This window comes from Bos indicus x Bos taurus, chromosome 2 (genome assembly GCF_003369695.1).
Source record: "Bos indicus x Bos taurus breed Angus x Brahman F1 hybrid chromosome 2, Bos_hybrid_MaternalHap_v2.0, whole genome shotgun sequence".
NCBI lineage: Eukaryota > Metazoa > Chordata > Mammalia > Artiodactyla > Bovidae > Bos > Bos indicus x Bos taurus.
Genome location: NC_040077.1, coordinates 79,291,686 through 79,404,353, shown reverse-complemented (window position 1 = coordinate 79,404,353; position 112,668 = coordinate 79,291,686). Strand labels below are relative to the sequence as shown.

Sequence of the window (112,668 nt, the reverse complement as noted above, 5' to 3'; positions counted from 1 at the left end):
GTTCTCTGAAGTGGCAGTAAATAGTATTAAATGATGGAAGTCTATTTGTTGTCTGTAAGCTGAAATGGAATATTAGGTCTTAATTGAACAAAGCACTCCTTTCACATCTGACTATCCCAAGAAAAAACCAGAAATGGTTTTGAAAGCTCTGGTACTTTAAGATGCTGTGCCCAGAGTAAGGGGTGTTTACTTAAGTGGCTTCTGCTTAGTAAGATTCATTTATTAGTTCACCAGATATATGTTGAGCACCTGCCATGGCCTAGGCACTATTCTAGATGTTTGGGAAACTAAATTGGCAAAGTAAACCAGACAAAGATCTCTGGTTTTGTGGAACTTATGATGGTCTGAGATACTGGATCGTGTATCTAGTACAAACATCTTACCTATTAAAACTTAAGAAAGCTTTTGTGAAGCAAACATAGCCAAAAGTTATGAATAATTTAAAGGTTATACAAAAATATACATAATTTCAAAGTAATGGCATTCATCCAAGAAAGGGTGAGTAGAGATTTTGGGTGTCTCTTCTAGTTGTAAAATATCCCTTATATAGACAAACTGTTTGACTGTTATAGCAAGCAAAGCAGATTACTTTGTGACAAACAACTTTGATTGTTGAAAATGGACAGCCATGGCATTTGTGCTGTTTATGTACCTTCTCTGTGGTTAGAAGACCATGTGACCCTGAACCAGGGTTTTCTGGCTCTGGGAGTGAATGCCATTCCATACATGGATGGACCAGGTAGACCCCAGTGTGGCAGCACTGAGTTCAGTTCCCCCAATACACATTAAGACATTTGTGAAAATACCCTCTCTTTTCATTAAAAGAGGTTCAAACCCTCCTAGTGAAAGATTTCAATGTAGCAAATATTTACTGAGCACCTCCTGTGAAAGGATAGTGTTAGCTTCTAAGAGGACTAGAAACATGCCTGTGGGTCTTCTCACCTTCAGGGATGAAGTGCTTACAGAATTTTCATCCTAATCGTTGCAGTAACCCTACTGCAGTAGTTTCTGCAGTAACTACTACTGGCATAGTACCTGGGTCCATAGGAGGCATGAAAAATGCCTATATGTAGTTCCTATGTTCAGTGGAGTTTCCAACCCAGTGATGTAAGAGAAAACCTTTTTTTTAAAAGAATCATTTTTGGTTTTTTGATACATGTATTTATTAAGCTGTAAAAAGCAACACTACCTGATTTCAATTAAAATAAATATTTTTCAATTTCAGAATACTTACAACTTACAGTTTTAAGATTAGATTCACTTTGGGAGGTTCTGGAAGCAAATACATTCATAGCTGTACAATCCCCAGAAAGAATCTAAATCCAGCATTAGGTCATTCAGTTCCTGCCAGGCAGATAACAGCATCAAATGGTCAATAGCTGATCCAGTTCTGCAGCTAAAGGGCAGGATGGGCAGCAGTGGGGTACAGCACATGACACTCAGATATGAGATCATTAGAATGGAGACCAGCAAAAACAACAGTGTATACAAAGCTTTAAAGAAACATCACCATATAGAGCTCTGTGGTACCGAAAAAGCACATATGATCCTAAAGCCAGAATAAAAAGATCTTTGGAGCATAGTGATGGCAGCAGTTAACAGCACAGTTAAAAGTATTTAAGTCAAATGTGTTCATTATTATTACCAGCCAATAGCAAATAGCCAGAGCAAGACCCAGCCTACAGTCATAAATAACATCGTGTGTAAATAAGGGCACATTTAACTAAACAACAAAGATTGCACAGAATAGTTTTGATCTGAGAAAAGATGAAAATGCTTTGTTCCCAAGTAACAGAACAAAAATGCTCAAAATCATTGGCAGTCTTCGTCACATAACTATCTTAATGTTTCATTTAAATCACACAGAGCAGGCTGCTGTTGGAGCAATTATTTCAAATCATTTCAATTACAGAGTGTCTACCCCATGATATCTTTGGGAATAATGCTGTTCCTCTGCAGCATTTTACAAATACTACCTATCTACATGTCTGATAGACCCATGGGGTAGGAACGCCCACCCACCATACTCCACACAGAAGCACAGACTTGAGAATGGCTTCGTGCCTGATGCAGCTCCGTTAAGGAACACCCACCATGTTCCACCTACCGAGGTGCTGCCTAGGCAATAAGGGACAATGGCAGAAGTTACTGATTTAGACTGGGAGCAGTAATTGAAACACCTGGAGGCCGCTTCAGTGGGAATAGGAGCCACTGGGCATGATAAAGCCTGGAAGCAGCAGTGTGTGCTGACAGAAGGGGGAAGAAAAAGGAATTTATTATATTAACATAACAGCCAGCATTCATGTAGCTGAGGACTCTGCTCATTTCACTAAATACAGCTTCAGAGAAGTCCATTTGTGTGTGTGTTTAATTTCAGAAATCCTCATTAACATACCCTTTTATACCTCTGAGGTATGACAGGATAATGTATATGTGCAGTTCCTCCCCAAGACAAATGATGGATTTTGATTTAAAATGAAATAGCCTTTTCTTATTATTATACTGTAAAGTCCACCAAAAATATACAGTAGAAAATCAGGAGAAAATGGGAACGATCTAGTGATCCCCTAAACAGAATAGATACCTTGATGCAGACTTTTAATGACAGGTTTTAAAACAAATGTTATTTGTAGCAGTTCCCATACCTTCATAATAACTTTGGTAGCTTAGAGCATGTCTGAATTTATCCTGAAAGCTGAAAAATATCTTCTTAAAGAGCTGTCGGAGCACATCCCTTCCTTTTATTGGCTGACGAATTGGAATAATTTGTATTTAGCTTAGTAATCTGTCTCTGGTTCAACTCCTGTAGACAAATGGCATAGTTACAGCTCGGATGCCAAATACAGGAGGCATTTTCTGTTTTATTGTGGAAAACATGAAAACTGCATAGTATGCCAGCACCCACTTTCCCAGCTAAAGGAAAGAGGCAAAGAGCTAAATGTCTGGGAAAAGAAGCTGGTCTAAGGGGATGTAGAAAAAGGAAATTCTTTCCAAAATATTTTAACTACATTCACACATAACGTTTTGGTCACCAAACATACCTTAAACAGATTCCCTGATAAAGTCTAATTAGAATTGGTCTATCCTACTAACAGTTGTTAACTATTATAATTTTTAGAGTCACATCATGAAGCTAGGGTGATGGGAGACATTTTAAACACATAACCATAAGTGCATATAGTTGTTCACTCAAACTAAATCTGTATTTGAAGTCATGAAAATTACACTGTCTAAAGGTAGCCTTGACCCATTTGGACAGACTGTACAATAGAGTTTAATTTATAAATGCATATCAGCAGATCATCACCATAAACTGTAAAATTCACAAAATACACAAAAATCATGAAGACCACATAGTAAAGCTAGCATTGATAAATGTATCTTTTACATCAAATTATACAATGCACGAGGTAAATATTGCTCACATTATGGAGGGAGATTGTTTTATTTCTATTTTTTCCCAAAGAGATCAGATTTGTCCTGTGTGCACAATGAAGAAACTCCAGTAACACTGAAATGACCAATGTAAAATATACATCACTACCAGATAGGAATACACACGTTCTTCATAATCATTTTCCACAATTACATAGGTAAGTGATTTAAATCTTGGGCTTAAGACTATTATAACAGTCCATCGAGATTCTTATGGACCGTTTGATTCTCCTTTCCGTTGTCGGAATCTCCTTGAGGCGTGTACTGGACTTGGTATTCCTGCAGGATTTTAAATACGTCGTGGTGCCCAAAGTGCAGCGCTTCGTCCATGGGAGTGTTATTCCACCTAAACAAGTAGCACGGCACAGACAGGGTCATTAGGGAATTTCTGTACAAAGATGATAATCTTAGATTTTAAATGCAGGTTAAAGGGCCATTCAAATTTAGCTATTTACACAGTATTACAAGTAATATTGAAAAAAATGCAGAAAGAGATTTATAATCCAAAAAGTGATCTCCAAGCAAGTTGGGATATGGGGAGGAAGAGAAAAACCATCTTCTGCAAAATGGTCTTGTTCATACTAAGTGTTTATGGAGGGGAAATTCTAGTGTTGACAGGTAAGAGAGATTCCTCTACTATTCCTGAATTTTACCTTCATGAAAAGCCTAAGGGATCACTCTTTAAATACAATGTTCAAAGAAAACTCAGCTGTGTAACATCCATCACCCTAGCCTTTGACAGAAAATTTGTGTTCCTGTCAATGTAAAATCACAGTGAATCTCCACAAAGTCTGGAAATAACCATGGTCTTATTAGAGCTCAAATATACATTGGAGGAACAAGACTGGCCTCAGAGGAACTGACATTTCATCATCTGTGGTAAGGATGGGACTTTAGGGACTCAATTGGACCCACTCTACAACCAGAAGAGCTACTCTTTCCACAGGAAGTGTGCTTCTCTGGGCTGTGCTCTTTCGAGTCCTATAGATGAAGACTACTGAAGATGAGAAACGAAGAGCTGCCAGCAGTGGTTCATCAGCTAATTAGCCTTTTGGAAGAGGAGTCAACACTGTATAACTGTGACAACCCAAGTAAATGACAGAGCATGATAATTACCTCCCTAGTTCCTCACAAACTATTAAGTTTCTCTTCCATCCTCTCCCTACTATTATGTCACTTAACTTCTCCGTGGCTGGTAGGCTCTCTGATTCGATTTTTTCTCACAAGCTTCTGCTTTTCCTTCTTTCTTTGTTCTTAACCTTTTACCTTCTCAGTGGGGTCCCAATGTGGAACTAAAAGTTTTTTAAGTAATCTCATTTAAAAATATTTTTGAATAGTTTGGGAGCCTGTTCTTCATTTTTAAAATCAGGTAAGTAACCTTTTATATGTAAGTAACATTTAACACAAACGTGCTTCTCAAAAAAACTGCTGAATTAAGTTGCCTTTTACTTCTACGTTAGCCCTCATTAAGTTAGGGAGTCAGTGACCTCAAACAGGGTGATGGGTAACTTTTCAATCATTTACAGCATATAATTACCTGTCTTTCTGGGAAAACTATTATCTCTCTCTCTTTTTTTAACTGACTCTTGTTTTCCATGAAGTAATGCAAAATATCAATTCTATACACTAAATTTGCTCAAGCCTGTTTTACCAATTTGAGGTGATACTGATTCTATGAAATAGAGAAACAAAGATGTGTTCATCTAGCTTACATTCTCAAAACGTTGAATAACCAGTTACCACGTTCATTACTGAGCTAACTTTTGCCTCTCAGATGGATGCTTCTGCTTTCACATTCTTAGAGGTTGATTTAGGGCAAAAACCAACATTTTGATTCTTAAATATGCAAAGCATAGTAAATATTTCCAGCCTGTGTTAAACGGTGTTTTACTTGGGATTATAAATACAGGGGGCAAGGAGAAAACACCCTCTTCAGTTCCTTGCTCTGAAGAAAGAGCTGGTGTGGACATTACATTTGGGGATAAATGAGGAACTGTCTCCCGAACATGAGGTTTTAGAATACTACCAATAAAGATCATGATTTTGGGTAATCAGAGCATTACCAAGTTGCTAACAGTTCTCAGACACTGATGTCATAACTTGCCTGCATTTCCTGCAAGCTGAACTAATAAAACCCAAACCACTGATTTGAAAAATAGTAAAACCTTACTGAAACAGAAAGATCTAATAGCTAGAAAATAATCAACTTGCTCCACAAAGTTACTTTATATAGTCCTCAAAGATCTAATCCAAACTCCTAATCACATGTATCAAACCTCTCCCACCAAATATTTTTTTTCCATTCTTCTAAGCCTTTATTCTCCTTACTCACTGACTCACCCAGTTATGTAACTCCAGTTATATAACATGCCAGTGTATTAGTGCAGGATTTACTTCAAGCGTGTGTATACCTAAGCTGCATTCTTAACCCTCTCCTGACCATCCACCTTGTGAACAGGATTTACTGCAGGATGAATGTCAAGTTGCCATGTGGACCAGGAAGAAGAGGAGAGGAGCAGAACATATCCCAGGCTGATCCCTCCACTCTAGATAGACTGCCCCTCTCTTCCTTCTGTGCCCTCAAATCTCATCTCTTCCCCAAAGCACTGGTTAAAATTCAACTTCCGTGAAGCTTTCTAAAACTGACTACAAGCAAATCCAGGAATTTCAACAAACTCCAATAGAGTTCTGGAACAGTAATCTCCTTACACATTTTAATATACCCCTGCAATGTTTCTCTTGTCTGCCTGGGGTAGTCAAAAGCCCCACGAGGACAAAACTCCTATTTTATCTTAACAAACACCAAAACTTGTTTTCTCACACAATATACTCACTGACAGACTAACCAAGATAATTCTGAGAGAACTCCCTTAGGTAAACAAGAGGATCTAGGAGAAAGAATGATCTACTGAATAGAAACAAGGTTTTGTTTGTTGCCTTTATAAGGCTTCAAAGCAAGTTCATCTCCAACATACACAATGTGGATTTAAATACACCCATCATTTAACTTTTATAGCCCTGTATGATAAAAAGCCTGGCCTGCCAATGTTAGAAAGTAACACGAGGGCTCACCTGTCCTTGGGGAAAGGATTTACTTTGCAGGCTTCCAGCAGAAATTTAACAACTTCAACATGACCTACAGCCAAAGTAAAACAAGCAGGTTTTAGTGTTAAGTAGAAATTAAGTTTGAAAAAAAAAAAAAAATGAGTGGTTCATATATTACCCTCTGCAGCAGCTACGTGGAGTGCCGTTCTAGAATCGTAGTCTCGCTGTTCCATGTCCATGGCTGACAAAGCAAACCTGAAAATTTGTAAGCATAGCTGTTATATTAATTCGCCTCTAACATTTCCTCCATCAGTTCAACTGAAGGTCCTGTGAGAAAGGTGTCATCCTTCACTAGGCTCACTAATGGACACCCTGTTCAACTAGAACATGATGCCTTAGGTAAATGCCACTTCCCTGCTCTTCTTTAGCTTTTGCTCTTTTTGAGTAAGAAGAAACATTCACCATCTCAAGTTTACAGTCCTCTGTGACCTTTCCAGAATGGGGATCTGCAGATCAAGTGTTCCTATTTGCCCACCTCCCTCACTTCCAAAGATGGAGAGTGTGGATAGATGGGGATTGAGAAGGCATTGTCCAATTCCAGTAAAACACTAATATCAATTGGCCAGATTTGTTGAACAGTTACCACTTGGGAAAACAGAGGACTGGGCTTTTCTAGGAAGTAGAAAAAGAAAGACTACAGCAAGACTAAGGCACTGGAAGGGGAAACTTAATATAACTTTGGATTATTTTTATTAGAGGGAAATGTAAGTGAAACTTTAGCTTTAAAATGGCCCTCTCCCCAGAATCAATTTCATAAACATCTGTACACCATATGCTACCCTGTTGACATACCTTCGAAGTGCAGACACATCTCCAGTATATGCAGCAAACAAAAGGTTTATCACTGACTTTACCTGTGAAAAAAAGAGAGTTCAGGCATCCAGAGGAAAATCAATACGTAGAATGCACACCTGTCACCAGTAAGTGATTTCCATGTGCTTTGAACACTTCAGTGGGGTCACACACACAAATTTATCACAAGGATACTGCTGTAAGCAAAAAGAAGCCATGTGTGTTATTTTTCTTCTTTCATAGAGGATTATGAGGGGAAATCCAACATTAAAGATACATGAGGGAAAGAATGGAATGCTATCATTGGCACAAAAGAATGGAAACTTGTGACCTGGAAAACACACAGTTGGGACAACTGAAAACTGGAACCTTTTTCATTTAGTATGTCTCAGTGCTGGGAGCTGACTTGTATACTCATAAAATTCCTATCACATCACTGTTAAAAACTCAGTCATGCTATATAAATGTCTAATTCCTGCCAACAATCCCTGTCCTCACCAATCACTGGTTTCTTTGGAAATCTTCAGAGACAACATTTGGTATTAATCATCTCAAACTGTAAGAACAGGACTTCCCTGGAAAAGCAGTATTCCGTTCAACGCCCAGGGAGTACAAATGGGGGCAGGGTGACATTCCCAAAGCCTGTGACTCTGTCTCAGCCCAAAGGTGGATAAATTCCCAAAATACTAAGTCACTGACATGGAGTGCTCGTAGACATCAAAGTGTATCTTTTAATATTATCCACTTTCTTGTCGTTAATTAAGGGAAAGGCTAGTTACCCTAAAAGGCCATTGGATTTTGGTCTCTTTCATAAAGACTTTATCCAACACTGTTTTTGAGAAACCTAACTACTGAATGTACACTGTTTGTAAATAGTTCATAAATCCCCACTTTTGTCTTAAACTTACAACTTCAACATTCATACAGATGATCCAACTGACACTGGACTCAATGGTAGAAAACAGTTGACCTGTTGGAATGGTAAGTAACCCAGCGATCCCATACCCTGGGAGCTGTGTTTTCTAGATTTTAACCTGGACAGGCCACCTTTCCACTACAGCTTCCCTTTCCCACAACCTGTGAACTCTTAAACTGGAACGAATTATTGCAGGACTTCTCTAATTCAGCATTTTCAAAATGTTTTCTAGTAGAAACTAGTCCAAAGGTACCATGAAAAAAGGGTTCCATGGTTAGCTATTTTCTTAAAATACTAAATTCCTTCTTAGAGATTCATGTGCATATGAAAAGCTCTGTAAAGTTCTGCAACAGGAACTTAACCAGCTGAGCATACACCCCACCTATAAATTTTACTAGTAGTTACTAAGATCACTCCAGAAAACCTTACTCTTAACTCTTTCAGTCTATTTGCTTCCCTTCCAGCTACTCTTTACTACTCTTACCCAGCTTGCACTATGTCAGCCTACTAACATCAAGTCCAGAACAGTTTTCAAATGTGTGTGTGTGAGGTAGGGTGGAGAGAGGATAGTTTAAGATAATCACCCAGAAGGTTTTAAAAGTATATGTAAGCTTGTCTCTTCCTATTGCAATCATCCTATTCCCACACCTCAATTTGATATAATTTGAAAAAAGTTTCCAGGTCATTCTGATATGCACTCCTACAGGTTATGAACCACTGTTCCAGGTGCCCTTCTGTCTTAATTGGACAATTTGTAATTCTCAATTCCCTCGTGCTCTTGGGCCCACAGAAAAACATGATGGGACTATTACAAATGATTCTCCATCATTTCTAACCAGTCTTTCATCGCTGCTTGACCATTTTTTCCCCCTTATTGGTTCTTTCATACTTTCTTCAGATCTTTAATTCCAACGGTGACCCCATAACAGATGACCCTAACCACAACTTTATTAAAGATGATAAATTTTCACCTCTCCTTCCTCTGTTGTGCAAAATACTGGCTTAGAGTATCTATGCTCTCTTCTGTCCCTCCACTGGTTCCCTTATCTTTGCCTTAATCAGACACGACCATCCTATTTTGAAAAACCAATACACAACCCCACTGTTACCTCCTTTCAGTGCATATTTTCTGAAAGTATATTTTTAATTCCCTGCAAATTACCTTCACACCTACTATTCCCTCTCAGTAGTACTCTCAAACTTTAGCAGCCTCCCTCGGCCTGGATTCTTTCTGATCTCTCCAACACGCCCCGCCCTCACTTCTTGTCTTCCATCAGGCTGATTACCAGGTTCTTCCCCACGTTGGCCGCTCTGCAGTCATTTCCCACTTTTCACTGCCTGGTAACACTCCAAAAGTGGTCTCCACCTTCTTGCTTTTCACTGTAATTTCCCTCAAATGTGTTTCATATATCCCTCTGGGCAGAATGACTTCCCAGTCTGCATCTGGGAAGTAATCTAAATCTTTGTTCTCAAACCTGAATTCTAGAGCTCCACTTGCTTGTCATGCTGTCACTTCAAACTCAAAAACAGCAAACCTGTCTGCATCCCTGATGACTCCTTACCTGGCCTCCACAAGTCCATATCCATCTGTCTACTTGACATTGCCTCTAGGATGTTTAATATGCATCTCAGACTTCAGCTCAAGATGGAACTTGATTTCCACCACCTTCCCTCACCTCAAGTCAGCTTCTCTTCCCAAGTCCCTCAGATGACACTACAGTTCACCCAGTTGCTCAGGCCAAAGATAGTTATGATTCAGGGCTGCTGCACTGGATAGCATGCACTGAGCCCCCCACAAGTATGCCTGGCCAAGCAGGGGTACTCAGCCTGTGCTCTTCTCCCCCAGCTGTGGGACCCAGCACCCAGGTATGTCTATGGGAGGAAGGGAGCCCTCCTTAAACAAACATGCTGAGGGTCTGCACAAGAGGCAGAACTAGCTTTCTCTAACTTCCACAAACCAACCACATAAACTCTGTGGGTATTCCTAGATTCTACTTCACATAACCCACACCTAGCTCAAATAATTTTGCTCCACCTCCAAACTATATCTGGACTTCCACCACCTCCATTACTATCACCTTAGGCTCTGAGTCACCACCTTCTCTCACCTGGAGGACTACCTCCTAACTGTTTCCACGTGTTCAACTTGGCTGCCACAGGGATCTTTTGAAATCACGCATGGCACTTCCCGGAGAAGGCAATGGCACCCCACTCCAGTACTCTTGCCTGGAAAATCCCATGGATTGAGGAGCCTGGAAGGCTGCAGTCCGTGAGGTCGCTGAGGGTCGGACACGACTGAGCGACTTCACTTTTCACTTTCATGCACTGGAGAAGGAAATGGCAACCCACTCCAGTGTTCATGCCTGGAGAATCCCAGGGATGTGGAAACCTGGTGGGCTGCCATCTATGGGGTCGCACAGAGTTGGACACGACTGAAGTGACTTAGCAATAGCAATAGCAAAACGGCACTCCCAGTGACTTTCCATCAAACTGAGAATAAAATCCAAACTCTCTGGCATGGCTTTCAGGACACTACATGCCCTACTCCCTGGATACACTGTGCATCTTGTTCCCTACATTGCTGCCCCTTGCAGCTGTCTCCAGCCAGGTGGTGGTCTTGCTGGTCCTAGTGGTGCTCAGGCCTACATGTGCAGTGGTGCTGCCGGGGACACTCTTTCCCCAGGTGGTGAGAAGGCTCCACTCCTCACTTCACTCAGGTCTCTACTCAAATGTTATCTCACCCACCCTAAAACACTGCCTATCCCTTACCTTACTTCTCTCTTCAGAAGACTTATTCTCTCTCTCACACACATAGAGGTTTCTTGTCTCCCTCACTAAACAAAAGGTCCACCTGGGCAGAGACCCTGTATTTTCCCTTCCTCGTTGTAGCCCAGTGCCTATTACATGTAAGTACTCATTTGACTCAACACACTGTGCGAGTTAAACTTACCCAATGCTATATATCAATTGTATTTCAATTAAAAAAGTGTTGACCAACTAAATTAATATTCTCTCCCAAGGCAAATACTCAAATTGCTACCCCCATTTTGATTTAATTGTAATCATTATTGATTCTTCTACCTCCTTGACTTCTACTTCTTAAATATCAGTGCCTCTGCTTCTAGTCCTTTCGCCCTCCAAAACTTTCACACACATGTCTAATCATCTTCTCAAAACTTTGCTGTGATCACTAAATGTTTCTCAGCAAGGGAGTATTAAAAGAAGTTCCCAAATCATTCCTGATAATTTAAATTCATTAGCTTTGCATTTAAGATTCTTCAGTGTAGCTGGCTGTCTCTTTCAAACTCAACAGAGTAAAACTGGTCTGTTTTACTATCTTTGTTTCTATCTTATGCCTGTGCCCCTTTCATTGGAACATAGAGATTTCTAATAAAATCCTTCCCTTTCTTCAAGGGCAAGCTTGAAAGCCCCAACCCCAAGCATCCCATCTAGCATCTACTACCCATGTAGCTTGTTGCTGGTTACCCACACAGGGCTTTGTGACAGCATGTGCCAAGGAGTAATTGTAATCAGTTAGATACCTCTGCTCCTACTAAACTACAGTATTGCTATACATACTAATTTCCTGAAAGCATCTTTTCTCCACCCATTTCTCACTGTGGTGTTATTCTTAACGCCTTCTCTGTAAGACCAATTTCTTAATTGTAATTAATTGTAATGCCAATTTCTTAAATCAGAAGTCATCTCTTTCCATTATATCTGCCTCACCATGGCACTATCACATTTAGTGTATGTGTTTCTCATCTCCCCCACTACTCAAGAGTAATCCAGAATTCCAATGAGCATACCAGTGATATGCTAACTACCCACTGTTCTTATTCTTTAACATTTATTATCCTAAGCAATAAACCCTTGATGTATTTCAGTGGCTGTCTGTATGAACCACATCCTTTTAAAATTCTGAATTTAGACCAAGCAAGTCTGAAGATATTTTATTTATGTAATAGGTACCACTTATTCACTTATTTAATATTTCCAAAGTGCTAAAAGAAAATTTATTTTGTTTTTAAATCTGGCTGTGCTGTATGGCTTGCAGGATCTTAGTTTTCTGACCAGGGATTGAACCCTTGTCCTCTGCAGTGGAAATGCAGAGTCCTAACCACTGGACCACCAGGGAATTCCTGAAAATTCCTCATTAATAAGGCCCAAGAAAGGCTGATTTTAGAGTATAATCAATTTCTTGAGGGTATGCTACTAAGACTTTATTCACAAGCGTGTTTCAGCTCAGAGGGAAATATAAAACAAGTGTCATTCACGCCGAGAGAAAAACACTAGGAGGCACAATGGACACCAATTAAAACTGGAAGTACAAACACTTCTTTAGCAAATAACCACCTATATTTTTAAGGTTTGCATAAATGAGGTATGAGTAGAATGCCAAGAAAGAAAATGCAACAGCTTTACTGTATTGAGACAGCAGATGGAGTATTATTTCCCTTAGGGACATGCTTCGTGGTCTGTTAAAAGCATTCCATGAATTCTCCTCAAACGGACATACTCTAGAAAGGCTACTATGACAAACCAAACTAGAGGAGGAGGACATCCTATAAGATGACTCATCCAACTCTAAGCCAACTGCTGTGAAGGATGCAGGTGTACTAACCATTGATCAAGCCTCATTCTAATTTCACAATGGATACCTGAGTTATGTAAATTTTAAAATACCTGTCAAGAAGGCCAGGGTTCAGAAAACAGTGAATTAAATAACAGTTAACTGCCAGAGGCATGGAACCTGTTCTTCGACGAATCATTCTTCAGTACAAAGAAACACAGCTTATATAGCAGAACAGTGGTCCATATAAATCAAGGACTGTTTCATGTATGCCTCCCCCTAGTAAAAAGAAACTTCACTTGGGCAGGCAGCCACTAAAAATTTAGAAATTAAATGCTAAGTTCTCCTTTCATATTGCAGACTTTCCAGCACTACTACATTTTCCTTATCAAATATCTTTTCTCAGAACCTGCCAGAATCAGACAACCTTCTTAGTTTATTTGTACAAAGTTATGACAAGAGTGGAACAAAAATGTTACAGTTCACATGAGTTCATTTAACACAGGCATGCTTGGCATATCAAAATCATACATTTTCCCAAAAAACCTAGAAGCAGTTATAGATTCTATCAATTTTACAAGCCTAAAACATGACATTCCTCTCTTCAGTCCTATCATTCTATTTATTTTGAGCCTATTTAAAAGCTGAATTGTCTGACTTTTGTGTCTTCCAAATACCCTGATTCTGGTCAAGTAGCAATTATGAGAATTACATAAGCATATTACTTTGTATTTATATAGTGCATGACTTTGAAAAAGTAAATATTAAAAAAATTATAATTGTTTTCAAACATCTCTGATGGGCTGTACTATATTTGTAAAATATTATTTGTAGATTTGTAAAATATTTGTAAATATATTTTTACATTTGTAAAATATTGTTTGTAAAATATTATTATAGATAAACTGGTATTTATTACTACCACTGAGGTTAAAGGCCTTGGCTCAAGGCCATATAGCAGATGAATTAGTAATGTAGCTGGGATACATTCCTAACTGTGTACAAGTAGACCATGATAATGTGAATCCTTACACACAGACTGTTATCCAAAGGATACAAGTCAACTAAGAGACTAATCAGCAACCCAGTTTTAACCCCAAAAGATTCTTTGCTAAATACTGGAAAGAAGGGAGGAAACATGGAAGAGTAGGAGCAGAGACGGGAAAGGAGATGATGAGGGAGGGAGGGAAGACTGATATCACTAGCATGACACTTTACTCCAAGTATTTTATTTCCAATTCTATTACCAAACACAAAAACTGTGGTTTAGCCTTTTTTTTTTTTTTTTTTAACTCTGTCTTCATACAGAGAACAAATTCACCCTTCTGGAAAGGCTTTAATGGAAAAAGCAGGTAACTGAAAATCCATCCTTCTGTTGCTACCACGTTTGGTTTGATGTAAGCTGCTCTCTTGTTTCTAGCTCACTACAGTATCTGTTGCTGTGGAACAGATACTCTTCTCCATCTGTTAAATAAACCATCATCACTCCACCTCCAATTTTGTTTTAAAAGTTTACTTCCAACTTGGCCTTTTATAGCCTCTAAATGAAAATAAATTTTCAGCCTTCTTTCATAAATATTTTTAAGGTCAGGTTAAAAAATACAAGCCTGCTATATAGTGTAGCTGAGGAAAAACTTTAAGTTTCCAGCAAATGTAAATTAATCACTTGCTGACGAGGGTAGAAATATAAACCATTACAACATGTATGTGATCAAAGATATTCTCTTTCCCTTACTGCTGAGTTTATTTAACATTCATATGCACGTGTAAAATAAAATTATAGGCTGAGTATGAGGCCATATGTTCCTAAGCTTTCCAATGACTTATTCAGACACATTTATTAATATATAGTTGGCCTTCCATATCCATGGGTTCCACATATGTGGATACAGAGGGCTGACTATCTGCAGTGGGACAAGGAGGAATCCTGGAAACAATCTCTGAGGACACCAAGAGACAACTGTTACTATATACAGAGACAGAACTAATCCAACTGACAGGATCAGAGGATCAGAGAAAATCCTTCATGTAACAGCTCTGTAATTTCCTGACCATATTTCCAAATTTCTACACAAATGCAGGAGATTCTCATACCATAATTTTAGTAGAGAAGAATAAACAACAAATTTTACTCTAAAAAAAAAAAAAGATTATAGAAATTTCACTTACAAAATATAACCTCAAAATGGCAGCTCCAAACACTGCATTTTTGCTCTTGATCAGTCAAGTGATAAACTCTCTTAACATATTATTTTCAAAATTTCTCAATGAGAATAATTTGAAGTAATTTTACTTACCCTTAAACTAAGAAGTCACAATTATATCAAAGAAATCTAATGACCCATGAAGACAAAATAATTAGGATTATGTTATTTATAGCAAAATAGCTAATACATAGCACCTACTCTCCTTCGACTGAAGTAAGTGCTTTAAAGTGTTATTGTCCTAGTATTATTCAAAGGAACTTGAGCAAGGGAATAGTGTTGGCAAGTGGCAGAATGAGGGCTCAGGCCCAGACTGCCTGACGCCAGGGTCAGTGTTCTTTCAACCTCTACTCAGTATTCACTGGGCCAAGAGATTTCCTGACAACACCTGAGATGAGATTTCCTCACCAATATGGAACCAAGACTAAAATATGTTGTGATAGAAAATCAGAAAATAGCAACTAAGGAGCAATTTATAGAGAAATCAGAGATACTAATTTTCTGTTGAGGTACTTTTTTTTTTTTTTTTCAACTGAAGACAAAATAAGGGAACAAGACAAATCATTCAATTCAGTATATCAATGCCAAAAAAGAAAAAAACAACAAGGTATCCTCATTCTTCAAGTCTCTAAAAATGAAATATGAGTTTTGGGTTAATGTGAATAGAGCAAGTATGACTGCTACAGACAGCACTGGCAGCAAAAAACTTCTTATCTCAGTGGCTCATATTATTCTGGTAAATGCCAATGAATGGTCTAAAATGATATCGTTGGGCTCACAAGCAACCCTCCTTTTATATCCAAGTATAAAAGTAACTCACAACATATCTTTGTGTGGGCTGACAAAGAACACTCTAATTAAGAAGCAAGCAGCAAATATGAGAAAAACAGAAATAAGCAGGGCAAAGACAGCTATGCCTTTGAAGAACAAAGTACATTTTCCATGTGGCAGACCTAAGAATATTTGCACTGCATTGAAAACTATCGAAATTTCATTTATATTCACGATCTTCCTGTGTCTCTTCCTCCCTTATACAAATGAATATTTATAACACCCCACAAAGATTAGTTAGCATTTGTTAGTGTTCAGATAGAGAACAAGGTGCCACACTTGTGGCATGATCAAGTGTCATGCTTATTTACTATTATTATTAACTAAAAAGACAAGTATGTAAAACCCCAAAGAATCAAAGAAACCAGAAACAGAGAATAAGAATAAAAGGGAAATAAACTGTTCACCAAATGTTTGTATATATTACTTTTTAAAAAATCAGGATCAGGGCCAATGGAATTGTAAGATACTACATTGGTATAAATTAAAAATAAGGAAATACAAACAAGTTCCCAGATAGTGTTCTCTTTCTGATGAGAATTGAAACAAAGTTTTGGCAGCAATAGACAGAATTATTTCAATTTAGAATTAAAGGACCTGTCATTCCTTTGCATGCCTTGACTACTACCACCACAACCAATGTACACATACATGACTATTCTACAGTTATTCCAACCACAATACATTTACTGATTGCTATTAGAGAAAAAAAAAATCTGTCATTTTCATCAGTCTCCAGAGAGTCATATTTAATTCTCTATATTCTTTAATGTTCATTTCACACTTTTATTGTGAAAAGTCCAACATGTGTGTTTATAGACAACGGAGAACAGGTACATTAACAATATCTGTTTCTCTAGTGCTTTGAATTTTTCAAAATGCTTTCACAGATGTTTTGACTACTATTCAAGTTATGAGACAATGTTCCTCCAGCATACAATGTAAGTAGTTCCTGGAGAATAGGATTTTTTTTTAAGATCCTCAAAAGTAAGTAACATTAGATATACACATAATTAGACCTTATCATAAGACTGCTTACACTTAACTATATTAAAACATTTATAATTCTTATTAGTAATACTTTATTCTGTGAAGCAAAGAGGATGGACATGACAAAATTATACCCAGAATTCACTTGTTAGTGTAATCTATATTAGTTGAAAATTCTGTAAATGAACCAAATTAAAAAAAAAAAAAAAAAAAGACCTTTTAGGTCTAAAAGACCCTAAAAGCTTGCCTTCTATGTAGGCGGGGTTTAAAGTAGATTTCAAACCCTGTTGTTAAAATGTTTCTGGTAATTGCTCTAAAAATCCTGCCTGATCTTCTGCAAACCCAAATTTGGGATGCAGCCATAGGATGCAGGGTGTGGTGGGAGGCCGAATGGAACAGATTGTCATCACTATAAATCCACAGCTACCAACCTCAATAGTATTCTGACGTCACCATGGTTCCCTCAGCTCTCACTCCCACTCTCCAAGAACAAACATTTCCTATCTTCTTCATGCTCTGAAATCTCATGGCCTCACGCCAAGCCCACAACTCACTCTTAGCAGAAAGCCTTCTTTCATATGCCTGAAGATGGAAACCAACAGACAGAAAATCTCTCGACCTCCTCCAACCATGACTATAAACCTACCTACTTGCCGCTCAATGACCTGCTTTTTTGGAGAAGATGCTCCTCCTTCCACAAGCCTAATCTACCACCTGCACTGACAGCTCCATCTCTTTCCAGGGATCTCACTTTATTGTCCTTTTCCACTCTCCTGTATCTACTTCAAACTTTCCTTCTTTACTGGATCTTTTCTATCAGTTGCCAAACATGCTCTACTCCAAATAGTTCTCTGACTTTTAAATCTCAAAGCCAATAAAATATTCTTAAAAGGTGAAAAGGAAGTCACCAGTATGGGCTACCAACAGTTTATTGTCCCTGAGTGCAAACAATAAAACAATCCAACCATCTACTATTATCATTTACTAAATAAAAAGACATTTTAACACCAAAAGAATGAAAATTAGAAAGGAAGTGATGTAAATGGACACCGCTTATCTTAACACTCTTTTGGCTTTGATAGAGATGATGGTTAAGAACTTATTGAAATACTCCCCTCCTTTGACTTCTGAAACTATACTATGCTGGATTTTCTCTTTTCTGGCCACTTTTCAGCTATTTCAAATCCTAAAAGATGATGCTATGAAAGTGCTGCACTCAATATGCCATCAAATTTGGAAAACTCAGCAGTGGCCACAAGATTGGGAAAGGTCAGTTTTCATTCCAATCTCAAAATGACAAAGAATGTTCAAACTACCACACAATTGCATTCACCTCACACGCTAGCAAAGTAATGCCCCAAATTCTCCAAGCCAGGCTTCAACAGTACATGAACTATGAACTTCCAGACTTTCAAGCTAGATTTAGAAAAGCCAGAGGAACCAGGGATCAAACTGCCAACATCTGCTTGATCATCAAAAAAGCGAGAGAGTTCCAGAAAAACATCTGTTTTGCTTTATTGACTATGCCAAAGCCTTTGACTGTGTGGATCACAACAAAATGTGGAAAATTCTTACAGAGATGGGAATACCAGATCACCTGACCTGTCTCCTGAGAAATCTGTATGCAGGTCAGGAAACAACAGTTAGAATTGGACATGGAAAAAAAGACTGGTTCCAAGTCACGAAAAGAGTACGTCAAAGCTGTATATTGTCACCCTGCTTATTTAACTTATATGCAGAGTGCATCATGAGAAATGCTGGGCTGGACGAAGCACAAGCTGGAATCAAGATTGCTGGGAGAAATATCAATAACCTCAGATATGCAGATGACACCACCCTTATGGTAGAAAGTGAAGAACTAAAGAGCCTCTTGATAAAAGTGAAAGAGGAGAGTGAAAAAGTTGGCTTAAAGCTCAACATTCAGAAAACTAAGATCATGGCATCTGGTCCCATCACTTCCTGGCAAATAGATGGGGAGACAATGGCTATTTTGGGGGGCTCCAAAATCACTGCAGATGGTGACTGCAGCCATGAAATTAAAAGATGCTTACTCCTTGGAAGGAAAGTTATGACCAACCTAGACAGCATATTAAAAAGCAGAGACATTACTTTGTCAACAAAGGTCCGTCTATTCAAGGCTATGGTTTTTCCAGTAGTCATATATGGATGTGAGAGTTGGACTATAAAGAAAGCTGAACACCGAAGAATTCATGCTTTTTAACTGTGGTGTTGGAGAAGACTCTTGAAAGTCCCTTGGACTACAAGGAGATCAAGCCAGTCAATCCTAAAGGAAATCAGTGCTGAATGTTCATTGGAAGGAGTGATGCTGAAACTCCAATACTTTGGCCACTTGATGCAAAGAACTGACTCATTGGAAAAGACCCTGATGCTGGAAAAAGACTGAAGGCGGCGGAGAAGGGGACGACAGATGAGATGGTTGGATGGCATCACCAATGTGATGGACATGAGTTTGAGTAGGCTTCGGGAGCTGGTGATGGACAGGGAAGCCTGGCATGCTGCAGTCCATGGGGTCACAAAGAGTCGGACAGAACTGAGTGAGTGAAATGAACTGAACTACTCTATCCTACTTTTAAAATGGGAGTTTCTTACGGTTCGTTCTCATTTCACTGTCCCCTGGAGCAATCTCACATACCTCCCCACAGCTTTGAATCTTTCAGACTGATCCCTCATGAAATTCTATCTCTAGCTTAGACCACTCTTCTAAATTCCAGACCTGTATCTGATACTTACTCAATATCATTACTTGGACATCTCATAAATACAGACATGCCAAAAAGATGTTACCTTTCACACACTGCTAACTGCCTACCCGTTATCCATTTCCTACCCTATCAGTATGCACTAATAGAATCTCTTATTTGTTAGGGATAGTAATGAGTCTTAATTAAAAACTCATCCCCTAGATTCCCTTATATCTAGTCTGGCCAGTGAGTATATGGGTTTCTGGGAAATTTCTTTCACATGGTTTAGGTGTCACTCTTTCCTTTATTCTTCTACTTTGACCATACAAGAGAGACCAAGAATGAAACACCTATCTGGCAACTATAAGGTCGCAGGCATGAGGTCTAACATGCAGACAATAAGGATGGTCGCAGCAGAGCATACCTTTCTGATGGCACTAGTACTGGACTGTCTACCCCCAGACTTGTTATATGAGAAAAATAATCCCATTTGTCTAAACCACTGTTAATCAACCTCCTGACTTCTAGAGTCAAACAGATCCTTAACTGTCAAAACCAAAATGAATTTCTTTCTGTACTCACAAAGTTCACTTCTCCATCACAGTAAAGCAGGAGCATCCTCCCTATTGTTTCTACTAAAAACCTGGTGGTCAATTTGATATCTCATCTTTTTATCCATCAAATACTTGCTTGACAAGCAAATACTTAACAAGCATCCAACACATGCTTGTCAATTTCACCTCTAAAACCTGTTATCTACCTTTTTCACTTCTAATGCCCTATTCTAAACCACTACCACATCTCATTTTGGGCTCAGAACTTCAACTCTTGCCTTCCTCTAATTTGTTCTCCGTAGAGCAGTGTCATGTCATGTCTCTTCTAAAGAGTCAAGTTTCCAACTGCACTATGAATAGTCAGTCCAATATGGATACAAAACCCTACATATAAATGGCATATAAAACCCTACATAGATTTTTGCCCAACTGTGTTCAGAGGACTAACTGCAGCAGAAACACCTAGGGTGCTTAATAAAAATGCAGATTTCAAAAGCAATCGTCGGTGTTGGACTTTAGGAATCTCCACTTTTTAATTAGGACACTTAACAATTCGGATGCAGGGTAACCCTTTACATAATGTGATCTTCTAAGACACATCTAGGGCCTATCTCCACTTACCTTGCCTCACCACATTTGCTTACTTTCACTTTCTTAAATGTGCTAATAAACTCCTTTCTGTCCTGGGGCCTTTCTAAAACCAGACTATCCTATTAATCCTACTCTACCCTTTCTCTTGGGTTTCCCTGATAGCTTAGCAGTAAAGAATCCACTTGCCAATGCAGGAGATGGGGGTTTGGTCCCTAGGTCATGAAGATGCTCTGCAGAAAGAAACGACAACCCATTACAGGATTCTTGCCTGGGAAATCCCATGGACTGAGGAGTCTGATGGGATACAGTCCATGGTGTGGCATAAGAGTCAGACTTGACTTAGCGACCAAACAACAACCCTTCCTCTAACTCATTCTAAATTTAACTATTACCTTCCATGGAAAACAACGATACTGAATCATCCAGGTAAAATGAGGTTTTCATGTTATACCCTCTCCTAGCACTCTACTCTGTACTTTTCTTTCATCTATTCTATTTGATTAGTATTTTTAAAAGATGAATTAAAGATACAGCTTACTATTGATGTTTCTCCTGTATCCATTCCCCTTCTGCCTAGAGGTGAGCTTCACTGAAAACTGGAGTGCATGTTCTTATACTTTAACTACATTGTGTATTTGTCTCATAAAGTCTGTTATGGGTATATAAAAACAGTGTCACAGAATATACCATTTCACCTTCTTTACAGCATTTAAAAAAACTAGAACTACATATATCAGTATGAAGAAATTACTTATATTAAATTATTTTAGTAATTCTTTATTCAATATATCTGCATCCCCTTCTAGATTGCGAACACCAAGAGCTGTATTGTACTTGTCTCATTAACTGCTGCCTATCTTAAGCACTTTGCAGTTTCTTGGACATAATAAGCAATAAATAAACATTGGTTGAATGAAGAACTAATTCATAAGTGAATAATAAGATAACGCTGAAGTTGATTTATATAAAATCTGAGCTACTCTGCCAAGTTAAGTTGGCTAAATACCTTGAACTAATTCTGTTATGCGATTTAAACAAAAACTAATAAATACTGAGATAATCAGTTCTTAATAGGAAGAACAAAAAAATAATTTTAAAGGTTATGTATTAATTTATATAAAGGGATCTAATATTGGACACTGATGGGGGACCTACATACAGTAGCAGGAAAGAGGAGAAAACACACATAAGAGGAAAACAAAATTCTTGGTGGAGAAGAGATGTAAAACTATTTGGTAACTAAGTATAACAGGGACTAACAATATTGAAGAGAAAACCCAGAGGCCAGGAGAGTCTTAGCTACTTTCTTACAGCTACATTAAGTGGGAAAGCAACTTCACAGAAAAAAATGGACTGTCTGACCACGTTTGTACCACACTATTGGTACAAATACATTATACATTAATACATTATTATAAAAGCAATTCTGGGAGAAAACAGATGGAAAATGCATTCATTTACCACTCATCTGCCAGAGTAAGTGCACTGGGAAAGGAAGAAGCTATTTTTTAAAATACACTTTAATAACAAAATTGTTTCTTCATGATCTAGTATATATGGCATGTTTTTGTGATTTTTTTGCTTACAGTTACCATTGTCATTAAAGTAAAAATTAAACATATAGAAGGACAACTGTAAACGGCTCTAAATGATGATAGAATATTTCATTTTTTTCATCACTGAATCATTCTCATTCTATTGGTTTCCAAAAAAAAATATTTATACTAAAAACAAGTACAGATGTGAACAAAGATACATTCATTTTTGCATAATGAAGTTCCAGATCATTGAACAATTATACATAAAAAGGATTAATGAAAGCCCTGAACTTTGATCTCTGTGAAAAATCAGGATTTATAAAAGTTTTAATAAATTGAGTTTAGCTAACAGACATTTAGACAAGGCAAACAAAAGGACTGAAAGTGCATCTTTTGCATCTGGAAGAGGAGGGAACTCTTCCAAACTCATTTTACAAGGTTATCATCACCGCAATACCAAAATCCGACAAAAGACATCACAAAAAAAGAAAATGACACATCAGTATCCTTGATGATTACAGATGCAAAAATCCTCAACAAAATATTAGCAAAGCAAATTTAGCAATCACTAAGAGGGTCATACACTGTGATCACGTGGGATTTACTGCAGGGGTGCAAGGATGGGTCAATATGCACAAATCAGTCAATGTGTTACACTAGATTAACAAAATAAAGGATAAAAATCATATGGTCATCTCAATAGATGCAGAAAAAGCATTTGACACAATTCAACATCCATTTATGATTTAAAAAAAAAAAAACCTCTCAACAAAGTGGGGAATGTATGTACCTCAACATAATAAAGAGCATATATGACAAGTCCACAGTTAACACCATACTTAATAGTGAAAAGTTGGAAGCTTTTCTTCTAAGATCATAAAGAAAATAAAGATGTGCACTTTCACTATTTTTAATTCAATATTGTACTGGAAGTTCTAGACAAAGCAAACAGAGAAGAAAAAGATAAGAAATCCAAACTGGAAAGAAAAGAGTAAAACTGTTACTATCTGCAGAAGACATATTATACATAGAAAACCCTAAAAGCTCCATCAGAAAACTGCTAGAACTAACAAATTCAGTGAAGTTGTAGGATACAAAATCAATACACAAAAGTCTGTTGCATTTCTATACACTAATAACAAACTATCAAAAGAGAGAAATTAAGAAAACAATCTCATTTGCAATTACATTGAAAGGAATGAAACACCTAGGAATAAATTAAACCAAGGAGATGAAAGACCTATACATTGAAAACTACAAGATTAATGAAAGAAACTGAAGACAACAAAAACAGATAAATATTTCATGTTCAAGGACTAAAATACTGTTAAAACATCCACACTTCTCAAAGTAATATACAGATTTAATGCAATTCCTATCAAAATTCCAATGGTATTTTTCACAGAAACCGAAAAAAACCACCTCTAAAATTTGCACAGAACCACAAAGATCCAAAATATTCAGGGCAATCTTGAGAAAGTCCCTGATGCCAAACCATATTAAAAACTATATTAATTAAAACAGGTTGGTATTGGCATAAAAACATATACAGAGATCAATGGATTAGAATAGAACCCAGATATAAACCCACACAGATATAGTCAATTAATTTATAACAAAGGAGCAAAAAAATACACAATAAAGGACAGTCTCTTCAATAAATGGTGTTAGGGAAACCGGACAGCTACATGCAAAGGAATAAAAGAAGACCACTATCACATACCATACCCAAAAACAAACTCAACGTGGATTAAAAACTTGAAACTAAAACCCCAAATCATAAAACTCCCAGAATAAAACAAGCAGTAAGCTTCTTCACATGGGTCTTGGCAATAATCTTTTTGAATCCGACACCAAAAGCAAAAATAAACAGACTACCTCCAACGAAAAACCTTCTGCACAGCAAAGGAGACCATCAACAAAATGAAAAACAAACTACTTAATAGGAGAAAATATTTGTAAACCATGTGTGATAAGGGGCTAATATCCAAACTATGTAAATAATTCATACAACTCAACAGTACATTAAAAAAGTCCAACTAAAAAATGAGATCTAAAAAGACATTTTCCCAAAGACATTCAGATGGCCAAGAGGTACATGAGAACATGTTCTGCATTATGATCAGGGAAATGCAAATCAAACCACAATGAAATATCCCACCTGATAGGGTATTATCAAAAAAATACAGAAACAGAAGTAGGTGAGGATACAGAGAAAAAGGAATCCTTGGGCATTGTTGGTAGTAATGTAAACTGGCACAGCCACTATGGCACAGCATGGATGTCATTCAAAAAATTAAAAACAGAACTACCGTATGATCCAGCAATTCCATTTCTGGGTATTTACTGAAGAAAATGTGCTGACTTGAAAAGATATATGCACCCCCACATTCACTGCAGCATTATTTACAATAGTCAACACAGAAACACAGTCCTGTCAATGGATGAGTGGATATAAAATTGTGACACACACACGTATACACACAGTAGTATAGAAACATAAAAAAGAAGGAAACCCTGCTATTTAAGACAACACAGATGGACTTCAAGGGCTTTATACTACATGAAGTAAGGCACAGAAAGGCAAATACTATGATCTTTCTCATATTTGGAACCTAAAAACAAGCTCATAGATACAGAGGACAGATTGGTGGTTCCAAGAGGTGGGGGCGGAGGGTGGGGGAAATGGGTGAACACAGTTGACCCTTGAACACAAGTCTGAACTGTGTGGGTCAACATTTGTATGTCCCCCCCCCCCCCAATAAATACATACTACATATAGTATTATAGAATCTGCCAGTTGGTTGAATCCATGGATGCAGAACCAAGGGCACAGAAGGTCTACTGTAAAGCTGTATGTGGATTTTCAACAGCATGGGAGATCAGGGCCCCTTATCCCTGTGTTGTTAAAGATCAACTGTATATACATCTGGTTATGTTTTTTCAAAAATATGACACAAAATTTTAAAGCACTGTGTTTGAGACCCCAAACCAACTTCTAGAACAAAAAATGAGTCTATCAGAATTAGGTAGAAATATTGCAAATGGGCTATTATCACAGTATCACTTCTTAAAGAAGTTCTTTATTGCTTACTGTACTTAAAAATTTGTTTTTAACATTCTAAAAAAATAAAAGCTGTCTATGAATAAGTAGTCCAGGTGGTCATTAACTCCCAGATATCCAGGTGAGTCAGGTTTTTACTTCATTAAACAATTAACAATGTAATGAAACAGACTGAAGTTATTTAGCTTTTTGGGGGAGTGCTTGCTTAACAAAGTTTGAGATTTTCAAATTATTAAGACAGAACAGTGACATATGTTCTTTTTTGTAGATACAACAGTATTTGAAATTACCTTATGCAATTACTTATCTAGCCTGTTTTTTGCTATACTAACTCCTGGTGTATATGGTCTATAAGATTGTGTCTTGTGATCTTGCCCAGAAGACAAAACAATTCCTGGCTTGTAGTGGCTGCTCCATAATTACTGCATGAAGGCAAATGAACAAAAGAATAAATTTCTGCACCGATTTTGTATGTTATTTGTAAAACACTTTCAAACTTCTCTGGTAGTACCCGCCTTTCTCCCTTTTCATTGCATCTCTACAAAAGCAGCTGTCTAGGGCAAAATTAATTACAACATGGTCACTAGATTTGGCCCCAAGTCCTGTAAAACCTGTTCGCTTTTGTGCATTGTAGCCAGCAACTTAATGAAGATAGCTATTGCAGAGTTTTCTGATCAGAAGGAACAAAGGTAATTACTTCATAGTCAAAACCAGTCCTTTCTCCTAGTGACATATTCTGCTGAACATACAGAGTCAACAAGAAGCTTAATGAGATGGTTTTAAAGTGAACTTTAAAAAAATTCATGTTTAGACTCTTATGCTTACATTTAGTCATCTATTTGGTAGGAGTGGGTTAACAGATAATTGTATTTTTAAATGGATGTCAGGATTTGAAGGGTGAATTTTATTAACTGATCAAATTGAAAATATTTGAGATTTTTAAAGAATACTAGAAAATAAGTGGTAGACTGAGTCAATACACAAAAATCTCCTTTACCTACATTAGACTTGAGCCTTAAAATTGTATGTCAAACTCATTTGGCATTATTTACAGACAAGTCAACATCTATAATCATTACTTATTGAAAAAAAGCTGACAGTGACATCAAAATGTTGGCTATTTTTTTCTTTGTACATGAGCCAAACTTACAATGGATAAAATTGAAAATCTGAAATGTTCTAGAAGTTTGTTTGAGGGCTCAAGGATATTCAGATGCCAGTGATGTTTAATGTGCTTCCTCATATATAGCACAGAAAACTCCACACTGTCAATCCTAGAGTTATAGAATGGAGGCACCCTCCCTGCTTCTACAGATTGTGATCATCATAGGGAGAAGAACCTTGCCTCTTACAGCAGCATCTCTAACACCTAACATACTGCCTGAACAGTGTGTGTGTAAATACGAAAAGAAAAGCAAATCAAGACTCAAAATTCATGCCCATAGGATATCACATCAGGCTACCCATTTAAATTGTATGCCCAACTAACTGCCCAGCACTCACTGATGTTTTTTAAGTGAAAAAAATGCTAGGTAAACCAAAAGTTTCAATTATCAAAAACTTCTGCAGAAGATTCCAAATTCTTAACTAACACAAAATTCTAAGCCTCACAATGGCAGTAAGAACTTTTGCATAGCAAAAACTACAAAACACAGTATGCAAACAATAGCAGCTCTACATCCAAAAGGCCCTACACACACAGTAAATCTATACTAACATGAAAGCAAGCAGATCATTACAGTACAAAGTCCAACATGTAAGGGATACAAAATAAATAACAGTGATGGTTCTGTGGCAGATATATACAGTGGATACAAAATAAAATTGCACAACAGAGACAAAAATGAAAGCTTCTTCAGTTTTTATTACTTGGCTAAAAACACTGCAATTAGTTTTTTCTCCCTTGTTTCTCCTTTAGGTGAAAAATAAAAAATGTCACACAATGACTATTGTAATAGCATGCTTTAGTAGAAACACTTCAAAAACAGGTAATAGAAAGTTAAGCTCTACTTCCTGCCTCATGAAAACTGTTCTCTGAAGTTTCTCCTTCAGGTAAAAAGAGGAAACATTAGGCAGAAATATTTTATTGGTATGATTAAGTGGGTTAATGGTATTAGTGAAAAGAATTTTAACAAAATCATTTGTCCTACAACTTCAAAGGATGTCAATAAAGTTCCATTCTGCAGAAACTGTAACATGTATTCATTTCAATTCAAAGCAGAAAATATTATTTAGTTCATTTCTGTAAATTATAAATCTTCTACACAGTCCTGGATCCACAGATGCATGTATTCAAAGTCAATTGTAAAATAAATTACCAACAAGTTACATCATATTGATAAGTTTATACTTTATCAATTGTGAATTAAAAAAAATAACATTTTAAAGAAAATAAAAGTAGAGTGACAAATGTTAACAACATGTAACGATTTGGAAATTAACCTACCAGCAATATGAAGGTCTAAAAACAAAAGCCCATTTTATGAGCAACTCTGATATAATTTTTAAAGTTATTTGATTTTAAGCCCAAAATGAGTTATTGTTAGGAAAAGATGAAAAAGAAACAATACTCAAGATGAACAGATTTTGAGTTTTTCAATTAGGATTCTTTAATTTTGAAAGACTACAAGAAAAAACAAAACAGACCTTGGATGTAATTAAATTAATAAGTGATATAATTCTATCCATCATTAATCCCCCTTAATGGATAAAAGACTTAAGTTTTATGTTATCCCCTCAAAGGACAAATTGTAGTGATCCTTATGGATGATTTATGAAAGGCACACACAAAACAATTAAAACTCGTCATTTGAAGCTAAGGATAAGTTTAACAAGAGACCGAAAATCATGATTTTAATTTGGATCTTACAATGGAATACCCAAACATGAATAGTTATATCTGCGTAACTAATGCTAGTATTTCAGCATCATTCTAATTTAATAGATAAAACGCGAAAGCAAGCATTCAATACAAGCAAGCTTATACTGAATGAGTCAGTTTCTTAAAAGTTCAGGGTCTCACTTATACAAACTTGGGGGGAGAAGAGTTTCCTAGACAAGTTTAAATTTTGAGAAGAAACAGTAGATTTTTTTTTAAAGAATAATAATAAAGTTTTAACATTTAAATCAACTCTTTAAAAAATTAATGCATTTCAAGGACAGCAATATATATCTCCTTCATAAAAAAAAAAAAAAATCCCAGAACTATAAAGTATACTGATACTGAGGATAATACACACAATAAAGTAACAGGTAACTACGGAGCCTTTTTCTGAAGCCACTCAAAAGAACCAAATATCTAAAGCAGAAACAATGGAACTAGCTAGGTATTTTGCACAGTATGTGCTGGGAAAATCTAACTGGAAAAAAAAAATTTTCCAGAAAACATATTTTTGGAACTCCAATAACCTTTTCGGTACTTGAAAATCTTTTTTACTTATATATTTAGCCTAATCTCAAAGCAATTTATTTTAAAAAGCCAAGGGTGCAATATTTATTTTTAGAGTCACATTTCTGTTACCCTTTTAGTTTCTTTCAAAGATTCTGGGGTCATGATTTATTTGTAGAACTACTGTATACTTGTGACATACATTTCTAGCTTTATTAGTCTTTATAAATGTGGCATATAACTATATATTAGAAAAATACAATTAGTTTTAATAAACAATGATGGGATGATTAGTTTGCCAAATAACTTACAATCATATTAACCAGTACTGCCAATTATACCTGGAGAATTCCATGAAAAGAGGAGCCTGGTGGGCTACAGTCCACAGGGTCACAAAGAGTCAGACACGACTGAAGTGATTTAGTGTGCATGTGCGTGCACACACACACAAGATAAAAATAACCAACAAATAAAAGGCTGTCCCAAAATACATAAAATAAACCAACCCTATCAAAGAAGGTGGGGGGAGTAAATGTGCTAATTGAGAAAGTAAGGTGCTACCTGGAAAAGCGGGTTGGGAGGAATGGGAATTTGTGGTAGATAACCTTCAAGATTCCTTTCCAGCTCAACCATGTGATTCTAATAAATTACAAAACTACAGTAAATTAAAGAACAAAGACCTAGAACAGCTGAACTGTATTTTAAAAATAAAAGAAATTCTTCAGCTATTTATAGGATATGAATTAAAATTATAACTAAGAGTTTCAAGTAGAATTGTTAGGCAGGAGAGATTTTCACTGTATAAAAAATCTCCAGAAATATAATAAATAGAAATTTAAAACTGTTTCAGGTAAGAATTTTCCCTTTTAAAAGCTAAGCCTTCCAAACAGGTAATTTCAACCAGCTGAGACATTAGGACTGAAAATATTTTAGCAAGGTTTTACTTGATGAAATAAAAATCATTATTTTTTGATAATACTATGTCCAGAAAAATAAGATCCTCAGATATTAAAATTTGACTTAAGTATACCAAAATTGTTCTTTACCACTGAGATTGTAACTAAAATACTTCCAAATTAGTAGATGAAATTTAAAGTTTAAAGTCTAATAATAATACCAACATTATGAGATCAACTGCCAGAATTTGTCATTTTGTTACTCTTTCCTTTGAGCCTCCATGCTGGACTGCTTACAAGTTCATCAAAGTACTTGGAATCAAGGATCATTACTTGTTCATTTTTTTTTTAATGTAACCAAATGTAACAGTTCCCAACAAGAAGTGTTTTGTGTATTATGCCCAAAATACCAAAAATGCAATGTGCCAAGTGCTAATTAGTAGTCTATTCATTTTAATTAAAGATAAATGGATTAGGAAACCATTATAAAAGTTTTGATCAACACTGGTTTTACATCTTTTACATATCTTAAAAATCTCCATAGCTACAACTTATTAAAATTACTAGGATAACAATCTACAATAAGGTAAACTAATCAACCTTAAACTTCCTTTCATATGCTCATAAAACATAAATTTAGAAAGGAACATTTTTAGACTACAGGAAGAGAATCAATTCATTAAATAAAGACTTACATCAGTCTATTTAATGTTTTTTTTAAGTAAGTACCTTTTCTATTACTATTTAAGGACTCTAAAAAAAATCAAGTTTTGTGAGCTCTGTTTTATACTGGATAATTCTGTCCTAGATTTACAGTATTTTTAAGAATTAAGAATTCCAGACTAAGACAGTGTTAATTCCTGCCCTTCTCTTCTCCAGGGAATCTTCCCAACCCAGGGATCAAACCCAGGCTTCCCACATTGCAGGTGGATTCTTTAACCATCTGAGCCAGCAGGGTAGTTCAGTATATTCCTAAACTTCTTCAATGTGCACTGTATGCTATTCACATTAATAAACTACAACTAGGGCAGAGAGAGGGAAAAAGGGATTGAATTCCTTCCATTTCTAAACAGTGTAGAAAGCAAATGTAACTGTGTTACAATTTAAAATAAAAGTGGTTGAACTTGATATACTTGAATCTATGTTCATGCATAATTTTGGCTTTGAACTACATGACAGTGAATGGACAAAAGTCTACTCTGAAAAAATCTGAGTAAAAATCTGAGGGATGGGCCACGATGAATCATAACAAGCCCCACCTCCAATTCATCTGGTTTTAATTAAATATTACACTTAATATAAAATGGTAAAGGAAGAACTGAATAGAAAGCATGTTATTCATTAAAAAATTAAAAAATGTGCACAAGTTTTGGAATAAAGTTATTCTATAGAGTAAACTGCTGTAACTAAGAAGTCCATTATTTAAGTTGTATACAATCCTTCCATATAATAATTTTGGAAACTAAAGTCAGCTTCCACAGGAAATCTGATGTTCTTGCTTTCCCTTTTGTGGAGTTCTCCAATATCATTATTTTCCTCTCTTAACAGTGCTAATAGTGAATGGGAGCAAAACAGAAACCACATATCTTTAAAGGTAAACTGAAACAAGTAAAACATGCTATATTTTATAAGTTCTGGGTCAGCAAAAATTCAAAGTTCTTCTACAACAAAACCTAGATCAATGAACCATTTATACAGGACATACTGTGTAGAAACAACTGGTACTGGTTTTCAGAATATGAATGGATGGATAAAGACATAAATATATAGACATCTATTATATACACGTACACATACATGTATATAAATTATCATGATACAGACTGACAATATCAGTATATATTCAGTGGTTCTTTCCACACACATGCATGCCTATGAAACTGCACTTTCAGACCAAGCTCTCTGAGTTACCTGTTTCAAAGGGACTAAAAACAACAACAAAACAACCCCAAATGTATCTTTAAAAGCTAGTGATCACAAACTTACAAACTGAATATATCATGACACTGGAACTCCCTATTTACTAGTCCCAAACGAACATTATGGAAAAAAATGCCACAGATAAATAGAAATTTCTATAAACAACAGTATTTTCCCTTCAAACAGTTTTAAAAACGTCACCAATATATTTGGGATGTTTCTCTAGACATGAATGGAAAATTTCTTCAAACAAAAACTTAAAGTACTGTTATTTGACCTACAATGCACATACATTATAATTTGGACCATGCTGTAGAACTATACTAAGTTCCTTCTGACAATTAAATTTCTTAAAAAGTAGTTAAGGTGAATTTCAGTTTTACAGTTTTTCTACTCAACATAAATTCTACTGAGGCTTACAATTCTATTCTAACGCAATAATACTCTGTTTGATTTTAGCAACATTTCTCCTATTCTGGACAACTGATAAAGCAACAATTACACAGTGAATCAGTGATGTTCTTGCTCAGAAAACAGAATCTGTAAATGGAGGAGAGCTTTTTTCCCTAAGTCATTAAGTGGAAAAACAACAAAAAAAAAAAAATTAGGAAAAAAGTCTTTATTCAATACTTCTAATACAACCAATTGAAAAACATCCTCCCCGAAAGTAAGAAAAAACCCACCAACACTATACTACATTAAAAAAAAAAGAGAATCAAATGAAGCCTTTGAGTATTTCTATAGTTTCTCTTCACAGAAGTCTCAGAATTAACTAAAATTATAAAGCATTTTAATTATATCTTCATAAAGCATGACTTTTAAAGTTAAAATTCCATTTGTTATACTTAAAATGCTGGAGTTGCTTTTATAAAAAAAAACCAATAAAATCAGCTTAAAATAAATTTATTGTACAATACAAAAAGTAGGCATACTGGAAAATAAAAGGTACATTAATATACAAAGCAAATAAAAGAAAGCTAAATAACACAAATGGATTAATCCAAACACTAAGATAAAATGCACAACATTTATGCTAAAAATAAAATATTTCAGAAAGGATATGCATTTCAAATGAAATGTTAATGATGGAAAAAAAAAGAAAAACAAATATGCTAACTTCAAAATGCTTGAATATCAAGAATCAGTAATGGCATAAAACATTAAATTCAACAATACTGGGTACTTTTCAATAACTTTATTTGAAAAGGTATTTAAAATACTGAAAGAATCAAAATAATGTTTTTAAATCTGGCAAAGATTTTCCTCTTTTTTTTTTTTTAAAGTAAAGTTTGAGGACCTATTCACAGTATCTTTCTTCTTCCATTTGTACCTTCCTACAAAAACTTCTGGATGCTCATCTTTAACAGGATGAGTAGCTTAGAAAACCCTTCTCCACTGGTGTGTATTTAAGCCTTATCAACATAGTAAATGACACAAATTAACATCATTTTGAAATCTGTACAAACGTGGATACAATATGAAACATGAAATTTTCATTTTATAAAGTAAAACCCACCTCCAAATGAAACAGTAAAATATAACAATTAGAGCGTGGGAGAGGGGAGCCTTTTTTTGGGAAACTACCAATTAAAGACATTCAGTCCCCAAACCACAAATAGCTCTGTGAATTAATACGAATCACTGTTCAAAGGTATAGCAGAGTTAAGGTATAAATGTATGGAGAGAACAGACACACCACTCTCATGTAAATGGCCAAACCAGAAACATCCAGTTAGGATATGCATCTGCACATCAGAGGAACAATTAGCCATAAAATCCTTGGCTAATATCCTCTAAAACTTACTGGATAACTATTTTTTAAATATGTTTAATACTTCAGTTGAGCCAAAAGGCTTTTAAACAAGTTTGGAAGAGAACTTCTTTTCCTAATATCATAGTTCCCAAACTCATATAATCAAGACTTTCTACATCTGTGTTTGCACTTGCATCTAAACCATCTAGGAAAATACTTTTTTGCTACACTGTAATTACTATTTTAGACTTTACCCTACACCACCATGTATGCCATGACACTAAGAAACTATCAAGTTCTCCTTCTGACTCCATCCCTGTCCCTCCAAAATCTTGAAGCTCTTGGGAACTGTGGGGAGAAACAGAGAGGTATATGGAGGAAGGAAGAAGTATGAATAGGATCCTACAAAACTTTACAATTACTTTGTCAAGACAGACTTTAAACATTGTGAATTATCTCAAATTTAGGCTGTGTTGAACCTATAGTCCTCTTAAAAACAAGTTTTGATTCTCAATATTGCATTATTATAACTGAACAAAAGGATTAAAATCTAACAGGCATTTTAGTAGCATACTTACTATCTTCATACTGAATTCATTTCCTAACTACTTTCAAATAAAACAAGCTTTATGAGATGTAATTATAATTTATTGCAAAGTTCATTAGCATTTGTGAAATTATTATAATTATTAAAAGCTAAAAACCAAAATTCACCATTCACACTTAAATATAACACAGAAAAAGTTACGTGGGTAATATGAAAATAAAACTGTTCAGGTAAACATTTCACTTGGAAGGCAGTCACTGCTGCTCCTTCTGAGTAACCATTATAGGTTTTTAACAGTGAAACATGTCATTATCTTACATCAGAAATTCTTTGGCTGGAATGCTTTAGTAACATAAGACACTCCTGTACATAACAATTCTGACAGAACAAAGGAGTTGAAAGTGAAAAAGCAAAGATATTTTAAAGTGTTTGATAAAATTTTAAATAAATTTTAAAAAATTTAAAGCCAAAAAAAAAAGTAAAGCAAATCTATCTGCTGCTATATTAAATAATTTGGAAATCATAATTATGGCTTTTTATTTTTGTATTTAGCACAGAAATACTTCATATTGCTACTGGAGACACCATGTCAATTTTAAAACTGGAAAATAAAAAAATGTGATGAAATTTATGAGTTCAATGTGTGGGTTTCAGAATCAAGAAATTACAAATTTCTGTTATTATTTTAAAATGGGATTATTTGACTACATATAGTTAAAATTTTAATTACACCAAGAAAAAATTTAAAGAAATTTTTCATTAAAAAAAAAAGTAAATCTGCTTTATTTATACTTTTTAAAAGACTGACAAATCCACTTTTTAATCTATTAACTTTACACAAAGACTTAAAAAAAAAAAAAAGCTTTATGGCTCCAGCACCCAAGGTTGAAAGCACAAAAAACTCAATAAATATAGTATGCAAAAAAAACTAAAGATGTTTCAAAGGTTAAATGAAGAACATTCTGAAACTAGAACCCATTTCTTTAGCTTTTCTCTCCCAGACTTTCCATTCTATATACTACAGTTGTAGAGATGTCCTCATTTGACTCAGGTGACACTTTTTTCCATACTGTCTCTTTTAAAGCAAGTTCTTGTTGGAGACTTTCATAGTCCAATGGTCCAAAGGAATGCTAGTTGTTCAAGCAACATACATAATTTATTAGTGCACTTGAGTGAAGAAAGGTCCAAGCTATAAAATGGTATTTTTCAATGATGAATGTTATTAAAATCTGTTAGCATTTTCACCCACCACCATTTGATGTTTTGCTCCATGTTACTCATGTTGACGCCCACGGAAGTTTCTATTTTTGTCAACTTTGCATAATTCTCATGTATTATTAAAAGTCACTTTGAAACTAATGATAGGAAAATTTACTTAATATGTGTTAAAATTTTTTTCTACTTATAAGTGCTTCGCACATATTAGCTTCAAGTCTAGTTAGGTAATTTTATTCTAAACATTTCCACTTGGGATACAAAGGAATTTAAATTCAAAACAAGTCCCTTAATGCAGTAAACAACAATAAAGACAAAAACAAAATCTTGTTCCTGAAATTAAGTCCTGACTCCTTTAAAAAGGAGTATATATGTGCAAAAATATGAAGTCAAACACACTGATAAAAAACAAATATCACTTTAAAATAACAGTGTCAGAACACTGCATTAAACACTTTCTGTAGAAAAACACTTCATCTATAGTGACATATAAAACTTACTATGAAGCTCTATAAGGTCTATCACTAATACTATAACCCCTTTCCACTTATATATCCATCCACATAAAGATAAACTTCACTTTGAGACTATAACTGACAAATATTAAGAGCAAAAATAGGTTTTCTCTTTATAGCATGCAGCACTTTCCAATATGTTTCCTTTTAACAGAGTCAATTCTTAAAAATACTGCTAAAACAGCAGAAAAATGGGGAGGAAACTCTGCTCCTAGGCTAACCAGTTTCAATTTAAATAAAACAGTAATATATAGTATGTATGTCCAGGATGATAACATCAACAATTCAACATTACTCATTTGTTATTAGTGAAAATATGAGGCCACTAACAATTAAAGTAAGTTTTATTTAAACTGGTGAACCTCATTTTCTCTCTCAAAAAAAGTTACATAATAACCTAAATAAGAATTTTGCTTACCCTCTGATCACCACCTTCTCTTCGAGGATCAAGTTTTTTAGCAAAGTGTCTCAAATTATCATAGTTATGGAAATTACACAGAGAAACAAGATCCTGTAATTAAACAAAACAGGTATTATAAGAAAATGGCTTAGTCAATGGCTATTGTTTTTCCATATTTTAACAAATTTCACTAATACTGTTCAACTTAACTACTATCTCAAAGAAAGTACCACTGCATGTTAATAAAGCTGCATAATGTATCAAGAAGACCGAAGTCAAAACGAGAAGACATGGACTACAGGTATTTGAAAATTTACTACCATAATCTTAAGGCTCAGGCACTCAAAATGTGTAACTTTCATTTTCTGTAAAATGGGCATTATAATAATAGGCCACATGAAGTAATTATTCTATCAAGTAACTATAGCACCACAAAAATGTAAAGAACTACTATGGTTACAATGTATTTTAATCTATAAGGAATCCAATGTCATTCTCTAGTTTTTGTAAAATATTAAAAAAACTGAAAAATCAACTGGTATTTTAAAAGGGAAGATCTGCAGAAAAAATTACAATACTCAGTGCAGACTCTAGGAATTAGTAAATGTAAATAAAACCAGAAGATAAAGATACTGAACTAGTTAACAGTAGTAGTAATTTTAAATTGCAGTACTTATTTCCTTTAAAAAAAAAAAAAAAAAGACTCAATCTTTCACTTATGGTGAGGTTTAAATGACTTCTCCAAATTTAATGTCTTTTGCTGATCTTTTAGAAACTGAAAACTAATTACAACCATGAAATTAAAACTTAAGCATCAAACAAATCTGTAATTTGTGAGGATGATTATATGGGAGCTGTCTGGTAGAGGCAATTTAAAGCTCCTTTGCAAACACTAACATGGCTATTGAGTAACTGACAGACTGGCAGTGAGAATGCAAACAGTCAAACTATGAAAATGAGTAATAAAGTAGAACCACCAGATGGCTCAACTTATATGATCATTATTTTCATTAAGAAAATATGCTTACATGACAGAAGTGAATTCCCTTAACACTGTTGCCCATCTTGTCCAGAGGAGGAGACCAGCACATCATGCCCATGACATTGGGGACAACTAAAAGAATGCCTCCAGCAACTCCAGATTTTGCAGGAAGACCAACCTGAAAATAGTTTGAAAAAATAGACACTTATGTTAACATTTTAAAATAAGAAAAGTTATATCCAACAATAAGGGAACTGGTTAAAATATTACAGTGTGTTTTCATATAGTAGCATTCCAACATTAAAACATAGATAAGTATTAGATTGGTGCAAAAGTAATTGCAGTTTTGCATTGCTGAACTCTGCCATTTGATATTGGAACACACTCTTAAGTGTGGTAATGCTGTACATCATTTTAATGCACATTTCTTGCTTTATGTTTTTTTCTTTTTGTTAATGACTTATAGCATGCATGTGTGCCAAGTCATTTCAGTCATGTCCGACTCTTTGCAACCCCAGGGACTGCAGGAACCACCAGGCTCCTCTGTACATGGAATTCTTCAGGCAGGAATATTGGGAGTGGATTGCCATGCACTCTTCCAAGGGATCTTCCCAACCCAGGTATCGAACACACACATTTCCTGTGGCTCCTGTATGGCAGGCAAATTCTTTACCACTGAATCACTGGGGAAGCCCCAGTGACATTACTTGCTGTTTATTTTAGACTGGGGAAGAAATCATGTTAGATAAAAAGCAAATTTCAGTGATTTTCTTATCCGAGTTCAAAATGGGTTGTAAATCAATGGAGACAACACACAACACTAACAACACATTTGGCCCAGGAACTGCTAATGAACGTATAGTACAGTGGTGGTTTAGGCAGTTCTGCAAAGGAGATGAGAGCCTTGAGGATAAGAGCACAGTAGTTGGCCATCAAAAATAGACAATGACCAACTGAGAGTAGGATGACAATATACAGCCTTGACTTACTCCTTTTCCTATTTGGAACCAGTCTGTTGTTCCATGTCCAGTTCTAACTGGTGCTTGCTGACCTGCATACAGATTTCTCAAGAGGCAGGTCAGGTGGTCTGGTATTCCCATCTCTTTCAGAATTTTCCATAGTTTACTGTGATCCACACAGTCAAAGGCTTTGGCATAGTCAATAAAGCAGAAGTAGATTTTTTTCTAGGAACTTTCTTGCTTTTTCGATGATCCAGCTGATGTTGGCAATTTGATCTCTGGTTCCTCTGCCTTTTCTAAAACCAGCTTGAACATCTGCAAGTTCACAGTTCACGTACTATTGAAGCCTGGCTTGGAGAATTTTCAGCATTACTTTACAAGCGTGAGATGAGTGCAACTGTGTGGTACTTTGAGCATTCTTTGGCATTGCCTTTCTTAGGGATTAGAATGAAAACAGCCCTTTTCCAGTCCTGTGGCTACTGCTGAGTTTTCCAGATTTGTTGGCATATTGAGAGCAGCACTTTCATAGCATCTTCTTTTAGGATTTGAAATAGCTTGACTAGAATTCCATCACCTCTATTAGCTTTGTTGGAAGTGATGCTTCCTAAGGCCAACTTGACTTTGCATTCCAGGATGTCTGGCTCTAGGTCAGTGATCACACCATCATAATTATCTGGGTCGTGAAGATCTTTTTTGTACAGTTCTTCTGTCTTTTCTCGCCACCTCTTCTTAATATCTTCTTCTCCTGTTAGGTCCATACCATTTCTGCTCTTTATTGAGCCCATCTTTGCATGAAATGTTCCTTTGGTATCTCTAATTTTCTTGAAGAGATCTCTACTCTTTCCCATTCTATTGTTTTCCTTTGTACTGATCACTGAGGAAGGCTTTCTTACCTCTCTCTCCTTGCTATTCTTTGGAACTCTGCATTCAAATGTGTATATCTTTCCTTTTCTCCTTTGCTTTTCGCTTCTTTTCTTTTCACAGCTATTTATAAGGCTTCCTCAGACAGCCATTTTGCTTTTTTGCATTTCTTTTTCTCGGGGATGGTCTTGATCCTTGTCTCCTATATAATGTCAAGAACCTCCATCCATAGTTCATCAGGCACTCTATCAGATCTAGTTCCTTAAATCTCTCTCAATTCCAAACAGGAAAAGGAGTACGTCAAGGCTGTATATTGTCAACCTGCTTATTTAACTTATATGTAGAGTACATCACGAGAAACGCTGGGTTGGATGAAGCATAAGCTGGAATCAAGATTGCTGGGAGAAATATCAATAACCTCAGATATGAAGATGACACCACCCTTATGGCAGAAAGTGAAGAACTAGAGAGCCTTTTGATGAAAGTGAAAGAGGAGAGTGAAAAAGTTGGTTTAAAGCTCAACATTCAGAAAACTAAGTTCATGACATCCGGTCCCATCACTTCATGGCAAATAGATGGGCAAACAGTGGAAATTTATTTTGGGGGCTCCGAAATCACTGCAGGTGGTGACTGCAGCCATGAAATTAAAAGATGCTTACTCCTTGGAAGAAAAGTTATGAGCAATCTAGACAGCATACTAAAAAGCAGAGACATTACTTTGCCAACAAAGGTCTGTCGGTCAAGGCTATGGTTTTTCCAGTAGTCATGTATGGAATGTGACAGTTGGACTATAAGGAAAGCTGAGTGTTGAAGAATTGATGCTTTTGAACTGTGTTTTGGAGAAGACTCTTGAGAGTCCCTTGGACTGCAAGGAGATCTAACTAGTCCATCCTAAAGGAAATCAGTCCCGAATGTTCACTGGAAGGACTGATGTTGAAGCTGAAACTCCAATACTTCAGCCACCTGATGCAAAGAGCTGACTCATTTGAAAAGACCCTGGTGCTGGGAAAGATTGAAGGCGGGAACAGAAGGGGACGACAGAGGATGAGATGGTTGGATGGCATTACCAACTCAATGGACATGAGTTTGGGTAAACTTTGCGAGTTCATGATGGACAGGAAGGCATGGCATGCTGCAGTCTATGGGGTCGCAAAGAGTCGGACACAACTGAACTGAGAGCAATCATCAAAGCTGATCCTCATAGCTACACGAGAAGTTGCCCAAGAACTCAACATTGACCATTCTATGGAATTCGGCATTTGAAGCAAATTGGAAAGGTGAAAAAAGTTTCTTAAGTGGGTGCCTCATGAACTGATCAAAAATCAAAAAAATCTTTGAAGTGTCATCTTCTCATTCTATGCAACAACAGTGAATCATTTATTGATCGGATTTTGACATGAAACGAAAAGTGGATTGTATATAACAACTTGCGACAACCAGCTCAGTGGTTGGACTGAGAAGAAGCTCCAAAACACTTCCCAAAGCCAACCTTGCACCACAAAAAGGTCATGGTCACTGTTTGGTGGTCTCGTGCAGGTCTGATCCATTACAACTTTCTGAACCCTGGTGAAATCAATATAACTGAGAAGTATACTCAGTAAATGGATGAGAAGCACTGAAAACTGCAATGCCTGCAGCCAGCATTGGTCAACAGAAAGGGCCCAATTCTCCTCTATGACAATGCCTGACAGTATGTTGTACAACCAAGCCTTCAAATTTGAACGAAATGGGTTACGAAATCTCGCCTCATCTGCCATATTCACCTGACCCTCGCCAATAAGACTACCACTTCTTCAAGCATCTCATTAACTTTTTGCAGGGAAAACACTTCCACAACCAGCAGGAAGCAGAAAATGCTCTCCAAATGTTTATCAAATCCCAAAACATGGATTTTTACACTACAGGAATAAATTTATTTTTCATTGGCAAAAAATGTGTTGATTGTAATGGTTCCTACTTTGATTAATAAAGATGTGTTTGAGCCTAATTATAATGATTTAAAATTCAGGGTCCAAAACCACAATTACATTTGTACCAACCTAATATTTACCAATACGTTTGTAATCTAGTAAATGAAAAGACAGTTACAAAAACAAGGAGAAATTATCTCTTCCAAGATGATTCTCTGTGGTATACTGGCAGAGAAATTCTAAAGAATAGAGATAAGATGGTACTCATTTAAATTAATCCTCTTCAAAACATTTAAGTTTACATTATGTAAAATTTGACACCAACGGTGATAAAAGACAAAATTACTGTCATCAGGACAGTGTTTTACTAATGGTTTATTAACAATTCGGACCTCTTACTAGAAGTAATCTTGCACAAAAGTAGCAAAACAAAATAATTACCTGAAGAGAACCTACTAATTTACAGCAAATACCAGGAACAATGGGAGAGTTGTTCTACCATTTCCCCACCCCTCCAATACTCTGACAAACTACATGAAAAATGATCCAGTTTTTTTTTTCATTTAAAAATAAGAAAACAGAGGTAGGTTAAAGGGGAGAGTATAGATTTTTTAAAAAAATAATAGAGACACAACAATTACAATGTATGGATAGCCCTTATTTGCATTCAAGTGAAATAAACTATGGAATAATGATTTTTAAGATCATCCAGATAATCTGAACATTGACTAAACTTTTAGTACAGTTGATTTACAATGTTGTTATTTTCTGCTGTACAGCGAAGTGATTCAATTATAAATATACATATTCTTTCTCATATTCTTTTCTATTATTGACTAAATATCTTGATGATATTAAAGGTCAAAATCCTTTTTAGGTTTTTATAGGTGATAATGTTGCTGTGGACTTTTTAGAGTCCTTATCATTTAGAATTACATACTTAACTATAAAAGGTAGGGGAAGTAGGTGTAATAAAAGATGAAATAAGACTGCTCATGATAATTACTGAAGTTGAATGCCAGGTACATTTATTTTTTATTAAAGAACAGTTAATTTATAATGTTGTGTTAGTTTCAGGTATACAACAAATTGTTTAAGATATACATATAGTAAGGCCCCTACATACAAACCTTCAAGTTGCAAGCTTTCCAAGACGTGAATGTGCATTTGATTCCAGCAAGGAGGCAGAACCAGTGTCACCAACGTCAAACTTGAGTGAAACCATAGTCTGCCCTCTATCTCCTACTGCCAGTGATCTTTCAGCTCTACCATTTCCCCACCCCTCCAATCAGTAACTCTTCTTGCCTGTTCACTCTACGCCAGCCCCTTTATGCCAGCTGTTGTACTGTACTACTACACTTTAAAGTATTGTGCTGTAAGATTAAAAATGTTTTACTGTTTTTTATGTATTATTTGTATGAGAAATATTATAAACCTATTATAGTACAGTACTATATAGCCAAATGTGTTACTTGGGTACCTACACTATCTCTGTTGCACTCACAAATTTGCTCTTGGAACAGAACTTGTTCATATGTAAGGGACTTACTGTATGTGTCTGTGTGTATATATTTCTGATTCTTTTCCCCTATATGTTATTATAAAATATTGAGTATAGTTCTCTGTACTATACAGTAAACAGGTCCTTGTGTCTGTGCGGCTGTTTCTCTATTCTGTATACAATTTCATTTGTATCTTTTTTTTTTTAAGATTCTATACAAAAGTGGTATCATATGATAATGCACCAATTTTTCTATGTTTAACATTTTCAAAATAAAATTTTAGGGCATTACAACTTGATATAGAATGAAATAAGAGAAGTCTCTAACATTTCACAAGTGGCAAATGCACAACAGAGCTCAAAGGAATGTATTTTTAAGTTTTAACTTGAATACACTTTAAATCCTTTAAAACAGCTATGGTTGTAAACAAAGATGCTGAACACCACAGTTATGCATGCACTCTTTCTGAACTTAAAGAATTCCTGAGGTACCTAATCACACAATATTAAATACTAGTAACTAAAAGTAAAGTCTGTACTAAGCTTCTACAGTGAAATGCCTTAAAATAAAAGTGAAAAGGACCTATAGATTAAACTTCAAGTTCTTAAGAACATGTCATAGACTGCTTAACTCTATTTCTTACTAATTCCGTAACAAATTAACCTTGAGAACAAGCCTCTCTCTCAAAAATTAATGGACAGCTCCAGAGGCAAAGTTCAAACTGCATCTTAAAAAGAAGCTAGTCCAGACTAGTTTCCTGCCAGAGAAATTAAGATCAAACAATTACTTACATGGAAAGCAAACTGCCCTGAGAAATCATACATGCCACAGGAATGCATCAAACTGAGTGTATTTCGAACTGCTTCAGGACTCAGTACTCTTTCACCAGTGATTGGGCAGAAGCCACCATTAGCCAGTGTTGCTGCCATCACACTAGCTGACTCACAAGTTACTTCGATGGAGCACAGCTAAAAGGAAGAAAAAATTAAATTCTAAAAATTTAGACTCACATTATTTTAGTACAGTTGACCTCTAAGACAATCGATTTTATCTAGTATTTCATAGAGATCTGAAATCTTTTTTCCAAAGGGATAATCTGATGTCATTACACAAAGATTTAAATTTGAACAATGTCCCAGCCCCTTTAACGTTTCTCCTAATTCACCAGTTAATTCAGTCTTTCAATGGCAGAGCTAGGATAGGAAGAGCTAGACCTTTAGCACTAAGAACTGTAAATTGCCTCATGTGTGATATTCAAGCTTGCTTAAATATTAATGCTTTCTGTAGGATATATAAACATAATTATTTTTAACTCAACAGGGAAAAAAGAGGGATGCCCTATTTTTAAAATAAAGCAACATACATAGGTATTATGATACTTAGCATCTACATGAAAAATTGCTACTTTAAGGAAAAAAATATCTGACATCTTGCCTATAATAAAGCTCAGTATCCTTATATGGCAACACACAAAGGACTACAGGAAAAAATCTAAGTTCTAGCCTGAATGCTCTGTGTGCCTAAACCAAATTTGTTGCTTTTACACTGCTTATTAACATTCAAATAGCTATTTGATATTGACTATGATTCCTGGATATGGTATAATGAATTAAAAAAGCAAAGTCCAAGCACACTGTAGGGTAAAATTTTTGCATTCCAATACAATCAAAATAATGGAAATAGTTTACCAAACCAAATCCAAATTTACCCATAAAACTAAAACAATTAATAAATGCTGCTTTAATTTCATTAACAGCAACCAAAACTGAGGTGAAAGTGGAAGAGAAAGAGAAGATAGGAAGAAGAAAAGACTGAGTTCTCAACTTACAATATTCTTTACTCATAATTCAAGATCTATCAGAGGCACAAAAGGGTTTGGAAATAGCAATAAGGGAAACTAATTAACTGCAATGAATCAGAGAACTGATTAGGGGCCACTTTTTGACTGGTTTTTACTTTTGCCTCATTATATTAAAACCCCTTCTCTATTTCTCCAAAACTACTGAATCTACCTATAACACAGACCCACACAGCAAAGACGTATAGTAAAGGTGATTTAATTATGAAAAGCTTTCTAAAAAAAAAAATATTTGAACTCAATGACCAATTCCTAATTTATAATTAGTATTAATGGAAATTTTGTTTGTCATAAGGTGATACTTCCAATTCAACAAAACCCAATTTAAGAGTACTCTCCTGGTACCCTGACAGATGTTCAGTTAGATGCAGTCCTTCTCCAAAAGAGCAATTAAATTTTCCATGGCTGTCTCCTGATTTCTGCCCTTAAGCATGAAATTTCACAGTAGATTACTAGTACCTAAGCTATAACAGTCAAATATGTGTACCAAAGGAAAAGAAACTTTAACATATGGAAGAAATCCATACAGGCTAGGGAAAAAATAAGGGCCATTGGATAAATATGACACTGAACTTAATATAACATGTTATAGCCACAAAGAAGCTTCATATACATCTTACAAACTCATCCATGTAATGCAGGAAATTAGATCAAGCTTATGCCACAGATAATGAAGCCAGGGTTCAGCAGCTGAAACCAAGTCACATGGCTAAAAAGTGGCCAGGTTAGATTTTGATTTTCTGTTGACAGTCTGGATTCCCAAGTCATAGTTCTTCACACTGAGCAGGTGACAAGCGAGACTTGGATTTCTATCAAGATCTACTTCATTATCAACTTTCCTTACTTGTTTTTTAAGATTACTAAAAGGTTAAAATTAAAGAAGCTTAAAAAGTAAAGCCAGGCAAATGTTAGGTGACACAGAAATTAACAATAATTAGTTACTATGTAGCTACTAAGTACACTACAAACTCATTAGAAGCACCAATGGATCACTTCTTGGCTAAGATCAAGTATAGAAGCACCAATGGTATTAAATCTGTAAGAATGAACTGAAAACATGACAGGAGGAAAAGGATTTCTTCTTCTAAGGATGACTATCTTAACTTCAATTCTATACCACAGAAGATACGTAAATGGTCTTCTCCACCATGAATATGGAAAGCTACTTTAACTTATTAGAAAATCCACTATGTGACACTGTAGAAATGAACTAAACAAACAGAATATGCCACTTTAGAATGCTGAATGTGAACTTTTTGATAAATAAACAAGTAACTCTTTCAAAGAAAAATTTAAAACTAAGAAAACAGTGCTTAGTTTATAATAAAGAGAAGCAATTGCTGGAGCTGTACATTAGTTTTCATACTCCTTAGATATAATGTTTTTATAGAAAAAAACATTTCCCTGTTACATTCTAAGATATTACAGGCATAAGACTGCATTTAACAAGGACTTTTCCCCTAAAGTTAATGGGAAATGACTTTCTCTTGGCCTAGAGCCAAGATTTCAGAGGCATTTCTATTCTAAAAAATGTGACACATTATATACATATATACACAGTTATATACATATATACATAGTGGGTATATACATATCCATTTATATACATAGTTCATACAGTTAAAGTAAGTTACCTGGAAATAGAAGTCCAATATACCAACCATGTCTGTGCCTTCTGGGAAACACTGAAAAAATAAATGGGCAATTGAAAACACAGGCACACAGGAAAAAAATGCACACAAAGAAGATACATGGAGATTAAATTTAAAATATACACACATTTCACTCTGAGAACAAAATAGGACACAATCTATAAAAGAGTGCAAACACGAAATAATGAAGAATAAATCAAAGTAATATCACATATATATTTCAAGATACTAGTTTAACTGACAATAATAAATTGATTCATTATTCATGAACCAAATTACTGGACCAGACACTTAAAATTTAAAAATCAAGTATAACCGACAATAGTCAAGGGTTATACTTTTGAAAAATAGACCAATCCTTATGCAAAATCTGCATTTATGTAACTAGGCAAATATTTGAATGCTACCAAATACAACCTGCTTGAATAATATTAATACTTTGATAGTATTAATTGAAGAGTGTTTTGCAAAAACTTCTGCATGTTAGTTATAGGTAGTTATTTAAAAGCTATTGTTTTTAGTATATATCTCTCTATATTTTATTAAATGAAGGAATAATCTGAAAAAGAAGCAAAATTCAAAAACCTTTTTTTCCTTTAAGTAATATCCTATTGCAAAATTTCGATCTCCACTTTCTCTTTCAGACTGAAACCTAGAAGAAAAAAAAACACATTTGCTCTATTTATATACCCTCTGTAAAAGCATGATTGTTCTGTAGGTTAATCTGAATAGCAAAGTGCAGTATAAAGAACACTGACCCTTAGAAAGAGTCAAGGCTGCTGGGTTCTAGTCCCGGTTCTGTCAACAGGTCAGCTATGTAGCCTTGGGCATGTCATTTAAGTAATAATTCTTTCTGCATTAATTTTCCCAGCTGTAAAAGAACTGAAATGAACTAGGCCCTTTCTAGTCTTCATATTTTGTGACTTAAGAAGCTAATTTTTAAATTACCAAATATTCAATTATTAAAATTTACCCTTAGTATCTTCTGGCTTCCCTAAAAGAACAGTAGTCAGTTTCAACTGAGGGAATCTATGGAAATTTAACTAAGACACATGAAATGGGCCTAACAGCATTTGCTGGATTAACAAATTTCTGGGGAGTCTGGGCAGTGGCAAATAATACAGTATGAACAAAGTTATAAAAGACAAGACTTCATTGAAGGATGCAAATATTCTGATGTGTCTGGGAAACAGTTTCATGGAAAAGAGTGGAAAAATACCAAACCAACAAAGGAGACTAAAACCAAATTATCAAGATTCAGTTCAGTTCAGTTGCTCAGTCGTGTCTGACTCTTTGCAACCCCATGAACAGTAGCACACCAGGCCTCCCTGTCCATCACCAACTCCTAGAGTCCACCCAAACCCATGTCCATTGAGTCAGTGATGCCATCCAACCATCTCATCCTCTGTCATCCCCTTCTCCTCCTGCCTCCAATCCCTCCCAGCATCAGACTCTTTTCCAATGAGTCAACTCTTCGCATGAGGTGGCCAAAGTATTGGAGGTTCAGCTTTACTGATCTCCTTTAGGATGGACTGGTTGGATTTCCTTGCAGTCCAAGGGATTCTCAAAGAGTGTTCTCCAATACCACAGTTCAAAAGCATCAATTCTTCAGTGCTCAGCTTTCTTTATAGTCCAACTCTCACATCCATACATGACCACTGGAAAAACCATAGCCTTGACTAGACGGACCTTTGTTGACAAAGTAATGTCTCTGCTTTTGAATATGCTGTCTAGGTTGGTCATAACTTTCCTTCCAAGGCGTAAGCATCTTTTAATATCAAGACTGATAAATGCTAAAAAAGTGCAATGGCTCCTGATTGCCTACAAAATGAAAGCTTGAACGCTTTCAAGTTACCTTATCAGGTCTACATTTTAGAAGGATAATTCTGCCATCAGTTTGGGAAAGGAGAAAAAGAAAGGATGAATGATTTATTAGGAGACTAGTGTTAATGAGAGCTACAAGAGGTCTTAACTAGGCAGTGATGACAGGAATGGAAGGAGAGGTACGATCAAATATAAAAGCACTTGGGCAATCTTCCAACCTAATGGGAAGAGGGAAAACAGGGTAAAGTCTGATACAAATCCTAGATTTCTAACACAGTCTACAGAAAGGATGACAATATCAACTGACATGGGGATCCCTAGAGAAAAGAGCAGTTTGGGAAGTACCACAGTTATCTATGGTACATTTGAGAGCTCAACCTCAAAGAGTTCAGAAGGCTGCTGCTTAAAGAGCAACTGTATACGACATTCTTTTTACTGATCAGGGGTGGACAGCTCCTTCTAACTGCATATCTGAATATTTCCATGGTCAGAAAAACAATGCTGGATATGACAAAGTTCTTGGAAATAAACCTGTCAACTTGCCATACTTGGCAACTAACTATATTAAGGAATGATCACAGTGCCTAACACATAGTTCTGTGCATCAAACATTGTATCAGGTACTTACTATCCACTAGATAACAGGAATACAGAAATGATTTGGAAGACACTCTATGTAGGAATTAAGGAGGTCAAAGTCTAATGGCAATGATGAGGCAAAAAGAGACAGAATTGTAGAATAAGTTCAATAAAATATGGTAATATGAGAGCACAGAAGAAAGGTGAGATGAGATTAATAAAAAAACTTCCTGGGAAAGACACTTAGCTGATGCATAAAAGTTGGTAAGGCAGACAACATGAAATACAAAGCAACACCTAAGTTTAGTTTTCATGCCAAAAATGTTTAAGCCTTGTCTAATCACTAGGAAACAATCCTATTCAAAATGGGGAAAGCCAATGGGCCATATCTGGTCCATGCTTTTATAAATAAGGTTTTTTGAAACACATCCTCACAGTGTTTATTGCTTGCTTTTCTACTAAAAGAGTAGAGCTGAGCAGTTGCAACAGAGACCATATGGCCCACAAATACAAAATATTTACTATCTATTCCTCCTTCACAGAAAAAGTTAATTTATGTTCCACTGACAAGACAAAAAAAAAAAAAGCCATTTAATAAAATTTTAAAAAGCAAGGGTCTAGGTTAGGAGGACTGTTCCATTTTAAAAAGACAAAAAACTACCTCACATATATGTATATTTATATACATGTACATGTGTGTGTGAAGAGACGCACATTTGTTTTAAATTGTCCATCTAAGGAGAGAAACAGGTTGAGAAAAAAGCAAATGAGACAAAATACTGATCAGAAAACATAAGTGAAAGGTCCAGATTTTCATTATTTGTTGTTTCAACTTTTCTATAGATTTCTAAATTTCAAAATAAAATGTTGGGGCAAAAATCAAGTTAGCCAGGCACAGAGAGATTACCAGAGGGAAGATAAGCATTATAGGCAAAGAAAAAATCGAGAAAGTGTCAGTCACTTGACATAAATTTAGGGTCTCTTCTAATTACATGCTTTCTCACAAGAAGTTTATAAAAAGTAGTAAAAGGTACTTTAAGTGTTCTCCCTCAGGTGATTTAGAAATCACACATTTCTCTCTAATGACCAAATTCTAAATAAGTATTTGTTCACTGATGTGTGTGTGTGTATGCGTACTAAGCTCCTTCAGCCGTGTCCGACTCTTTGCAACCCTATGGACTGTAGCCCTCCAGGCTCCTCTGTCCATGGGACTCTCCAGGCCAAGAATAATGGGTTGCCATGCCCTCTTCCAGGGGATTTTCCCAACCCAGGGATTGAACCTGCATCTCTTGAGGATTCTTTACCATCTGAGCTATCAGGGAACACACTGAAGTATTATATACATTAAGTCAGAAAAGAGTATTTAAAATAAATTCTGTGGCTTAGATTTTAAAAATTTCAAGAGATCTAACCTATCACAAAAGCCTAAATAAAAAATCAGACTCACGTTGCATTACTGAATCCAACATATTCATTACCAGCCATCTTATTTAAAAACTGCATTACCTATAAACCAAAATGAGAAACTATTAGTAATCAAAAAACAAAACAGAGAATGTAGCATGAAAACTGAGTTCTATATTATACTTACATAGTCAAATTTTTCAGCATTATTCACTCCTTGCTGCAAAGAAATGAGACATAAATGTTAATATAGACTCCATCACAGTTAAGCTTTAAGTGAATATTATATTAAAATTCCAAATTGCTATCTTTTATAATTAATATACTGTGCATTAGTACTTTTAAATCTAGGATATACTCATAAGGTAATTTAATATTTATATAATCTTTTTTTACATGTCCCTACATTAATACGTGCATGTTGAGAATGGATCTGAATTACAAAGGGAATGCTTTAAGTATAACTTCCCAACCCAAAGTTACAGAATTTTAAATACAAATTCCTCAAATCCCCTTATCTTTCATAACACCATAATCTGCTAGAATGTATGTTATTATTTGATTTCACATTAAAAAAAACTTAAAATAAAGTTTCACCCTTAGCAAAGAATTAAGCATATATATATTATGGTTTTCAATTAAGAACAACCTACTTATATTTTTAAAATATAAGTAGAAATACTTGTATTTCTTAAACCTTAAGCCAGTATTAGAGTTAGAAAATAAGTTATGTTGCAAAACTAATCTTTTACAATGCTAGTATAGGTATACATTCTGGATACACTTTACTAATGTAGAGAGATTCTACCTTTAATATCTCACTTGTTATAGCAATACTTGAACTAAAAAAATCTATTTCATAGTCTAAAAAAATTAGCTACATTTGTATTTAGCATTAGGCCAATTCAGAGAATGGAGGATGTATTGTTTCATCACTTCTATTTCTGACAAGTTAGCTGCTACTGAAAATGTCAACAGGAAAAATCTATGTAACGTAGATCAGTTCAAGTAGCCAAATGGTTTCATTTTACCTCGGCGAAGTTTACAAAGCAGTAAGTTGTAGATCTGAAATCAAACGTATTAATTGGTGATATGCACCCAAAAGAAACAATACATCTCTAATTTTTAAAACAAGTTTAAAATGAAGTAATTTGACAACTAAAATTTGAAAACTGGAAAATTTTAACTTTGCCATCAAAAAACCCAAAACAATACAATTTAAAGTTTTATTACAAGGGGATGGGGGGAAGTACCAGAGTATTATTTAATTGAATAAAGCCAGGTTCATTCTCCACTATACAAGTGGATTAGGATGTGGCTGATAATCTGAAAACTTAACAAATGAACTTATTTGAGAAAGAATGTGCAATCACATATACAAATCAGTAGCTGGAAAGACCACCACACTATTTCTTCAAAATCAGGAATTAACAAATTAAACAAGTTAAGGATAATATAGTTACAGCCATACTGTAATCACTATCTTTGTATTTCCTCTAAAGTGTCCTTTGACATATCATAAGTTTTCTTTCTTTATAATACACCAGAAATCAAAATGTAGAAATGTAACTCCAAAGCTGTTCAATGAAAAATAATTAAAAGAAGAAATTACCAACTTCATTGAACTGTTGCAGTTGTCAAAATATTCCATAGATCCTAATGCTGTAAAATATGTAACAACATTTAAACCACAAAAACCTTTTCAACCTTTGAAAAAGCACAAAAAACAACTCTTTTGGAAAAAATTGTCATCATTTGCATAGGGATGTCACATGGATAATTACTGGTTATACAATTAATCAATGTAAAATAAACAAATTATATTGAACTTTCATTCTCTGACCTAAACTGTACTTTCTTTGTTTAGCTGTCATGTTTAATTTAAAAAAAAAACAAGCAAAAACTGTCTCAACTCTTGACTATAGTCATGTTGTTGATCTACTTTGCAGCTTACTAAACTAATGTACAATTAGGTTTTACTTCTATGCTATTTTTCAGAAACAACTGGTATTTTTAAGAAGCAACTGATATTTGTCAATGTCTATCATCATATAACATTTTGGGTAAACTATCTGAAATGTTCTGGCAGATTATGTAAATAGGCAAAATATTTAAATGATTGTGTTGACTCAAGAAATCTCTACTTAAAACTTCCCCATTTAATCATAAAAGTACTTGATTAATGTTTCTTTTTATTATTTACCTAGAAATAGCATTTAAGTTGATAAGATGTGTTTGCCCCTGTCATCTCTTGTAAAGGTTTCATATACCCCAGGGATATATGGAATCTGGTAATCATTATGTCATTCTAATTTTGAAAAATTTACAGCATAAAGTTTATTTGCACAGTTGTTAGAAAAAAACACACATACACATACCAAATAACCTAAAGTAAATCCTACCCCTGTACCATCCCGCCAAAGAAAAACAAACTCTTAAAAAAAAAAAATCATTTCTCCAGTAGTGGGGTACAGTGAAGGAACAAATGTTATGAAAATTGAAGCCAGGAATGGGTGGATGGCAGCTGGTTATACTATTGTTTATTCTGTGTTACATTTAAAATTTTTCATATAAAGTTAAAGGAAATTTAGAATTTCCTTTAGAATATTTTTTAAATAGTAACTGATTTTTAATTAGTTCATATAACAGTGGATATTTTAATTGTTAGAATAAAAAGTTTAATTCTCTTATTTTGAATTTTTACAGATGTAAAAGTTGAGAAATCTTGCTGACAACAGATGAGTAGATGGAAATCAGAAAGGTTTTGTTGTAACAGTATCACTCAATCCTTTGCACATTTATCTCATTACACACAAAGGTCACACAGTAAAATATATCTTCAAAAACTACACTTAATGTTCTTATTAACTAACAACTTGATCAGATCCTCTTCCCTTCTGCTGAAACCAAACACTGGAAACAACCTGGTATATAAGATTTGTTCCCAGTCATTATACTGATTACAGTAATTCACATCAGCAATACCATAACTACAGTCTTTTAAAATGTTCTCTTCTGATGGTGCCCAAGAAGTTTTTACAATCTGAAGCAGTGCACCACAGTAAAATTTGGGACATGAGAAGTATGCCTTTCTTTTGGAAAATATGGGGAAAACTGGACCAAAGACAGATTAATTTTAAGAAAAGGCACAAAAGGAAACAGACTTGGAAACTGATAGTTTTAATATCAATGCCCCTCTATATATTGGAAAAATATTCCCATGCCTAGGGATATGTTTATTTCAGTGTTAAGTCACTGTACAAGCATTATTAGATATATATCTTTATATTATATACCGTAGGAAAACATAAAAAAGATACGTTGGACAAAATACATTTACCAAAACATCTAACCCATTTACCACAAGACTTTTAAAATGCAAGCCATGTGGTTTATGTTTGAGAAGGTTAGTAATCAGACCCTGAAAATTTTTTGATAAATGTACCTATCAAGTTAAAGAATTTACATTCCATTGAGGAAAACTTTTATGAATAAAAATTTAATAAAGACGTATTAACACTGGCCATTAAAATTTGATAAAGAGTTTTAACATTGGCTATTAAAAGAACTAAAATAAATATATTAGAGTAGTTTTACAACCTGTTTTTGCAATATACTCATGTACTGAATCATGTACTATATATCACAGCACAGGTGAAATATCATTAAAAATAGGGACATGTGCCAATAAATTTAATATTACTCATTTAAAGTCAACACATTAATCACAATTTTGTAAGTCACTTGATTCATTCATAAAGTATAGAGGTATAGAAGCTAATTGAAAATTAAATCAAAAAGGAAAAAAGACATAGAAGAAAAAGGCAAAAAGAGGTAACTAAAAATGATTTTATAAAACACTTAGCTTAATCTAGCCAAAGAAAATGCTTTAAAGCTAAATAATAGGTGGAGGATTAATACAGATTATTACACGTAAAAAATACTGTTCTAAATCTAGTACTTCCATAGATTAACCCTAAAAATAAAGTAACAGAAATTGATACCAATTACCAACCCCAAGCATATCTATTGATATAAACATGAAGTAAATATAAGTCAATTACAATCCTTTCTTATTGTTACCAAGTTCAAGGCATCATCCATTGCACCCCAGAGTCACAAACTGCCTCCTGTGTAACAAGTCATGGTCAACATGACCAAACTGAACACTCCATACATACTAACTAAATTTGCCTTGATTTTTTATGGAGCATGATTAATTTAAAAAAAAAAAAAAAAGACAGGGAAAAACCTCCAAAAATTTAAACTCAAAAATACTTTGGACTAAAAAAAAGAAGAGAAATCAAGTTATTCAGATGACAAAAACCAGAAATTACCAGTAGTACTGAGGTACAAACATATAAGACAATGCAATTTACTCTTTACCTTTAAAATAAAAAAGTAGAAGTGTGATAATTTTAATACGTTGCCCTAATTTTCCCACCCAGCCTTCAAATTATCACAAGATCTTAACCTTTAAACTGAAACTGAGATTAAAAAATAATGTAAGGATACTCCTGTTTCATCCAGAACAACTGTGCTTTCAAATTTATTTTTACTGTTTCCTTTAAGTCAAACAACCACATTATCATCATCATCAAATATAACAAACTGCATCAAAAAATATTCCTTTAAGTTTAGCAGCTACCACAGAGAGAAAGAGGTTAGCACCTTCATGGTTTTTTAAATTATGTGCATTTTAAGTACAAAAATGACATTTTCTTTTATGAAGGTATTTACCTATATAGCTTTGTTTAAAATTTTAAATATTGGAGTTTTCCTACAAGTTTAGTAGTTAAGAATTTATGCAACAGGTTCCTTCTGTCCAAATCCTCCTTTTTTCCACAATCTGCTAATCCTTTTGAACATCTGCTCTGCCTCTTCCCCCATTTCCTGAGGATCACCACCAATCCTACAAGGAAAAAATATCAATACTACAAAATTATGAAATAAAGAGTCTTACTAAAGACTCTACTAATTTATGTGTTTGGGGGGAGGGGGATAACATGAAGAAAATATTTTAATAGCATCATAATAAAGTCTTGAATTTTGAAAGAAAAAAATAACCTTAAGGTCATCAGTTAAAAAACAGAATTCACAATGAGTAGCCAAGGTATAAGAGCCACACTTCAGGTACTCAAAGTGTAAGCTCCTTGATAAGAGGCCTAGTTCCTTACAGATAACAAGCACTGACTAATGTCCAAAGAATGACTATACACACTCACTAAAAATGAGACTGACTTCTAATTCAATAAACTGGTATCTTCTGTATAAGTGAAATAAGGAAAATAATATTTCTCAACTTTTTAGACAATCTAACTATGCTAGGTAAAGACGAAGATGTCATCAAGAAAACAGCAAACAGTTACATTAAAAATGGCAGTGTGAATTTGAATGAACAGCAAACAGAAAATCAGGAGATTTAGCTTAAGCCAAGTCCACTGCTGTTAGAACCTATCAAGTCTATTTCCTCATTTTACCTATTTATAGAGTAAGAGGGCTGAGCTTGAAAACCCCTTCAGCTATGGTTTTATTACTTCAGCTTCAACTACCAATTTATAAATATTATGTGATCATATAATCTGCAGAGATCACAGACAGGTGTTTATAAAAATTTTGACTTCTTTTTTTAAAGAGTCCAAGAAAAGTATTATATTCTGGGACAATTTTACACAGAGGTATGTCAAGCTTACCCCTCCAAGATTTAGATGAACTTCATTAAAAAAAAAAAAAAACACAACATAAAACTTGTGAAACACCATCTAAAAATAAAACAGAAAAATTCAAATAAAGTGACCTTAAATATGAACCATACCCCAAAGCTTCATTTCCAACTTTGTCAGTAAATTTTTCTAAATTTATAATTTCTGATCAAATTTGTAAAGACAAGATGACTCAGTTAAATGCACAGTTAGATACAACCACACTTATGCTGTGTATGTGTGTTTTTTGAACTGTTTCTCAGTACTTATATTAATGTGGCTCAATATATAATTTATGGTGTATGATTGAACATGGTAAGTGAAACTTATAAAGTAATGATGTGGTATGACCAGACATGCATTTCTCACATGCAGCATTTCAGTGTAGTATATTAAGCCCATGAATCATTAAACAAAAGATGTTTAACTGCATGCAGTTAAGCAAGACTGCTACTAATCATTTACATATGTCCTTTCTTGAAAATACTATTGGTGTGCTATGTTAATCTCTCTCCAGTGTAAAAGTTCTTAAACTGAGATCCATGGGTCAGCTTCAAAGGGTCTGTGAACTCCCTACAGTTCATATAAAATCATGGTATGTGAACATTTTTTCTGGACCCAAAAAAGGGTTAGAACCATTCTAGTGGTTTTCTCATCAAGCACTAATGCATACCTTTTATTATCATAATTTTCCTTACTTCTAATTTAAGTTACATGTGCAAATCTGAACAATTATTAATGAAACTTTTCTCTCACTGTAGTATTTCATTGTAAGGGTCCATTTACTGGTATATACCTCACCTTGTACTGTAAGCTACCTGAAGGCATGACTATGCCTATCATATACTCATAACTTTTTATAATAAACAAGTAGTTTCTTTCATCTCAAACTGACAACTCTTCTCTTATATTAAACAGCAACAAATAACTAGAGGTTATAACGGGCAAACTGAAAATTTCCATAGCCTAAAATTACTTACATTAAAAAATAATACTTGGCTATAATATCTATGTCACTGGAGTTACAAGGATTAAGTGGCCAGTACTTACAAAGCATTTGCTTCAAAATAACAACATATACATTCTTAAGATACTACTCTATTTTAAAGGCTTTTCCTCATGATCAAAAACAATAAATTCATGAGAGTTAAGAGAATTTATAGCATACAAACTAGATGAGATTTTATTAATTGGCCAAGGGTATAACTTATATTCAAACATTCCTTGAGTAACCAAGGTATCTCATCCTCAGAAATGCATCTACAAAGCCATACAGCTATGTTATCTTTAACCATGAATAGATATGCACAGATTTACTGAAGAAAGTATATAAATGTTGCAAACACAAATGAAACATAATTGAATATAAATGAAACTTATAATTAGAAATTAAAAACCTAAGCAGTGTCATAAAATAGAACCATTTTCAAATACTTATTTCAATACAACATTAGTATTTCCAATTATTAAGGCAAACTAGACACTTAACAAGAAAACATACAGTGTAAACAAACCAAAGAGTAGGAAAAATAAAATAACTTAATAATTGGAATAAGTCTTGTTTACGATTCAAGTAAAACAAATGAAACAAGTTCAAATGAAAACTGTGATTACAGTTCATGAAAGTCAAGGACTTGAGAATATTCAAGGGTAAATGTACTTTGTCTTTAACACAAAGTACCAGAACATTTGTCCCTACATATGCTGATGACAAACATCAAACAGTAACATGCTGTTAATTCTGTTTATATCTGTTCATTCTAGAAGAGCCAAAAAGAGAAAGAAAAAAATATTAAAACTTTAAGAAGAAAAACTGTGACTACTGTTCAACAGAAACTTCTTTTTGAATTTCTGCCAGATCTTCAGGTCAAGAGTAAGTGTTAGAATTTATAATGAGTCATCTGTTTTTAATTCTGCCCTTGAAACTACATCATTTATTTTGAAATAAATAAAAATTCTAACCTTATACCATAAGATTAACTTAACACCAAAAGAAAACTTTTCACAATTCTACATAAGGTTCATATTTATGCCTTAGTATTTAAAAATATTACTAGATTAAAACATCAACAGTTTACCTTTATTAATGAAGTCACAACAATTGCTCCAGCATTTACCATAGGATTGTGTGGTTTATCTGAAAAATATAAAAGCAACAGAATTATGTTAAGTACCTGATACCACTTTCTGTGATGCAGGTACTTCCCATGAACATACACCTATTTTCTTTATATAAGCCACTGTTACAATTCTTTTTGGGGGTGGGAGGTAGAAAGTGGAAGAATGCAATTAAGTCTTTACACATCAAACCAGTAATACACTTCTCAGAAGCTACTATAATTATACAGGCAAACAAAAATTCAGATACAGAAAGACAGAGAACAGTGGTATAAGAGCACATTCAAATTTCCTAACTATGCCATTTACTAGCTATTTGATCCTGGGCAAGTAACTGAATTTCACTGTGCCTCAATTCTCCCATCTCTAAACAGCACCAATATCTCAGCAAATCATAGTACTTGAATGAATTAAAACACATGCAATGTTTTGGCACATCACTAAGCAATCAAATAGTATTACTATTAAAAATCACCTTGGTAAAAGCATATCTAGTGTGGACCCAATTTTCCTTTTAGAAAGTATTTTACTTTCTTATTATGTATATATATGTGTGTATATATATATATATATATATATATATATATATATATATGTACATGCTCAGTCAATCAGTCATGTCCCAACTCTTTGCGACCCCATGAACTGCAGCCCACTTAGTCTCCTCCGTCCATGGGGATCCTCCAGGTAAGAATACTGGAGTGGGCTACCATTTTCTTCTCCACATACACATGCAGAAAAAGAAAACACAAACAAGTAATACATATAGGATAAAAAGATTACAGGGTATTTAAGTTGTATTGTCCATGCTTTCTATATTTCCTGACAATAAGGACGTATTTTATATAATTAAAAAATTACTTAAAATTTAAGTTCATCCAAAATCCTACCTCTTCTAATTCTTCCAATAAAGAGAATTTCAAAGTCTCAGCTGATTATATTGTCATTTACAGTACAGCACAAATGCCAAACAGGGGCACGGGAAACATTTATCTGAAAGCATAATTCCTAATCTATCTGTTTGTGGTAGTAACTTACTTCGTTGGGAACAAGTTCCTATCTAACATAACAAATCTAGCAGAGTTCATAAGTTATTGCTACATTTTGTGTCTCCTTGAATTTTAAGCAAGTTATCTTCTGTGAGATGAGTCTAGAGCTAAACAAGGAAATTCTTCAACTGTTGAAGACTTCTGTATGACCCAGGAATTCCAGTCTCACTATATAACCAAGAAAAATAAAAACTTATGTGTACACAAATGTTCTTAGCAGTATTACTGGTAATAGTTAAAAAAAACTGAAAAATAACCCACAACTCAAACATCCTGCCAAATGATGAATGGGTAAACAAAATGTGTTATTATTATCCATACAATGGAGTATTATTCAGCAATTAAAAATGAAGCACTGACATATGCCCAACATGAAAGCACCTTAAAAACATATGCTAAAAAAAGTAAAATATGCCAGTCATAAAAGACCAAATATAATGATTCCATGTACATAGAACGTACAGAATAGGCAAACCCATAGATACAGCAAGTAGATTACTAGTTTCGAGGCACAGAAGAGAAATAGACTACTAATGGGCATAGGGTATCATTTGGGGTGGTAAGCGTCCCATGATTGGTTGTGGTCATGACTGTACAACTCTATGAATATACTAAAAGTCATTAGGTAGTACATTTTGAATGAGTAAATTATGTGGTAGGTGAATTCCATTTCAATAAAACTGTTAAAACTGTTTAATTAAAAAACAATAATGACAAAAAATTGGGTAACCTAACAGTACATTATTCTCCTCAATATAAGATCAACAATGTGATTTAGTAGCTAGCTCTGCTTTAACATTTTGGATTATGATAATGACAAGTTGTCCAGGAGTCATGTATGGATGTGAGAGTTGGGCTGTGAAGAAAGCTGAGCGCCGAAGAATTGATGCTTTTGAACTGTGCTGTTGGAGAAGACTCTTGAGAGTCCCTTGGACTGCAAGGAGATCCAACCAGTCCATTCTGAAGGAGATCAGTCCTGGGTGTTCTTTGGAAGGAATGATGCTGAAGCTGAACCTCCAATACTTTGGCCACCTGATGCAAAGGGCTGACTCACTGAAATGACCCTGATGCTGGGAAAGATTGAAGGCAGGAGGAGAAGGGGACAACAGAGGATGAGATGGTTGGATGGCATCACCAAACTCAATGAGTTTGGATAAACTCCGGGAGTTGGTGATGGACAGGGAGGCCTGGAGTGCTGCGGTTCATGGGGTCACAGAGTCAGACACGACTGAGCGGCTGAACTGAACTGAATGGCGAGTTACAAAAGTTAAAATAAAACTTAGTACAGGAATACTGTCTAAGTAGTACAATTTCACCTATTTCAAATTATGCTAAGAGAAGTCTGCTTTCTTTGAGATCACACCAAATAAGAATGATTATTGACACAGAAAAACAGTACACAGCCAAAGGGAAGCCAAAAAACAAAAAATCTCCAGTATTATATCCATCTGAAAGGGAAACCACATGCAGACAGAAAGCAAAATACAGAAATCAGGCTGTGCTAAATTAGCCTATACTTGTATTTGTATATATTCAAGTATTTATCCTCTCATTTTTGACATCAGGTTCAGTCTCTAGAGCTCTAGAACGTTGAAAGTCAAAGTGAAAACAGCTCAGTTGTGTCCAATTCTTTGCGACCCCATGGACTATAAACTCCATGGAATTCTCTAGGCCAGAATACTGGAGTGGGTAAACTTTCTGAAACTTCTCCAGGGGATCTTCCAAACCCAAGGATTGAACCCAGGTCTCCCACATTGCAGGTGGATTCTTTACCAGCTGAGCCACAAGGGAAGCCACAGAATAAAAAGATTATGGTAAAATAAAAAAGAAAATGGAACTGCCCTCAAAACAAACAGAAAAAGAAGCATAAGAAAATACCAGTTGTAGCTTCACTTAAAAAAATTAATAAAACAATGAGTATAAGGGATATGTTCATTTTTCATGCACCATAAAGAAAAACTACAAGAGTGGTTGCAATCACTGAATTCCTTTACTTTTGTTTTCAATTCTATTTTAACTCAGCACATGAGGAACCTAGCATATGCCCAAAAGACTAAAAAATAGAAACCAATCTATATGTTGGTGTTTCCATTTAAAATCTCTATCAAAGTTCTATCTACCTTTGTCATTCTCTTTTTTTTGGATTCCTGTAAAGTATTTAGACTTGTTAGTTATCCAACTATTTAAAACAAGATATTTTTTTCATATACTAAATGTTATGGAAGAGAAAAAGCAAAAACATCATCTCTATGAGGGCCACCATAAAAGCTTTTTATAATGGAAGTTTTCAAACATATATAATATACAAAAGTAGAAAGAAAGAATACAAGTGTGCATGTACCCATCATTTAGCGTCAATAACTAATATTGATAACATTGATATTGACAACCAAAAATGGTATTTTTGATAACCAGTATCATTTAGTTTCGATGCTAACCAACAAATTCCAGACACTGAAATTTTATAAGATATTCCCCTATGGGTAATTATACAGTGAAAGTCTTACTTTCTGCCCTTATCATCTCTCCACCTCACCCTCCAGTGGTATAAAAATGCCTAAATAAAACTATTTTTTAAAGTAAGTGATTAAACTATCTCTATGGGTTTCAAAGCATTTTCATGACAGATGAAAAAGTATGAATGTTTCAATTTTTTTCCTTCAAAATAAAAAAAAAACTACTTAGATATACACAAGAAAATGAGGTATTTCTTTTTCCAAGTAACTTTTATATAATTCTTACCATCTTCATTTAAAAACAGTTTGTTGAACCTTAATCCACTTGGCTCTTTCCCAACATATCGATGCACATATTCTGTTCCAAGGTCATTAACAGCAATGGCATATTTCAAAGGCTTTACACAGGACTGAAGACAAAATGGAACTTTGGTATCTCCAACAGAATGCCTATTTAAAAGTAGATTTATAAAACAATTTAGATCAATTGGGAAAAAAATGTAACAATAATTACAGCTGTTATTTACATGTTAATTCTAATTTACAACAGCTTTCCCATAATTCAACTACAAGTTTACTTGGACATTAAAGAATAAGTAAGAATAAATATGTTTATTTAAAAAATACAAACGTTTACAAGTACTCAAGTAAGAGACTGGCTCAAAATTATTACATAATAAGTAATGTGAAAACACTGCCTCTGAGGACAAGAGGGTATGACCCTCCTTACTTCTATCTGTATTCTAACATATAAAATGAACTAGGCTTTTAGAAATCAGTCACCATTTTTTTTTTTTTACTCATAGCTTTAATCAAGGCTAAACTGTTCTTTGCAGTCAAAGATGGAGAAGCTCTATACAGTCAGCAAAAACAAGACCGGGATCTGACTGCGGCTCAGATCATGAAGTCCTTATTGAAAAATTCAGACTTAAATTGAAGAAAGTAGGGAAAACCACAAGACCATTCAAGTATGACCTAAATCAAATTCCTTATGATTATACAGTGGAAGTGAGAAATAGATTTAAGGGACTAGATCTGATAGATAAAGTGCCTGAAGAATTATGGACGGACGGACGTTTGTAACATTGTATAGGAGACAGGGATCAAGACCATCCCCATGGAAAAGAAATGCAAAAAAGCAAAATGGCTGTCTGGGGAGGCCTTACAAATAGCTGTGAAAAGAAGCGAAGCGAAAAGCAAAGGAGAAAAGGAAAGATATAAGCATCTGAATGCAGAGTTCCAAAGAATAGCAAGGAGAGATAAGAAAGCCTTCCTCAGCGATCAATGCAAAGAAATAGAAGAAAATAACAGAATGGGAAAGGGAAAGACTAGAGATCTCTTCAAGAAAACTAGAGATACCAAGGAACATTTCATGCAAAGATGGGCTCAATAAAGAAGAGAAATAGCATGGACCTAACAGAAGCAGAAGATATTAAGAGGTGGCAGGAATACACAGAAGAACTGTACAAAAAAGATCTTCATGACCCAGATAATCACAATGGTGTGATCACTCACCTAGAGCCAGACATCCTGCAATGTGAAGTCAAGTGGGCCTTAGAAAGCATGACCGCGAACAAAGCTAGTGGAGGTGATGGAATTCCAGTTGAGCTCTTTCAAATTCTGAAAGATGATGCTGTGAAAGTGCTATACTCAATATGCCAGCAAATTTGGAAAACTCAGCAGTGGCCACAGGACTGGAAAAGGTCAGTTTTCATTCCAATCCCAAAGAAAGGCAATGCCAAAGAATGCTCAAACTACCGCACAATTGCATTCATCTCACATGCCAGTAAAGTAAAGCTCAAAATTCTCCAAGCCAGGCTTCAGCAATACGTGAACCGTGAACTTCCAGATGTTCAAGCTGGTTTTAGAAAGGCAGAGGAACCAGAGATCAAATTGCCAACATCCACTGGATCATGGAAAAAGCAGGAGAGTTCCAAAAACCATCTATTTCTGCTTTATTGACTATGCCAAAGCCTTTGACTGTGTGGATCACAATAAACTGTGGAAAATTCTGAAAGAGACGGGAATACCAGACCACCTGACCTGCCTCTTGAGAAATTTGTATGCAGGTTAGGAAGCAACAGTTAGAACTGGACATGGAACAACAGACTGGTCCCAAATAGGAAAAGGAGTATGTCAAGGCTGTATATGGTCACCCTGCTTATTTAACTTATATGCAGAGTACATCATGAGAAACGCTGGGCTGGAAGAAGCACAAGCTGGAATCAAGATTGCCGGGAGAAATATCAATAACCTCAGATATGCAGATGACACCACCCTTATGGAAGGAAGTGAAGAGCAACTCAAAAGCCTCTTGATGAAAGTGAAAGTGGAGAATGAAAAAGTTGGCTTAAAGCTCAACATTCAGAAAACGAAGAACCTGGCATCTGGTTCCACCACTTCATGGGAAATAGATGGGGAAACAGTGGAAACAGTGTCAGACTTTATTTTTCTGGGCTCCAAAATCATTACAGATGGTGACTGCAGCCATGAAATTAAAAGATGCTTACTCCTTGGAAGGAAAGTTATGACCAACCTAGATAGCATATTCAAAAGCAGAGACATTACTTTGCCAACAAAGGTTCGTCTAGTCAAGGCTATGGTTTTTCCTGTGGTCATGTATGGATGTGAGAGTTGGACTGTGAAGAAGGCTGAGCGCCGAAGAATTGATGCTTTTGAACTGTGGTGCTGGAGAAGACTCTTGAGAGTCCCTTGGCCTGCAAGGAGATCCAAGGAATCCATCTACAGGAGATCAGTCCTAGGTGTTCTTTGGAAGGACTGATGCTAAAGCTGAACCTGTAATACTTTGGCTACCTCACGCGAAGAATTGACTCATTGGAAAAGACTGATGCTGGGAGGGATTGGGGACAGGAGGAGAAGGGGATGACAGAGGATGAGACAGCTGGATGGCATCACTGACTCAATGGACATGAGTTTGGGTGAATTCCGGGAGTTGGTGATGGACAGGGAGGCCTGGCGTGCTGCTATTCATGGGGTTGCAAAGAGTCGGACACGACTAAGCGACTGAGCTGAACTGAAACTGTGGTTAGTTTTTAAATGGGGCTCAGTTTATTCAATATTGTTCTCTGAGCCCCTCTCTAAAAACGCCTCTTCTTGTGAACCATATCTATTCATAATTTCCAGCCCCACTAAAACAAACAGCATCCAGTTTTACAAACTTGATAGAGCTGACACCAAAGGCAATCATTATCACCATGGAGATAAACAACGGAACAAAAAGAAAGCTTTTTATGTTACCAAACTGCTAGGATGCAGATGAAGTAGAGAACTGGTTTGAAAATGAAAAAATTGTGACTGACCCCAAAAGCAGAGATCTCTGTTTAATTTGCTAAAGTACCCAGGTGTCCCCATCAATGAGCCAACACAATACAGGCACACATTCATTCTAGTGGAACGTATTCATAGTGAAACTGGGCACTATAAAAACTACCCGTTGACAATCAGAAGTTAATGGAGACATCAGAGGGACACCTCATTTCTAAGTATATGATGGACAATAAGTAAACATGTATATATATATTTAAAAAGAATAGAATATTTTTCTTATCAAATTTATGAACAACTTGTAATTCAGCCTATAACTTCAACGTGACAATCATGCTATTACCTGACAAAAGCCTGTTTTACTACCTTTGGATTTAGAACTACCTATGATCTACTCCAGCAAAAACAAGACCAAGAGCTGACTGTGGCTCAGACCATGAACTCCTTATTGCCAAATTCAGACTTAAATTGAAGAAAGTAGGGAAAACCACTAGACCATTCAGATATGATCTAAATCAAATCCCTTATGATTATACAGTGGAAGTGAGAAATAGATTTAAGGGCCTAGATCTGATAGACAGAGTGCCTGATGAACTATGGACTGAGGTTCGTGAAATTGTACAGGAAACAGGGATCAAGACCATCCCCACGGAAAAGAAATGCAAAAAAGCAAAATGGCTGTCTGGGGAGGCCTTACAAATAGCTGTGAAAAGAAGAGAAGCGGAAAGCAAAGGAGAAAAGGAAAGATATAAACATCTGAATGCAGAGTTCCAAAGAATAGCAAGAAGAGATAAGAAAGCCTTCTTCAGCGAACAGTGCAAAGAAATAGAGGAAAACAACAGAATGGGAAAGACTAGGGATCTCTTTAAAAAAATCAGAGATAATAAAGGAACATTTCATGCAAAGATGGACTCAATAAAGGACAGAAATGGTATGAACCTAACAGAAGCAGAAGATATTAAGAAGAGATGGCAAGAATACACAGAAGAACTGTACAAAAAAGATCTTCACGACCCCGATAATCACAATGGTGTGATCACTCACCTAGAGCCAGACATCCTGCAATGTGAAGTCAAGTGGGCCTTAGAAAGCATCACTACGAACAAAGCTAGTGGAGGTGACAGGATTCCAGTTGAGCTATTCCAAATCCTGAAAGATGATGCTGTGAAACTGCTGCACTCAATGTGCCAGCAAATTTGGAAAACTCAGCAGTGGCCACAGGACTGGAAAAGGTCAGTTTTCATTCCAATCCCAAAGAAAGGCAATGCCAAAGAATGCTCAAACTACTGCACAATTGCACTCATCTCACACGCTAGTAAAGTAATGCTCAAAATTCTCCAAGCCAGGCTTCAGCAATATGTGAACCGTGAACTTCCTGATGTTCAAGCTGGTTTTAGAAAAGGCAGAGGAACCAGAGATCAAATTGCCAACATCCACTGGATCATGGAAAAAGCAGGAGAGTTCCAAAAACCATCTATTTCTGCTTTATTGACTATGCCAAAGCCTTTGACTGTGTGGATAACAATAAACTGTGGAAAATTCTGAACGACATGGGAATACTAGACCACCTGACCTGCCTCTTGAGAAATTTGTATGCAGGTTAGGAAGCAACAGTTAGAACTGAACATGGAACAACAGACTGGTTCCAAATAGGAAAAGGAGTATGTCAAGGCTGTATATGGTCACCCTGCTTATTTAACTTATATGCAGAGTACATCATGAGAAACGCTGGGCTGGAAGAAGCACAAGCTGGAATCAAGATTGCCGGGAGAAATATCAATAACCTTAGATATGCAGATGACATCACCCTTATGGCAGAAAGTGAAGAGGAACTCAAAAGCCTCTTGATGAAAGTGAAAGAGGAGAGTGAAAAAGTTGGCTTAAAGGTCAACATTCAGAAAACAAAGATCATGGCATCTGGTTCCACCACTTCATGGGAAATAGATGGGGAAACAGTGGAAACAGTGTCAGACTTTATTTTTCTGGGCTCCAAAATCACTACAGATGGTGACTGCAGCCATGAAATTAAAAGATGCTTACTCCTTGGAAGGAAAGTTATGACCAACTTAGATAGCATATTCAAAAGCAGAGACATTACTTTGCCAACAAAGGTTCGTTTAGTCAAGGCTATGGTTTTTCTTGTGGTCATGTATGGATGTGAGAGTTGGACTGTGAAGAAGGCTGAGCGCCGAAGAATTGATGCTTTTGAACTGTGGTGTTGGAGAAGACTCTTGAGAGTCCCTTGGACTGCAAGGAGATCCAACCAGTCCATTCTGAAGGAGATCAGCCCTGGGTGTTCTTTGGAAGGAATGATGCTAAAGCTGAAACTCCAGTACTTTGGCCACCTCATGCAAAGAGTTGACTCACTGGAAAAGACTCTGATGCTGGGAGGGATTGGGGGCAAGAGGAGAAGGGGACGACAGAGGATGAGATGGCTGGATGGCATCACTGACTCGATGGCTGTGAGTCTGAGTGAACTCTGGGAGTTGGTGATGGACAGGGAGGCCTGTCGTGCTGTGATTCATGGGGTTGCAAAGAGTCGGACAGGACTGAGCGACTGATCTGATCTGATCTGATCTGATGATCTAATCCAAAGTCAAGTCTCAAAATTTCTCTAGATAAGAAGGCTAAATGAAAAGAATCACCTATATATACAAAATATGTTTAAGAAAAAAGACATGCATGAGAATTAGCTAATAATAATTTCCTTCAAATATAAAAATTTCTACTACATGATAAACCATTTCCTCCAAATACAAGAAAATAGGAATACCACTCCCTACTGGAATTTATTCCATAGGATAAGCCATGTCTTCTCATGAATTTGTGTCTGTTCACAGCACCCAACATTTAATACAACACATGAGTGTTTAATTCATTTCACAGGCCCAGATGAGGATAAAAGTCTGTCATAAAGGAGAGAATAATGGACTAGAAGTTTAGAGACCTAGGTGCTAGTTTCACCTCTGCCAGTTTTATACAAATTCTGGGCCTCGGATTCCTTATCATTAAGTATGATTGAACTAAATCACATTTTTTTAAAAACTGTAAATACTTGAGAAAGATTAAGTAGTAAAAAAATAAAAGTATCACTTAGAATGAAGGCACTTGAGACATATAAAAGCTTTAATTGGGATATTATGATTTGTAGTTTTAAGAAAATTTAGGATAAAATTATCTAACAAATTTATCAAGCTGTATACACCAAGGAGTTCTTTATCTCATTTTATGTAAGTTATATTTTAATGTAAAAAGAAATAATTACCTTAGTAAAAAGCAAACAAAAAAACAGAATGATTTTATTTCTGAGCTGAAGTCTTTAAATGAGTAAATAATATGATTTTTCTTTTTTTTGGCATAATTTTTCTGACTGACAAGACCAAACTGCAACATAAGATATCTTTATGTCTGATTTACAGCATAATAAAAAGGTCATTCTTTAAAAACTATTTCAGAACTTTGTTCATTTTTCCAAGGGCCTCTCTTGACTGACTTTTTAAATCAAATTATTCTCTCTGAGGTGCCCTCATATTTTTATCCTTTTTATAATTCTGCTGGATCCTCAGATGTCAGTGGTTATACCTGCAGTGTGATTATATCCTGAAAATCAAATTTCATAGGCTTCATGAAATCCTGCATCTTTTGCGAATAACTGATGGGCAAGAGGCTACGTATTACATTATATTGTCTTAACTACCATGCTAATCATATCAGGAGCCAAGAGGAACAAAAATAATGACAGTATGGGTAACCAATGTTAAGTGAAGAAAGGCGAACTAATTCTATTAGTGGTCAGTTCATTAGTTGAATAATTTCATATTTTGCCAAATCTACTTTTCCTAATCAAATCTGTAACTTTAGTTCCTTGAACAATAAACATTCAAATAAAAAGACTACAACTGTGAATAATGTAGCTGAAATGCCTCACAAAATGTAGTAACAAGTATTATTTCAGTTGAGTTTTTAAAATTAAACTAAAATTTAAACTTCTTTGCCTTCTTGAATTTATGTCATCTCAAGGGGCTAATTACTATTAGAGAAGATGCTCCTCTCTACCTCATGCTCATTGTTATGCAGCGAGCAAATTTAAGTTTTAGAGCTGGTTTTGATGAATTTGAAATAAACTTACCTCTGTCCATCTACTGTACAAACAGATACACCCCACAAATCAGGGCTGAACTTGGCTAGTTGAGGAATATAATCTGCAACCTATCCAAAACAGTGGAAAGAAATCAACAGATAAAATATAAAATATTCTCTTCTATCAAAAAAATTTCTCAATTTAGCTTCCACCAATGAACATTTTGTAGTACTCACTGGGTTTGTAATGTATCTTTTATAACAATATTCATAAAAACTAAGGGCATAACTTGAGGATTACAAGTGAGATCTAAGTGACCTCTCAGAGTCTCCGTCACCATCTGTTCTCTATTGCATTCTCTCTTCCTAGAAAAAACAGTCTAAGAGGAACTAGGAATTGATTTTTTTTTAAAAGGGAAAAAAAATTTATTTAATCAGGGTCATGATAATAGGGTTTCATAATCTAAAAACTTTTAATATCAAGAATAAATAAAATAGCCCTTATATTATGTAGAGGATTTTTAAAACTGTAAACATTTTATTTAATATTTAAGGATATCATACCTGCAGAAATTCCCAGGAAGTTATTTTTTAATTAATTAAAAGTATAAAGGTCACCTTAATCGTTTGAAAATCAAAAAGATTTCTTTTTAACGAAAATAACAATTAACCATAATATTTGAAATATTTTAAAAGCACTTAAAAAAAAAGTACAAAGCACTAAGCTTCCCTGGTGGTTCAGACAGTAAAGAATCTGCCTGCAATTCAGAAGACTTGGTTCAATCCCTGGGTCAGGAAGATCCCCTGAAGAAAGAAATGGCTACACTCCAGTATTCTTGCCTGAGAACCCCATGGACAGAGGAGCCTGGCGGGCTACAGTCCATTGGATAGCAAAGAGTCAGACACAACTGAGTGATTTAAACTTCTGTTTACTTCTGTTACTCTAAAAGAACTTAATCCAGTGGTTTCACTTAAATTTCTTACTTAGTAAAACACAAACCACATAATTTTACACTCTACACCTCAAGTTTAGCTAAATTTATTCAATTATTCGTTTAGGAAAATATTCACATCAAAAACATTACCTTTCCTCCAGACTGCTTTTTAGCACTCTCATATAATTCATCGATATGTGAAGTAAAAGACATAAAGTCAGGAATAACAAACTTTCTTCTAAAGGCTTGTGTCAACAAAACAATGTTGCTTTGAACACATCTGTGGAATATGAGAAAAAATTAGTACTTGCTAATAATAACAATATTAGGAGAATACACAAACAATAAAGAAATTCAACATTTTAAACAAATGCTAGAAATTATACTCTTTCTACATTATTTTCTTTCCTCCAAGCACCCTTTCATGTAGCTGCTTGTACGCTACTGAACAAATTAAAGAAGTAAATTAGATAGCCTAAAAACTGCATCAAAGATTAAAACAACAGAGCATTCCACCAGGTTAAGTACCAAGACCATCTAAAAACAAGACTTTTTCACCTACCAGACATGATAAGCATTCAGCATGACATCTGGTTAACAAAAATCCACCTTTAATACATAGCTGAGATCCTCTTTATTTTTCCATGAAATAACCTCAGACATATGTCCCTTAAGAAAAAACTTGACAAAAAACTAAACATTCCGTATTTTAACATATTTTCTATAAATTACATTTTGAAAATGCTGCATTTCTAAGCTAAAAACTTAGTTTAGTCAGATTTGTCTCTAACATAAAATACTTAAACGCTTGCAAAAATAATGTTTAACTTTAAAAAAATATATAATAGTTTAATAATTTTATATTACTTGAATCACCAAAAATGTTTACATTATTCTATGCACTGTTAAGATGTGTAACACACTGTAGAATAAAAATGTTTCACTGTTAAAAACTATTTAAATGATATGGTAAACTATGTGGATGGGAAAGCATGAAATCTAATAATTTGAATCAATATTCTGCTTTGTTTTAAAAGGGTTTAAGCTAGAAAATCAATTTATTAATGTAACCCTAAAGAAGAGTTTTATAAATAGGTTAATAGCCAACTATATACTCTAAGCTCATCTTAAGTGAGTATCAGAAGTTCAATAATAGAACACTTAATCAATAAAGGAAGACACTGTAGACTTGAGCATCAAGCCATTATACCAACTAAGACTAAGCCCGTAACAGACTAAAAAGTACTAAGCTTCAAGTACTATTTATCCTGTTTAACCCTCAAAAGATGAACCCTTTAAGAAGGTAATTTCCCCATTTTACAGATAAGAAAACTCTGTGTAACCTGAAAGTTAATAACATGCACTAATCATAAAAGGAGAGTTGGAGAATAGACAGTCTCAATTTTTCAGTCCATGGTAAATGATAAATTTTTATCTCAGTATCTTAATTCAATGTTCTAAACGAAATAGCATATTAGAATTAAAAGCCAGATATCACATTTTAACTATTGACCAAAATCCAGAATATATACTCACTTGGTCAACATAAAATTAAACACTGATTTAAAATAAAATAGGTTATTTTCAGTGATAAACATGTGCTTTAATTACAACATGAAAAAGTTATAATCCTAATTTCCATTATTAAGCTATAGATGTAGAAATAACTGACATCCAAGAGATAATATTTACTTCAATAAACCAATAAATTTTATGATAGTTTCAATGTTACCTAATATTGAGTTTTGTCACTGACTTAATATTTAATATGCATCAAACAGTAATTCAACTTGCACATGAGAGTTACAAGTAATATATATGGAAAGACATTTCTTAGCAGAAAAAAGTTGGTAATTCCTGATCTTAAATTGCTATTCTGTATCAAGTCAAATCTACATCCTCCTTTTTTCAACAACTGTTGCATGAGAAAATATAAGGACTGTCAAACAAATAAAAATTATTAACCTTACTACTATTTACCTACTCAAAATTAATCAGCATTTTTAAAAGGAGGTTTTATATAAAAACTGTATAGTCAGTGAAACTGGGATTTTTTTTTCTTTTTTTAATTCTATTAGAAGGTGCTGGTAAAGCCGTGCTAACAGCCTTCATTGGTGAATTACTGTGGCCAGTCAAGGCAATATCACTCAGAAGAGTGTCTAGCTGCATAATGATGAGCATTCCAATCTGTAATTTTTTCTTGGAAGTTATTTTAATATGGATGTCATGAATCTAACTAGAAAATCAGAAGTCATATAAAGTAGAATGAAGAGGAAGTATTTATGGTTTTCAACAAGTGACATCTTTCTCAATGCTTTCTTTGTTCAGTTTTCTCATCCGTAAACTGGTAAAAATAATTTTACTTTCCCTAACTTAAATGTTTATGATTAACAACTGTTATGCACCATCAGTGTTTTATAGAATATTTCAAATATAATTTTTCATTAGTAAAATAACATAGTGGATAAGAATTTTCAAAGAAAAATCAAATAAATACAAAGATTACCACTCATTTCCTCCAAAACAAGATGATAAAAAAATTATGGTTACACATGATAATACTTCTAATACTTACATGGCTAAAAATATATGAATGAATAAGGTATTCCTTTTCAACACAAATTTTCTACTTCTACTAAGACTATTAGCATTAAAAACAATTGAGTATCTAGATAGGTACAGGCAGTCTCCAACTTTCAAACAGACTATGCCCAAAAAAAGTATGCTTAGAACTTATTTTCCCATTTAAAGAAAAATTCTACATGCTTCTCAGATTACCCTCAAAGGCTGAATATATATATTAACCAACAAGGTATTTTAGGTAAAATGTCAACACATTGACTTCAACCAAACCTTTCCACCTTTCTTTATAAATTACTTCTCTGGGAAAATGAATTCCATTATAACATCTGCTTTCCCAGTTGCATGAAAAGTGAGATAGTTTATTTCTGGCAACACTAACTAGAAAACTAATTTTGAAAACAGAGAAAATACTTCTCTGAAGCAATCACCTTTCCAGGTGACCTGAAAAGGTTAGCGGTCAGAGGTTCTGAATCTCATTCTAGGAATGAAAAGAGAAATCATATGCCTATAGACATAAACTCTTCCACTGCCTGCTCACATAGACCACTAAGCATCTGTCAAGTTGGGAACTGCCTATATTACAATTGTCAGGTTTTTTTTTTTTTTTAATTGGATTAGTGTTTAAAATAATGTTATTTTTAATATACTTATAGTAGAAAATTTTATGCTTTTCTGTTTACTCAGTGTATTTAAATTACTTTTTCAAATTTCATATTTAAACACAACAATATGTTTATGAAGCACAAAAAAACCTTAACCAGTGCTGAAAAGATATAAAATACTGCTTTCATGTAGGAATTCAAAGTAATTGCTCATACCCACAATCAACATACCTATCTTGAATCAAGTCTGACAACTTTATTCTCAGATATACTGAAATAACTCCCCAGAAGGCACTTTGCACAGAGTTCATGACCACTAAAAACAAAATAATCTTACTGCAAAAATACAGCTAACTAGAAATTATTTCCTTCCCTTCACAAAGAACAGGTTCGGAAGACCCAAAATTCCTAATATCAATTCCAACATGAACCTAAAATCTACACTTTATAAGGTCAGCAGAGTTAACAGCATCAAGAACCATGTGGTGAAAAGACAGAGATCTAAAATTGACAGCACTCACTGCTTCATGGTATGCCAAGATACTTGGGAGGATCTCAGTTAAATACTTATACCTTCAGATGACTTAATATTCCAGGATATTTCAGCAGATATCTAGAATAAATCATCTAGCCCCCAAAAGACAATAAAATAAAAATATATAAAAATACATACATACAAATAAACTTTCAAGGTAGATGCTGGAATTCTTTTCAACCTAAGCCTATAGTCAGGAAAAAGCCAAGGTTTAACAGTAGTGTTTATAGTTTTATTTTAGTTCTCACTCAAGTTTAGTTGTAAAATACCATATACTTCCTTGGGTTCCATGACAAACTTGTCTATCAAATTACTAAGCAATCAGACTAGTAGGAACACATTAAAGAAAATAAAGATTGGCAAATATAGGAAAATAAAAATATTTTCATTTAAGCAAATCAAGGCATTAATGTCCAAAGTTAGCATTAAGTTTTTAGATACTCTGGGAAAAAAAAAAAAGCCTATGCATTAAGCCTATGTCTGCTCTGAGGAGAGCAGCAGATAATGGAGGCATGTAAACCTAATGAATGCCGGCTGCCTGAAGCCTTCCCATTTTATGATGTCATCTAAATCAACTTGTAGAAAAGAAACAGAGACCATGCTGAGAAAGGCTACAAGATATGCAGATGAATTAGAGATCAATTTAAACAGGACAGAGTGTGTTGCATTCAAACTTAATGCAGTCTCCAGGTATTATAAATTGGAAACATCCATGGCTACATTTCCTCAGAACAGTTTCACGGTATACTCTTAGACCCAGTATATTACAGAACTTTAATGTGCACCAAGTTGTTCTAAGCAATTGATGTTTATAAATCCCCTCCCCTCTTTTTTCAGTTACACAAGCAGCACTGGCTTTCAAAGATGCAATTTTGTTTTAAAAGAAAAAAAACACCACATAGCATAGCAAATGACCATTAACGGTTTGGCAGAAATTTTTACTTTTTAAAAAGATCTTTGTCTAGCATGACACCATCTGATGTTGTTTGAAGAGTTAATCTTAACATATCCATACACTCTTTCAACCTGGGATCAGACGTTCGCAATCCTGTAGATTTGAGTGCCTGTTTTTAAAAAAATAAGAGTCTGTAAATACATAGTGCAAATAATGTATATGCTTATTCCAACTACAAGTTTTTAATTCCTGTATTTAAAAACTTCTACCCAAGACCTGAATATATATATATGGCATCTTAGTGTCACTATTACCCTCTTTCTGGAAAAGTTTCTCATTGTTTCTTTCATTTCCTTTCATTGATTACCTTGAAATGAGCATGATGAAAATTTGAAAATAAGAGAAATAGTGTCAGTCAGATGACTTTAAGACTACATTGCAATATCACCGTATATTGCTTCATATTACTGGTTTTTAAAAGTTAGGATAGAAAAATATAAAAACTTACTGTAATAAATTTATGAACAGGTATTTTCTCTTGTCCTTCTGCAATTGTATAGAACAGCAAATCTTCCAAACTAGGTAACAGACCCTGTTTTATTTTACTAAAGAGGAAAAAAAGAACACAAAATTAACTCTTATGTGAACTTTCAAGTAGATTTTAGCTACATCCATTTAAAAATAATCAATGAAGCAGACTACAGTTGATCGATTCCTCAAGACCTACTATCACATTAATAATGCCGATTTACCAAAATCAAACAGTATTACTGAAACCACATTGAGAAGTACGTTTAAAACATATTCATTAATTTACACAGATATTTTGTAATCCTAAATTATCTTTTATGGCAATTTCTTCCTGTATAGCCTAATACAATACAATCACCCAATACTAACTATGAGCCTAGAAAATGTTCAGGTAAGAGTCAATATTTCATTCTGTTGTTATTGTTTTTTTATAGGATGATTATACATGTGTAATGGAGAAGGCAATGGCGACTCACTCCAGTACTCTTGCCTGGAAAATCCCATGGACGGAAGAGCCTGGTAGGCTGCAGTCCATGGGGTGGCAAACAGTCGGACACGACTGAGCGACTTCACTTTACTTTTCACTTTCATGCATTGGGGAAGGAACTGGCAAGCCACTCCAGTGTTCTTGCCTGGAGAATCCCAGGGACGGGATTCCATGGGGTTGAAGAGAGTCAGACACGACTGAAGCGACTTAGCAGCAGTAGCATACCTATGTAAAACATGGTTGTGGTTTAGTTGCTAAGTTGCGTCCGACTCTTTGCAACTCTATGTACTATAGCCTGCCAGGCTCCTCTGTTCATGGGATTTCCCAGGCAAGAACACTGGTTTGTCATTTCCTTCTCCAGGGATCTTCCCGACCCAGGAAGTGAACCCAGGTCTCCTGCATTGCAGGCAGATTCGTTACCAACTGAGCTTTGAGGGAATCCTTGAATATAACACATATATTATAGTCGTATATTTGTTATAAACAGTTATATAAAGATATAGTTCAAATAATTAACCTGATTGTAAAATCTGAGGGAGACAGTAATTAAGAAAAGATTAGTGTACAAGTTCTCAAGTCCTGGCTATGATATTTACTAGTCAAGTCACCTTGGGTAAATTAATTAACTTTTCTGTGATTCAGTTCCCTCATTTGAGAAAGGGAGATGTGAGAATCAGTTGACTTAATACATTCAATACCCTCAGTGCCCTGCTTGGCAGAAAGTAATCAATTGTCAGTAGTTGTAGTGACTATTTCTAAAGTGACCTAGGCTTACATATACACATCAAATGCCACAAATCATAAAGACTGTTAGAATAAAAATGTTACCATAAAAATATATTAAAATCTTAATTAATTAATAAGCTGGTATACAATGATGCTGCTGCTGCGTCGCTTTAGTCGTGTCCGACTCTGTGCGACCCTGTAAACGGCAGCCCACCAGGGTCCACTGTCCCTGGGATTCTCCAGGCAAGAACACTGTGGAGGGGGTTGCCATTTCCTTCTCCAATGCATGAAAGTGAAAAGTGAAAGTGAAGTCGCTCAGTCGTGTCTGACTCTTAGCAACCCAATGGACTGCAGCCTACCAGGCTCCTCCGTCCACGGGATTTTCCAAGCAAGAGTACTGGAGTGGGGTGCCATTGCCTTCTCCGGGTATAAGATGCTATGATTAACCAAATTTTTAATCAAGAAAAAATTTTTTCCTATTCATTGCAAAGTTTTCAGATAAACTATAATGAACCTATAAATATTTTATTTTGGGGGGCTCTGAAACTGAAATGAACACAGTTTAATATTCTGAACATTCATGACTATCATATGTATTATAGTGATGTTATAAGAATTATAGATCTAGGGTAGACCAATCTCCTCCCCACCCATCACTATTTATTAAAATCAAAGGTACAAATACATGCATGTATTTGTATGCATGTGTATATAAAATGTCTGGAAAGGGCTTTACCTTTATTTCAAGAAAGAGAAAATTAGAGAGTGGTCCGTATATTTCTATTTTAAAAGACAACAGAATACAGTGTCGGCTCACAGAGCATATACATTTAGACATGCACATATAAAATTTATCCTCAAACACTAATGTTGGCATTAATGTCATTTATACTTGTTTTCAAAGCTATCATACCAGCTTCTTGTTTTTCAAGTCAACCCTATAAAGTACCAGAATTTCATGCCAATGTTTTAAAAAAAATAACACATAGGATTATTGTAATTTAAACATACATCCTGGATATATAATTACTCCTTAAAACAATTTTGGCTCTTAGAGAAATTTTTAAAATATATTTGGGATATTTTAATTATAAGAGTTAAAAATTATGGATAACTTTTGTTAAGTATTCTGATTAGCTGTTTTACATGCACTCTAATTCAATCCCTACAATGATGACAAAAATACTATTATCCAAAATAAAGTATGGTTCCTGGTACACAGTGGATGCTCAGTATATTTACTGTTTGACCAAAAAAAAAAAAAAAAAAACAGATTGACTCTGTCCCCATTTATCAGAGGCTCAGACAGGTCAACAAACTTTCCAAGACTACACAGTGGTAGAGATATATTTAGAAACCTCGTTCCTCTGAATTCAGAGTCCAAAATATATGCCTCTACAGTTTTGCTGGCTCTTAAACTTACTAGCTAGTAATTACTTTTATAAGGTATGATTTTTCTAGATCATACCCTGATCTAAAACCATTAAACAGCATTCAACAGTACTGATGACTTAATATTTAAAGAAAAATTGAGCCAGCTGTCAAAAACAATCAGTGGAAAATAACATACCAATTATTTACAGAAAATGGCTTGTTAAATAAACTTCAGATAATAGTTGTTTATCACTTTAAAAAACTGCAGAATAAGCTTTCTATGTATTTACCACACCAGTAAATGGTATTTGCTTTGCCTAAAAGCTGTGTTAAGTACCATAAAATATAAAGTTCTTCAGCTTATGGTAGATAGGGCAAAGAATTTTAAATGACCATGTTTATTGCCACAGCTAACATAAAAGGCTAAATATTTACTTGCTTTTGGACAAGAGACTAATTTTTATCCATTGGAGAGATATTTAAGTCATCCCTAAAATACTATGCTCACAAAATAAATAATAAACATAAATGTATAAAAAAGAGTTCAAAATTGATTTAAAAAAAAGTACTACCAATCTGAGCATTTAAAAGCTCAGACTCTGATCTGAAAATGAATTTACTTCAATAGTCTGGGGAACAAATGCAAAGGTTCTCCCCAAACTTTCAACCACACAGAAATTACCCCAAAGACCTTTCCTGATTTCATTACCTCCCTCCCCACTTCTTTCCCCAGGCTTCCCTGGTTGCTCAGATGGTAAAGAACCTGCCTGCAATGTAGGAGACCCAGGTTCAATCCCTGGGTCGGGAAGATCCCTTGGAGAAGGGAATGGCTATCCACTCCAGTATTCCTGCATGAAGAACTACATGGACAGAGAAGCCTGGTGAGCTACAGTGCATGGGGTTGCAATGTCAGACACAACTGAGCAACTAACACTTTCTTTCCCCAAATTTAATACTACTTTGTGGCACTGCTTAATGATATTATACTTCACCACTAAAACTCAAAAGCTAAAAACTGTAGTTTTTGGAATATATAGTAACTAGGATATTTCTGTGTTTAAGTTTTAATGACCAAAAAAAAAGATCATAACAGGAGTATGCCAAGGCTGTGTATATTGTCACCCTGCTTATGTAACTTATATGCAGATTACATCATGAGAAACGCTGGGCTGGAACAAGCACAAGCTGGGATCAAGATTGCTGGGAGAAATATCGATAACCTCAGATATGCAGATGACACCACCCTTATGGCAGAAAGTGAAGAGGAACTAAAAAGCCTCTTGAGGAAAGTGAAAGAGGAGAGTGAGAAAGTTGGCTTAAAGCTCAACATTCAGAAAACTAAGATTATGACATCTTAGAAGATCAGTCCTGGGTGTTCTTCGGAAAGACTGATGCTAACGCTGAAACTCTAATACTTTGGCCACCTCACAAGAAGAGTTTACTCACTGGAAAAGACCCTGATGTTGGGAGGGATTGGGGGCAGGAGGAGAAGGGGACGACAGAGGATGAGATGGCTGGATGGCATCACCGACTCGATGGACATGAGTTTGAGTGAACTCCGGGAGATGGTGATGGACACAGACGCCTGGCGTGCTGCGATTCTTGGGGTCACAAAGAGTCGGACACAACTGAGTAGCTGACTGATCAAGAAATTTACAAATTTACCAATTCTATAAACAGGAAGTGACACTGACTCTGACTACTGATCAACCAGTTTCCCAATACAAAAGGACAATTAAAACTCCTTAGTCTGATATTTAGTTAATAAATTGGCTATGTACTATCTGGAGAAGGCAATGGCACCCCACTCCAGTACTCTTGCCTGGAAAATCCCATGGACGGAGGAGCCTGGTAGGCTCCAGTCCATGGGGTTGCTGAGAGTAGGGCACAACTATCTATGCTACCAAAAGTTTCTAAGTAAAAAAACTCTATTATCAAATGAAAGGAAAATGAACTCAAAATGAGGAGGGGAAAAAAATGGAAAACAACTTACTTTGTCTTATTTTGTTAAATAATGTTTCATATTACTAGACCTTTCCAAACTATAAAGGCTGGGGTAATATCTTTTTTGTCAACTCCATATAACTCAAATGTATAATATAGTATAGTAAACCTATTAGATAATAAAAAACTTCAACTAAGTTAAAAAAAAAAAAAAAAAAGATGCCTACTAATAGAATACAAAAGAATGCTTTGGTGTTTTTACTTGTAGCTTCATTTTAAAACAATTATCTAAAAAAAATACCTGGGGCTGTTTTTAAATCAGTTTATCATTTTGATTTTAGAGTGATCTGATTGATAGAAAGCGTCCGTAACACCAGTAAACTGGCAGACTGAACCTGTAAAGTTGAAAGCTGAATTCATAGTGGCTGATCACATACCATTTAAAGTCTGACAAAGACTCTAAATCATTTTTCCCCAAAGCTAAGTATTAGAGAATTCAAAAACAAAATTTTACATTTTTTAAAGCTTTACTTTAAAAGGACTTTCTATTGTTTCATCTTAAAACTCCATGTGATAAAGCAAAGTGGGTAAACTGTCCCCAAATTACAGACAAAGTCAAGTAATATGGCCAATGTCACACAACTCAAGTGGGTGGACCAGATTTAGTCCTAGAAGTCAATACTTGGTTCCTAATCCCAGACTCTTTCTGCTATGCCACACCAACTGTGCTGAGTTGTTACACTCCATTTTAGGAGGAATACCTGGAGTTTATTCAAAATAAAGAAAGGTGAGATTCCTTACATATTGAAGAATTTCTAACCAAAATGCTAACAGGGAAACTACTTATGTTAGATGACCGAATTGTTACTCTGCCTTGTTAAAACTGCATCTTGTAAAATACAAAGCAAGGATGAGATGAGGCAGCTGTTATAGCTGGACTTTATTTAAATTTATTCAAAAAAAATCAAAGTAAGAAACACAAAAGTAAGCTTTATGTGAGAAGTGGCCAGGCTCTCTACATCAGCTGATGACAAAGTGTCCATATGTACAAATTCATGAGTCTAACCCAAGGGTACAATCTGCTTGACTTCAATGTGAGAGTGAGGACCTGGGCAGATCAAGTCCGAGATGTCCAACTCTGTTTGTCCTTCCAACCATGCACTCCTTTAGTCAAGTATCTGTTAACAAGTCATTCTAGTTGTAAAAATACAGATACGTGAATTCTATCACTGAAATTACTCTAATACCACACGAGAGATGACTTCCTCAAAATAATGACCAAACTAGATAGCACATTCAAAAGCAGAGACATTACTTTGCCAACAAAGGTTCGTCTAGTCAAGGCTATGGTTTTTCCTGTGGTCATGTATGGATGTGAGAGTTGGACTGTGAAGAAGGCTGAGCGCCGAAGAATTGATGCTTTTGAACTGTGGTGTTGGAGAAGACTCTTGAGAGTCCCTTGGACTGCAAGGAGATCCAACCAGTCCATTCTGAAGGAGATCAGCCCTGGGTGTTCTTTGGAAGGAATGATGCTAAAGCTGAAACTCCAGTACTTTGGCCACCTTATGTGAAGAGCTGACTCATTGGAAAAGACTCTGATGCTGGGAGGGATTGGGGGCAGGAGGACAAGGGGACGACAGAGGATGAGATGGCTGGATGGCATCACTGACTCGATGGACGTGAGTCTGAGTGAACTCCGGGAGTTGGTGATGGACAGGGAGGCCTGGCGTGCTGCGATTCATGGTGTCGCAAAGAGTCGGACACGACTGAGTGACTGAACTAAACTGAACTGAACTGAAAGTTAACAAAAAGCCCGATTTCAGCTACACATAAGGAAAAACAAAACAACTCTGAAAATGGTATGTGTTGCCTTCAAAGGTAATAAATTCTCTTATCAATGAGTATTCAAACAGAGATGGATAACAATCTGTAGCAAGTATAACAGGAGGGGAAAAACGTCAGCTGGGGAGATGGCTTTCAGGTCTCTTTCAATACTAAACCTAAAAACTTATAAAGTGTTATATTAATCTCCTAATACTGGAAGAAAAAACAAAGTAAGTCCTAACATTGTATGACCTTGGTTAGGTCATTTAATAACTGTAGCCAGTTTACAACCTATGTAAAATGAGGTGGAAATAGATGTCTTTAAAATCACTTCCAACTCTAATTCTCAGTTTTTGAGCTACTCAAAATTCCTATAAATTATATTCCTATAAATTTCCTCTTAAGTTCCTATATTAAAAATCATAAACTTTTACTCACTCAGGACTACATAATGTAGGCACAAAGGATTTAGATACATTTTACATAAAAGCTTAATTATCTGGGTTCTTTAAAAAAGTAATCAGATCAGATCAGATCAGTCACTCAGTCGTGTCTGACTCTTTGCGACCTCATGAATCGCAGCACGCCAGGCCTCCATGTCCATCACCAACTCCCGGAGTTCACTGAGACTCACGTCCATCGAGTCAGTGGGAGTATCTAATGCCATGAAACTATACATTTAAAAACAGTGAAAACAGTACATTTTATGTTGCATGAATTTTACCCCATTTTTTTTTTAAAGGTAAGGGGAATTGGGTATAGAAGGTGAGAATGAGGGAAAATAGCTGAATTGGAGACAGGGAGGCCAAGAACCAAATGTAGCAACTGATACAATAATTCACAGAAGAACAAACCATTCTAACCAAAACCAGGGTATTAGAGAAAATCTTACACAAATCCAGTTTAGTGCAAAGGCTACCAACAGCAAACTACAAGGGCCACCAGTTTTTATAAATAAAGTTTTACTGCAAGAAAGCCATGCCTACTCAAATCTACTGTCTATGCCTTCTTTGCTACAACAGATGCTTTGAATACCTTTAATAGACCAGATAGCTTGTGAAGCCAAAAATATACACTATTTGGCCCTTGAGAGAAAAAGTTTACCACACGTGCCTTGGAGCATCACTGTATTTTAGCACAGTATAGTAATACCCCCTTATAGTGAACCTAAGAAATGTTAAACTCTATTCATTACAAGGTTTTAATATGGCAGAAAAACAGGCAACATTTTATGAGACTTACACCAAAACAGTTAAGAAATTTAAAACTTTGATGTTTGAGGATAAAAGAGAATACAACTGGATAATGCCGATAGTAGGAGCTTTACAAACCCATTCACAATCTTCTTCAGAACTTTTTTCAATGTGATAATACTGTTATACATACTAGAAAAAGGATATCAGGATAGCAAACCAGGACAGCAGGGTAGAGATTTACAAATTTAAAATCCTTTCTCTGATTAGAAGTTATCATAATGAAAATCTTAAAAGTAACTATATGGAGGCAGGAAAAACAGCATCTGTTCTCACAAACCAACAACTGCTAACATTGTTTTGGCTTATTTCTACTACTTTTTCTAAGCATTTTTAAAAGCTTGAGATGACTTGACATCAGATTGCATAGAAAATTTTGTATTATAACTTTTGACTTAACATTATATTTTCCTATATTCCTAAAAAGTATCTGTATTCACTTTAAATGACTGAATAATAAACTCTCATGTGGATTTGCCATAATTTACTTAACCATTCCACTTCTATGGAACACAAGTTTTTCCCCACTTTTCTCTAAGCATAATACTGTGCCAAAAATATTAGTGAAAAAGCTATCTACACCTCAGTGTTGTTAACCTGGACTCCTAAAAAGGTACAAATATGAAATTTTTCTAAAGTTTAAAAATCACCAAGGGACTTTCTCGGTTCTATGCACCTGTGTTTCACAACCAAAATAATTTATACCAGGGTAGATTCCAGGATAAAATCATAGCAACAGCATCTCTATCTGAAAACTATTTACCTTACTTAGAGAAATCTACAGTTAGATATTTATTTATAAAAATAGTTACTTCATTTAGCTTTAAACATTCCTCTTAGTATCAAATGACTTAACAGTGAAACGGCATACACAGGCAACTTCTTGGTTTATAAAGAATTTGAAGACTGAGGTGCTTAAAGAATGCAAATCCTACAGGCAGACTTTCGGTTTCTACAGTCATAATTTTTTTTCACTTCAAAATCACAAGAAGGAAGTAGTGCCCTTTTTTTACTAATTTTTTTTAAAACTTGAAGACACCCACATATATCTTCAACAAATTTGTCTTCAAGGTGACCCTGATCTTTTTCAGACTAAAATTGTGTCTACTCCCCACCACCACCACCACTTTTTCCTACATACAAATGTCTTCACCAAAAAAGACTAACTCCCTAAGTTAGTTGATTTTTTTAGGTAGGCAGACTTCTTTATAAAAAATATAAAGCCTAGAAACAAGAAGCTAAACTCAAGTAGACTAAACCTCAGGAACTCCTTCAGTGAATGACATCTAAGTATTATTAAGAGCATGCAGTTTATTACAGATTATGTCCCAGTATTATCAACAGCTAAACAGATGCATGTGGTTTAAAATAAACATTAGGCCACCAAAAATTTTAACATGTACGTTATGGTTGGGCATTCAAACAAAACTACAACTCACTGATAACTGTAATCTAGAAAAAATATTTAGCAAATCACAAATAAAATGACTGAAGGGTTCACTGCAAAGTCCCACACCCAAAATTGAATATATTTTCTTTATGAAGGAGGGTTTTTAAGTTTGTATTGTAAATTAGTAGTAGCTCAGTTGTGTCCAACTCTTGGTGACCCCATGGACTGTAGTCTGCCAGGCTCTTCTGTCCATAGGATTTCCCAGGCAAGAACACTGGAGCGGATTGCCCACCCTCTTCCAGGGGATCCTCCGACCCAGGGATTGAACTAAATATATTTTCAATCTTGATTTCAATTTAAATGAATTGTAAATATGTCCACTTTTACAAATTAAAAGCAGATGATTAAAGGATCATAACAGAATTTGTCCCCTATTTAAACAGAGGTTCTGTCTTTTATTTAACCATGTATTACCTGGATGGGATGCCAATATTGCTTCAACTTCATTATCAGTACTATTCTATATAGAAGACCTAATTCAACATTGCTGAAATGCTTAAGTACTTAATCTTACTTTGAAATTCAATTTGCACAAAATATGAGGTAACAATTCTTTTCCTGCTACCATTTATTAAGAATAAATATGAACTACAAAAACAAAATCATACTATTTGAAGCTAACTGAAATCATTTGTTTGCACTTTCACTTTTAATATATTTTTAATTACATAGTTGAGCAAACAGCATTACTGCATCAAAGACGTGCAGCTTTTAACAGATTACTACCAAACTGCCCTCCAAGACAGTTGAATTTATACTTCCACCAGCAATGTAAAGAGTTCCTATTTCCCATACCCTTTCCATCACTTAATTTAACATCTGCCAATCTGATAGGGGGAAAATGATCTTGTTTTAATGGAACACTTTTGATATTGTATCCTGTATGCATTACCTATTTTCTAAAGGGCATACACCTACTGATACTTTCCGAGAATCATCCTTCTCTTTTTCTAATTAAATAATATAATGCCCAAACAAAAAGTAACTTTAAAAAACTTTCCCTCTTCTCCACCTGCTAACCCTTCCCAGAGATCCTTCACTAAGACAGAATAGACACATCTACATTTTGCAGAAGTGAAGTATGGCACTCTTGAGAGAGAAGACAGTATGATAAAAATGTTCATGTTGGGCAAGCATTGGCATAACATAAAAGTTAGTCAAAAATCTCAAATGCTACATAGCATTGTTTGATATAATCTGCATCCCAATCCATCACTGGTTTTCTGGAAGAAGTGGTATTTTGAAATTATAACTCTGTAATTAATCTTGAAACAACATGCAAAATAGGTTGAAATGAGACAAAAGAACAGATATATGGTGAAGATTTTAAATCTGAAGTCATCAGACTGCTGTTTGGTTGCTAACTTGCATATGACTCTTTGTGACCCCATGGACTATAGCCTGCCAGGATCCTCTGCCCATAGGGTTTCCCAGGCAAGAATACTGGAGTGGGTTGCCACTTTCTTCTCCAGGTCCTCTTCCCTACCCAGGGATCAAACCTGCGACTCCTACTTGACAGGTGGATTCTTTACCACTGGGCCACCTGGGAAGCCCCGAAGTCATTAGGTATGTGGAGATAAATATAACAAAGCTTGGATGAAAAATGAACTATTACCTACACAAAGATTAGAGGATATGCTGCTGAGAAGGCAGACAAATGGGGAAAAAGCAGAGGCCTCACAGCCTCAGGATTTATACCCAATGAGCAAACCCCAAAAGAGCCACAGAAAAAGAAAACAATTTAAAAAGTCAAGAGTTGTGTCAAGTGGTTTCCAAAATGATGGAATAATACTAACAAAATTAAATAAGAGCACTGCAGGGAAAACTGAGCAGAGATCATTACATTTTCCTGTAACATACTTAGGACAGTAGTAAAATCTTAACCTTGATCAGTAACCTAAACCAGAATTGAAGTTGTTGACAGAGATAGCATAGCCTTAAAAGACAACAGTTCAGAATTTGACTATGAAAAAAGATAACTCACATTCTACCTCCCTCCAGAATATAATATTGCATGGATAATAAAATATAAGATCAAGGAAAGGAGGAAAAGCGAATATCCCAGCCACATGAACTAATAAAATTGCTATGGTTAAGAATTAAATTCACTCTGATCTAACTGGTAAGCAAGGCAAAAGGGTAAACAGTCAATATTACATTGTTTTACATAAATTTTTTCCAGGAACCAAACAACAAAAAATTTTCATTTGAGCCTAAAATTCAAAGGCTAATCTCCTTGTAAGGTTTTACAATAAATGATGTAATTTTTTAACTGAAGAACTATACATAACAAATGTTAAACTCATTTTATTTTTCACATGGGTATTTCTTTTAATAATCCTCTACAGAAACTGGCAGAATCCTGAGTGAGTGCTGGCATCCCAGGTGACTCGCTGACTGAGGAATGACCTATACTTTGGAAACTGAGTGTAAGAAAGGATGCATCAACTGGAACCTTACCTCCCAGAATAAGAGAAATGTTTACCTCATAAAGGCAAAATGGATGAAGTCGAAGGAAGGAAGCTACATTTTGAAACCAGATCATTCAAGAAATGGAATCTTTAAACAGATTAAAATTTTTTTCACAATCATCGAGACCAGTACTCTTCACTCTATCTTAAATAGGAGATAGCTGGGGTTCACTCTTGAAATCCTTGATTGAAAGCTCTCAGGTTTATCACATACTTGGACTGCTCCTAAAATTTTCTAGCTATTACTCCAAACTTTGGTGTCAAAAACAGACTCTTTTGAACCACGGTAAACAAGGTTATCTTATTGGCCATTCAAACTCCCAGGACATTTGAACAAATATTCTTCAAGGAGTCCCTCCATAGACTGGTTTTCTTCGGGGGCTAGGAGGAACAGGAAGGGACATTTTATGTAGAATGGTCAATAAGCATTAGACAAAGTAAGTGTTCCAAAATTACTGCTAAGAAATGATTTATTTCAAAGGCAATGGCAGTACAAGCTTCTAGAAAACATGTAAATCACAAAAGCTCAATTTTCTCACTAAAGGGGGAAAAAAAGAGGGACACTAGAGCCATTGAAGAGACAGAACGGAAGACATTTTCTAGAGAAAGCCGTTCCCATCAAACAACCTTTAAGGACAACTTTCAAATGCTAGTAATCACATTCTTCTTTCAATTCTGCAAGTCTGGACATCTGTACTTAGACTAGTTACATGCCTGGTAATTCAGAAAAGTAAAGTGAGTACCATATAAACACACACAATTCTAGTCTCCAAAAAACGTTAAAGATGCAGAGATTTGACGAAAGTCTAGCTTTTCAAAACGTGACCACATTTGGGTCATCCAACTGAGGATGTTCAATGACCTACCCATAATCATAAGGGTGCAAAACCCTTATCACAGAATATCACAAATGTGGCCCATCACCAAGCGATATTTTTTAAAGTAACATTTTTCAGTCTAGGAAAACAATTTTAGCTCGGAATGTTTTAGGATGGTGCCAATTTCAATTACAGGAAACATTAAGCCAGGTCTGAGATTGAAAGTATAAGAAACCCACTTTCAGTTTGACTTAAGATAGCAATGTAAGAGGAGCAAAAAACAGATCACATACGGTCAGCGCAAAGTCAGAAAAACAGTAAGATATAAAGAAAACAGGTAAATATTTACCTACAGTGGGAAAAAAAGCTTTGTGTCCATTTATATTAACTCAAGACAAAATATCCAGGAAACTGCCTCACGTACTGCGTAGAAAAAAACCCCAATTTTGTTTAAAGATTAAATTGTCGTGCACAATAGGTGAGTTATCACCCTATCACAATTCATTTAAACCACAAAAGCTACTTAATTCGTTTTCAGAGTTAGCATTTTACCCGTCACATTCAATCCTGGCTATTTTCATATGTATTTTCAAAAACTCGCCCATCTCATGGAAGATGTCAGACGGGCCAAAGCTAGATGGTCCCCAGTGCAAACAGGTGGTCTGTACTGCGTGCCCCGTCTTCTAGGCCACATGACCCTTTTCCTCCCAATCTCATTGCGGAAACGTTATTTCCGGTGCCCCAGATGGCTCTACATAAGCCTTAAGAAGCCACTTCAGAAATGTTAAGAATATTCTGCTACATTAGGCTTCTTAAGAGATGGTGGCGGAGATCGAAGGAGGGATACGCAGAGAGAAACTCGAGCCCTTCTTGAAGCAAGGAGTCAGAAAGGCACAGGCTTTGCCCATCGCCAGACTCCTAAATGTCACTTGGTGATGTTCTTGTGGCATCACCGCCAAGGGCTGGGCGGGCGGCCAGGCACTGCGGCCCGGAGCCAGGGCGCTGAGCACGCGCGGCGTGGGACAGACACGCAGCCACAGCTCCAGCACGGGGGTTAGGGGAGGGGGGCACCAGAGGGGCCCTCCGGACCCTTGGCAGCTCCACCCGGCGGCGGGGAAGGGAAGTAAGGGCCCAGCGAGGGGCGCGGGCGGGGCCGGGCCTAATCACATGGCGCAGAAGGCGCAGGCCGCCCGGCATCTCTTTCTTTCTCTTTCTCGAACCTCCGCTCCCATCCCGCCCCGCCGAAGGCCCCTCCCGGGCCCGGGACCCAGGCGGGACGAAGCTTCCTGCGCCTCGAGTAGACACTCACTTTTCGCCTGAAGGCACCAGCTCCTTGCCCTCGTTGTTGGAGAACGCGTCCGTCTCCCCCGGGCCGTCCTTGGGGCCGGGCGCCTGCGGGACTGCGGGCGGCGACGCCCCAGGCTGCGGCGGCGGCTGCTGCTGCTGCTGCTGCTGCGTGGCCCCCTTGCCCAACTCCTGTAGGATCTCCGAGGGCGAGCTGGACAGGCCCTTCGTGAGGGGACCCGCCGACCGGCCGCCCCCGCCCCACCACGGGTAGAGCCGCGCGGCGGCCACCTGGCCCGTTCGTCCCCCGCCCAGGGGTCGCCGGCACAAGGTGGCGAGAGGCTGCGCCCGCCTCAGAACTGCGCAGGCGGCAGCAGGCGGGCGCAAGAGCAGGTCCCGCAGCATCGCCGAGCCTCGGAGTCGCATCATACCGCCGGGTCCGTCAGCGCCCGCTCAACAGGGGAGGATGCTCCGGACGTGGGCGACCGCTCTTTTCCGAGAATGCAGTCTCCGGCGCGACGGCCAGAGGGCAAAAAGAGGACAGGGGCAGAGACGTGGGTGTGGTGCCGGCTCCCACAGCCGCCGCCGCCGCTGCTGCTCCTCAGACTGCCGGCTAACGCTTCTCCTCAGACTCCCCACTTCCCCTTCTCCTCACACGGCGTAGGGCTCCGCACTGAGGCTGAGGCGCAGGGGCGGGCCCGAGACATTCCGCGCGCACCCTCCAGGAGGCGGGAGGACGCCGACGGCCTGCCCCCTCCGCCAGCTCCGATTGGCTCAGATCCTCGACCTCGCTTATGATTGGTGACTGGAGCAGTCAAATTTCTCTCGGCGCCTGGTGCGCAGTGTAGGGCGGCTGACGGGCGGCAGAGGGGGTACGGAGGGGGAGGGGCGGGGCGTGGACTCAAACTGACGTGTGAGGCTGGAGAGGCAGGCAGGTCTCCAGAGTAGCCCCTTCTCTCTGGCTTGGTCAGGACCGAGGGTGCTACAGATAGAAACTGGGGGCCAGTGGTCTCGTCCTTTTCAAAACGGATGGGCTCCTGGACTCTGGGACCTCGAACTGTTTGGGCAACTGATGGGTAAGAGCCCCTGCAGCCCAGGGGCCGGCCATCAGTGGGCTTGGTCGTGGCTGGAGTCTGGCCTGGCCATCGGAGCTCGGCTGTCCAAGCTTGCCGCTGGCCCCCGGCTATCCGGTAAGGGCGTGTGGCGACGCCTCTGAGGGCCGCGGACCCGCGAGGGCAGCCCCAGACGAGCTTGTCCTTCTCCCAAATGTTACATTTACTTGAAACTTTCCATGGTTGGCGACTGCCCAGATGTGAAGTGTTTTGGAAAAAATGAGCAAAATCCTTTCAGCTATGCGGCTTAGCCATTTGGAGGATTGGAGTTCGGGGGAGGGCAAAGAGAGAAGGGGAAAATCCAAAACGTGACAGCTTTCCTTTTTAAAAAATTGCTTTTAAAAATGTGCAGTGACATCTCAAAAATACTTTTGAACAATGATTCCCCTAATACTAGTTTGCTTGAGAACAAAATTGTAGATGCTTCTGTATTTTAAAGCTGCCTCATCGTTGTAAAATAGAAGCATCCAGATCCTGTTCTCTAAATCGTTTTCAGCCTAGTATCATTTTATCCATTTATACTTTTGGACCTGTAGGAAAAGAGCCAAGGATTTGATGATCTCTGACTTTTTCTTTGAGCCTGTGTAGCCTATATACTCCCAGGGACGGGGGAGCCTGTCTATGGGGTCGCACAAAGTCTGACACGACTGAAGCGACTTAGCAGCAGCAGCAGCAGCCTATATACGGAGAAGGCAATGGCACCCCACTCAAGTACTCTTGCCTGGAAAATCCCATGGACGGAGGAGCCTGGAAGGCTGCAGTCCAAGGGGTCGCTGAGGGTCGGACACGACTGAGCGACTTCACTTTCACTTTTCACTTGCATGCATTGGAGAAGGAAATGGCAACCCACTCCAGTGTTCTTGCCTGGAGAATCCCAGGGACGGGGAAGCCTGGTGGGCTGCCGTCTATGGGGTCGCACAGAGTCGGGCACGACTGAAGCGACTTAGCAGCAGCAGCCTATATACAGTCCACTTTCGGCTCCCCCAGCCCATAAATTCTTTAGGCGATATCCTGAAACAATTAGTTTTAAATGCATAGATTCACAAAGGTTAATATGGCTTCCCTGATGGCTCAGTCTGTAAACAATCTGCCTGCAATGCAGGATGACCGGGATCGGGTTCGATCCCTGGGTCCAGAAGATTCTCTAAAGCAGGAAATGGCAACCCACTCCAGTATTCTTGCCTGGAAAATCTCATGGACAGAAGAGCCTGGCATGTTATATAGTCCATGGGGTCATAAGAGTGGGAGGTGACTTAGTGACTAAACCACCACCACAAAGTTTAATGGGATAGTTTTTATGCAATGGGAAGGGTGTTATATATCAGGGGCATGCATCATTAACTGATGATCAGATTTAGTAATGTGATGAATCTTAAAATATTGCACTAGATTAGTAATTAAGAAATGTGGCTGAACCTACCAGTATGTGACCTCTGGCATGTCACAGTCTTGTCGTGTTTAAGTTTTTTCTATCTCTCTTTAACCAGAAGAATATGGAGCAAGCTATTATTACATGTATACTTTTTTTCCCCAAGTTAAGACAATTACAAATCATTTAGATGGTTTTTTATTACTACTTAGTGTTATCTACTGAGAAGGCAATGGCACCCCACTCCAGTACTCTTGCTTGGAAAATCCCATGGATGGAGGAGCCTGGTAGGCTGCAGTCCATGGGGCTGCTAAGAGTCGGACAGGACTGAGCGACTTCACTTTCACTTTTCACTTTCATGCATTGAAGAAGGAAAGGGCAACCCACTCCAGTGTTCTTGCCTGGAGAATCCCAGGGACGGGGGAGCCTGGTGGGCTGCCGTCTATGGGGTCACACAGAGTCCGACGAGACTGAAGCGACTTAGCAGCAGCAGCAGTGTTACCTGTCACTAAATTTGATGAGTCAAAGTAAATATATTTAGGAAAAAGGAAATTAGGTTTGGAGGAAAAGTAGCAAATACTACATCTCCCTAACATTTCCAGGCAAGAGTACTGGAGTAGGGTGCCATTGCCAGTCTGACTTATCAATGTCATAATCTTTAATACTGTCCTATCTCTTAGATATAACTAGTTACCAATTTGACTGCCTCCCTTCTCAGAATGACATCCAAGCTATTGACAAATTGAGTTATTATTTTCCTCCTGGTTTTTCTTAGTTTCTCTATTTTTCCTATGAAAATTCTTTCCAGTGTTTAAAGGTTTATATATTTTATAGTATATTTAACACATGTAGAAAGTAAACAAAGTAAGAGATTATTTTCTGGAGTTTCTACTTTCAAGGATGAGCTGGTGAGAGTGGACAGATGTTACTCCTAATACTTAGAACAACTTCAAGTCCACTGAAATTTAACCCCTTGTTTGAAAAGACCAATACAAAGTTAGACAGCAAATTAAAACTACTACAAATTGAATTAAAGTGTGACTCATTAATACTTTTGATTATTTTCTTCATCTTATATAATTTTTAAAATCTTTAATGATTTTTTGGAACTATGAGTTAATTACCATTTCCATTAGGTTAATTATTCAACTATTAAGTCATATAACATATATAGTTATCCCTGTGCAAGCATTTTATACACATACAATAGCCTACCAAAATATCTACAAACAAAATGACTAGTTTAGCATGTGTCCGGGTTGTCAGACTAGTCATAGATGTCCTGTTTGCTACTAGATAGGTGCAGTTATCCTACCATGGAGTGTGGTCTCATAGCCATTGAGAAGATAGTCAACCACAGAAAGGAAAAATTGGAATTTTTGCACTTTGTGTTTGTTCTAACTAGAACAGTTCCTGAGCTTCTGTACTCTTTTGAAGATTAGAAAAAGCTAATGTTTCAAGATGATAATATATATATAAGTTCCACATCTTGCCCTTCACAAAAACTAAAAGGTATTATTTGTTGACCTAGAGCTAGATAGAAAATAGTTTTCCTTTGACTAACACCTTAAAAGAGTTGCCTAAGTTTTTTTGATTTGTTGGTTTGTTTGAAATTCTTCTATTTAGAGAATAGAGTAAGGCTCAGGAAGCCTCTAAACAAGCTTCTGCTGCTACTTCCCTTTCTTCTCTTGGTTTCCTGCTTCAACTGGCCAACTTCCTAGCCTCACTGATAAACCTTGCCAAACATAACTTATTTTTCCAAAGCTGAACTTAGATCTTTATTAAAGTATTATAAATCTTTCGTTTCCATTATACAGATTGAATTGGTATCTTATAGGGTTGTTGTGAGTGTTAAATGAATCAATACATGTATGGCTAGTGAACAATGATAGTTGAATTCTGTTTTAGCTATAATTATTATTATTTTCCCATGAGTGAATAAATTTTATTGTACAGTGTGATTAGTTGTCACATCTATTACTGTAAAGACAAATAGGCAATTGTTTTAAACCATGTAATCATAAAATACCATTTAAGAAGAAGCTTTTGTTATTGTTATTCAGTCACAAAGTCATGTCTGACTTTTTGCAATCCCATGGACTGCAGCATGTTGGGCTCCTCTGTCCTTCACTATATCCCTGAGTTTGCTCAGATTCATGTCCACTGAGTCAGTGGTACTATCTAACCATCTCATCCTCTGCTGCCCCCTTCTCCTTTTGCCATCGGTCTTTCACAGCATCAGGGTCTTTTCCAGTGATTCAGCTTTTTTCATCATGTAGCCAAAGTATTGGAGTTTCAGCTTGAGCATCAGTCCTTCTAATGAATATTCAGGGTTGATTTCCTTTAGGATTGATTGGTTTGATTTCCTTGCAGTCCCAGGGACTCTCAAGAGTCTTCTGCAGCACCACAGTTTGAAGGCATCAGTTCTTCAGTGTTCAGCTTTCTTTATGGCCCAACTCTTTCTTTGCAGCTGAAGTTGGAGAAGTTGTACATAGTCAGCAAAAACAAAATGTGGAGCTGACTGTAGGGCAGATCATGAGCTCTTTATTGCAAAAGAAGATGCTAACATCCCAAAATAAGATAATTTTCTTCATTTTTGGAAAACAAAGCAATAATTTGCAAAGTATCTTAAAATAGACTACGACAAAGACAGCTTAAGCAAAGCTAGGCTCAGTGCCTGGGGTACCACCTATTTACAAATAACTTTTAGAAAAGAAATAGTACTAAATGAAGAATTGCTAGACCAAAAAGCAAAACAAAACTAAACCGGCCTGAATGTACATGTCACATACAATTAAACCTAAAAATCTATCATTTGCCATCTATGTAAATTAAAATGAATATCTGTTCTTTGCAGTATCACACAAAAATGGCAAGAGAAATTTTAATCAGATTTGAAGAGATTGTTTGAATGGTCTCATTTAAAATACTAACTATATGGAAATCTTTTTGAGAGTCCTCTGATGGCTGGGATGGGAGTTGGGGTGGTAATTAGTTATTTTTCTTCATTTAGAGTGATATGGTAAAGATTTTAGTTAGTTTGGTTTATAAATTATTTAGACTTAGGTCATGATTATATACCTGGAGCCTCCAGGTGTTTACTGATTTTTCAAGTGATTTTCTTGTTTGTTTTTTTTTTTTGTAGATTCATAGAAAATATTAAATTAGACTAAATCCCATCCTAGATATCAGCAAGTTGTATATTAGCAAAACCTTAAAAAGTTTGATTTTATAAATGGCCAAAAAGTCAGTCAAAAGGATACCTACTTGAGTCTGAAAACCTCTGTGGTAGGTTGTGTTACTGTTCCCAAATATTTTTGTCTCTCCCAATAGGAAGTCTTTACTTCCTCACCTTGTTGAATGGGAGGCTTGGCCTTATGCCTTGATTTGTTCAATGAAATGTGAAAGGAAGTGATATAGGCCACTGCTAAGCAGAAACTTTAGGAGTCATCACTTGTTTCCGTCATCTCTCTTTTCCTTTTGGTACATAAAGAGCATGTCCAAAGAGTGGATGAGTCCTTCATCTGGGTCCCAGATTGATGGAACAAAGCTGAAGATGACTGTGACTAACAAAGACTACAAAGAGAAATAAACGGTACTGTAAGTAATTTCAACTTTGGGGTTATTGTCATAGAAAGACTTAGGTTGACCTGTACATTATCCAGGTTGAATGAAAACTTGGCAGCCATGAGACTAATATTAATTACAGAGCATATTCGAGAACTCTGAAAACTGGCAGTTGATCTCTGGTGCAGTTGAAACAGTATCACTGAGAGAACAATCAGAAAAGGCATTCTTTTTCAGAGACAATTAAAACTAAAGTTTAGTTAGGAGATATTCTATATTTATAAGTATATATTTGGACACTTTGGGAAAAATAAACAGTGGCTTGAGGAATGAGCTCCATACCAATTATGCTATGTTGGATTTATGCTCTGAAATCTAATGTTGATTCAACATTTGAAAGTTGTCACATTTTCTAAGCTCTGAAAAATAAAAATGAACCTGGACTGTGTCAATCTGCTCTTCAAATGGTAAGATCATATTACCAGTTTGGAAAACAATTATTAAACTCTGCTCAAAAAATTATTTATGGAGCTAAATGCAAAATTCAAACATTTGGGAGAAAAGCATCAGAGTCCACAGCAAGGTATTTTGATGTTCTGGGTAAAGAAAATAAGTATTCATCCTCTGTATAGAGCAGGTTCCTTCAAATTTACTTTTCAAGCATCTGACCTTTACAGTTGGCATGTGAGTCTCTCTGTCTAATTATAAGTCACAAGAGGGAACTCAACAAAGAAAGGTTGACTTGTGATAGCGCAGCTTCTTATAGTGACAATACCATGAGGCACAGTTTCAACAGATACCCCAGAGAGTATGACAGTGTGATGTATATAAAAATAAAAAAAAAACCTCTGTAGAAACAGTCTAACTCTTTTATCAGTAGAAGAATGGCTTAAAATAATTATCATATTTCTACATTTTACATGCAGCAAAATATATTGTCTAAAATTAATGGCCCCAGTATATGTTTAAAGTGGATAAGCCTCAAAAACAGATTACAGATGGATATGATTATAAAACAGTAAAACATGTAAAACAATATATTATTATTATTAATAAATTTATTTATTTTAATTGGGGTTAATTACTTTACAATATGGTATTGGTTTTGCCATACATCAACATGAATCTGCCACAGGTATACATGTGTTCCCCATCCTGAACCCCCCTTCCTCCTCCCTCCCCGTACCATCCCTCTGGGTCATCCCAGTGCACCAGCCCCAAGCATCCAGTATCATGCATTGAACTGGTGATTCATTTCATATATGATATTTTACATGTTTCAATGCCATTCTCCCAAGTCATCCCACCCTCTCCCTCTCCCACAGAGTCCAAAAGACTGTTCTATATATCTGTGTCTCTTTTGCTGTCTCGCTTACAGGGTTATCATTACCATCTTTCTAAATTCCATATACATGCATTAGTATACTGTATTGGTGTTTTTCTTTCTGGCTTACTTCACTCTGTATGATAGGCTCCAGTTTCATCCACCTCATTAGAACTGATTCAAATGTATTCCTTTTAATGGCTGAGTAATACTCCATTGTGTATATGTACCACTGCTTTCTTATCCATTCATCTGCTGATGGACATCTAGGTTGCTTCCATGTCCTGGCTATTATAAACAGTGCTGCGATGAACATTGGGGAACACGTGTCTTTTCAATTCTGGTTTTCTCAGTGTGTATGCCCAGCAGTGGGATTGCTGCTGGGTCATAAGGCAGTTCTATTTCCAGTTTTTTAAGGAATCTCCACACTGTTCTCCATAGTGGCTGTACTAATTTGCATTCCCACCAACAGTGTCAGAGGGTTCCCTTTTCTCCACACCCTCTCCAGCATTTATGATTTGTAGACTTTTGGATCGCAGCCATTCTGACTGGTGTGAAATGGTACCTCATAGTGGTTTTGATTTGCATTTCTCTGATAATGAGTGATGTTGAGCATCTTTTCATGTGTTTGTTAGCCATCTGTATATCTTCTTTGGAGAAATGTCTGTTTAGTTCTTTGGCCCATTTTTTGATTGGGTCGTTTATTTTTCTGGAATTGAGCTGCAGGAGTTGCTTGTATATGTTTGAAATTAGTTGTTTGTCAGTTGCTTCATTTGCTATTATTTTCTCCCATTCTGAAGGCTGTCTTTTCACCTTGCTTAGAATTTCCTTTGTTGTGCAGAAGCTTTTAAGTTTAATTAGGTCCCATTTGTTTATTTTTCCTTTTATTTCCAATATTCTGGGAGGTGGGTCATAGAGGATCCTGCCGTGATTTATGTCGGAGAGTGTTTTGCCTATGTTCTCCTCTAGGAGTTTTATAGTTTCTGGTCTTACGTTTAGATCTTTAATCCATTTTGAGTTTATTTTTGTGTATGGTGTTAGAAAGTGTTCTGGTTTCATTCTTTTACAACTGGTTGACCAGTTTTCCCAGCACCACTTGTTAAAGAGATTGTCTTTAATCCACTGTGTATTCTTGCCTCCTTTGTCAAAGATAAGGTGTCCATAGGTGTGTGGATTTATCTCTGGGCTTTCTATTTTGTTCCATTGATCTATATTTCTGTCTTTCTGCCAGTACCATACTGTCCTTGATGACTGTGGTTTGTAGTAGAGCCTGAAGTCAGGCAGGTTGATTCCTCCAGTTCCATTCTTCTTTCTCAAGGCTGCTTTGGCTATTCAAGGTTTTTTGTATTTCCATACAAATTGTGAAATTATTTGTTCTAGCTCTGTGAAAAATACTGTTGGTAGCTTGATAGGGATTGCATTGAATCTATAGATTGCTTTGGGTAGTATACTCATTTTCACTATATTAATTCTTCCAATCCATGAACATGGTATATTTCTCCATCTATTAGTGTCCTATTTGATTTCTTTCACCAGTGTTTTATAGTTTTCTATATATAGGTCTTTGGTTTCTTTAGGTAGATATATTCCTAAGTATTTTATTCTTTTCGTTGCAATGGTGAATGGAATTGTTTCCTTAATTTCTCTTTCTGTTTTCTCATTATTAGTGTATAGGAATGCAAGGGATTTCTGTGTGTTGATTTTATATCCTGCAACTTTACTATATTCATTGATTAGCTTTAGTAATTTTCTGGTGGAGTCTTTAGGGTTTTCTATGTAGAGGATCATGTCATCTGCAAACAGTGAGAGTTTTACTTCTTCTTTTCCAATTTGGATTCCTTTTATTTCTTTTTCTGCTCTGATTGCTGTGGCCAAAACTTCCAAAACTATGTTGAATAGTGGTGGTGAAAGTGGGCACCCTTGTCTTGTTCCTGACTTTAGGGGAAATGCTTTCAATTTTTCACCATTTAGGATAATGTTTGCTGTGGGTTTGTCATATATAGCTTTTATTATGTTGAGGTATGTTCCTTCTATTCCTGCTTTCTGGAGAGTTTTTATCATAAATGGGTGTTGAATTTTGTGAAAGGCTTTCTCTGCATCTATTGAGATAATCATATGGCTTTTATTTTTCAATTTGCTAATGTAGTGTATTACATTGATTGATTTACTGATATTGAAGAATCCTTGCATCCCTGGGATAAAGCCCACTTGGTCATGGTGTATGATCTTTTTAATGTGTTGTTGGATTCTGATTGCTAGAGTTTTGTTAAGGATTTTGCATCTATGTTCATCAGTGATATTGGCCTGTAGTTTTCTTTTTTTTGTGGCATCTTTGTCAGGTTTTGGTATTAGGGTGATGGTGGCCTCATAGAATGAGTTTGCCTTCCTCTGCAATTTTCTGGAAGAGTTTGAGTAGGATAGATGTTAGCTCTTCTCTAAATTTTGGTAGAATTCAGCTGTGAAGCCGTCTGGACCTGGGCTTTTGTTTGCTGGATGATTTCTGATTATAGTTTCAATTTCCATGCTTGTGATGGGTCTGTTAAGTTTTTCTATTTCTTCCTGGTTCAGTTTTGGAAAGTTGTACTTTTCTAAGAATTTGTCCATTTCTTCCACGTTGTCCATTTTATTGGCATATAATTGCTGATAGTAGTCTCATGATCCTTTGTATTTCTGTGTTGTCTGTTGTGATCTCTCCATTTTCATTTCTAATTTTATTGATTTGATTTTTCTCCCTTTGTTTCTTGATGAGTCTGGCTAATGGTTTGTCAGTTTTATGTATCCTTTCAAAGAACCAGCTTTTGCTGTGGTCTCTTTTGTTTTCTTTTGCATTTATTTCTGCCCTAATTTTTAAGATTTCTTTCCTTCTACTAACCCTGGGGTTCTTCATTTCTTCTTTTTCTAGTTGCTTTAGGTGTAGAGTTAGGTTATTTATTTGACTTTTTTCTTGTTTCTTGAGGTATGCCTGTATTGCTATGTACTTTCCCCTTAGCACTGCTTTTACAGTGTCCCACAGGTTTTGGGTTGTTGTGTTTTCATTTTCATTCGTTTCTATGCATATTTTGATTTCTTTTTTGATTTCTTCTGTGATTTGTTGGTTCAGGAGCGTGTTGTTCAGCCTCCACATGTTGGAATTTTTAATAGTTTTTCTCCTGTAATTGAGATCTAATCTTACTGCATTGTGGTCAGAAAAGATGCTTGGAAGGATTTCAACTTTTTTTGAATTTACCAAGGCTAGATTTATGGCCCAGGACGTGATCTATCCTGGAAAAGGTTCCGTGTGCACTTGAGAAAAAGGTGAAATTCATTGTTTTGGGGTGAAATGTCCTATTGATATCAATTAGGTCTAGCTGGTCTATTGTATCATTTAAAGTTTGTGTTTCCTTGTTAATTTTCTGTTTAGTTGATCTATCCACAGGTGTGAGTGGGGTATTAAAGTCTCCCACTATTATTGTGTTATTGTTAATTTCCCCTTTCATACTTGTTAGCATTTGTCTTACATATTGCGGTGCTCCTATGTTGGGTGCATATATATTTATAATTGTTATATCTTCTTCTTGGATTGATCCTTTGATCATTGTGGAGTGACCGTCTTTGTCTCTTTTCACAGTCTTTGTTTTAAAGTCTATTTTATCTGATATAGGTATTGCTACTCCTGCTTTCTTTTGGTCTCTATTTGCATGGAATATCTTTTTCCAGCCCTTCACTTTCAGTCTGTATGTGTCCCCTGTTTTGAGGTGGGTCTTTTGTAGACAACATATATAGGGGTCTTGTTTTTGTATTCATTCGACCAATCTTTGTCCTTTGGTTGGGGCATTCAACCCATTTACGTTTAAGGTAATTATTGATAAGTATGATCCTGTTGCCATTTACTTTATTGTTTTGGGTTTGAGTTTATACACCCTCTTTGTGTTTCCTGTCTAGAGAAGATCCTTTAGCATTTGTTGGAGAGCTGGTTTGGTGGTGCTGAATTCTCTCAGCTTCTGCGTGTCTGTAAAGCTTTTGATTTCTCCTTCATATTTGAATGAGATCCTTGCTGGGTACAGTAATCTGGGCTGTAGCTTATTTTCTTTCATCACTTTAAGTATGTCTTGCCATTCCCTCCTGGCCTGAAGAGTTTATATAGAAAGATCAACTATTATCCTTATGGGAATCCCCTTGTGTGTTATTTGTTGTTTTTCCCTTGCTGCTTTTAATATTTGTTCTTTGTGTTTGATCTTTGTTAATTTGATTAGTATGTGTCTTGGGGTGTTTCGCCTTGGGTTTATCCTGTTTGGGACTCTCTGGGTTTCTTGAACTTGGGTGGCTATTTCCTTCCCCATTTTAGGGAAGTTTTCAATGATTATCTCAAGTATTTTCTCATGGCCTTTCTTTTTGTCTTCTTCTTCTGGGACTCCTATGATTCGAATGTTGGGGCGTTTAACACTGTCCTGGAGGTCTCTGAGATTGTCCTCATTTCTTTTAATTCGTTTTTCTTTTTTCCTTTCTGATTCATTTATTTCTACCATTCTATCTTCTACCTCACTAATCCTATCTTCTGCCTCTGTTATTCTACTATTTGTTGCCTCCAGAGTGTTTTTGGTCTCATTTATTGCATTATTCATTATATATTGACTCTTTTTTATTTCTTCTAAGTCCTTGTTAAACCTTTCTTGCATCTTCTCAATCCTGTCTCCAGGCTATTTATCTGTGATTCCATTTTGATTTCAAAATTTTGGATCATTTTCACTATCATTATTTGGAATTCTTTATCAGGTAGATTCCCTATCTCTTCCTCTTTTGTTTGGTTTGGTGGGCATTTATCCTGTTCCTTTACCTGCTGGGTATTCCTCTGTCTCTTCATCTTGTTTATATTGCTGAGTTTGGGGTGGCCTTTCAGTATTCTGGCAGTTTGTGGAGTTCTCTTTATTGTGGAGTTTCCTCGCTGTGGATGGGTTTGTACAGGTGGCTTGTCAAGGTTTCTTGGTTAGGGAAGCTTGTGTCAGTGTTCTGGTGGGTGGAGCTGGATTTCTTCTCTCTGGAGTGCAATGAAGTGTCCAGTAATGAGTTATAAGATGTCAGTGGTTTTGGAGTAACTTTGGGCAGCCTCTATATTGGAGCTCAGGGCTGTGTTCCTATGTTGCTGGAGAATTTGCGTGGTATGTCTTGCTCTGGAACTTGTTGGCCCTTGGGTGGTGCTTGGTTTCAGTGTAGGTATTGAGGCGTTTGATGAGCTCCTGTCAATTAACATTCCCTGGAGTCAGGAGTTCTCTGGTGTTCTCAGGATTTGGACGTAAGGCTCCTGCTTCTGGTTTTCAGTCTTATTTTTACAGTAGTCTCAAGACTTCTCCTTCTATACAGCACTATTGATAAAACATCTAGGTTAAAGATGAAAAGTTTCTCCACAGTGAGGGACACCCAGAGAGGTTCACAGAGTTACATGGAGAAGAGAAGAGGGAGGAGGGAGTTAGAGGTGACTCGAATGAGATGAGGTGGAATCAATAGAGGAGAGAGTGGGCTAGCCAGTAATCATTTCCTTATGTGCACTCCACAACTGGACTGCTCAGAGATGTTCATGGAGTTAGACAGAAAAGAGAAGAGGGAGGAAGGAGACAGAGGTGGCCAGGAGGTTTATAAAAGGGGGGAATCAAAAGGAGAGAGACAGATCCAGCCAGTAATCAGTTCCCTAAGTGTTCTCCACCATCTGGAACACTCAGAGATTCACAGAGTTGGGTAGAGAAGAGAAGGGGTAGGGAGGAGACAGAGGCGACCTGGTGGAGAAAAAGGAGAGTCCAAACAGGGGGAGAGCAGTCAAGCCAGTAATCTCGCTCCCAAGTAAAAATGGGTACTGAAGATTGGGTTCTAAAGGTACAAAATTGATAACAAATACCAAAAAGCAAAGATTAAAAATCTAGAGTAGAGTTTGGAATTTCAAAAATACAGTATTGAAGAAAGGAAGAAAAAAAAAGCAAGAAAAAAAAACAAAGTCACAAAATTATAAAAAATATATACATATATGAAGTTTGCTTTAAAAAATACGGTCTTTTTACTTTTTGCAAAGTAATAGTAGGTTATAAAAGTGAAAATTAAAGGAGTAATAGAGGACTTAAAAATTAAAAAAAAAAAGAATGATCGTAAAAATAGTAAAAATATATCTAGGACTTTCTCTGGTGGTGTTGTGGGTATTGTGGGGTCAGTTAATTTTCAGATAGTTCCTTGGTCTGGCCTATATTTCTCAAGACCTATAGGCCCCTTCCAATGTAGTCGGTACTAACAACAGGGTTTTAATCTATTGCACCTGTCACTTCCAAGGCGGTTCCCTCTGTTTTAGCTTCTTCTGTTTGCTGGTCTCTTCAGTGTCTGATTTCTGCCCTGACACAAAGAGGGCCATGGTGGACACTTTTTAGGCTCACTTGTTCAGTCGTGCTGTGGGGAGGGAGGGACACTGCAAACAAATAACACTGGCGTGTGCTTGCAGTGTCTCAGCCTCACTGGGCCTGCCCTGCTCACGGCGTGTGTGCCCTCCCTGCCCAGACTGCTCTGGCTCTAGGTTGCTCCGCTGGGAACCATCTGAGGCCAGCCCTGGGCTGCATGCACCTCCCAGGTCTAAGCCACTCAAGTTCAGGCACTCGGGTAGTCCTCAGAGGTGCAGACTCGGTTGGGCCTGCATTTTGTGCCCTTCCCAGGTCTGAGCAGCTCAGGTGATGAGGGGTTTACAAGTGATAAGTTTGATAAGTGATAAGTGATCTGGGTGTACAACCAGCGCACCTTCTCAGGTGGATGTTGACTGTCCAGAACCCCAAGAAGTCTTAGATAGCAAAGAAGCCTGCTTGCAGTTTGGTAGATAATGTCTCTCTAGGGGTGCGATTGCCCCCTTTTGGCTCTGGCTGCCTGTCACCGGAGGGGGGTGGTCTGTAGCCGGCTAGTTCTGTTCAGTCCTTTGTTCTGTGCGTGGGCCTGGCAGTGTCTTAGGGCTTTTCGCGTGGTAGCTATCCCACAGTCTGGTTTGCTAGCCCAAGTTAGTTCGCTCAGATTGCCCTTGGGGCATTCAGGCCAGATTCTTACTCTAAGCAATGCAGCTCGTGCCTCCCTGCCCAGCCCCCCGCTTGCTAGTGGCAGATGCAGGCATCTGCGCTGCTTCTCCGCTGGGGGAGTTACCATTGGGCAAGTAATCTGTGGGTTTTAATTATTTATTTATTTTTCCTCCCTATTATGTTGCCTCTGTGCTTCCAAGGCTCACCACAGACTCAGCAGTGAGAGTGTTTCCTGGTGTTTGGAAACTTCTCTCTTTTTAAGACTCCCTTCCCGGGATGGAGCTCCATCCCTACCTCTTTTGTCTCTTTTTTTGTCTTTTATATTTTTTCCTACCTCCTTCTGAAGACAATGGGCTGCTTTTCTGGGTGCCTGATGTCCTCTGCCAGCATTCAGAAGTTGTTTTGTGGAATTTATTCAGCATTTAAGTGTTCTTTTGATGAATTTGTGGGAAAGTGGTCTCCCCATCCTATTCCTCTGCCATTTTAGGACCACCCCTCAACAATATATTATTTGCAGATGTATACATATGTGATTTTTAAAGTTTCAAATGTGCATAGGAATGATAAACATCAAATTCAGTTCAGGGGTTATTATCTTTGTGTATATATCATGAGGAATGGGATTGAAGAAATGTACAAAGAGCTTCAGCTGTATCTGCAATGACTGAATTTTTTAAAAATAATTTAAAAAATCTGAAGCAACTATGGTACTTGGGTAGTTGATATACAAGTGTTTGTTATATTCTCTTTCTTTTTCTCTATGGTTGAAATATTTCACAATTAAAGAAATGGCACTTTGTTGTAATGTTGAAAGCCAATATTTTTCTCTAAAAATATTAAGTGTAGAAAATATTCCAAACTAATATTCAATTTTTAATGTTTTCTTTTAAACCCTTTTAAATTTTGCCTAACCAATGCTGAGTGAAACAACTAGTAAAAAAAAAAAAAAAAAAAAGTGTGTGTGCACATGCACACATGCACATGCTGCACCGTGTCTGACTCTTTGCAACCCCATGGACTGTAGCCCACCAGGATCCTCTGTCCTTGGAATTTTCCAGGCAAGAATACTGTAGTGGGTTGGTCATTTCCTTCTCCAGGGGATCTTCCCAACTCAGGGATTGAACCGATGTCTCTTGTGTCTTCTGCATTGGCAGATGGTTTCTTTAGCTGAGCCACCAGGCTAGTCCAGTAAAACAACATAGCTACCTTGTAAATATATTTCAGATATGTATCCAACAAAAAAGGCTTTACAAAAGGTATAAATCACTAACATTTAACTGAAAAACTGATAGAAAAAATTATTTGGTTTTGACCATATCAAACATAAATATGAAGGTAGTTCTTTAATATAATATGAATAAAAACATTTTTTTTCTTTTGAAATTAAAGAAGTTCTTTATGTTTGTAACATTCCTGTTGGGGTCAGAAATTAATTGTTAAATTAATTGTTAAATTATTGTTAAATTTTATGGCCACAGAAATTATAAGTTAATAAGATAACAGGTCTAGCAAGATGAGGCCCTTGCCCTCATTTCTTTTGAACCATTGAACAAGTACCTACATGAGACCTGTTCCCTGGAGCAAAAACATCACATGACTCTTAAAAATCTTTAAGAGTAATTTCCCCAATGAGAGGCTCAGTAGGTAACTTGAATAAAACAGACCAGGCTATATTAGGATATGATTTAGCCCAGTAAATTGGAACTGAAATGCTCTGTATAAAGGGGCAGTAGCTAATCCACCTGAGCCAATTTTAGCTAAGTGGAATGCAGGCACATTTAGATAAAACTTCGGATTCTTAGAAATATGATTTTTTTTAAATAAATCATCTGACTTTAAATTGCATCTCATTCAGCTTTTCTTAACATTGTGTTAGTCAAACAAAACATCTACAAAAATAATTTGGATCATGGCCCATAATGTTTCCAACTCTGCTCAGAACAATCAGATGGTGATAGCAATATGGCATTCTTTGAGGTTTATTCCTGGCATAGATTCTACTCCAGACCATTAGTCCTAGCCACCCATGGAAATCCCATTTCCCTTGAAACTGCTGCAGCTATCTTACTACCAGAAGAGGAGACAGCCTTAAGCCAAACCCAGCAGGTCAAGGCCAACTGAGTAGAGAGACAGAATCTGGAATCTCCATGATGTTCATAGGATACTGACTTACCAACTCTGATGCGGTCCCTTTTTTGTTACATATGATACCTTTCTTTACTATTTAAAACATTTTGGATCTGGTATCCATTAAGACAACCTAACTGATACAAAGATTCTTTCTCTGTGTTTATCTCTTTGCCCCCAGTACAATTTATTAATCCTCTGTCTCTCTCATTTTTTAACCCCACTAAATTATATATCTATGCTTTAACATATTTACATTTTCTATGACTCCCTCAATTGTTTGGGGGTCATATATGATATTCTTGCATGATTTAAAATAAAGTGATGGAGTTGGAGACATAGTAAACATTAAGGAGTCTGCCCCAACCTTCAGTGTGGATCCTGAGTCACTTCTGTAACTCTAGATTTGCTTCTCTTCTAGCCCAAGAAAGAATATTGAGCCATATTGACAACCAACTTTTTTGTTGTTATTCAGTCGCTCAGTTGTGTCCACTTCTTTGCGACTCCATGGACTGCAACATGCCAGGCTCCCCTGTCCTTCACCATCTCCTGGAGATTGGTCCAACTCCTGTCCATTGATTTGGTGATGCCATCCGACCATCTCCTTTTTACTAAACTAGACATCTCTACCTGTTTCTGATTGGTTGTTTTTGAACCTTAACTTGTTATTTATTCTTGCCAAAATGATCAGTTTTCTTTGCTTAACCAACTTTCCTCCTTGGATCCCCCACTTTCCTTACACCATTCTTAGCACCTTATATGTCCTAAGCCCCTTTTTCTATCCATCACAATTCCACTGACCCTTCAAGGTCTCCATCTTATATCTTCATGGGTGCTCTCCAATTTCTCACATAATAGCCTTTTACCCTTATAATAGCCATTTGAGATGTGCAGGTACATATAGTACCTACAGTCTCAGGTACATACAGTCTCATTTTGCAGGTGAGAAAACTGACACAGAAACATGAAATAATCTGTTCAATATTTTTAAAAATATCACACATTTCATAACTCTATGGCTTTTACCCTTGCTATTGCCCCTGACCATTCCCATCTGGATATACCATCCATTTCCTAAAGAACTCAGCTCAAATATTGTCTCCTCTGAAAAGCCTTCCTTGAACTTTCTGGAAGAGTTAAGGGCTTCTTTCATTCTGTATCAGGACTTCTTTCATTCTGTATCAGGACTTCTTTGTTAATATCTTCATTTGTTCTATTACTCTAATTATTCATGTGCATCTCTCCCAAATGGACAGGATGATTTAAATTTTTTAGCTTTTAACATACCACTATCATTTTTGCATAATATCATTTTCAGTAACATAATTGAGGCTGCTTACTGTAACACAAGAGTTTATTAATTGGAAAATAAAATAAATATATTAGGACAAGTAAAAAATCAAAATTTTATTTGAATCTCAAGTAAATTCCTCCTCTACTATACTTCACAAAAAGGAGGATGTTTAATAAAAATTCAAACTGCAAAAGGACTTTATAAACACCCTGTGTTTTAATGACTGCTATTGAGTCCAAGCTCACTCTCCTTGCCATATGACAGGCCAAAGAATCAGAGACAAGGTATTGCGGCAAGAAATACAACTTTATTTAGAGCCAGCTGACTGAAAGGAAGGCAGACTAATGTCTCAAAATAACCATCTTATTGGGCCTGGATGCCAGGTTCTTTTATAGATCAGAGATGGGGGGAGATGAGGAAACAAAGTATAAAGGCCATTATTCTTGCAAATATCTCCTAGAATGTTAAGCCTCATGCAGGGGGATGTGTTAATTTCTTCCTTCCTGCCATCTACATGTGGACATCATTCTGAACAAAGGCACTTTGGTTTTAACAGCCAGGCAGAAGGGCAGGATTCTCTGAGCAGATCATTACGTGTGATTATTATAACAAAAGCAATGGAAAGCAAATCAAAGAAACAGTTCCAACATGGAATTAGAATTGACTTTTCCCTGCAACATGTCTACCTGTGCCAACGATCATGATGGGAGCTAAGATTGCAGAGATGAATAAGACATAGTCTTTTGGTTTAAGGAGGTAGACAAAATACATATATATGAACTCTTAATTAAAATATCGTATTCTGGATGCTGTGAATATTGTTTACATATATATATTCAATGGGTAATGATAATATAAAATAAATTCTTTCAAAGAGATTATGGAATATTCTAGAAAGTAGGTGCTATTTACCAGATATATGAGGTTAACGAGGGCATTCTGTCAAGAATAGAAAAGAGAGAAGTTGAATGGTAGCTTCAGAGCAATCTGTTGTGGTAACAATCTCTAAATATTTCCAGTCTCCTCCTGAGTAGGATTGCATGTCACTGTTCCCTAGAAGTTAGATGAGTCAGTGAAACTTGCTCTGGTTGGGAAAAATGTGATTAGAAGCTTAAAAAGCCAATGCATAATCTTTTACTCTCTCTAGTCCTATGACATTCTGTTAACGCTCAAAGCTTGTGGCTGCTATCTGTGTCTGAGTTCAGAGAAACAGTCACTTTAAGCTTCCGTGCTTTGGGGGCTGTGCTATCCTAATGGGTTCATCTAATATGAGAGGAAGATAGGAGAGAAAATGCATTGGCTCATAGGGAAGCCAGTCCTATTGGCAGCATATATAAAAGTCAGCCTATAAAATGACCATTTACCTAAAAGTGTGTGCACAAAATATTTGAATCAATAAATTCACATAAACATATTTTATGCTTTTTCAATTAAATTCCACTTTTCACTAGCTGTTCTTATTTCCACAACTAACTCTGAAGTTGATATATATAATTTGAATCAAGAAAAAGATGTCTTCATAATCCATCTTAATCTCACAGTTACAAAATAAATGACCTACTCCAATTAGTGTTTCAGATAAAGAAAAAAGTAACTAGAGGCATCTGCAGCCTTGGTATATATTAGCTTCATTTGATGTTGAAGACTGAACACTATTACATTTCTACTGCAAGAGGAATGGTACAAAGGACAATGCTTACAATTTTGGAGGACAGGCTTGTCTTAATTCTAGCACAACTGTAGGCCTTCACACAGTACTGTCTTCATGGATTTTACTTCCCAGCTAAAACTGATTCTATTTTAGCAAGAGTTTCTAGAAAAATGTCTTAATCCAAGATAGTAACTGAAATAGTTAGAACTTGTTACCTCTTGATAGACAAAAACAGGAGGACGTTTGTGTTCATTTGCACTTGAGCTTTGTAACATACTACCTGAAAGAAGGGAGCTAAGAGGATAGTATATATATCTTATAGATAAGTTTATGTAAGCAGAGGAGAAAATGAGTTCAGAAAAGGTCTAGATGTGAAGGGGTATCCTAGATTGTCAGTATGTAAGGCCAAGGGGCAGTGAATAGGTTGGGATACACATCTTAAGACAACAGAAAAAGAGGAAAACCAAAGGAAGAGGATGGGAAGTAAAAACGACAACTCCGGAGATAAACTTAGTCTCCTTCATAATTGTTGCTTTTCCCAAATAGTTTGTGACATAGCCCAAATGAAATTCCTCAAGTGTTTTCACCTGCTAGGATCTGCCCAAATATTGAAAGGAATAGTCCTTGTGCAGTAAGAAATTCAATAAATAAAATTTCCAACTTTGAAGACTAAATTTGTGGTTTATTGACTTAAAAAATAGTCTCAACCTAGAAGTTGAGAGTTATATTTTATTTGGTGAGAAGTTTTAGGACTTCAAGCCCAGGAGACAGCATCTCAGGTGCCCCTGAGAGAACTGTTCCGAGGAGGCAGGGGGAGAAGTCAGGTTATATAGAAGTTTGCAACAAGGGACAGGTAGTCTGAATATCAGAAAATTATTGCTAATTAAGGAAAACCACATATCTCAAGTTAAGGAATTTAGCGCTTTTCTATGTATGGGAAGATGCAAGAGTCTGGGCTTACTGAAATCATTCCTTTCATATCCCTCTCAGCTCTCTGACGCTATTATCTTGCATCTTTCCACATTCCCCTGAGCTCAGTGCTCAAGCAGAGAGTGCCAGGAGCTCGATGGCTGCGGGTTAGCAGGCATTGTTTTTCCTGGGTGTTCTCTGGGCTCAGAAATTCATGTTTGGAAGATTGAAATAGTTGATGGCTGTGACATCCTTGTTTACTTATATGGCAGGAAATACTCTATTTCACATATTGTTTATTAAAAAGTTTAGTAATGTATAAGATTCTCTAAAGGCTTTCTGAACTAAGAGGCAACCAGAACTTAGCTCCATCTTGGCCATTGCCTGTCTCACTGGCTGACCTAGGAAGTCCCTTGATCTGTCAGTGCCTCAGTTCCCTCATCTATGAAGTGGAAGCTTAGCCTGGGTGGTGGATGCTCAGTTGCTTCAGTAGTGTCCAACTTTTTGCGACCCCCATGGACTATAGCCTTCCAGTTTCCTCTGTCCATTATTCAGGCAAGAATGCTAAAGTGGGTTGCCATGCCCTCCTCCAGGGGATCTTCCCAGCCCAGGGATAGAACAGGCATCTCCTGCATCTTCTGCCTTGCAGGCGGGTTCTTTACGCACTAAGCCAACTAGGAAGCCCCAGAAGCTTAGCCTAAGTGACCTCAAATGTACCACCTGAATCCAAACTGTGATTCTAAGCACTGGTTACTAGCAGTTGTGGCTTTTATCTGGAGATTATTGATCACTTACTGATGAAATCCCTTATCTATTTTTTTTTCACCAACAGATATTATGGGAATTGCACGTGACATATTATTAAGCGTCAAACAAGGTTAAAGAATGTTTAAAGTCCAGTGACCAGACAAAAGTTATATAAGGAGTCTAGCATATGGCAGTTTTGAAAGAGCAATAAAAGGAATCTAGCATATGGCAGTTTTGAAAGAGCAATAAAAGGTTCATACATATTTAGGTTAATAATCAAAAATCTTTAAAGGAATGGTGTGGGAAGGGGAAAAGGGATACACAGCTAAGAACCTCAAGGCCTGGGTGGAAAATTGTCCCAATATGTGGAACAGTGTCTCTGTAACCTGGTTGGTACAACTTCAATCTCAATGGTTTCCCCCGCAGTGGTAGACATTATGAGAATGTAAAGGCAACTATATTCAAGGGCAATTCGTGTACTGTGTAGCCATCTGACATTCACACTCAGGGGGCTTGTAGTCACTCAGCATGCATGTGCTCACTGTCATTAGAGGCAGCTACTGGCTCTAAAGAGCCCTACAGATGCCTCCAACAGCCTCCAGGACAGTATTTTGGTGCAAACCTTAGTGTGTGCTTTCAGAGAATCATTAGCGAAAGGAGATAACCACAAGTAAATAGAAAGCAGGTGGACTGGTACAAATGGTGTCACAAAAATATTTTTCAAGTCAATTACTGTAGGGTGTTTTTTTTTTTTTTTTTTTTTTAAGGTGCTGGGATATCTAGGCTCCACTTATCTCTAAATAATAAAACTTTTCACTCCTAGCAACCACTTCCTGGAAAACAACCTGACAAAAAGATCAAAACAGTGAAAAGAGGTCTTTTGCACATTTGCCCATGATAAGAGAGGTTTAAAGAGCAAAATCCTATAATAGCTTCAATCCACTCTCTCTCAGATGAATAGCTAGGGTCAGGAATACCCTTACTGAAAAAAATAACATGTATTGATATTAACTTTTCCATGATCACTGCATTCTGGATTTGACTATCAACTACCCACAGAATTTTATGACAAAACAATAATTGAGATTTTATTGGCTGTAAATAGGCCCCATGCATTAACTGCACAATAATAAAACAAATTGCACTAATTTCTTTGCTTCTCCCTGTGCTATGCCAGGCAGTTTATATAACCTCAGAGGGCCTTAGTTCCCTTACTTGTAACTTGAAGATAATAATATTCACTTTGTGGGGCTGTTGAGGAAATTAAGTGAGTAATGCATGTGTATTGTTCAGGGACAGGCCCACACAGAAATTCAACAGATGTTAGCTCCTTGTCCCTTGCAATTCATTTCTATCCAGAAGCTAGAGTGCTCTCCTTAAGCTATAAATCAGAACATGTGATTCTGCAGCTTAAAACCCTTAATGTCTTCCCATTACACTCAGGATAAAATTTTTTAAAAAATTGCAATCTTCGCTACAAGGCCTCCAAGGAAGCAACAGTTAGAACTGGACACAGAACAACAGACTGGTACCAAATAGGAAAAGGAGTATGTCAAGGCTGTATATTGTCACCCTGCTTATTTAACTTATATGCAGAGTACATCATGAGAAATGCTGGGCTGGAAGAAGCACAAGCTGGAATCAAGATTGCCCAGAGAAATATCAATAATCTCAGATATGCAGATGACACCACCCTTATGGCAGAAAGTGAAGAGGAACTAAGAAGCCTCTTGATGAGAATGAAAGAGGAGAGTGAAAAAGTTGGCTTAAAGCTCAACATTCAGAAAAACATTCAGAAAGCTCAACATGGCATCTAGTCCCAACACTTCATGGGAAATAGATGGGGAAACAGTGGAAACAGTGTCAGACTTTATTTTGGGGGGCTCCAAAATCACTGCAGATGGTGATTTCAGTCATGAAATTAAAAGATGCTTACTCCTTGGAAGGAAAGTTATGACGAACCTAGACAGCATATTCAAAATCAGAGACATTGCTTTGCCAACAAAAGTCCATCTAGACAAGGCTATGGTTTTTCCAGTGGTCAGGTATGGATGTGAGAGTTGGACTGTGAAGAAAGCTGAGCACCGAAGAATTGATGCTTTTGAACTGTGGTGTTGGAGAAGACTCTTGAGAGTCCCTTGGACTGCAAGGAGATCCAACCAGTCCATCCTAAAGATCAGTCCTGGGTGTTCTTTGGAAGGACTGATGCTAAAGCTGAAACTCCAGTACTTTGGCCACCTCATGCGAAGAGTTGACTCATTGGAAAAGACTCTGATGCTGGGAGGGATTGGGGGCAGGAGGAGAAGGGGACGACAGAGGATGAGATGGCTGGACGGCATCACTGACTCGATGGACGTGAGTTTGAGCGAACTCCAGGACTTGGTGATGGACAGGGAGGCCTGGCGTGCTGCGATTCATGGGGTCGCAAGGAGTCGGACACGACTGAGCGACTGAACTGAACTGAACTGAAGAGTCAAACTGCTGCCTTTCAAACATACTCAAATATGTATGAAACAGTCTCATAGGATTATCCATTTGCTTGAAAGAAAAAACTGGTGCTGTGAGAGTTCTTAACAAGCAAACATATTTGAATAGGTGACATTTAAGTTGAAATCTAAAGAGTAAAATTTCATCAGCATTGAAGAGGAAAGGTGAGGCTTTCAGGCAGAGGGAACAGTATTTGCAAAAGCAGTGACAGTTTCCAAACTACAATTTAGGAGGGCCTTAGAGGCAACAGTTTGACTCTGAGTGGTGGGCTACAAGCTGTTTCAGGGCTTCCGTGGTGTTTCAGATGGTAAAGAATCTGCCTGCCAGTGCAGGAGACCTGGGTTCATTCCTTGGGTCAGGAAGATCCCTGGAAAAGAGAATGGCAACCCTCTCCAGTATTCTTGTCTGGAAAACCCCATGAACAGAGGAGCATGGTAGGCTATAGTCCATTGGGTCACAGAGTCAGACCCAACTGAGTGACTAACACTTCCACTTCCACGTGACTGTTTCTCCCCTACTGGACTCTAAGGTTCATAAGAGCCAGGATAGCATGACTGTTCCCCTCAGGGCCACAGTCTGACATAGAAAAGGAATGCTTTTTGCTGGAGTTAAAGATTTACTAACTAGTAAAGTCCATCCAAAGATACAGCAGAAGATCTGTCCCTGATGTGAAAAATTGAAGCACATTGGTGTAGCCAGCCTGATGTAAAACTTCGAGGGTTCTTCTTGAGCCAACAGACAGGAGCAAAGGAGAAAGAAAATACCTCCATCAAAAACTGTGCCTTTGTTTTTGTCCTCTTTCTACTTCCTCTTTAGCTCAATTCCTTTCTTCTGTCCTGCCCACTGCACTTCAACAAATGGTTCTAGAGAAAAACTAATCTTAATGTGTTGCTGTTATTTAGTCACTAAGTTTTGTCTGACTCTTGTGATCCCATGGGCTGCAGCACACCAGGCTCCTCTGCCCTTCACTATCTCCAAGAGTTTGCTCAGTTTCATGTCCATTGAGTTGGTGATGATATCTAACCATCTCATCCTCTGCCACTCCCTTCTTTTGCCTTCAGTCTTTCCCAGCTTCAGACTCTTTTCAAATAAGTCAGCTCTTTGCATCAGGTGGCCAAAATAATGGAGCTTCAGCTTCAGCAGCAGTCCTTCTAGTGAATATTCAGGATTTATTTCCTTTAGGATTGACTGGTTTGATCTCCTTGATAT

At 36.4% G+C, this 112,668-nt stretch overlaps 1 protein-coding gene across 5 annotated transcripts; it reads right to left on the bottom strand.

Annotated features, from left to right (window-relative positions):
• Positions 1-1,138: 1,138 nt before the first annotated feature.
• On the bottom strand, positions 1,139-88,572 carry GLS (glutaminase). Of its 5 annotated transcripts, XM_027563093.1 has the most exons (18): positions 87,888-88,572; positions 74,209-74,305; positions 73,748-73,869; positions 69,236-69,365; positions 68,200-68,279; positions 61,072-61,235; positions 57,241-57,299; positions 49,648-49,680; positions 49,504-49,562; positions 46,239-46,305; positions 45,636-45,686; positions 42,935-43,111; positions 36,958-37,089; positions 35,948-36,040; positions 7,333-7,394; positions 6,659-6,735; positions 6,508-6,571; positions 1,139-3,781 (listed from the first exon to the last, which is right to left on the bottom strand). In XM_027563093.1, exons 1-18 carry the CDS (start codon positions 88,289-88,291, stop codon positions 3,625-3,627), a joined length of 2,028 nt encoding a protein of 675 aa, XP_027418894.1. In that variant the 5' UTR covers positions 88,292-88,572; the 3' UTR covers positions 1,139-3,624. The 5 variants fall into 5 exon arrangements, with proteins under 5 accessions (XP_027418894.1, XP_027418923.1, XP_027418916.1 ...); XM_027563099.1 differs by lacking the exons at positions 1,139-3,781; positions 6,508-6,571; positions 6,659-6,735; positions 7,333-7,394 and adding an exon at positions 32,104-34,929 and having other exon boundaries at positions 87,888-88,540; XM_027563108.1 differs by lacking the exons at positions 1,139-3,781; positions 6,508-6,571; positions 6,659-6,735; positions 7,333-7,394 and adding an exon at positions 32,680-34,988 and having other exon boundaries at positions 87,888-88,537.
• Positions 88,573-112,668: the final 24,096 nt, after the last annotated feature.

Bases quoted from the DNA above. Each gene is read 5' to 3' on its own strand.
- GLS (XM_027563093.1), bottom strand. From the start codon at position 88,291: ATGATGCGACTCCGAGGCTCGGCGATGCTGCGGGACCTGCTCTTGCGC. The intron at 61,236-68,199 runs GTAAGTTTATTT...ACTTTTAAATAG, and splicing joins TGTACAGTAGATGGACAGAG to GCATTCTGTTGGAGATACCA. The intron at 3,782-6,507 runs GTGAGCCCTCGT...CTACTTGTTTAG, and splicing joins AATCCTTTCCCCAAGGACAG to GTGGAATAACACTCCCATGG.